The 103201-nt window shown below is 37.1% G+C and overlaps 1 protein-coding gene and 1 pseudogene across 1 annotated transcript; both read left to right on the top strand.

Annotated features, from left to right (window-relative positions):
• The first annotated feature begins 5945 nt into the window (after positions 1-5945).
• Positions 5946-17149, top strand: LOC139123428 (uncharacterized). Its single transcript, XM_070689565.1, has 10 exons — positions 5946-6318; positions 6687-6826; positions 8027-8101; positions 9658-9721; positions 10197-10288; positions 11370-11488; positions 11771-11863; positions 12792-12904; positions 13635-13712; positions 15048-17149. The coding sequence occupies exons 1-10, from the start codon at positions 6151-6153 to the stop codon at positions 15171-15173; spliced, it is 1068 nt and encodes a 355-aa protein (XP_070545666.1). The 5' UTR covers positions 5946-6150; the 3' UTR covers positions 15174-17149.
• Positions 17150-20235: 3086 nt separating this feature from the next.
• Positions 20236-94154, top strand: LOC139123777 (zinc finger protein GLI3-like; annotated as a pseudogene).
• Positions 94155-103201: the final 9047 nt, after the last annotated feature.

Genomic DNA, 103201 nt, shown 5'->3' with positions numbered 1-103201 from the left:
ATTTATTCGCTCAGTGTTCACGAAGCATTGTCCCGAAAGGCCGCGACCCCAAAATACGCATTGAATAAGCATAGCCGTTGAGCGGAGTTACTCATAGATTTGAGCGCGTTCTCTCCACTACACAGTTATCTTGAATGATCTGTCAAAATATTCCATGAATTTAATGACAAATTTTACTACAATCCAATCAAGTATCAGAAGCAGTTTAGTGCTGTCACATCACTTTCAATTGAACCAATCATAATCCCAGCATAAAATGTCATCAAAATATAGCTGACAAGGGAAAACAAGTCCATCAACCAGTAACTGCAACATGTTTCATGCGTTCACGTGCGTAATGAATATTCGCGTTAGTGACATGTGACCAGCTAGACCACTTCCGGAAAATCGTCCTTTGGAAAGCAGATCAAAGCAACCGTATCAAAGCATCGATTTCTTCAAGCTTGGACTAGATCAGCCTGTTTTCGTTTTCAGCTAGATCTAAATAGCAAGCAACTTTAATGAAATATCATGGCAAATCTGCCGGGTAGCGACTGCAATTGTGTGGAACAGACCATGGATGCAAAAAAAGAACAGACGTATCTTAGCGTTCGACCCCGGCGATCGACAAACACTGGGATTTACATGTAATGTGCATATACATTTGAGTTTAGTTTTTTTGCCTACAAAATATCTATCGAAAGTTGATAGTCTGCATTGCTATTCAGAGTTTTTGTTGAAAAAAGTAGCTCTCTACGGCTAGCGGCTTAATTGGTCCCCCAAAATAGCACTGCTGAAAGTTTTTGGAGTGACCTGCAGAACGCAGTTGTAGAGCGGGGCAAACTACGTAACACTAAAACTGGATCGATCGGAAACCGATCGAGCCAGTCGCGACAGCTACTAGACGAGCTGAAGTCTATATATCATAGAATACAGGTATTTCTCGATATTTCGCGATACAAATCAATTTCCATGCATTCTGATGTATCTTATCATAACGCAAGTTGATCAACATGTTCTTGCAATGACAGTTGACGCAAACGCAAGGAAAGAAAAAGAGATGGGCCGTACTCAAATAAAGACTCTGACAACATCTCACACATTAATTTAATCTTTATTAGGGAAACAAATGTACCGATCGGGACATAGGCCTATGATACCATTTTATTCATCTCGTTTTCTTTTATGACGCTTTCCCACATCATATGAGATGATATTTTCTTTGCGACAGCAGTCTAAATATAGCATGTCATATATGTAATTTTTAAGGTTTTCGTGACACTACAAAAGCCTCTAATATTTTCAAGGTCCAAGGTTTGCCCCTAAAATTTCGACTTAGGGGTATGCGATCAACTGAAAATGTTAACGTTGAGCCCTGCATTTTTACTGTCGTTATGACGATCACTTTCACAGAGATATCAGTTTAAAACAAGAAAATTACCTTTACAACTCGTCAAATTGGGAGTGTCAGCTAAATTTCCATTATCGATACTATAAATGATGTCAACAGAATGTTGAAGTTGGTTGTTGTGATAGAAGTTAATACGAAAACGAATACGAAAACGAATACGAAAATGATGTTTGTTTAAAAAATCTTTCCTCCAAAGACTACTACTGTCCCACAGGCGCTCCTTAGCTTTGTAGTCTGCTAAATAGATCGATTTTCGGCTCGATCTATCGATCCCGTGGTCGATATGCCCGCCACTGTAACCTAGTGAGTATTTAGGTTACAATGGCGGGCATATCGACTACGGGATCGATAGATCGAGCCGAAAATCGATCTATTTAGCAGACTACCCAGCTAAGGAGCGCCTGTGTACTGGCCGTTTGTTTTTAAAATCTCTCCTCTAATGATATCAACGATATCTTTCAGTCTAGGGCCTAAAAAGATTGGATCTTTTTCAACTTACATTCTCAAATATTGAAGTATTGATATATTGTCATAAAAACACTTAAAGTTCTGTAAAGACAGAACTTTTATATAAAACTTACGAAATTTGGACTAAAAATAAAAAAATTTTGTCAGTGACTCCAATACGAATACGAATACGAATACGAAAACGAATACGAAAACGAATACGAAAATAACTTCAGCATCGTGATGTCAGTACGATGCTGAAGTTATTTTCGTATTCGTTTTCGTATTCGTATTCGTATTCGTATTCGTATTGGAGTCACTGACAGAAATTGTTATTTTTAGTCCAGGTTTCAGGTATAAAACGTGCAATATACGATATTTACTGAGGTTTAAATATTGTGATAATTTGATTCGTAATTTCATCTGCCAAATTTGGTTAAATTTACATAAATTTGCATTTGTAGATTTTAAAGAATTTTGTTCACTTCATTTTATTTGAAAAAAAATACTTAAAATCGGTTGGGATCTGGTAAGGCAGCATCTTCGCTTGCCAATGTCTCTTGACCGGGCAGCTGGATGCACCCCGAAATCAGGTGGTCAGTGCCAAGTAATGGGACTCGTGAGAGCGGATGCAAAGGAGCTGCCCTGGACTGTACCATTGTTTTGCGGGGAGGGCAGATTTTTGTGAGGCGCTGCAAAACGGATGACTGTTGAAAGCTATGATGAACGGGGGACTTGTCTAGGACAACCATCTGAATAAAAAAATGTGAAAATTGTTATATCCGGTCATCCTTTTGGACTCACTTTAGAATGATCATATCCATTTACAATTTGTATTTCAAGTATTTTACTTGATTTTGATATGGCTCTACGTAGACCTGAAATAAATTATAATAACAATACAATACAATACTTTACGAAACTCAGGGAGTGCGGTAAGGCAAAAATTACAAAATTGCAAGTTACGACAAAGTTGTACGTGCTGCTACAGGGGAGAAAGTAACAGAAATCAATGACAATAGGTAGTTTATCTTTCAGAGTAAAGATGTGAGCAATATTATACATAAAACCGGACCGACCGATAATTCATGTATTACATTCAATCAGGGCTCAAAGTAGCGACCATTTTCAGTCGCATAGGCGAGCAAATTTTATGAGATTGCGACTGAATTTTTTTCAAGACATTTCTCCATACCGTATACGTGATCAAATACAACATATATTCGCTCAGTGTTCACGGAGCATTGTCCTGAAAGGCCACGACCCCAAAATACGCATTGAATAAGCATAGCCGTTGAGCGGAGTTACTCAAAGGTTTGAGCGCGTTCTCTCCTCTGCACAGCGCTGCCAATGTGTCTGCTGATGTTATCTTGAATGATCTGTCAAAATATATCCCATGAATTTAATGATAAATTTTACTACAATCCAATCAAGTATCAGAAGCAGTTTTAGTGCTGTCACATCATTTCAAATGAACCAATCATAATCCCAGCATAAAATGTCATCAAAATATAGCTGACAAGGGAAAACAAGCAACCAGTAACTGCAACATGTTTCATGCGTTCACGTGCGTAATGAATATTTGCGTTAGTGGCATGTGACCGGCTAGACCATTTCCGGAAATCGTCCTTGGAAAGCAGATCAAAGCATCGATTTCATCAAGCTTGGACTGGATTATCCTGTTCCATAAAGGTTTTGTTTTCAGCTAGATCTAAATAGCAAGCAACTTTGTTGAAATATCATGGCAAATCTGCCGGGTAGCGACTGCAATTATGTAGAACCATGGAGGTAGTAGAGAACAGACCATGGATGGGACTGTGGCGATGACCTCAATGACCCGAGCGAGTTCGATACACGCCACAAGTACCGCTGCGATATCACAGCTAGGATTAAATGCGCATAATACGTTTGAGTTTTGTTCTCTTGCCTTCAAAATATCTATCGAAAGTTGATAGTTGCTGCATTTCTATTCAGAGTTTTTGTTGAAAAAAGGAGCTATCTACGGCTAGCGGCTTAATTGGTCCCCCAAAATAGTACTGCTGAAAGTTTTCGGAGTGACCTGCAGAACGGAGTTGTAGAGCGGGGCAAACTGCGTAACACTAAAACTGGATCGCACAGTAACAAATGACGGAAACCGATCGAGCCAGTTGCGACAGCTACTAGACTAGCTGAAGTCTATTTATCATAGAATACAGGTATTTCTCGATATTTCGCGATACAAATTAATTTCCATGCATTCTGGTGTATCTTATCACAACGCAAGTTGATCAACATGTCAAAGAAGGGGCAGCAAAGATTGTACTTTTAAGGAAACTGCGTTCATTCATGGTGATAGACAAATTTTATCTCTTTTTATAAATCTTACATTGAAAGCGTTATCTCATTTTCATTCATTTGTTGGTATCAAAATCTGTCTGTTAAAAACAAAACTTCACTTGATAGAATTGTTTCACTTAGCTCAAAACTAATTGGTATACCCCAGAGAAGTCTTTCTACGTTTTATAATCAGCAAGTACTCAGGAAAGCCCGCTCAATTCTTTTGTCTAGTGATCATATTTTATCAGCAGAGTTCGACACACTTCCCTCTGGTCGGCGTTTTAGATACCCGGCTTGCAGGTCAAACCGGCGCAAGTTGTCATTCATTCCAACCGCTGTGCGGCTTTAAATGATTCCTAAACTGTTTTTTTGTATAGTCCTGCGTCTCCTCCATTTTGTAAATTTGTATTATATATTTTTGATGTTGTATTTGAGCCACGCTTTTTAATTGCCCGTGTTTGGGATAAATAAAGTTCTATTGAATTGAATTGAATTGAATGTTCTGCCAATGACAGTTGACGCAAACGCAACGAAAGAAAAAGAGATGGGCCGTACTGAAATAAAGACTCTGGCAACAGCTCACACATTAATTTAATCTTTATTAGGGAAACAAATGTACCGATCGGGACATAGGCCTATGATACCATTTTATTCATCTCGTTTTCTTTTATGACGCTTTTCCACATCATATGAGATGATATTTTCTTTGCGACAGCAGTCTAAATATAGCATGTCATCGACTTAGGGGCATGCGATAACGTTGAGCCCTGCATTCACTGTCGTTATGACGATCACTTTCTCAGAGATATCAGTTTAAAACAAGAAAATTACGTTTTAAGTTTACAATTCGTCAAATTGGGCGGGTCAGCTAAATTTCCATTATCGATACTAATGATGTCAACAGAATGTCGAAGTTGGTTGTTGTGATAAAGTTAATACGAAAACGAATACGAATACGAATACGAAAATGATGTTTGTTTAAAAAATCTTTCCTCCAAAGACTACTACTGGCCCACAGGCGCTAATAGCTTGGTAGTTTGCTAAATAGATCGATTTTCGGCTCGATCTATCGATCCCGTGGTCAGTATGCCCGCCACTGTAACCTAGTGAGTATTTTGGTTACAATGGCGCGCATATCGACTACGGGATCGATAGATCGAACCGAAAATCGATCTATTCAACAGACTACCCAGCTAAGGAGTGCCTGTGTACTGGCCGTTTGTTTTTAAAATCTCTCCTCTAATTATAGCAACGATATCTTTCAATCTAGGGCCTAAAAAGATTGGATCTTTTTCAACTTACATTCTAAAATATTGAAGTATTGATATATTGTCATATAAAAAGCACATTAAGTTCTGTAAAGACAGAACTTTTATATAATACGTACGAAATTTGGACTAAAAATAAAAAATTTTGTCAGTGACTCCAATACGAATACGAATACGAATACGAAAACGAATACGAAAACGAATACGAAAATAACTTCAGCATCGGTATGACAGATACCATTTTTGATGTGAGACCACCCAAGTTACTAATTGTAAACTCTAAGCAAAAGTCATTTAAGCAGGTAGAAAACTTCATCATATATAGACTAATATTCTTGTGATTGAGAAATTTCTAAAGAGTAATTGAAGGTAGGGATTCAACTACATAACAATTTCGATTCGTTGAACTTTTGAATTTTTGAAAGAATGGAAGAAAAATCCACTATAACAAAACTCCAAAAGGTTAGGGATTCATACATGGCAGCTTCGCAGGAGTACGCCTGCGCAATGCCCTTGACGTCATTGACGTCATTAGTCATTCATGATTGCAACATAACATGCAGGATTTACGTACCCGGTACACGGATTCCCTTTCATTTCGCAACGCTTTACTGCAGCGAGCAGGACGCAAGGAATCGTGTACGACTGCAAACGTGTGACATTTTAGAAGACGCAATCAAAGATATTTTACTCTAGGAGAGGAAGAAAATCTACCAAAGTGGTATAAACATGGCCGGCGTAGGCATTGCCTTGCGATCAACAAGCAGGGTCGCCAAAATATCAACTCTCAAGACGGTTTACCCTCACTACGTCGTCTGCAACGTCTCTCGTGCCAGTGCACCGAAAATGGGCCATTGGCACACTATCAAGGCACAGAGATATCTACCAAGTTTAACGGTAAGAGATCCAACAAAACAGTTATCGTCATCATAGCAATCAAAGAAACACTATTATATTCACCGATTATAAAACAGTTTTTCAGCTGTCCGCCGGCTAATTAGCCTTTGACTATGAGGTAACATCCGCAGTTCCCCGAAGTGTCTGTGATGCGGTATTATATTTCTGATTAAAGTGTTAGTTGCAGACAAGCTCTCAATTGACACGAGGACTATGGCAGAGCTAAGTTCGCATTACAAAATTACTGGCAAGAAAAAATCCTGATATCTTGTCAGCCTGTTTGCAGATAATCTCAATTTTTATATTGAACAACAAGTAATAATAAACTTCAGCGTCAATTGATCTTTGCTGCAACGATTTTTTTCTAGGTGTCGAGATGTATGTGTTCATCAACTACGATGGCAAAACCAAAAACTCAAACAGAACAGAATGGACAAAATGGTTTAACACAGGAGAGAAAGGATGAACTCAAGAAGAAATTTAGTGACACCGATTTTCAACACTTCAGGTAAATGAAAACACACTGTGACAGTTTTGCTGTACACAGTCAGCGTACAGTGACCTGTGTTATTTGTCAGTCCATTCTATTTGAACATGCTCAAAAGCAAGGAAGAGTAGAAAAATTTGCTTTTTCAAGAACAAGAATAATGACAAAATTTCAAATGTTATGGTTGTTGTTCCTTTACACCGTGAATTTAGACTCTGTGCATCTGTAATTAGAAGTCAGGTTTCTAAACTTCTGAGTTCTATCATGGCTATTGTGCTTGTATATGTAGTAAATTTGCCAGTTGGCAAGTCCAAGAGTGTCCAAGGAGAAGAGTTTGGCACTTTCAAGGCTTACATAGGATCCAACAAGTTGAATTCTGTTGGAAGTCTTGTTTGTGCCTATATGACAATCTCCAAATATATGAGAAATTCAAGTTCAATGAGCCCAAGGTATTCAAACTATTGCTTGTCATCTGACTAATCACATCAAATTGAATTCATTGGGGAGGGTTTTGTCTGCAAGCTTATCTCAAATTTAACTTGTCATCGATACCAAGACTGCTCTGCAAGACTCTCATCTGGCTGCCCCCCCCCCCTCCACACATACAGTCTAGGGAAATTGCATTCAAAAATCTCTGAGCAAGATGGCGTGATACAGACAGGCGTGATGCATCCTAGGACCAACTGATCTATGAATGATGTAATGATCATGTTTTTAGATTAAGTCATGGAAGAGGCTTTCGAAGTCTGTCCTTTATAGTAATGAGTGTGAGGAATGACTTTTATGTCCTTGATCAGTTTACGGACAAGTACAATGACTGGTTCTTGATATAAAAGTCATAGTTTACACTTATTACCAAGAGTGGACTCTGAAAGCCACTTCAACATAACCTTGAACTTATTGCAGCAATAATTTCAGTGACATTCAAAACATAATATATTACATCATAGATCACTTGCTACCAGGATGAATCGCTCTCGTCTGTGTCGCACCATCTTGCTCAGAGACTGTGTAGGCATGCCTGGATCAAAGCCCAGTGCAGTCGTGGTAACCAAGATGCAAATAGCATACATTTCAAATGAATGTATTGGTAATTGTTCACTCTAAAAGTCAGGGAGACGAGAGAACTCTGACCCAAAAATACATTTAGGCCACATATTATATGCTTTATAACAACTTTCTTACCATAGCTCATTTCTACTTTCACTTTTATCATTTCAGGGGAAGTCACAAGGAAACGAAAGCTGTGGAGAAAAAGATGGAAGAGGCGTCATATACATTACCTCATCCAATCTGGTGAGCAGAGATATCTCAGAAAAAAAATGATTAACTGTGTAAGGACAGCACCTCTGTCATTTTTCATGCATTTTCCACCACCTGATTGCATTAATATTCATGACAAAAATGTTAATTCCACTGTACTTGCACCCAATATATCATGGCATGGCACAAAACATATCACCTAGAGGGCCCTCTTTCCCTTTGAGCACCAAAGTCAATTTTTGTTGCCGTTATGAAATATATCCCAGTCAATTTTTTTCTGCTTATTTGCCAAAATTTCACTAAGATACTGTAGCCAATGAAATGTGATATCCATTTGGTCCAAAATTATCAAAAAACAGGGAAAAATTTATAAAAGATTGTAAAATGTTGCAGTAAAATGTTGGTGGGAAAAATTCCAGCACTCAGAGGGTTAATTCCTACCACATATTGACTCCCTAGCTTTCAATAATTGATACATTGCTAAAGAATTACCAGAAAGAATTACTCACTTATTTTCACTTTCAGTTCCTGTCTTGCATCACTCTTTTCCTTTTAATTTCCTGTCAGCTGAAATACCAAATCTGATTTTACCATCCGTGATCAAAAATATGCTTAACTATATTTTTTTGACACAAACTGAGACTTTCTTCCTTGACTCAAAAAAAAAAAATTGTACGTCATTGATTATACTCAGGCAACGTATGCAGGAGACTAAAGGTATACCAGTATATAATAGCCAATGTGAATTCTTGTTTTTGTATTGCCCTATGCATTTTATATTGCCTTGTTCATTCTACATTGCCAAATGTTCATTTTAGTTTTCAAATGAAGTTTGTTAAATCTACGAAGTTCACAAAACAGTTAATCATCATGTCAAATTCAACACAACCTGTATATCTTTTTCCAGCAAGAATATTTTTCTGCTTTCCTTCTAAATGTGCTTCAAGTCGTTTATATGAGTTTTTACTGCAATGTCTACTGTAATTTTCTCCAGGTTTCTCTGAGAAGGGGGAATGTCCACCCTGCTTGAAAATTTTTGGGGATTTAATTCTGATGAAGTACTATAATAGATTATGCAAATTTAGTTATGCAAATTAAGATTTATTATTTGCAAATTCAGGTGAGAGCATAGATCAAATATCAATAAAACTTTCCTTTTTATTTCTTTTTTCAATCTAGTGAATGTCGAATAAATTAGAAAACAATACAAATCATTCACACTTTATTCATTCAAGTTTAAATGCAGTTTTGAAACCTGGAGGCAAACTGTCGTTGATAGTCTTTCAGTATTTGTCACATTCTTCTGTAGATAGGAATCCCGTATAACTTTGCTGTGGCCACAGACACTTAAATCAACCATGCAAATCTATATCACAGTCTGTTGCCATGGTGTGGAATGCTGCTATCAGTATATTCTTGAGGAAAATTTGACATTAAGCAAGAGGAACCCAAATGCCGGGATGGGATGAATAATATGTTATCTTACTATGGTCTGTGAGGTATATACTCTTTAGAATGATGATCACAATTCAAATAGTGAATGTCTCGTAATAAACGATTATATTCTTAATGTTTCACCAATATATCAGGTCTGAAAAGGAACGGCATGACGTTAAGATCACACACAAAAAACCTGAAATCCTCCTTGATAAAGTAAGTCACCCCAGCACAGTTTATTTTTTATGAAGACTCCCTAGCCCGCTAAACATTTGTACATTTATATTCACTTTTCCTGCTTGGCAGATCACTTCAATAGTAAAGTGAAATGATAAGGAAACTGTACACAAGAAGATTGACTGTTTGAGAGTCTCTGAACAGAGGGGACGTAGAGGGCGCCCTCAAACTACAGATTTTATAGTCCAAGGAAATGATACAACTTTCAAATATTCTTTCTGCTGCTCTGAAACATGAATGAAATCTATTTTCAGTCCAAAAGTCATTGTATCATACTCAACATAGGAAAGGAAATTGAACTTTGTATAAGGATTTTGTATGAGAGATGATAAGAAACAATATTTACCCATGATTCTGTGGCAAAAATAACGAAAATATCGTCAAAAGTTACAGCTGCCAGCCTTTTAAATTGAAGACATATCAATAATTTTCTTTCTCGTTTTCTACATCACAGATGGCGTACTATTCTGTTCAGACATTGAGGTTTTTCTTTGATTTATTTTCCGGATACAAATTTGGCAAGCGAAATGAGAAAATGTGGCTAAGGTAATGTGACAGCATTTGTTTATACGTTTATAAAATTGTTATTGTTGACATGTGAATTCTTGTCTGGACTAGCATTCATATGGAAACAATAACAGAGAATTTTACGTGTATAGACGGTGTTGGCAAGCTAAATAGTTATTATTACAACATGCTTTGGGAGTAGAACAAGAACATGCAATTGACGAACAAAACAAAAAATGGGGGAAAAAATCATCAAAAGTTACAGATGCTGGCCCTTTAACCCTTTGAGTGCCAAGTTTATTTTTGTCCCCTTTATAAAATAAACTCAAGTCAATTTTTCTCAGATTTTTGGCAAAATTTTTAGAACAAACTGTATAGCCAATGAAATGTGATGTCCATTTGGTCCAAAATTATCAAAAAATTACAGAAAAATTCATGAAAATTGGTAAAATTTTGCACTGAAATTTTGGTTGGAGAAAATTAAAGCACTCAAAGGGTTAACATTAGACACTTACTGAATAATACTGGTACTGGAACTGTGTGTGTGGAGTGACACTTCTACAGTCTGAAGATGCTACTACCTCAAAAGCCCCATTTGTTTTAACTCTTTGAGAGCCAAAGTCAATATTTGTCGCGCTATATCAAAACATACACCAGTCAATTTTTGTCTAATTTTTGCCAAAATTTTGATAAAAATCTGAAGCCAATAAAATGTGATGTTCATTTGATCCAAAATTGTCAAAGAAATTACAGAAAAGTTCACAAAATTGGTAAAATGTTGCACACTATAATTTTGGTGGGAAAAATTGCAGTGCTCAAAGGGTCAAGGGGCAGTCCTCAATCATCATGGACTTTGAATTAACATGGTTGGTGTTTGACCTTTGTTCTTGTTTCCATTGAAATTTTTATCAACTTGGTCAATTTTGCTTTTTTTGGGAAAGCTGACAAACAGCCTGCCCTTTAAGCCATAGTTTCAGCTGGGAATTTCTTGTAAATCAGTGAGGAAAAATTTGGTATCAAAACTGATTCTGTGTTACCTCTGTGCTCGCAGATAAAATCATGACAAATTCTTTTCACTTATCTTACCGTACTAATTGGATTTCATATTTTCTGGATGTAGGAGAATTATTTTCCTTGAGACAGTAGCCGGGGTGCCAGGCATGGTGGCAGCCATGGTCAGACATCTCCACTCACTGAGAAGAATGAAGAGAGATTATGGATGGATACATACCTTACTGGGTAACCAGTCATATTTTGTGTAGTAGACTACATAGTGCATCAGAACCAATCAAAAAAGTTGTGACATACCCTGGTAACCAATCAGATTTTGTCTTGTTGTCTATATTATGAATCTGATCCAATCAAAATAAGTGTCACGTATGTTTGTTGTCTACATGCACCTATCAGTTGCAAATCCTTTGCACGCATTATTGCTGTAGATAAAACAGACAATGACAAACTGCCAGTGTTACAGATGATATTTCAGTAATATGTAAATCTGTGATTTGTGAATTTATGCAGAGGAGGCGGAAAATGAAAGAATGCACCTGATGACGGCTTTACAAATCAAACAGCCAGGCCGACTTTTCAGATGGGCTGTGATAGGTGCACAAGGTGAGTAATCAATTTCCTCAATGTCTAACTGGTAAATTTCATTCAAATACCCGACACAGCCTTTAAGAATGTGTCCCGGCGACAGACATGTGGACTCTCACTCTTTTACAAATATTTTCTGTTCTACCACTTGTTGGGGCTCTTTTTAAAGCTCTTGGTGTAAGAAAAATTGTCACTGATTTACTCCAAAATCGAAAATTTTATTTTTCTCACTAGAGTTAACACAGGTATGCAGGCCATCTGGAACTTCAAATATGGGTAGATCTTGTGTAAATTTGTTTCTGTAATACCAAAATTTGCATGGTGACCCTAAGTTTTATACTTCATTTTGAAAGAGAATGGTTGAAATATTCCATTAGGAAAGTTTGAGCAAAAGGTTTAAGTCTTTCATTTTTGAGGTGCATACTACCTTAATGACTAACCTTAAAGGTATACTGTCACTTGTTCCAATTTTGCCATAGTTACCATGGAAAGAGAAAATCTAACCAATCACAGATTTTAAGCGGGTGGCCGCTTTTTAAAAACAGCCCCCTCACATAGGCATTTTGAATACCAAGGAATGCCCCTTTGGCCATATATGGGCATATTAGGTTACAGATGACTGTATACCTTTATGGGACAACGGTGGCATAAAGGACTGTCAGCAATCCAATTGTTGCCAGTGAGATGATATTTCATGAAGTAACATAAAGGTTTTGGAGTCATATTAAAGTCCACTGCACGCAGAACACAATGAATACTTGGTGAATTTGGTGAAAAAATTTTTAAGGTATATAATGCACAAGCCAAACCACATAATTATTCATAGATAATTTATCTTCTGCAGATTTGCTTACATAATCAATATACTTTACACAAATTAGTTCTAAATTATTAAGCGTCCGGTATATATGATTCAGGATCTTTCTGATATCATTTCTTCTTTTAGGTGGGTTTGTTACTTTCTTTTCATTGGCATACCTGATAAGTCCAAGATTCTGCCATCGTTTCGTCGGATACCTTGAAGAAGAAGCAGTTATTACTTACACAAAGTGTTTACAGGTATGCATAACTCTACTTCTGCTCACCATCATGAATATTCATGTCATGGCCAGGGAATCTGTGTAAAATGTGCATGAAATATTCAGATTCAGGGAATTGGTTTATACAAGTGCATGCAGTTTGTAATATATTTGAGAGTGTGTTATTGAAATTGATTATTTGTAAGAGCCATATAATAGTTTCATCTAATTCATTTCAATTTTTTTGTTTCTTGTTCTAAATCAAGTTTGTAGATGTGTTGCATTTAGTCAACACAAACTTTTCAACCATGTCACTGAGTTGGTGTATCTCCATTGCTTTCAATAGATTCAGTGGGCCTATACATGGTAATAGCACTGTTTGCTATTGCAGGTTTCTTTACTAAATATACGGTAGCTGCATGAATGCGACATCTGACACTGCAGCTTGATATGCAGACAAATTTTGTAAATGTTGCTTATCCTGTTGTTGTAGTTGCAGCTTGTAGTCTGAGCCGTTAATATGTCCTACAGTGTTAATTGTAACATTGGCAGTCATTTTGAAGTTTTTGAATGCATAATTTCCAAAAAATGAAATCTAAATAGCAGACAAATATTTATTTTTGCATATTAATGAGAGACCACTGATGTTATTTGCAAACATCCCTATTGTAATGATTCACCGTTAACAGCATAAATAAACAAACAGATGACTATAAATATGTTAATATATTCATTTATTCAGGATAAATATTGTCTTTTCTGTATTTCAGGACTTTGACAGGGGTTATCTGAAAGTATGGCAGACTGCACAAGCTCCGGAGGTTGCCGTCAAATATTGGAAACTCCCTGTAAGTAAAAAAATGGCGTCAATCTCAATCAATGCAACTGACTTAAAGTAGAACGCACGTAGGGGACAGAAATTTAGGCCTTCAAATTTTGTCACTTTTCTTCTGACCTACCACTTTTGGGGGCTCATTTTGAAGCTGTTGGCGAAAGAAAAGTTTTCACCGTCTTAGTTTTTCGAAAATCGAAAATTTTATTTTTTCCCATAGAGTTAACACAGGGATGGCGGCCATTTTGAATTTCAAATATCGAGAAATCACAAGTTATTTGTCTCTCTAGTACCAAAGTTTGCACGGTGACCCCTGATTTTTATTCTTGCTTTGGTAAGAGAATGGTTGAAAGTTTCACTGAGGAAAGTTTGTGCAAAAGTTTAAGTCTTTCACTTTCGAGGTGCATATTACCTTAATTTGATAACTTTAGACATTAACTGTATTAGTTGCCATGTGAGTAAGTCCAGACCATTCAAACCTTGTAGGTTTATTATAAAGGTTACTGTGTTGCCTCAATAGTGCAAGACTTCACCTTTTTTCAAACTTTCATAATAAAAATCAAGAATAAAAAGACAAATTTCGTAGGATTTATTGATATTGAAAATTCAAAATGGCGGCCATCCCCGTGTTAACTGTATGGAGAAAAAAAATGGATTTTAGAAAAACAAAGAGTTCCAAGAGCTTTAAAATGAACCCCACAAGTGGTATATCAGAAAAGAATTATAAAAGTTTGAGAGTCCGAATATCTGTCTCAGAGTCACATTCTACCGTAAAGCTGCTCTAATTGTATAAAGCTTGATAAATTTTTCACACTGTATTTATTTGTTCACAAAGTACATTTCATTGTTCTTCCTGACCAAGTTTAAGTGCTTATTGTTTAACCAGTCAGCTCAACCTATGTGTGTGTGATGTCAAATCATATGTTGAACACTGAATTAAGTCGTAGCTAGAATTCATTTGTCAACGATAACACAATGTATTGAACACAAAGCACCGTGATGGCACGGCCAATACTCTGTATTTCAACATACTGGTGCATTTCAGAGAGGAGTGAGTTGAGGTATATTTGTTTTATTGGATGGAATACATGAAAATGTCTTCAAAGGTAACCGCTATTGTTGATTAATTAGGCTACTGTGTAGAGGGTTGACAGCAGTGCCTGTAAATCAGAGTGTAATCCATTTCATTGCTCTGATGCTGGTGGATTTTACAGAAGGAATTGAAATTACATCCAAATTTCTATTCTTGGAGAGTTTCAACGTATCTTTCAGAGAGCACATGAGCTTGGTAGATCTAAAGACAGGTCAAAGGGATGAAAAAATATTTTATTTGTTTTGTATTTGGTTCCAGCCTGATGCCACAATGCGTGATGTGATTGAGGTGATACGGGCTGATGAAGCCCACCACAGGTCTGTCAACCACACCTTGGGATCTTTGAAGAGTGATGATGCCAACCCATTTGAACCTGGAAAATGATCATTTGAACCTGTTTGAACCCACCAAGTGATGATATCAACCCATTTGAACCTGGAAAATGATCATTTGAACCCGTTTGAACCCACCAAGTGATGATACCACAACCCGTTTCAAGCCAAGTGATGATGCCAACCCATTTTAACCCAGAAAGTGTTGATGCCACCCATGTAAACCCAGCAAGTGATAATGCTGACACATTTGAACCCGGAAGGTGATGATGTCAACTTGTTTGAAGGGAAAGTGATGTGACAATGGCAGCCATAGACACAAAGCAACTTGACAAATCATTATTTGAATGTGCATTGTCATGTACTCTCCATTTTTGATAAAGAATATTTATTTTGGAAATCTGTAAAGTACTGGGAATTAGATCAGTCATAATTGCAGACATATATATATAAATTAAAACTATTCTATCTTTATTAACGTGGAGTATGGTTTGTGTTCAGTTTTAATATTTTTTAAAGCGATATACTGACTACAATAACTGTTTCTGTACCTGATTGAAAAAACTGTTTCAGATTTATTTACTCAACATGTCCATGACATGTGTCTTTAATGTTTTATGTCGGAATGTGTAGGGAAAACAATTTAGTAGTTCCAGAGCTTTTAGGAGATCATGCCAGATTTGACAAGATAGGATGAAATGACGAATGTTATTTTGCCCCTTTCACCGCTGTGGTATGGCCCAAACCCATTGTTTTAAATGGTGATTGTGGTCCACTTTAACAGAGAATAGGGGTGAAAAGGTTAATTAAAGACTTAATTAAAAAACTGTTATGTGAAAATGTGGCAACCAAGTAAAACTTTCAATAACTTTCATTTGTTTTCAACAGTGTGATTTATGCATCAAAATTGTTAAAATATTTGCTCTCAGAGTCAATACATTAAAGGCCATAGTTGACCCAAATAGACTCACAGGTTGACTCGGTCCCATGAGACAGAACTAAAAGCATTGTGTACTGTTATTTTAGAGTACTGAAATTTAGATAAATAAATTTATGTGTGACGGTAGATTGTAAAATTTAAATGTTACTGTGATTTTTACTAATCAGCTAAATGCTTTTCAAGAAAAACAGAAATTGCTTGTGAACAAGAATGTCATACAGGAACAAATTGAAATTACCATATATGTAACTGTGAAATTTTTTCTTCAGTTTACTCCATAATGGATGTTAAAATACCCAGTATTTGGCTTGGTAACAAGCCTCAGTATGATATGTGTTGTCATTGTTGACAAACTAATTTATGTCTGACAAATAAATTTGATAATCAACTTGCATAATGGTAGCATTTCATTACCTTTGACCCTTTGAACGCCAATGTCATTTTTGCTCCCCTTCACAAAATATCCTAGTCAGTTTTTCTCAGATTTTTGCCAAATTTTTGATAAAAAATTGGAGCTAATTAAGTATGATGTCAATTTGGTCCAAAATCATCAAAAAATTTCATGAAAATTCATAAAAATTGGCAAAATGTGGCAGAAAAATTTTGGTGGGAAAAATTATAGTACTCAAAGGGTTACTATTGTGTCTATAAGTAGGATACATGGTATTTCAATATACATTTCTGCAAACATCAGGAACCAGACAAAGAAACTCTGCTTTAATATAGGAAATAAATACTGTGTCTGTAAAAAGCTAACAGTTCCTTGGGCTTGAATATGCTGAACAGTAATTTATTATGTTTTCAGTTTAAAGGTTAGATTTTCTTTCTCCAAGGTAACTGTGGCAAAATTGGAACAGGTGATGACAGTATACTTATCACAGATTTTAAGCGGGTAGCTGCTTTTTAGAAACGGCGTCCCCACATGGGCATTTTGAATACCAAGGAGCGCCCCTTGGACCGTATTGGCATATTTAGATTACAGGTGATTGTATACCTTTAATCATCATTGTTCTGATTCTGAAACACAGAAACTGTAAAAAAATCATTTCACATGTAACCCCATTGGTCAATAATGATGATAGGAACAATTTTGAGTTTACGGAATGGATTTTATTTTTACTTAAAAAACTCAACTACCTCCAGCTTGATATTAAAAGTTGATGCCATGAATTGTAAGCAGTGACATCAACCATAGTGCCCAACCCCGGGTCTCACAACTGACAGCAAAATACAGCATTGTTGCTTGAGAATTATATTAGCCTTGTGAATCCGCTTACTAAGCAAGAGTGAAGGAAACAAGGAGAGAATGTAAGAAAAGTTATCCAGAATTCTTTCATTTGTTCACATATTTTATCTTGAATTTGTCATCTGTGTTTGTATTTTTCTAACATTGGAAAAGATAATTTGCATCTATATATATGTAGATAGATAGATAGATTTATAGATACATATGTAGATGGATAGATATAGAAATGTATTTATTTCAGTACAAATGGACCTTCACCAAAATGTACAATTACTTTTATATGTTATAAGGGTCAGCAGTATATTTTACAAGCATACCTGAAGGACACAGGCAAATCTTCCTTTTTGCATGAATCAATGCTTGTCTAAGGGTGCCTTTAATGAAAACAAACCCCTTTAGGGCAGTGTTAAATTGTACTGATGTTTAGCATGGGCCTGGGCATTCTTCAATCTTGGCCTTTTATGTTGTGCCTTAATTTTATTATAGGAATATATGTTTACACAGATTGAATGTTTCCTGATTTGTTGCAAAAAATCACAGCATTTTTACTTGCAGTCTTGAAAGTACATTCACTTTATAGCTTCATTAATTTTAATCATGTACAGAATATAGTTGCATTCTAAAGTCACAAATCAGAAGTTACAATTTGCATGCACTATTTATTGATCATTAGTGAATTAGTAAATGTACTAGGAATAAAAAGTTATCTATATAAATATCAAAGCACTTTTGATTCTACAGTGAGTATATATGTAAGTTAGTGTTTGACTGAAAGAGTCAGAAGTGTGAGGGCGCTGTGCGACCTCCAACTGCAGTGTAGGGTTGAGATCGCGGAGTGTCCTCACATGGCCGAATTGTTCAGTCTAGACTTGTGTGTGAAAAGGTGGTGTTGAAAAATACTCCAAACCTACATATTATGGCTCTTTTACTTTGATATATATTTTGGCACATTAGTACAAAGTTAAATCCATCGTCGGTAGACTTCATGTTGAATGAGTCAATGGCAATGTAGCTCATTAATTACGATATGGGGCATCCTTCTTCAAAGGAAACTGAAAACCAAATATGTTCACTATAATTTGATGGGGAGTCTCACAAATATTTTAGACAAAATCACAAAATTAAAAAATTGTCTGTCAAATAGAATATTGAATATCACTATAGGACTACTGTAAATATGTCTAAATGCCAGTAATACCAAAAGAGCGATGAAAATTCAGCATGTTTTTTGGCGTTTTGAATATTATTGGAATGACCTTCTATGTTTTGAATGAAGAAATGTGAGAATCATGCTAAAATGACTTTTTTCTTTTTTATTACCTGCCGAGCCTACAGATCTTAATCAAGCCAATAAAGTTAACTTTTGATTTACAACTCAATATGGCTGCTGCAAATACATGCTTGAGAGCCTGGATGTAATTGACCAAATCCATAACCAAGGATTGAAATAGTGACATTTTCAAAGACAGTATAGCTTAATAACAGGATTCCATTCTCCAATGATTGGATGGTATATTTTTGATGTTCAGGTAGAATGCGCCTCGGGGACAGATATTCAGACTCTTTAACTTTTACAACTCTTTTTTCCGATCTACCACTTGTTGAGGTTCATTGTAAAGTTCTCGATGTAAGAAAACTTTTCACAGTTTTAGTTTTTCAAAAATCATAAATTTTATCTTTTTCCTTACAGTTTACACAGGGATGGGCCATTTTGAATTTTAAATATCGGTAGATCTTCTCTAGTTTGTTTCTCTTGTACCAAACTTTGCATGGTGACTCCCCATTTTAATTCTTGCATTTAAAGAGAATGGTTGAAAAATTCCTTGAGGAAAGTTTAAGCAAATGTTTAAGTCTTTGATTTAAACTGCAAAAGCAATTGCAAGTGGGGCTGACTGTAGCATGTAACTTCAATGAAGTAAATTTGGTCAGGTTACGTTTAGTTTCCCCACATATAAAAAGTTCGCAATTTTGACCTTGTGAGTGATGTATTCCAGACTCCCAAACTCCAATACAAAAGTGTTTTATGGCACACACTGGCGAAAAAAAAGGACTGTGTGTGGTTATAGGGATAATTCAGTAGGTCATGAGAAGAAGAGATTGTCTAAAATTGGAGCTACAATTATAGTTTATTTTTCCCTTTGAAAAAACCAATGTCTTTCTTGAGTGTGTGAAATTCTGTGTTTCAAATTCTGTTTTTTCACATTTGTAGTTTTGTTAATTTTTCCCCTGCAAAATATCAGCAAGGTTGTAAAAATCAACAAAATTTCAGCCTTATGAATGACATATTTCTTTCTTAGAATTTTCTAGTGTTCAGTTGTGATTCGCCACAACTTTATGTCTCAGAAAGAATAGAAGATGCAATTTTTTCAGTGTCAGAAATAAATAAAGGCGCGATCATTTCCCTGTATTAAAACCGTGTGTTCGCCTGCCCTCGACATTGTTCGGGACTTGTGAAACACGCCCTCTATAATTCATCATCGGAGACCCAGACTGCACCGGCGCGCCTCGGGCTGCATTTTATCGTAGTGTCGAGCATCGGATTGGAACTTTTACTCTGCAATAAAAATGAAAAGAAAGTGACCCTGAAATTCTCATGCGGCTTTTATGTTTGTGAACGATACAGTGCCTCTCGCTTGCCGCAATTTCCTCAAGCTTTGAAGGGAGACAGCAATCTACAACCCTGGAAGTCGCGAAGTGTAGCGTTAAAAACACATGGAGTACTTTTCCTGTCTCGTTAAACGCCTAAAATATATAAAATTGCAACTATACATCCTCCAAATGCGATTGTAAGTGTTGGAATTGTTACGGGAAAAGGGCTTTCGAGGATAATCTTGTCTCATATTTCACGAGGGAAGTCGAGCGGTCAGTATGTAACCCCCTCTTTCAATAATGGTATGCGCCGCATATTTACACACACGCTGTGTAAATAACTTGGGGATGAGTTCCACGTTCACTTGAGTTTGAATAGTGTAAAGCCGTGCCGTCCGTGCAAACTTTGGGGAAGCAAGACTCTCCAGACATAGTTTGCGTCGACCCAGGATATTTTTGTGATGTTCACGGCAGGATTTTATCGTCCAGCCACGCAGAAATCGTGATTGTTCAGACGAAACCGCGGGAAAGTTGCGAGATTCCTCTTTGGGACGAAGACGAAGTTGAGTGCGGGACGTGACGACAAGCGGCCATCTTTTCGAGACATTCAATATTCTGCACTGCTTCTTATTGATGTGGGAAACTTTGTGCCATACCCTCGATGGTGACAGGGTGTCAGGACCTATTTTACTGTACCAGACAGATAGCAACGCGAGGATTTCGAAATACATTTTCTCTCTCCCACCAACTGTGAAAGAATCCCAGTGACGATGCAATGCCGTCAAGTTTGAAGGGAGTGTAAAAATGACAGCTCGGTTTTCTGCGAAGGATATATCATATTTTAAGTTGTCCCGTTTTTCCCATACGCATCCTCGACAGTCCAGCAAAAAAGACAAGTGAGGAGCCCCATTTATCGGTAAGTGTGCAACACATTATTTCGTGTTGTTTCCTTGTCAATTTTCGGTTTTATTTTTGCGCAGAAATTTTTGAGTCGCACGTTTGAGTACACCCTTCCCTGGCAGGGAATAGGCCACAGCGGACGGCCGAGAGAAGAAACCAATCGATAGCTTTGTCGGAAGTGTATCAAACTCATTTTAAACTTTAATGACAGGAAGTCTGACAAAGAACTTGGCATTCTGTGGCAGGTCTATCCCAAAGTGTGAATGGCTTCTCATAGTTTGTCAAAGTTCAGAGTCGGGGCGGACGTCATGCGAGACGAAGTAATTGCATTGTTTTTTCTCGTTTGGCGAGTATGGAAACACGGAATACATCCTCACAGCGTCGTTCGCAGCATGTGGACATCTTCCGCAAGAGAGCGAATTGTTTGCCAACATTTCTCACTTCAGGGGTGACTTGTTTGTTTTCTGGCTGGCTTTTATAGGCCATTGGACATGAAGTAGTTTATTTCCGAAACTTTGCGATGTGTGAGAATGTTTTCGTTTACCAAGTTACGTCCATCGTTGATGGACCGGTGGAAAAAAAAGTTGTCAAAAGCGGGCCGCCGCGCGACAGGCATATGGTCCGACAGTTTTCTCTGGGTCGTTTTTGACAGGCGTGTTTGGCGTAAAAATCATGAGCTCTGACCTCGTTACTTGGCTCCATATAATGCCCCCCTCTGAAGTGAAGCCGAGAGAATTACCAACGTATGTCAAAAGTGCGAGCTGTAACCCGGTCATTCGTGTCTCAATAAATGTTTTGATGCTGTAAAGTGAAATGGATAAACTCTATTTTCTCCCGTCTGTTGTGGCTCTCTCTCGCATGGCTGCGCCGTTTTAGTCGTGAGAAAAGTCGCCTTTGTGAGCCCTAACCCAAGAATCTAGTATTACAATGAAAACGTGTTCGTATTTTTTCAATCTCCCCTGGACGCAAGGCCGCGGCCTGTTGTTTTATGAAAATTTTTGACCGCTTTCGGAAGCGATGACAGGCCTCTGCTGCCGAGGAGTCCAGCTAAAATATCCTGACGACAGAACTCTGGAATGAAATGGAAGCTGGTGCCATGCAGTGTAGCGTCTGACTATGCAGCCTTGTCAAACCTTTTAACTCTGGTGACAGTAAAGACAGACCAGGATGAGCTGTCCGTGTACTTCTGTTCAACATCAAAGCCATTTACGGTGTTTAGATTGTTTCGTAATCAGAATTTTACATTGCCGCATTGCGGAGCACTTGAGAGTGGAATTGCGTGCACGAGCGCTCCGTCGCAAGCAGGGAGATACATCAACGTGTTTTGGCGAGCCGTCTTTCAGCGCTAACTAGGTGTGAAGACGGGCCTTTTCTTGGAGCAACCGTGCGCAGTTTCCCCTTTCACACCGGAGATGTCAGCGCTTGCCTGAAAAGTGTTGGCTTTCGCCGTCATTGTGTACAGTTATAGCTTTCACAAAGGGCGGCCTGGCGGAGCGATCATCGCTACTTACATATCCAATCGCGTTGCTTTGCTGGGATCGTTTTACAGCGAGCCGTGCTAATCTCGAACCCAATAGCCAACATATGCCAACACAAGCGCCTTATGAATTTCCCCCAGCTCATCAAAGTCCTCGCCAGCCCCACTTGCTGAAGTCGTAAACTGTCTTGTTGTCTATTGGCTCCCCTCTTACGCCGTGAATGAGGTGACTTAGTGGGAAACGTGATGAGTTTGCACATGCGAATCACTACTCATATGGGGTTGTTCAAACGCCAAAGTACAGTAGTGTTTGCTTTAACATGTTTGCCCAAGTTGTTAAAATGTGGAGGCATTAAATAAACATTGTACAGGGCTTCGCTAAATTTGCACAGTTTCTTTGGAGACTATCAAATTTGCTTTTGGTGTTTTTACAAGCCTGTCCCCAACACTCATTTGGGGAAGCGTGAACATTTACCGGGGGTATGGGGGCACCTCCTTCGGATCATCAATTGAAGAGCCCCCTGGCCTGTGCCAGATGTGCAGCCGTTTTCCATTGAGTTTTAGCCTGTTTTTAGCCATAATTTGTAGTCTGAAGTTTAGGCGGCAACATGCACAACCTCTTAATATCTTTGATGTGTACTTCTGAGTTTGTCGTCAACCACCGCAGCCAAAGGCAGCAGCAGGAGGGAAGGGGGAGGGGGGGGGTAATTAAAATTCAGTAGCTGACCTTACATAACAAACATCTTCCAGGAGGCTGCGTCCTGTCTACAGCAATCTATTGTGATCGTTCAAACAGAGATATCTCAAAACGGGGAAAAACACCGCTACAGACTCACTTGTGCAGTTTAAAAGACGTTTCTTGTTCTGTGTGAATCAACTACACATCAGATTTTGTCAGCACTTGGTGTTGTTTTGCGTTGCTTGATTATGTAACAGTCAAGTTGCATGCATCCTAAACACTGAAGGAGTTAGAAAATTTTTGTGTCATAAGAGGACAGTTGTGTATGGATCACATATCTGATGATAGCTAGCTTTATCTCTTCATGTTTGTAATCAGAGGTAATTGATGTTTAATTGGTGTCTTGGCAAACTAGTGTGTATACATATCATATGCAAATAGCCTTTTACAAGGCAAAGCAAATAGGGACAACTTCAAAGAGTTCATAAGCAGAAATCTACCTCAACTTTGCCTGCACACTGACTTTGTCTAACAGTGAAGGGTTTGTACTTGTCACTTTTGATGACTTCTGCACAATTTTTTTATGTATACTGTCATTATATCAATTTCAAGGTCTGGTTCTACTCCCTAAAACATGTTAAAACACAGCATATTGTAAACACAGCGTATGTATGCATGGCTCTGGTTTACATCTGAATTCTAGTCCAGAACACAATTCACTGTCAATGACGAAAATGTAGTCTATACATTTACAAGCTGAGTTGAATAGCATTATACTTTGTACATCAGCATACTATTGGGAGTTGAACAAGAAGCTTTATTTGACATTAAAAACGAAAATTGTAGAAAAAAGTCAAAAGTTACAGCTACTGTCTCTTTAACATAGTTTATTATAGATATTTAGTATTTGGATCACACTAATTTTTATATCATTCCTCCCCATCTCTCCAAAACATTTCAACACTCTCTTGTCATGCCACTGAATAATACACTGTCATACAGATTCAAATATGGATCAGGTAGCAAGACCATCTCAGAAAACTATATTGGTCCATCGTCCCCAGCCCCTAGAGGGACTGTGATTGGTCCTTACGTATTCCCATCAAAGACAACATAAGTGGAAAGCAACTTTGCATGTGTTTTAGTTCATTCGATCACATCTAATTATTAAAACTGAGTTTTGCTGAACAACATGTTGGTTTTGATATGTGGCGTTCTCACAGAAAATTGCTCTATCAGGTGTTCATGGTCTGTTCTCTCTGATGCTATACAGCTGCTGTTGTCAATCAAACTGTCCCTCTGTCATTAGCAGTAGGATGCGTATCAATCAAAAGTAATATTGTGGTTTGAGACAAAGAGCAATACTTGCTTTACAGCTTATGAAGCTGAAGGACGTGTTTCGAATCTTGTCTCACAACCAGAAAATTACTTTCAATTGATTGGCATCCATTTTGTATTATCCTACACTGGTCGGTCACATACACCACACAGCAAAGACTCAATTAGATAAAATACTCAGGAATTATGCAGCATAAATAAAAGTGGAAAATTTTGTTGGGTCATATACATGGTACCGTATGTTAATTTTTCACTTTCATTGGCTTGCCAGTGTTTTAATTGTTTTGATTTACATAAGGTGATTTGTTAACTGAATGTGTCATTTCACCTATGCTGTAATACACCTGTTGACTTGAGGCCATTTTGTTAAAAATTGTGAGCAAGCTAATTTACATGTCTCTTCATTTATCAAGAACAGTTTCAATTATTTTCTGGTTGCAAGGATCACTGACAATTGTTTCTTTGTTTAGCAACATCATTTCATTGTTTGACCAAGTTTTGTCGCACAGTGAGATAGCATTGTGTGCTTTGAAACAGTGTAGCAAATATTGAACAGGCCAGTGTCAGGGATAGACACTTTGTCTCAAACTTCTTGACACATTGTCTCACTGACAGACATATTGATTCTGCTATTGTATTGCAAAGCTCAGGTATTGGACAAGCAGGTGTAGCATTGGTCAAAGATACATCATTGTGCTGTAGGATAACCTGTTAGTTTGTCACAACTGGATATTTATCTGGTCATTGCAACAAATTTGACTGTCAAAAGTAGTAGTGTGAAGTGGAACATATGCCTTAAAGTATGTGATGTTGCACACAAAAGTGTATAGAAGTAACCAAAAATACGCCCCTGGGTTTTAGCACAAATGCATGCATGAGCTAATTGGCCATGATATTATGGACAGCCACCAGTGGGCTTTATTGATCTCTTATCTCTGAATGAGTCAGCAGACATCAAAGTATCATATTACTTGAACTTGATTGAGCAAGTGTTCAGTTATTGGATTCCTGATGGGTTTCAAATTACACCTAGTGCAGGATTTATCAAAAAAGGCCCCAACTCGGCACAAAAGGCAGGATATGGATGAAATGCTCAGGACTTCACAAGTAAAACACCTCAAAGCAAGATCCAGCTTGAGAATACAGGTAATCTATCATTAGCACAAACCATTCAAGTAAGGAAAACAAAAGAAATTTCTTTTATCTTAAGTTCTGTGTTATGGGCTGTGCTTTGTGTACTAACAGAATGGGCAGACAAAACTCTAATACCTTATTATTTTAACTGTGCCAAGCTACATGTAAAGTGGCCAACTGAAATATATATATTCCGAGATTTTCTTAAAGTCAGAAAATAACTGGCAAACTCTGCATGCTACCTTTGAACAGTTATTGATTGATAAATGGCAAAGGTGTGCAGCACCGGGAAGAAAATTCATGAATAGGAAAACTAGGAGGACTGGCATTTCATTAATAATTGTAAGGAAGAGTTCTATCCCAGTGGTCTGTTCTCACTCAGTGGGACCATGGATACTATGGGGAAAAGTCAGTGATGTAATAGTACTTTCAAAAATTTATAAAGATGTTCCTGTCTTATGAACCGTAGCTGTATTGCATCGCATCACCTCATGTCAAATTTTCAGGGCTTTTTGACAGTTACCTTCATGGTTTAATGGTATATTGCAAACATCAAACTTTGGTTTAACCTCAGTGTTGATTATGTTTCAGTTTGACCACCGTTGATTGAAATAGGGGTGTAAGCGTATAGTCCAGTAAAAGAACAACTCAAGTGAATCGCAGAGAGTGAAAACATCCTCAGTGGACCCTTTTACCGAATTGTGTGGTAATTCAAATATTTACAAGTCACTGAACAGGAAATAACTGTATCGAAAAGATTGAAATATTTTTTATTTGTGTGTTTAAGAAGTAACCTAACCAATTTGTGTGTTTTGGCATTCCCTCTCAGCTGATTATATGACACAACATTGCAGTCAGTGTTTTCAAGGGTCCCCTTCCTCTACCAGTGGAAACAGTAGAACCTTGTATGCAGAAAAGCTGTTTATGTGGAGTGGGATTTGTAAGACTAACCACCTTCAGATCCTCCTGGATTTAAATTTCTTGTGAAATTTGAGTCACGAGGTAAAAAAAAAACCCAGCTAGTATACAACAGTTGCGGTATTTGATCTCTTGCCATTCTGTTTGTTGTAGCGTGGTAACATTGGTTTCAAAAGGATTTTTCATGCATATGGGTTGCAGTATGTTGACAGAGGTTTTAGAGAAAAGGACCATGGGAAGACATTATTTTGACAACGTCATGTAAGATCATAGTACTGCACGTGTACGTACACCTGGCACAACTGATGAGGTTGCATTTTAGAAATGTCACCACTTGTATTTCAGTTGAATGCAGAATCTGAAAATTTTGTTGCACTCGTAGCAGGCTGTTGAAATCATGAAAAGTGGGAATCTTGAGGCACTTTATGACTGAATTATTTAAAGCTATTTTGTGAAATTCATGGCATGAAATTAATTCATTTAAAGTGCGCAGTATTATGTAAAATGTCCCTGTCTGTGTCTTCACAAAACTGGAATCATGTGCAAAGTAAACTGAAGATATTGGTTACCAATGTTTCACTTGTACTCTCACTTTGCCCTTTTCCCAATTTGTCCTATGTACTGGTCCATCAGCTCCATTGGTTAAAATTGGGATGTACCAATGTCAGGCAGTGGTGAAATGTTATTCCTTTGGTTTTGTACATGAAGCTATGGGCTATTCACATTCCTGAGGCTGTAAAGTTGAAAATCAGACAAAATCAGTCCTGCAATCAGAAAGGATGGCTAAAAAGAGTCAATTCTTAAAAATGGCAACAGATCTTTTGCCGTAAGTTCAAGCCATTACGCCTGTGATGAGCTTACATTTAAATTCAGGAAACATACTAAACCAATGATGAAAAAGTAGATAGGGTTTTCATTACACAACCCACCCCCCACCCTCCCCCTAACCCCCCCAAAAGAAAAAAAAATGTCTGGACATTTTTGCATTGGTGCATAGAGTGAATTCAATATTACAAGTGGATGATAATATTTTTACAGGCTAGTGGTTCCAAGTACAAAAAATATGGGACATTTTACAAAATGGTCAGTTTGCAAATTGTAGACAGCGAACTGAATCTCTGGGAGGAAAGTTAGAAAGTGTCTCATGGCGGCTATTGATTAACTCAGGTTCTTCCAAGTTGTAGTGATGTACTGCACTTGTAAAATTACACCAATTGGAAGGTGTGATGGAAAATGAAATAAGGAATTAACATAGATGAAGGGAAAGAGGAATGGTAAAAGAAAATGGCCAACAATGTGCATTTGACTGTTGCAAAGTTGTTGTTGTTGCAAAGTATCATCACATAAAGAGAAGCTGTTAGTGTAAGTTAGACTGTAACAATTGCATACATTGCTACAGTGTATGTTTGACTGTTACAATGTTGTACAGTATTGTACAAAAAGTAGCTAACATTGTGTTATACTGCTACAATGTTGCAATATATCACAGAAGGTGGGACTCAGAGGCTTGTGCTTTAACAGAATGACACCATATCTTTGTTCAACTGTATAGTTTTCTACAGCAAAGATGGACATCTACATTGGGAAATATGGTGAAACGATTACACTTTCTGCAGTTGAATAGCTAAAATCCTCGGCTATGGTACTGTTTGATCCATTTTCTAGATTTTTGCAGCATTCCATCTTGATGAGACAACACAGGAAAGAGGGATTACCAAAGCATGTTATAATTTGCATAACAAAGAAGGGCTAACAAAGGAGGGTATCCATCCCTGACCTCCTCCATTGTGTGTCTGTCTTGGTTGCCATTGTGTGACATTCAGCTGTCCAGTTATTGGAAGCCTGATTAGTTGTTGGGCAAAGAAACACTTGTTTGGGTGTGAAATCATTGTAAATTATTCATGGTTGTGTTACCCTCAGTGCTTTTGTTCAATGGTCTCTGACGTAAAAGTTGGAAATTTTGAGGGTGACTGCGACTTCTAATGACAAGGAGGAAAAATCCATACTTGTGAAAGCCAGTAACGGTAGATGAACTTGAATGGATTCCATCATCACAGATTTTAACATTGCTTCCCAAAATTTTCACCATCAAGGGTACGCAAGTTATGGTTTTAACTTCTGTGTCCTTTTGAATAACTGTTTTTTCATCATATGAATTTGTTTTTTAAAATTTTAAGTTTTGATTGAGTTAAGATATTAGAGTGAACAGTTATCGAGGCAGAAAGGGATTATCAAAAGATATGCTTCCCTGAATGCCATCGTTTGATTACAAGTATATTTGTAATCTGTTTATAATCAGCATCGTTGAATACCAAGATTTCCTCTCCATCAAACCCAATTTTAGAAATTCTATTAACCTTTTCATTCCTCCACTGTAAAGAGGTCAAAGTTCACCACTGAAAAACACGAGGGACGTAGCAAAATACGTTGGTTAATTTGCGGGTAAAACCGTAACTGTACACAAGTGTAACTGAAGTACTATGGCTTAGATCTGGTGTGTAAATCTAAACATCTGAGGGTTCAGCTGTTCCCCTAGGACTGTGAAAATTAATATGTGTGCTTGCAACAAACTTTACCTCTTACCACTATGGTCTGGCCCAAAGCTACATGTATTGTTATAAAAGGGCCGGCCGGTAAATGTAATCTTTGATTATTTTTTCACTGGTTTTGTTTTATTTGTCAAATGAATCTTCTTTTTCTGCTTCTCACAGTATGTCAAAATGCCAACCTTATATAGCTTGTCAACACAGTATGTTTATACTTATGAAAAGCATGTTTATCAGTTGCATTTGAATTCTAATCTGTATCAGAATTCACTTTTAAACAAAAACAATGCAGTCACCATAGTTACAAAGTGACTTAACAACTTGAATTTCTACATCCTTTAAGGAGTACAACGAGAAATTGTATTTGACATAACAAACAAAAATTGTGAAAAAAACACCAAAAGTTACAGATAATTTACCTGTTTACAGGGCACTCAGGGAATGGCCAGTTTAAATACCTTTTCTCCTCCTCTGTAATTGCATTAGCTTGAATAAAGCCAGGATTAAACAAACAGGGACTACTTTAAACAAATTGCGTTCTTCAGATTCCATATTATAAGAACAGGTGTTGGGTTTCTCTCAGAGACTATTTGAGAACAGTTGAGAACAATTTGTAATGGATACAATTTTGTTTAAAAGCAGTTTGGTCATGTCTGTCAATAATTCTTCCGGTTCATGTTTTGGCTTCCCCCCACTAACTTTGGGTGCTGATTTTATTCCAAAATCCATTATTTTGGAAGTTGATCTCTTTGCCAGGACCTATTTATCCATCATCTCCAGGTTATTTTCCATGCAATCCATGCTGACGATTACTTTTTCCTGATTACTTGTTGCCAGCTGTGTAGCTGTATAAGCAAACACAACACTGCAGGAAAAAAAAAATGAAAAATTCCAAAATGAACAAATCAAATTTTTTTTTTGAGTCTGCACAAACTATTTTATTTCTGACTTACGGCACATTTTGGTGTACACCAATGGCAGGCATTGGATATATGCAGTTTTCTCCAGGTTGTGTAGTTTGGCAAACCCCCCTTATCTTACCTAAATCCTCCTTAAAATAATCACAAAAGCACACAGTGTCCCCCACTACAAAGAGATCTTGTGATATTGATTGCATAAAGTATCATTGATACTGGCGTTGCACTTCACCACCAGAACTCTACTTATAAATAATGTCCTTGTAATCGTGTCATTGACCCACAATAAAGATAATGTCAGCCCAGGCCCCGTAAACAGTAGTACTGTAAAATGCAAAATGTCAAAATATGACCAACATGCCTCCTTGAAAATGTCAGTATATGGTGAACTCAAGTGAAATATCAAAGTACAGTGATAGTGTTAAAAGTTCCTTGAATGTCATAACTGATAAGAAGAGAGGTAATGTGTGACTTCAAAAAGGGAAAAAGTGACAGTGGGGACGATGTACACCAGAAAGGGGTGTATCGCCATCTGTCAGATAATTTAGAATTTCGAAGATTTATCGACTATGATGTTTTGAAACCTCCAAACTCTGACTTTGAAAGTGTGATTTGAGTCCATGCATAAAGCCATTTTGCTGTTATTAAGGTAGAATGCGCCTCAAAAGTAAAAGACTTACGGAAATTTTTTGCTCAAACTTTCCTGAACAACACTTTCAACCATTCTCTTACTAAATCAACAATAATTTTTTTTTTTTTTTTTTTGGGGGGGGGGGGGGGGGGTTCCACTGTGCAGAGTTTGGAACAAGTGAAACAATTTACCCAACATTTTGCGATATTTGAAATTCAAAGTGACCGGCATTCCTGTGTTAGCACTATGGGGAAAAAAATAAGCCGATGAAATTTTTTTTTTCCAAGACCTTTGAAATGAGCCCCCACAAGTGGTAGGATCAGAAAAGAGTTGTAGAAATTTGAGAGTCGGGAAATCTATCCCTGAGGTGCGTTCTACCTTAAAAGCAGCAGTCACCAAGTGAATAACAGTAACTTGTTAAAAATATGTCGTGTTGTGTGAACGGTGACAAAACTTACTTCAGTATGATAATCAATCTAGACAAAATTTACAGGAGTTGCTGCAATTATACACGACAGTCTCAGGGACCGTGTAATTGTACAGAGAAAAAGATGTAGATATTCCCCCCTTTTCGGAGGGAGGGGAGGGCGGTGGAGGAGAGTCTTTGCTTTGTGATCAGGAAGAGTAACAAAGTAGTAACACTATATGGGGAATGTTGATATACACTCTCAAAACTGACTCTTCTCTCTCATAGTGGGCAAAGGTCACGGGGTCAGACAGTCCCTGCCGGTGTGTACATACCATGAACTTCCACTGACCTATGGGGTCATAGCCATACATACCAAGAATGCAGTGGACACTTCTATTTAATTAAACAACCAGACAAAAATAAACTTTGTGTGGGCCTTTTCTAAAAAGGAGGGCACTGTTTAATACTGGAAATGTCTTTGACTTTTTTTGATGGACACATATCCTTTGAAATTTCAACAGTTGACTGTTTTAATGAGTACTTGTTCTTGTGACAAGAACATACCATTTCCTGTAAACTAACATGTGTTTGGTAATTTACTGTGATGTTGCCCCATTTGTGGATGTCATTTAGAAATACTTTGATACAATTTCAGATATTTGCTGAAATTGTCATTGAACTGTTACATTTATTCAGTATGAGGACATGTTTTAGTTCACATTCAACAAAAACAGTCAACTATATTCAAGTCAGACAGATATTGAGCAGCTTCAAATGTTGTGTTAAAATAAACCTAACAAACAAAATGAGAAAAGATGGTGATTTTATCATTTAAGAAAATCATTTTGATCAATAATTGGGAAAGACATCTTTTACATGCATCGCATAGCTACATGTATGTACCTTATAGTGGTTTCACTTCCTGATGTTTACCATGAGTGAAGCTTAATTTATTTTTCCAGTAGATTACCTGGCACATAGTTCGCATAATTACAGGGATTACCGTCTTTTAGGCCGTGTCTTTTTGTCTAGGAATCAGTGACATCAAGAATGACTACGCAGGTTTTTCAATCATCTGTCGTCTTGTATCTACTTTGCCACTTGCACTTGCAAGAACACTGTTTGCTCTGCAAACAGCGTTTTGTAATTTTAACCCCAAATTGTCTGTAAATTGAAGGAATTAATCATTCAGTGCCACTCACCGCCATTGTACGTCTTCCTACGCATTATACGCACATCTCTCAACCTCTTGAAATTACAAAAGGTGTTCAATTAACATAACCATACATTATTTGCATATCTACCACTCTTTGTTTGCCCAGTGAAGTCACCTCACTGGCTTCATGCTACCCGCAAGGAATGAACCACAGGATTCTGGGAAGGTGTGGTCAAAAAGGAAAATATATGTACACTGAAAAAAATGTTTCTGCAGACAAGAACTAACATGAGTGGAAACAAATATTGAAATAACAAAACACACTGGCATTTCAACAAAAAATCATTGATTCACGCAATAAAATAATTTTTAAAGGCTGACAAAATTTGCAGATCTCCATTTAAACCATACCATTTCCAAAAGCCATTATATGCCCCTCTTTATTTAGACACAAATTTAAAACACATTTTCATGATGAAATGTCATGTACAACAGTGTTTCCAAAATTTGTAATTTAGTGATAACCCCTCAACCTGAAAAAATAGAGAAAAATGAAAAGAAATACTGTTTCACAAATTCATAAAAATATACTTATTACATGAAATGTGTTGGTATCTAAGACGATTGTTGTATGTACTTTATATATCCAAAGTCAAGCTGTAACTAGCCAATGTCTGCGTACATTTTTTTCTTAATAATAGTATTGGGGAACCATCAACACTATTTCAATATTTGCTGATGATATTTAGTCTTTTTTTTTAAATGTGACCTATTTGTCTTATTTTTAAGTTATTTTATAATTTTATATTTGCAGGGTTCAGGAAAACCCGAGTCGTGTGAAATCCATGTTGTCATCAACCAACAGCAGCTGAAACCATGTCAAACAATCCTAAACCAGCAAAGACCGCTACTGCCAGCTCAGCCAAAGTCCCTGGTGATTCCCATCATGCATCTGGGTCTACTTCCAGAGGTAGGTGATAAGGTCAAAGGTCAATTAAATCCCTTATCTATTCATCAGTTTTCAGCTCTTTAATATGTTATACTTTTTATTTCAGTCCAGTACCTGTAATGTTTATTTAGGAATCTCCAGGTTTGAGTTCAAAACGGAGACATGTACAGATTTACACTAGACTTACTGTCTCTGGGTTGTTAGAAAATTATATATATAATAAAATCCAAAGTTATGGACATCTTGATCTTGAACTTTTATTGAAGTTTGTTGTTTTTGAATCAGGGCTGACTCCGGAAAATTTGAATATTCCTCAATCGACTGTAAGAATTCAGTAATCTTCAAATCTGGAGTGCATACTACAACTTTGCAGCGGACTACCATGTTCCTTCCATTGATGTCTGTGCTTATGATATAGTAAATGCTCTTGTCCTCCCAAAATGCACTGCTTTACCTTGATACCATTGTAAATAATCAACTCCCATGATGCCCTTAGAGCTGAGTGGCATGATTCTTGAGAAGCCAATAAATATATCCTAGTAAACCTAGCTGATATATTATCAGAAGTTTCAGACTTTCACCTCCCTCATCTCGTGTTTTTGTTGTCCGTTCAACCTCAGAACTTTCTAGCAATCAAGGATGTAAATAATCGGCTGTTATCTTATCACACTTTGTGAATTGGAAACTTGTGGCTCTCTACATATTTCTCGTGACTGTCTGAATATTTTTTGTATCAATGGACCCAGCCCACTGTACTATCAAATTATCCGCACTTCACCTGGGAATGAATATATTCTGCTGGGTTCTCCACAAGTATACGATGTTTCAATTGGGTTTAGACCCACAACATTGGTACGGCAGCCAGTCATCTACCTGAGAAGCAACAGACAGAGCCACTCGGCCAAATCCCCACTGTCAAAAAGAGTGGTTCAATAACCAATCTAAGTTGTTAGAGAGGTTGGCCACTCTCTCTTTTTCAAGCAAAATATTCATATGTATATGACCATACAAAAGAATACATATTCCACAACAAATGATTGTGCAAATTTTGTATTGTTATGTAAATTGGCCACTTATGTAATTAGTTTCTCAATGTGTCTTTACCTCACTTGAGACAATATATCATGTTCTCTAAATACAGTTTGTCCAATGTTGTTACATCCAACATAATTATCTAACAACATTTCATAATGTTGCAGTTTGTATGTAATCTTCATCAACTGTTACCTTTTTACATATTTTCAGGCCTTCATCTTCTGTCTACAGTGTTCAGTATGTTTCTTGTTTTATTCCAAAATCTTGTTTAAACACTAACACTTGGGGGCTAATTTTGAAGCTCTTGGTGTAAGGAAAATTTTCACTGTCTTAGTTTTCGAAAATCAAAAATTTCGTTTTTAGCTCCCATAGCCATATGTATATATGGCAATGGAAGCTATTCTTATAGGCTAGGGAAATGTCTGTATGTATGTATGTCTGTATGTCTGTATGTCTGTATGTCTGTATGTCTGTATGTCTGTATGTCTGTCCTTCAACATCAAAAACTCCAAAACCGCTGTACATTTCATCTTGATATTTGGTGTGTACATGGATGATGGGCTGTAGATGAGATTTTGTTCAAATGAAGTTGTCATTGCCAAAAATATGCAAATTAAGTGAAAAAATGTAAAAACAGTCAAAATTGAAAAAACTCAATAACCACTGAGCAGATTACATGAAAAATTAGCATGTAAGTACTTTGGGCTGACATGAAATGATTGTGCACATCTTGGGTCAGTATCTTGGACTTGCTATTTTTCATGAATTTTTTTGTAATTTTCTCCCATTTTTGGTCAAAAAATCTCCTGCTCTGAAACCACAAGTCCGATTGATTTGAAACTTGGTATGGAAGTGCATAGGAGTGACCTTTCCCAAATTTGGGCAAATCGTGGTGAAATTTGCATATTTTTAGTTTACACGTCCATAGACTCCCATGTATAAGGCAGATCTCCATGACTCCCATGTATTAGGCCACGAAAAATAAAAATTTAGTTTCTCACGTATTCATATTGCAAAAAGGATGCAGTGACACAATTTTTAGTCCCCACGGATGAAGTCCAGTGAGCTTATAGATTGGGTCATGTCCGTCTGTTCGTCCATCCGTGAGTCCATCCGTTCACGCAGATATCTTGGATATTTTGACAAAATGTCATGTGACCTTGATGACCTTTGATCTCAAATATACATATTTGTCCATAACTCAGTAACCACAAGTGCTACCACCCTTCATATATGGTATGATGGGACAGCTTGTGACGCCACATATTGTACCTCATTAATTATGCACATATCTAATTTTGAGCGATCCAATAGAGCTAGAGGTCTGATTTTTGGTATATAGGGATAACTTAGCAAAACAATTTTTTTGACAAAACGTCACGTGACCTTGGTGACCTTTGACCTCAAATATACATATTTGTCCATAAATCAGTAACCACAAGTGCTACAGCCTTATGTATGGTATGATGGGACACCTTATGACGCCACATATTGTACCTCATTAATTATGTGCATATCTAATTTTGAGCGAGCCAATAGAGCTAGAGGTCTGATTTTTGGTATATAGGGATAACTTAGCAATACAATTTTTTTGACAAAATGTCACGTGACCTCGGTGACCTTTGACCTCAAATATACATATTTGTCCATAACTCAGTAACAACAAGTGCTACACCTTCATGTATGGTATGATGGGACACCTTATGATGCCACATATTGTACTTCATTAATTATGTGCATATCTAATTTTGAGCGATCCAATAGAGCTAGAGGTCTGACTTTTGGTATATAGGGATAACTTAGCAATACAATTTTTTTGACAAAATGTCACGTGACCTCGGTGACCTTTGACCTCAAATATACATATTTTTCCATAACTCGGTAACCACAAGTGCTACACCCTTCATGTTTGGTATGATTGGACACCTTATGACGCCACATACTGTACCTCAATAATTATGCGCATATCTTATTCTGAGCGAGCCAATAGAGCTGGATGTCTGATTTTTGGTATATAGGGATAACTATAGGAGAGAAATTTTTTGACCAAATGTCATGTGACCTCGATGACCTTTTCCCTAAAATATATGTTTATGTCAATAAATAAGTAACCACAAGTGCTATGTCCTTTGTATTTAGTAGGATGGGAGACCTTATGACAACACACGCTTTACCTCATTAATTATGTACACATCTAATTCTGGGCAAGCGATAGAGCTAGAGATCTGATTTTTGGCATATAAGGATTAATTAGCAATATAATTTTTTTTTTCAAAATGTCATGTGACCTCCATGACCTTTGACTTTGATTATACATATATATGCATATTTCAGTAACCACAAGTTCTATACCCTCCAATTTTGATAGGATATTAGACCTTAAGATGTCACATCTTGTACCTCATTTATAATGCGCATATGTATTTCTTGGCTGGCCAATACTGCTAGAGGTCTGATCTTTTTTCCCGATTTAGAACCATAACTTAGACATGCCTCATGTGTTTCAAATTGGGAACAACGACATAGACCTATGTGCCCATAGATCTCAACATATACACCCCAGTGATACTTCTTAATGACCACATTTTCCTGCCCCATCAAGACTAATACTCCTATTACAAGTGGGGACTATCTCATTGTAAATGACTTGTTGAGTTAATGGTTGTATCACAGTATTCGATATATCTAATTCTGTATTTTTTCCATTTTATATTCTGAATAATTACATTAAACATATTTCACTGTCTCCAGTACATTTCATTTAAGTATTTTCACTTCATGCACTTTATCCCTTTCACACATGTTCAAATATCTGACCAGAGAACAAACACTAAATAGTCCAGGATGGGAGCTACAGTGTCATTGACGCTATTTTTCTCCATAGAGTTAGTACAGGGAATCTTGCGGCCATTTTAAATTTCAAATATCAGTAAATCTTGAGTAATTTGTTTCTCCAGCGGGGATTCCTTGATTTTTATCCTTGATTTTGAAAAAGAAAGTGTTGAAAGATTCCTTGAGAAATTTAAAGTTTAAGCAAAAGTTTAAGTCTTTCTCTTTTAAGGCACATACTGTCTTAATTCATTTGTCAACAAAAACAAATTGCTAATATACAATTCAGTGCATGGTCGGCCAATACTTTGTATTCAATATAGGAGAAGAATGCAAAACTTGTTTTATGGGACATAACAGTGAAAATAATTTACGTAAGTTTTCTCTTGAAAAATGTGATGTAGACATTGGATTTTCTGTCACATGAAATTTCCAATTTCTGGTAACTGTGAGTTCCATGGTCACCACTGGTATCCTGAAAGGCTTTAACACTTTGAGTGCTGTAATTTTTCCCACCAAAATGTTTTGCAACATTTTACAAATTTTCATGAAATTTTCTGTAATTTTTTTATAATTTTGAGCAAATGGACATCGCGTTTTTGGCTACATTTTTTATCAAAATTTAGGGAAAAATCTTAAAAATACTGACCAGGATATATTTTATAAAAGCTACAAAAGATGACTTGGGCGCTCAAACTCAAAGGGTTACTCTAGTAGCGGATGACCTTCATCATTCCAATAGCTGTATCACTCCCTTTCCTGAATATCCATGGCAGCCGGTAGCAATTATTGTCCAGTATCCGGTGGGATTACTTGCATGCGTGGTCACTGTAAATTTGTTGATCACCCAAAATGACACCATAAATCTAGTCACCAAATATGACTCTTACAAAACAACCCACGAAAACTCGGGAAGTTTTACATTCCACAAGTAATCTTCAATTTTGAACTAACAGGACAATTTGACCAATAACCTTTAATCAGCCGAGGGATGCTTAGATTCAACTAATGTACTTAGTAGAATCACATTCTTATAAAAATGCAAACTGTATCCCATTAAAATGATAAAGTAGCCTTTATCCAGAAAAGAAGGTATCAACATTAAATGAGAACATCAATGTTACTAATAATTTTCAGCGGAAGGTGACTGTTTTACCGAATGGAGCCACCTACAGATTAGCCCTGGTGAAACTGTCTAAAATGACATTATTGAAAGAGCTGTTGTGAGCACCATTTTGTCATCATTGCCAGCAACAACTGGGTTGGCATGACATACAGACCACATTCTGTCTGTAAGACACTACACCCCCTGACAGAAACCCCCGTTTAAAGTTCAGCATTCCTGTGGTTCTCCATAGAGAACAGCTGAAGTACTCCCCTGAACAATCGGGAGCCAGTCCAGCCTAAGCTAGGGTCCACCCCCAGGCTAAAAAGGAGCAAATAGAATGGTAAAGCAATTGTATCAAATGGACGTACTTCCTCTGGGGCGATTGCTATCGCAAGGAGACAGGAAGTTGTATTCATACAGCTTTGGTTATTTGGTCTTTTCATCCCTTACAATTATTTTGAAGTCTGCTGAACTCAATGGAGGGACTGTTCCACCAACCAAGGTTGTAGGTAGAGTTGCATTCCTTCAGTGGTCCACCAATTTGGTTTTTATCACAATGAGATTATAATATAAATCTTTATTATGGTAACAGACTTTCACTCTTTCAAAAACTATGGAGAGAAAAGTGATGTAATTTATAGGTAACTGAAAAAAAAGTTAGGTAAATGAAAAAAGTAAAATATATATAAAATGCTAAATTATAAGGAGGAACCGCATTGCTTCAATATGTATCATATTGCTACAGTTCAAATAGGCCCAATGGCCATGAGATTTTGAAGTTCAATGACGCAGGCAGGGTACAAGACAGGTTTTGTTGTTGTCAACAGGTCAGACCTCAGTAAAAGTTATTGGTACACATAGGAAGACAGAGAGAGAGAGAGAGATGACAAAGAGATGAATTACTATGTGCAATTACATGGGGGGGGGGAGACTAATACACAAGACAGGCAGACAAAGAGAAATGCAAAATAACAGGGAACAAGGGCCCAGGAGAGAGAGAGAGAGAGAGAGAGAGAGAGAGAGAGAGAGAGAGAGAGAGAGAGAGAGAGAGAGAGAGAGAGAGAGAGTCCTACCGTATAGCCAAGTGCATAGAAAGTAATTGACAACTTTGGGGAGTGGGAGAGAGAAAGAGACTCACAGTATATTGATCAGAAAACCTGGACGACGTTGAACAAAGAAGTAATGGAGATCATATTCTATAGCAGAATGGTGTCCGGCTGATCCTGACAAGACTGAGATCAAGTTATAGAGACAGCGATTAGATTTTAAAATAAACAGAACATCCTATATGGTTCAAGTAAAAGACTTTTCAAAGACCTCACCGTGGCAGGTATCAACACCCCTCAATCAGAGCCGAATGATCAATGGCTGTAGTGTCTGGCCGTACTGTGACAGCCTTTATTGGCAGGTTCAGTGACCAGGTGCCCTGGGTGGGAAGTACCACCTGACCCAGCGCACTGCCCCATAGTCAGCCCATATAAATTGATACTTGAAATGCGCAGGGGCACAATAGGAAAGCGACACTGTTTGGGTCCTTGCTCCGTTGCTTGGCTATAACTGCTGTAGGGATATGATACGCTTTCTTGATATCACTGATATCTGAACTTCGCCCTGCCAACTCACTGGCTGCTTTCACTGGTTGTCCATCCTCTGGTACTGTAGTGGACAGACCCTATGAAGAAGGCAACAATGGGCTTGTTCCAATACTGCTGCAGGGATGGGGGGTAGCACGGAGTGAACACATTGGTAACCCCATACATTATCTATTCATCGGGCTAGAGTACTGAAATTCTTTGTTGTGCGTCTCCAACCATGTAATTTTTGGAGGTTTTTGTAAACAAATTTTCTTTGAATATGACTCTACGTCATAGCTTTTCTGACTACAAATCTTTGTTTACAAGTCCTATAAAATGTGCATAAAATGCCTTAATGCTTGCAATATGTCACACTGAAGAGTAAATTATAGAAGTGAAAAAGAACTTTCTATATTTATATAAATTAATTGTTACTCAGATTGCATGTTACCAATCTTGTAAATACAAAAACTGCATGTGTAAAATTTCATGTGAAATATTCTGTATTTGGTTATGGAACTTACCCATCTACCTTCAAAATTTTCAGTGGACGCATAAAAGAATTGAGATACTCTGGCTTCCAGAGTTCTACTATACACAGTTTATTGTAGTATATACACTAGTATGCAAAAATGTCATATTCTTAGTAAAGATTTAAGTGCAATTGTCTGTGGAAAATTCAAAATGACAACCTTCTCAGACCTTTCCTTTTATTTAGGATTGATTACATTGGAAAGGAGAATGTATTATAGGAGAGTTTGAATCAAGTTCTGACGTTAATGGTCATGTAGTGAAAGAAACAAAAGCACAGAATTGGCATTAAGCGGTAATACATCATTGGTAGGATTGTCCATTATTTATTCAAACTAAAGTCGTTTTCTCATGGGCATTTATCAGATCTCTGAATACATTCTACTAGGTGTAGATTTGAATTGGTAACTTAGATAAAAAATGAAAGGAAAATTATTTCTGACAAGATGTGATCTTCATCAGTAGATTTACAGATTTTTAACTTAAAAAGTATGTTTTGGGTAGATTTATGGAGTATTAAAATGAAAATCTTTGATAGTCTTTACAGCTGTATTGTTTCTGTATTATAAAGCGCCTATAGGGCTTAAGCTGAAATGATAGAGGGACACCTGCCATATTATTCAAAAAGCATTGTCTACAGGGTCTTTTGTTGATTTAGCGTGAAAAAAATCAAAATCGTGGATTAGGCTTTTCTGTTGTCTTGTCACTCAGTTGCCTGCCCTGATCAAAAAGGAAGGCAGATGGAATGGGTTTAGCCTCAGAGTGTAGTCTACTGAACATAAACAGTGTTAATAATATACATAACTGTGTTAGATTTAATTTGTAAATTGCAGTTTTATGCTGTATACACCTGTTGTCAGGTGAACTGAAGGAATGTGGGTTCCCTAGCTACTAATTTGAATTTCCAATGTACAGAAGAAACTCTCAGGAGCAGGTTTATACTTTGGTTTAGAAAGGAATACAGATGGAATTTTTAGCGTGAGGCTTAGAAAAATCAAGGACAGTCTCATTTTGGTCAGCAACAATGACAGTTTTTCCGAACTTATTTTGTAAAGGTAACTTTCCCATGGCCCGGGCCCAAGTAGGCATCGGACAAAACCCCCTCTTTAACAGACAGGCCAATGTGGACTGAATCCGGCAGTTACATAACTACCTCAACAGGCCCAGCGTTCAGATTGAACAATTTCATTCAGCGAATTCCAAAAAGCGATCCCTCTGTGTCCAGGGTGCTTAGAGAACATCCACTCATCCAGAAAATCCTACCTTTTCCACTTGTCAGAAGTTACATAACAGAGCAAAGTGATAAACAGCACTTCTGATGTCATGAGATACCATAATAGCAGACAGGGCCGGCTTATAGGCTTAGCGATAGCCTTGCTCCCCTATACAGCTACATTCAGTGTGGTTGTCATTGGCAACAGTTGCCCATGACAACCAAAGATTGCATATAACTGAAAATACCGTCTAATCCCCCTTCTAGACTTATGTATAGTGAGCAAACATGATGTCTTTATGATCATTTATATCAGATTGGACGATTTTATGCCACTGTCACCAATCATCTGTTGTCGAAAAAACATTCAGCGGGAGGAGATTGATCTGACTTTAAGCCAATTGAGTGCTGTAATTTTCCACACCAAAATTTTGCTGCCACATTTTGCCAATTTTTCTGAATTTTTCTGAATTTTTTTGATAATTTTGGACCAAATGGACATCACATTTCATAGGCTACAGTTTGTTATCAAAATTTTGACAAAAATCTGAAAAAAATTGACTGTGGTGACAAAAATTGACTTTGGCGCTCAAAGGGTTAAAGAAATTGCAGTGTAATGTCATAATTGCAATGGCACAGAGAATTACAAGGCCCCTCCCCCAGAAAATGATAATCAAATCTGATGTTTGTATGGACCTGAAAAAATTGAGCAATATAGTTTAAAACCAAAGATTACTATTCAAGGAAAAGGCCAAAGGGGAGTCGAGTCAGAGCACAAAAATCAGCTGGTGCAGGGGGCTCTACAGTGAAAAGTTCTATTCTTAAAGGGACTTTATGAAACGCCTGAATACAGCTTCATTTAGTGTCTGTCTTTTTGTGTTTATTTTGTATTGTGTGTCTGCGTGTAGAAAAAAAAGTAGACTCCGTGGTATGATGAGTTCATTCTTCAGTGATTTGATAAGTTTATTCATTCGTGATCTATGTGACAGACCCAGAATGTGATTTTCTACAAATTGAATGACACTACCATTTCATCCATACAAGGCAATTTAAATAAAATTATTTGTTTGCCATCCGTGTGCTGGTAGGTTTTCAGAGAAAATTAAGAAAACAATGTTAACACTATTACAAATAAAAATTTTATTTTACCAAAAGAAACCAAAAATAAAGAGTGAGTTTATTTTAATACACTTGTGTTTTTTATCTGTGTTTTTTTTCCCCTGGTTGGCTGGTAGGTTTTTCAAAAATGTAAGGATGGCAAACAAATAATTTTTTTCCAAATGGCCCAAGCAGTAAAACGCAGAAGCAGAAGTCAAAGCTTTTCTCACCATGTGTTCAGATACATTTGGGTGAAAAAGACTGCTAAATCAAGCCTGATACCATTTGAGTGGAGATTCCCTCTTTAATTTCTTTGCAGTTTTAGTTGGTCAAATGTTTAATTTTAACATGAAAAATTTGAGCTGAGGTGTGAACTGTGGTCAGTGCACACAAGTTCAAAGAGGGAGATCTAGAAAAGTTCTGAAAAGAAATTACGGTAGATCAGCAAATGTGCAGTGTAATGAAAGTAGGAAAATGACACAACTGAAGATTTTGCAAGTAGTTATTAGAATATCCAAGTACGGGAGTTGTAGAGCAAGACATCCATGTACGTTTGAGTCACCAGCTGATGTCAAGCACAGTAGACAACTTCTGTTTTCTCAATAGCATCATTTAAATGTAGTGTTTAAAGTATTATCAACATCAGTAAAGGGATGCAGTTTGTCAAATAAGCTGAAAACTGAAGTGTTTCAACAAGACTGCAGGCAGGGTGAGCTTTGATTACCAAAAGGGTCAACAGGGTTTGATGTGGAGTTAGCTAAGGTCACTGAGCCGAAAATTAACATATGAAAAGATCGGTGTACTTCGCGCCAGTCTGCAAATGATACTTCTTGGGCAATCTGTGTGTGCCGACCATGTTGACAGAGCTGTTGTTGTGAAGTGGGCTCTTTGCTCAAACAGTAAAGTTTACTGTTCAAGAGACCCTCGGTGGAAAATCTGTTGTCAGAACGTGGTGTCCTCTGGTTTGTACTGTCAGCAGTACGTGCTTAGAGTACCCTCTGAAGACCCTTTCAGTTCGGTAGAAGGGCCATGAATAGACTCATAATTATAAGCATGATGTTTATACTGTGAAGGCATTGACGTCAAAAGATCACTTACTCTAAAGGGACGACAATTATTTTTCAGGGGATGTGACTTGTAATAAAGGGACATGCTATTTTCTGGTCCATCAGGCCAGGTAGCAGAATCTTTCACCAAAGAATTAATTTGTCAAGAAAATCTGAGAAAGAAATAGCGCAAAATGAAATATCGGTGATACAATTTTCATAAAGTTGCGGCAAGTCTATAGCATTTATTGTACATGTATCAAAGAATGCAGTGAGTTTGCCAGTACACCATTGCACCTCAGAAGGTGTAGATTGCTTCAGAAAATGTTACAGTTGCTCACTTTGACAGCATTTCTGAAAGAAAATTTTAATAATCACAAACACGTCTTCACTTTCATAACGTAATTCTCGATTATAATATTTCACTCTTGTATGTTTGGAGGTTTGAATTCTCTTATTTTTCTGTGGTATGCTAACAAATGCAGATGAATATCAAGAAGGGAATGTCAAGAACTGGCAGAGGTTTCTCCAAAGATGGAAAGCTAATAGCTCCTCAAAGTCAAGCCTCCCCTGTTTTTCAAATGGTTTAGTCCACAGCCCTCGGGCAAGACATTATTCAGAAGATCAAGCCTCCGAAACACTTTTTCCTTTCAGTTCAGTTCCTCCGCACAATAACCCATTCAAGCGAAAATCGGGATAAAATGGACAATTTATGTTGCCTTCTACACGGCCACACACCGAAAACTTTCTCACGCTTGTCGGTAGAAGAGAATAAAAATCGTACCATAGTTGACTTGGTGTCACTGGGCATGTGATAAGGCAGCAGGCAGGGCTTTCTTTTCTGGGCGGAGTGGGAAGACCTGGCGGTGTCTCACCGCCTTTGTAACTGTGAACGCCAGCATTATGTTACAGCCTGCATAGGGGATTAGGCTAATAACAGGGGTGAAATGACCTGTCTTTCCACATATATAAATCAAACTCCGAGGCGGCTTTTCAGAAACTGACAGTTTTCTTCCCCCTCAGCGTAAAGGTGGTCACGTCACCTTTACCGATATAAGTATCTTTTCTTCACTTCAGTGATCTGTACTGAGTTTTTCAGAATCATGCAGCCATACTCCCTCTATTGACAGCTGCTCTGTGCACTCTCTCCACGAGGTAGAAAGTGGAATATCCCAAGATGGCAGAAGTAGATTAAAATGTTATGTCACAAAACAGCAAAGTTCTAACTTCAGATTTCGTGAAGAGGTGAAAAGAACTTGGTATGACGTCAGCTTTCTTCAAGTTTGTCAGTATAAAACACAAAACTTTCCATTAGTTTTTCAATGATGCATATATTTTTCCTTTTAACCCTTTTAGAACCGTAATTTTTCCCACCAAAATTTTAATGCAACATTTTACCATTTGTTATGAATTTTCCTGTAATTTTTTTGATAATTACGAACAAAATGGAACACCACATTTCATTGGCTACAGTTTTTTATCAAAATCTTGGCAAAAATCTGAGAAAAATTGAATAGGATGTATTTTGTAACGGCGGCATAAATTGACTGTGGCGCTCAAAGGGTGAAAGCTCTATCGGCAGAATATTTTTGTGTATTTATTGGCACTGGTATTGTTGTTCTGTTTGTGTCACTTTCTCTACTCCTGAAGTTATGTCAAAATGCTAGTGTTCATCTTGCAAGTTTACCAACTTTGTGTATTTGTATGTCCGATGTCATTGTTTACAGATGAAATAAAAGTCCGGACCAGAAATCATTCATCAGCCAATGACACTGCATATTGTGTACAGTGAGCAATGTTAACAAGACTCATACTACGTATCTGAACATACTTCAGAAAGGAGAATAAGAAAACTTACTTGTTTTGAGAGCAAAATAATTGAAGCATTATCATGGAGTATGCTCTGGTCCTTCTTCCATACAATGGAGTAATACATATACATATTAGTAATGTACAGTGCGCTAAACTCTTACTTATATTAAGTTTAGTTGTCCTAGACCTCGTATCCCTATTGAATGGGACAAAATTGATCCAATGCTGGGCCAATGCCGAGAGTTAAGATAGCTTTTATAACACCGGCGTGAAAGTTATGTTGTTAGTGCAGTAGGGTTGTAACATTTCTGAACAGGGAAATTGTTGGCCAATATATCCAACATCCTGATTGTAACTTTGTATTACATCTCAAAATATGCATCTGGCAATATTGTAACAGCAAAATTGTTGCAATTTTCAACAGGCAGTGACTGAGTGAGTGAATTGCAACACTGTTACAACTCTGTATCCTGTCTGTGAAATTTGTTGCAACATTTTTAACCTATCACTAATCACTGAATGGAGTATAATAGTCAAATCATTAACTGTGTTACAAAACCAAAGCAGCTGTTGACGGTTTTACCCTCAAACTCGAAATTATTTCAGAAGCAGGCAATACGTACTGCCATGCAGCTGACCAGAAAATTGATTTTAATCCAATTTTGACGCGGTTATTGTGCAAATTTCGTGAACAGATATTTATTCTTGAGATAAAATTGTAAAGCTCGTGTAGGGGGAATAATATGAGCTAGCCACTCACCATTCTTTATGGTGACTAGCGTACAACTGCTGTACAGCAGTTCAACTAATCATTCCTTTAAACTGTGGACATCACAGTCATTTAAAACGTCATCTATACGCCCCATCAAGCAACTTTGATCCCCAACAATTTCCTGAATGGAAATAAATTTTGTCATCAGGGGCTGAAGTTTGACACTCCATCAAATGAAGAATCACCCGTCAGTGCTTATACATTACAGTTTATTTCAGGCTCGCCTCTCATTTCTCGGTAACAGGAACGCTTGTAAACTGTCAAACAAAATAGTCAAGTGAAATGTATCTCTAACCTCGTGATTCTTTAGTCTGGTCCTCTAGTCTGGACTATCCTCATTGTATAAAAAATACTCAAATTAAAATGTTGAGATTCTTATGTGCAGCTTTGACAAAAGTAGACCAATAAATTTGCATTTATGTTAGAATGTGACCAATATAGAGATATTTTGACTCTCCAGATTTTACAAGACACTGCTTAAAGTGGTTTTATGGACACATTTCGAAGCATGTGGAGTAAAATGAAGTTTGCAGTTTTTCTGTGAAATCGAAAAGATGATTATTCTCCATGGAGTTACTGTAATACCAGTTAGAGTGGCCGTACTTATAAATATTTGTAGTATTTTTCGAATACTGAATTTTGCATTTTGCGTGATCCAGGTTTTTATTCATAATTGTAAAAAGAAAGTTTGAGGAGAATTTAAAACTTTTAGGTGTAAACTACTAAAGATAAAAGTGTCAACACTTTGAACACCATGAAAATGATTTAACTAGTGTGTCTGATTTCTTTACAATTTTGCAAAAATCATGGTCTGTAGTTAAATTTGCCAGAAGCCAACAGAAATCTTAACCCTTTAACCCCACCGTACCTTGCCATACACAACTTTGGTGATGAAATCATTTATCGAGGCAAGATGATGGTGCTAACCCATAAAAGCAAAAAGCTGTCCATACTTTACCCTCCTATATTCCATCAGTTGCGTACAAATATTCCAGCTGCATTTCGCTGTAAATTATGGAGTTCACCAAAGCCCTGGAGGAACGTTTGGTCCCCTTTCTTATGCAAATGAGTTTATTGTCATGCAGATTGGGTGGGTGGAAGGGTCAGTTAACTGATTAGCCCTAATCAGAACAACAAGGTGGGGTTTGGTACACACTTGACAAATTAGCCATCCCCTAAGTACAGAGGTTTCCTATCCCTGCCATTGACATGTGGTCACGCTTCCGTGACGTCCGTACGTAAATCACCGTGGTAACAGGCAGATAAAAGTTTTATCTCCGCTTTCTGGCATACTTTCTGTGTGTATCACTGTCTTTGGTCTTTCCTGTCACTTGTGAAGGACAGTGTCTTCAAGATAAATACAATGTGTTGAAATTCAGCGCCAGTGAATGGCATGTCATAGGTATTAAATGTAACACTGAAAGTCAAGGTCATGAACGAGCAGAAGGATATTACAGCTATGAATTTGTTGTACAGTGTTACTCTTAAAGATTGTGAGTACACAAGTCTTTTTTCTTCATTAGTCAAATGCATCTATTGTTTTCCAAATTGAAACAACTCAAGCTGAAAGAACAATGAGAAGCAGATTGTCTAATTAACCAACTAATCTTGGTCTTAAACTAGCTGGAAAATATCCCAAAGTGAAGTGCTTTATAAGGATAAGTGTAAGACGGCCAACTCAGTAAATAAATAAATATATATATATATATATATATATATATATATATATATATATATATATATATATATATATATATATATATATATATATATATATATATATATATATATATATTTATATATTTATATAACATATTACTTAAACTTCAAGCTTATATATATATATATCTGATATATATATATATATCTGATATATATAAATATATATATATATATATATATATATATATATATATATATATATATATATATATATATATATATATATATATATATATTACTTTACTTCAAGCTTGTTAGTGTGATACTTTACAGCAAAGGTCCCTCAACCTTTGTCAAACAAAATGATGATTTGATTAAAGTATCAATACCTTTGACAATTAGCTTTAGAGAACAGGTATTCGTACTTTTCTTCATCTCCTTCTTTCTAAGAGTAAGCTGAATTACAAAATGTTAGCTTTTCAAATTTTATTTGCAATGTGTATAAAAGGCAGTGATATTGCCGATTTTTTAATTTTAATCCAGACGAAAATCACTTTCAGCAATAGCACTGCAGTGGACATTTCAACATTACTTGGAAAGAGAGCAAGAACCTCAAGAAGCTATTTTCCAAACAACCAAATTTGTGGAAAATACTTCAACAGTTATAGGTAATAAAGCTTTGAGACAACTAAACTGTAGCATAGCTTTACAATTTATAAGGTTTAATTTTACCACCAGAAGCAGCGGGAGACATTTGACGAAATTAAAAAAGTCACTGGGACCATTTTGTTCATGGATCTTTACACAACCTGGATACATTAATGCTTTGAGCAATGCAAAAGTTGCTGTCATTATAGCTATTCTATTAACAGAAAAGTGATCCAAATTATTCAAATGAAGAGAGTAATTAAAAGTCTATGATAAAAAATAGGTTACAGCAAAATAGTCAAAAACAGCAAGGATAGCTAATCTCAGAATTGTCAATCACAAAATTTCAGGACTGGAGAGTGCAGTCGAGTTCTCACTGTACACTCTGGGATGTCAGATCACAGAATTTCAAGACAAAAGATGTACAGAATTCTCACCTCTTCAGAGTGTTTTTGTCCAACAGAGAGGACTGTTTTGCATACAACTGCTGACAAACTTTTAAGTCAGTGTACACCAATCAATACCAGTGAAAATATTTCACAATGGCAGTATAAACAGATTGTTTTAAGATAACATGTATTAATGGACCACTTGATGACATCATAGAGAAATAGAGCCAATCAAAGAAAAGATAAGAATAGGGTGTCATCCAGTTTTGCAACAATGGCCATTCATTAAGCAGTGTTGCCAATTCAAGTGGAGAAAGAACAAAAGCATTTACCCTTGCATTGGGTATTGACAGGTCTTGATAAATCACAAAGCATTAGCTAACTGAGACACTCCCAGCAGTGCTATGTAAATCCACAGTCCTGAATCCATGGTTTTCCTATCAGCTCAGGCTTGTTGACATTTACATAGTGTTACCCACACTGTTTGTCTTTGGTTTGCTATGAGAGTTTTATCAAGCTAATCATGCAGTTTGTTTTGTGATACAGCTGATCCTAGGCTCCTATCTAAGATACATGCAGCTCATCAGCGTATACTTCTGCACCTGTTTGACAAAGTCACAACTTGGTAAACACAGAAGTAGGGACAAAGACATTCAATGGCTATGACTTTGTCACTTTGCTTACAGGTTGGAACCTAGATGATCCCATGTACTGGTGTGCCAACACACTTGTAAACAAAATACAGTATGTAGCTTGACCATAGAATGCTCACTCCAGTCCTGATAGTAATCAATTAATTTCTTATAGAACATGTTACATCAAAGTGACCCTATCAACAGATATTCAGACTCTTCAAGTTTATTTTTAAAATATTATTTTGGCCTACGTAAGGTATAGGGGCTCATTTTGAAGCTTATGGAGTGAAAACAGTTTTTACCAACTTGGTTCGTGAAATGAAAATTGGGAATTGTATTTTCCCCTGGAGATAAACACAGGAATGCCTGGTATTTTGAATTTCAAATGCCGGTAAATATGGGGTAATTTGTTTCTCAAGCACCAAAATGGGCATGGTGACCCCATATTTTTATTTTTAGTTTCGACATAGAATCGTCGAAAGTTTACTTGCGGAAAATGTGAGCAAAAGTCTTAATTTGAGGCGCATACAACCTTAATAGGATGTTGAAATCTGAGAGACGAATTGTTTCTGTAATTATATTTGACACCTTTTGCCACTATTAGGCAGTGAATAATTAAAACAAGAATGCAAAATGAAAGTCCCTGCTTATCATTGGGGTGCTGTTCAGCTCAAGTTTTTACGGCGTGCAAATTCATGCTAAAATGGAAACATGTAGTGTATAATGTTTCTCAATATCCACCTTCACCAATATGTCAGAGCGTTTCACCCTACATGCCTTTTTTTAAAAGTTTAACTTTTTCACAGAAAGCAATAGGATTGAACCAAACAATTGTAGTGAACAGATCACATTAGGAGTCTGCTCAAAACATACAAATAAGATACCCTGTGGGAAAGACACACACACACACACACACACACACACACAATTTTACAGGCAGAGTTTGGAATGTGATAATCTTCCCCCCAAGAAAATTTCTTGCAGCTATCGAAGAGAATAGTTGAAACAGTTTCAGATGTGACTAGACAAAAATTTCTCTGTATTCACAGAATAATTCAAGGGTAAAACACATAACAGACACAATCATTTGTCTCCCAGTTGAGAGGAATTTCATGACACTTGCACTTATCTGCAGGCATGTCATTTTGGCTTTCATTTCTCTAATCCAATTCCATCAAAAAGGTTGGACTGTTTACCAGGTCTCAGTATTTGAAATTTCCGTTTTATACAGCACTTGTATGTACAGCACCAGCCAATGGTTTGCAGGTTAGACAGAAAAAAGTCATTGTTCACTGTTCAGACTGTCAAACTCTCACATGGAAAACAAGGTGACATATATTATGGAATGTCAGGCATACGTATATGCACAGTTGCTTGTGGCTAGATGTGTGGCAAATGCACCACTGACGTAGAAAACGTGAAAGTTACGAAACAGACTTAATTGCTACTTCACATAGTAACTGCTGTACACTAGACTACTTCACATAGTAACTGCTGTACACTAGACTACTTCACATAGTAACTGCTGTTCACTAGACTACTTCACATAGTAACTGCTGTACACTAGACTACTTCACATAGGAACTGCTGTACACTAGACTACTTCACATAGTGACTGCTGTACACGACTACTTCACATAGTAACTGCTGTACACTAGACTACTTCACATAGTAACTGCTGTACACTAGGCTACTTCATATAGTAACTGCTGTACACTAGACTACTTCACATAGTAACTGCAGTACACTAGACTACTTCACATAGTAACTGATGTACACTAGAAAGTAGTGATGCTGTTATAGCTAGGCTATCTACTGGTAGTCACTATTAGTGTGATCAGTTGAAACATTTAGTGTAATGCGCGGTGTGTGTGCCAGCCTATGATGTCATTGTGACTTCTTTACGTTGAGAACGGAGAACTCAGAACGGCCCAAAAAATGCATTAGAAGATAAATTTTGATCAAACAAGGATAGCAGGTATGAATTTACAAACAGTGGAAATAGCAACTGATGCTGGTTCGTTGAATAAATTTTGTCTTTTTGTGAGGAAACAGTCAAAACTAGGTGATAGTGTACTACAGCGATTCCAATATATTTTCATAACTTCCATTTTGTCTATGTCAGAAGGGTGTTCGCTGTGTACCTTATATGGTAACCACATTAGCAACTGTGCATATACGGGTCCAGTATCACTCAGTAGGCCACTGATAGAAAGTGTATTCTTATCCATTTTTGCTACCACTTTAGTATAACCCAAATATTTATGTATATTTATTGTTTGACCACTCTACAGGAAAGTCGGGATATAAGTGATTGTAACATCTAATTAGTCAATACTAAAAAGAGGTATTGAAGCGTGGTTAATTTAAGTCGCTCTCTCATATCCACATACCAAGTAGGATAGTAGATCTATGTCATTGCAGTGAGTGACATCTAACAGCTTAAAATGGTAGAATTAAACATCTCAGATGCTTGATTTACGTCAGAATAGAATGTCTGAAAATCCCCGTCTAGCCCAAATAAAATTTACGCATGAACAGTAAGCATTGTGACCAATGCAAATTTGTCTCATGGCTCTACGTATTATTGTTATCACTATAAAAGTGAGAGTTCTTTCAAGAGAGCTTTTTTGAGGGAATTATACAGCCAATTACTAAAGATCAAGGTTTTGTTGGAATAACACATACATGATATGAAAATTTTCACTCTTTAAAACTTGAGCTTAACCAATATAAAACTATCAATACATTAAAGCAGGTGTAAGTTTTCCTCTCTAAGTCGATTTATGCCGTCATTGAAAAAAAAAGTTACGATTAAAGACAAGAAAGTGCAAAATTGGTACAGATACTTTTGCTTTGTGTTTAGTAACAATGTTATCAGTCAAGGGAAAACTCCATTTCTGACAGTAGATCAGGCTAATCCTTCTCAGATCAAACTTTGAAAGCATACTATTATTTTGTCAAAACCTTTTGTTTTCAGCTCCTATACCTCTTATGTAAATTCTGATGCAACTTTTTCAAATCATGGAAGGGATTACACTGTATTGCTGGAGTGATTATACAGCTGTATTAATTTTTTGGGTCAAAGTACACATTTTCTGTTACCTTTCAGTTACATTTTAACTCATGCTTACCTCATTTTTGTTACATTTTAACCCAGGTTTGCCTCATTTTTATTTTTTGTTACATTTTAACTCATGTTTACCTCATTTTTGTTACGTTTAACATCATGTTTACCTCATTTAACTCGGTTTACCTCATTTCTGTTACATTTTAACTCATGTTTACCTCATTTTTGTTACATTTTAATTCATGTTTACCTCATTTTTGTTACATTTTAACTCATGTTTACCTCATTTTTGTTACATTTTAACTCAAGTGCTACCTCTTCCTGTTATCAAAGACCATCTTTCCCAATAAAACAAAATGTATACGCAGCGCAAATTCTTTTAAAGCCTGTGAGATTGTAGAAGTCCTACCCATGCCAGCACAAGAAACAATCTACTCATTTGGAAAAATGATTGGAAAATATTGAAATTTGTTTGGAAGATAGAACTATTCTTCAAAATTTCAACTGTTTATACCATCCCTTATACCAGATTCATCAAAGTTAAATAAAAATCGTTTTCTTTAAGCACATTTTGTTGAGTTAAGGGGTCTCAACGACACCAAAGTAGATACTCATTGATGCCTGCACTGAATGTTGGAATTCATGAGAAAATAAGCTGATATGCGACAGGTGTGCGAAGTGATGAATGAAGCGACAGAACTACCATTCAGTGGATTAAAGATTCTCCGTTTAATGGGTTGACTATCAAAGAATTTTATGTGGTTGTGTAGTTTTGAACCTACGCCCCACATCCGCTGTCACTGTCTTTCTACGAACATGATCCTAAAGATTCTATAGGGAGTCATAGAAAGTGCAGTCAGCCGGTTTGAAAGAGCAGTTGTCATTGGTTGTGTAACTTTGAGACCTTTGAAAGTGAGGATACCATTGGTTGTGTAATCTGGACACAATCAACTGCTAGACTCCTTTGTATTGAGATATTCCCCTCGAAGGTTATAATTGGCAACAAGGGACATGGTAAATAGGGAGAACAAACCTCTGTGGAAACATATCCACTCAGGCAGGAATAAACCCATTCACCCCTGTGTTTCAGTGAATGGAATAACCCACGCATGCAAAAGAGTGGGATTACCTCATTAATTGTGAATCTCAGCAATAGCTGTTTCCACTTCACTGAATGCTCAGTTTGGCGAGAAAAAAATCTTTTTCTCTACATACTGTCGCATTCCTGTTCCTTATTTTGTAGTTTGTTCCGCGTTGAGGTCTATGCTGTCTGAAGAAAGCTAAATTAGACTTTGAAGAGTTTTGTGAACACAAGAAATCTCTCCTGGCAGTTTACCATCTTTTTATTTTGTCAAGTTTCCTTAATCTACCATTAATCATGGTGAGTTCACCATGAATAACACATCACAAGTACAGAACTGCTGTAATCTGCCAGCGCAGGAATTGGCAGACATACAACCTGTTAAATTGCTAGGTCCAACTCTAACCCATTATGCCACTGTCGATCAACCTACTTTATTCAGTTGGATGATTGCTTTAACATTTAACATCATTTGAAAAAAAGACCAACTCTCTCTCTCTCTCTCTCTCTCTCTCTCTCTCTCTCTCTCTCTCTCTCTCTCTCTCTCTCTCTTCTCTCTCTCTCTCTCTCTCTCTCTCTCTTCTCTCTCTCTCTCTCTCTCTCTCTCTCACACACACACACACACACACACACACACACACACCGGTGTAGAAATCAAAAGTATTGCTTTGCAAACCGAAAGCAGTGTGGGCAATGCTAACATTTTACAAAATGATTTACACTTCCATGTGATTTTGTAAACCAGAATGTGTGAAATTCTGGAAGATGTTTGATAACATGTACACAGAAGCAGATGTTATAATGTCCTGCAGCTTCACACACTGAAATTTCTTGAACTTCAGGATTTCTCATTGTTAGCTGCTTTTTTCTCCTAACAGTTTGTGGTTGAAAGTTCATATCCATGCTTGACAGAACTTCATTTTCCTCAAAAAATTACAAAGCACGATTGTAGATGTGTTAAAAGCAAGTAAATAATCTTATCAAACAAAAGAAAGTATTCTGAAGTTTATCAAATGTTTGAGTGCTGTTGTAGCTGGAGTGTAAACCACTGCAAAGCTATAATTACTTTCAGTCAAGCTATGTATAGAATTTTCAACCTTACAACAATAATCATGTTTGCTCACCTTAAAAAATGTATACAAGGTATGTTATTGATTTATAACAAACCAAGACCACAGTAACCGAAAATCAGAAAATTATCTTTTTTTTTTCAACAAAAAGTGCATGCTTTTGTGTCACTTAATGTCCAATTACGTGTGCCATTACAGAAGCTGATATCCTCTTACTCTGAGATTTTTTGTGAATTTTTTAACACTGAAGGTGAACATTTGGCAGTTTCGGTGTTGAAGAGTTTCTATTGTCAGCCTGTCAACAGTTTGTAAAATTTCTGCTTGTACATTTTGTATATATTTATAGATTTTTGTATGTTATATATTCAATAAGTATGAATAAATAATGTCAAACAATGAAATATTAACCCTTTGAGCACTGTAATTTTTCCCACTAAAATATGAGGGCAAGATTTTACCAATTTTTGAGAATTTTTCTGTTACTTTTTATAGTTTTGCACCAATGGACATTTCATTGGTTTCAGTTTTGGACCAAAACTTTGGGAAAAATCTGAAAAAAAATTGTGTAGATCTGAAAAAAATTTTGGTGTTCTATTTTATTAAGGTGACAAAATCGACTTTGGCACTCAAAGGGTTATGAAAGTGAACCCCTTTCACGTCATTAGTTTGGCCCAGTTCCTCTGTTTTCTATGACAAAGTTAGACCTTTGTACAGGAAATAGTGGATGAGGGACAGAACCTGACAAAATTATTGTTTTTGCCCTGGCAGGAGAGAAATCAAGCTCAAGAAGCAAGGTAGAATCAGCAGCTGCATCGTCTACCGATGAGATTCGACACAGGCGAGGGCTTTACCCCGTTTCCATGTATGCTGCAGCTCATTCCCATCATGCAATGGCTGCCTCTCCTTTTGTTATGGACCCCAGAAGTCCACAGTATGATGGTCCCTTTGGTAAGTAGTAACCTCCAGTTCAGGTGTTTTTGTTGTTACAAGAAATCCAGCAAAAATTGAAATGTAAATTCTCTTCTGAAATATTCCATTCATGATTGCAATTCTATTGGACTACTAAAATTGTCCCATATAATGACATGCACCTTATACAAACTCCAAGGTTGCACATAGGACAGTGTTCAAAATTGTTACTGTCAATGAGAAGTGCAATTTAATTTCCGTAGAATAGTAATTAAGGTGAGTTTTTCCTTCAGGAAATATTTGCAAGTGTTGAAAGAAATAAAAACATCTGTGAAATGAAAGAAACTTGATGAAATGAGTTCAGAATGATGGATTTTGACTTTGTCTTGTAGAAACAGTTTGCGTATACACATCACCTGCTTGTGTCAAGTTAACCTCTTCCCACAACTTAATCCTGTTTAGTACTGGACAAGGGTCAAGTTTCCCTTTTGTATATCTGTTCATGTTTTGGCTTTCTATTGCACAGTTCATCCAAGCATTGCAACCTTTGAAGGAAGATACACCTTTCATCACCCGATCCCTGTGGATTCACGGACACACGAGGGCCGATACTACTTTGAATCCAACATGCATCATCCCCTTCATGGGTAAGAGCAAATTATTTTCCATTTTAATGCCTGATTTTCATTTGTCTTTCCATATTGTTTATGATGGGTCAGATAACTTAATTGATAAGGTTAACACTAAGGGAACCATGAATATTTGAAAAATTATGATAAAGAAGAGATTTTATGATCAGAAGGACACTATAATTGCCAAAGCAGTTTGACAACATAAAGGTGTTTTTCCCAACCTTTGCTAACTCACAAGAAAATAATTATAAACTGGTGCAATTCCTGCTGCCCAGATGCTATGTTAACTGCATCATTACAATACCCACAATATTTCCAATGGATGGGCGAAAAATATGTTCTTGGATTCATATAATATAGTATTCCTAAATGTTTTATATTGATAATTTAATAATATTGTAGCTGCATAGGTGAGCTTATATATCCAAAAACTCAGCAATTCTCTCCTTCAGTATAAAAGTAGGCTAAGTGCTTCTGCCATCTGCCATCCAGTATGGTGGTTTGTTTTGTTTACATGCATTGCCATAAGTACTGATTGGTCTCATCTAAAAAAGCCTTGAACTTAAAGTCACAGAATTTGCTCATTTTCATCATGTTGCCTGTAATACAACAGATCTCACTAACATTTTAGCTCTTTCTGCTTTTCTCTGTTGATGCTGCCCATGTTAACAAAGCACTGGACTGACTAACCTTTCTAGCTACTACTAACGATAAGTCTCCCTCTGTGCCTATACTTTTGGTAAGTCAGTGTAGTTATTACTCTCATGAATATGTCACATAATTGTGAATTAATTATCAATTATTATATATTAATTAAGCATCTACCATCATGAACAACAGATTTCTGTGTGTGCCAAAAAAGCTGTACGGAACATACGTGCGCTCTGTAACATTGACTGTTTCCTGGCACCCCATGTGCAGTGCATTCTGCAGGGCCGCTGGGTGTTCACCCGGGGCCTGTTTCAAGGAACCCATTGGACGGGTCATTAGAATTTGTCTGGCTTAATTCCTCTACTTGTAGTTGCACAGACCATCTGAAATGCATCCGGGACAGCGCATGCTGTACTCACTATGAATCGAAAAGAAAACTACATTTCTCAAAAATAGATATGACTTGGCCCAATTTTAATCCCATGTCATGAGTGTGAGATCATTATTTAATTACCATAAAGGATGCACTTGGACATTGGCATCGCACATCACCAGCTGCTTCATTTCGGGTAATATACAGCACTCATGTCTTAGCGCAGCGCTAGCTTTTGTGAGTATTTTTCGTAATAGCCTCATAGTTTTAACCCAGATCTTAAAACCCCACCAGGATTTCACTCAATTATCTTCGTCCTTTCTTTCATTAAATTATGCGGTAAATTTTGACACACTCAGTGTGATATTTTTAGAAATATATCAGGCACAATTAAACAAATGTTGATTTATGAATTTCTGACCACTTAAATAGCAATTTTTCTATCAAAATAATGTAATATATCATATTTGGCAGTACTGTCAGTAAAATGGGGCAAACTCAACTATTTTGTAACAAATTCCAGATATAATTGATTTCTGCAAATTATTACAAAGTTACAATTTTTTTACTTGCAGATAAATACATTTATTAGCCTATTAAAATAAAAAAGGACCATTCCTTGTTTTTGGTAAACAACATTGTCTTTCAGGAAAAATTAAACAAAACAAAAGAAGAAATTATTGTTTGCCGCAGTCTGAGAATCCACATCAGTGCAGCAAAGGATATGCTAAAAATATTCTTCAATTTTATGCTTCCTTCATTAGTGTGGTAACATGTTTTTTATTGAAAATGTCAAAAATATATTCATCCCCGTCGCTGTGCTTCTAAAAGGTTTCAGTTGTTTTGTGCAGTTCTTTGTGAAATAGGAAAGTCTTTGCGTCCTCACAAACTTAACAATTCCACGGTGGATAGTTGATTGTACGGGATACTGTGGTCTTTGGAAATTGGAAGTGGCGATATGATCACTGTTAATGTTATGTAAGTTTGATTTTTTGTATCAGAGCTAGTAGACAGACTTTGATATGTATCTGTTCTGTGTTTGTATAGCCAAAATGTGATTTTATTTTTCTGCAGTTGTATGGTATATATATGTATTGTTCTATAGTGGCAGTTTCGTTTTCCCCCTTTGCAAAGTATCCTGTTCTACCCATCTTGTCCAGTTATGGTATATTTTGTGGTATCGATGATGTGAGTTCCCTGGAGAGGCATTTCATTTCATGTTGACAGCAAATTGCTCAGCTCACCTTGCTGTGGAATCTTATTAACCTGTACCCCCCTAATTTTGTGTAAAGTGATCCATGTTCACCATTGATAACGGTGGGTTTTGGCCAAACCATTGTGGTGAAAGGGTTATAATTGTCTGCCAATTGAGAATAGGGTGAGAAAATTTTTACTGAAAATAGTGAAATGTTCAGATATGAGAGTGTTTCCTGAACCTGAATGGGAACCTTAATGCAGGTCACTTTTTTGTATGACAAATACGTACAATCCAGGCTCCATTAGGTATTCTTTAAATGAATTTTGACTTATTTGCTCAAATCTCACATGTTAATCACGTGTTATGTTCTATAACGATAGGTAAAACTGAAAAATATGTCTATAATTCCCTGGACCCAGCAAATAATGGCTTGTGTATTGCTGTTAAATTAAATGTTTAAAGGAACAAAGCAGCTACCTTTTCATATTACATCACTCAATTTTGTGAGAAATTATTCATAGGTTGTTCTGCTCACAGAAGCATGTTGAATTATCAATCACCAGAGCTGTACTCACATCCTGTGTATACGTATAAAATGTAAATATGCTGATGGCATTTCTGTGGTGTATGCAATCACAGAGTGTCAGCAAAGCATTTATTGTTCCATCTGCAAGCAGAGATGGAGCAGAGATTTGAAGACTGACGATTTAGAATGTTTCAGTGAGCAGAACATCGGAAATAGTTGCTCATATGAAATTACCACTTTAAAATACAATATAATGTCAGAAGATAGTAACTTTTCCCATCAAAGGAATGTAAAATATCAAGTTTTTAAGGCCAGTGGATCTTTCTGTTGATGATATTTTTACTGGTTTCGATTTAATGTAAACTGCAGTTTCTTGTTCTACTTTCCAAAGCATCAGATACACAGTGTTGAGCTTGTCAACTCAATCTGTAAAAGTGTAGACTGTTGTTGACAAGTGAATCTGATCTGTACTGGAATTCAAATATAAATTATAACAGTGCATTTTCAATGTATATACGCCGTGTTTGCAAGGTAAATAGTAGGTATTTCAACATTCTTTGGGGAGTAGAACAAGAACTTGCACATGACATACAGAATAAAAAATAGTGAAAAAAATCATCAAAATTTAAAGCTGCTTGCCTTTTAAAGTATGGTTAGAAAAAAACATCATCTCGCACTGTAGACACTTGTCAATCAATAGTACATGGTAGGTATCTACAAGCCACTACCCTATCATAATCACTGTTAAACAAATTTATTGAGGTCCAGACCTTTTGATGTTCAGTATCATCTTAACTGATATGGCCATTGTTGGCACAATCGGCCATTAAACAGGACATGCATGCCTGAAATATCAAAATATTTAGTCACTGCGATAGCCGTGGTCTAGGGACAGGATACTGTCTTGATTTATTTACACATTTATAAGAGTAAGTGCTTACTTTTTGAATTCTGTCTGGATGTTCTTTCCATTGACGATAGTTAGATTTATTACAGTGCGTGCGTGGATTCCATTTTCCCATCACTTACGACAGCAGCAATCAAAAGTGGCTGCAAAGTTATAATGGTATCAGCTAGCTAGCTGAGCTGACGCTTGATCTAATACGTGGGAATCATTTTCAGTAACTTGGTGGTGCTTTGCTTTTAAATATGTAGTTCAGTAAATTGACATTACATAAAATCTGTTTATCCAAACAATTTACATTTTAGCAATTTTTACCTCCTCACACAAATAACAACCTATTACACCATTCTTATTTCTAGTTTGGTAGTTCTTGGTATATGCTAATTCTGTTATAACTTTGATTTTTTCACTCCTATTATATTTTTTTCTTTAATTTTCATCAGCATCTTTTATTACCTTTTCACTGATGGATATTGGCACAATACAATCAAATAAATCTGATATTATTGTCATGATTTTGTTTAGTTGTTTGTTTATTTATTTTTTAATGTCTATACCGTATATTTATGTGTTGTTTATTGTATCCGTTTTTCTTGAAGACCAAGCAGCAGTCCAGTGCTGTCGGATGTCTCCCTGGTCCGGATGACGCCGCATCATCATTCAGGAAGCCAGGCGGAGTCTCCGGTCATTCCGTACCCTCCGAATCTGTTTGCGGCAAGTCCGGCAATGTCTGCATTGTCCCAGGCCAGAGGATTGAGTCCCCATGCACCAGGTACATGTCAGGCAATTATGTCACTTTTCTGTAAAATGCAACGCTTACTTTCAAGCCACATAAGCTGTGCAGAGTTTCATGTAGAGAGGGAGGTGGAGAATTCCCCCTCTGTTGACATGTTGGCACCCACTAGTAATTTGCCAAGGGGGACTAGCACACACACCCCCCCCCCCCCTCCCCCAAATGACACAGTGCCAGTCACACCTTACAGGTAACAAGTACGACACATGAACTGGTGAAATCCCCCCTAAAGTTTGCGGATGAAGGGGGAAAGCCCCCTGTTGATATCATCCTGGGTGATATGTTTTTCCATTTTGCTTACCGGTACCAAACACATACTGTCCAGTACTTAGAGAGATGTTTTTGATTCCCATTAGTGTGCCATATTGTCTTTCCAAAATGTCTCTATTTCAATCCATACGGATGGATTAGGTCAATTGTTCACAATGCAATGAGATTATCATCGTGGCATCAAGTGAAGGATTTGTAAAATTACAATATAAGATGTTTTTTTTGTAAAAATGATGTCTAGGATATGGTATTTTGAACCACAAAAAGTCCTTGTAAATTGGTGAAAAAATTCTTGAAAGGCTTTGGATGTGTCAGTTGCCGTTGAGTGTATGGACTCTGCACTCATTAATGGCCACTCTCGATTGCAATAATCGTATTTCCATCTTTATTATGAGAACATTTCATATTAAAAATCACAATACATTCATTGAATTTCCGAGACAGATGCGATGTAGTGAGTTGCTGTGCTACATGTAAGTCATAATCTGACAAAGTTTTTGTTTGGGTGTGACAGTGAGTGTTAGTCACACAGTTCCTATATCTGGAATGTACCCTGCTCTACTTTATACAGATGAGAAACACATTTCCAACTCGTCCAATGTAATGATTAATTTTGGATCGTTCGTCATCACCACAAGTGTGTAGGCATCACTGGTATCATATTTTGGTGTCATTTCTGTCAGTTGGGTTTGTCATTTCTTGAAGAGGTGGTACATTTTACACCACTCTAGGTGATTGGTGCAGAGTTTATGTTATGCAAATGAGTTTATGAGATTAGCATATGTATACATCAGGAAGTTGCCCGGCAGTGTCAATTAGAAAATGTGACGACGACAACTTTTGACTGCAACTATTGAATATGTAATAAAACTTCATTACTTTTTGAAGTTCCTGAACATTTGTCTGATTCTTTACAAAACTGTCAGTCCATGTTATTGTATTGACCAAGGTAATAGATCTATTGAAGCTATAAAATATTTTTCATTAGAGTATTTCAAACTAGTGTTTGACCCAACTGTGAGTTATAACCATTATCCGACCACAGTTGCCTCTGATTTCAGAACTTTGTGAGTCAGCCCAGATATTTTTTTTGAGTTCAGTTGTTTGAGACATCTTGATGTTAATCCGATATCTGAGACTATGCTACCGTTATGGAAATATATGGCAAAATGGTATTTTGGTCGAACCTCAAAAAGTCATTGGAAGTTGCTGAAAAATCCTTGAAAGTCCCTGAATTTTAAGTTTCTTTGAGTGTATATTGACCTTGAACTTAATGGCATGTGAAATTTGCACATATAAAACCCTCTTATTACCCCTTCTGTCCACCCCTCATAATTGGGCTTGTCATTCCATCAACGTCTTCCCTCATTCCAGGGTCCATGCCGCCACCGTTGCCACCGGATTACATACAGCAGCACGCTATGATGTCCCACCGTGGTGTCTACTCGGATGTGGCCAGTGGTCCACCAAGCACAGCCGGGAGTATTGAACATTCTGCTCTGGACTTGGCTCAGTTGATGGTAAGAACGCTATTTAACCTTTATAGTGTGAAAATCAATTTTGTCGCTTTCATAAGGCCAAAAAATTGTGCTGTTCCGATAACCCATCCTACCCTATTTTTACCTGCTGACCTTAGACTTTTAGAGCTGTGAAAAAAAGAAAAAAAAACAAGTAAAATCACGCATTCATTACTTGACATTTGATTTTTGCTTGAAAGAGGATGTCTTTTATGTTTTTATTCCTTTTATATGTATGATACGTTTTGCTGAAAATGTTGTGGCCAGTGTTTGAACCCCTGAAAAATATTTTGGAAAAAAAAATTCCTGCCTATCTACTTTTTACCCTATTTTTGAAAACCGTGTTATCTGAATGGCACAATTTATCTTTTTTGTCTAAGATACAATCTATCAATTCTTTTCCAATTTTTGGTAAGCTTTTGAATAAAATGTGCAACCAATGAATGATGACCATTTAGTCAAAAAGTATAAAAATGTAATGAAAAAATTTAATTTTTTTTCAGGTTCAAGATTTTCAAGTCCAAGGCCTTCCGCGAGATTGAGTCGTAAAAGAGCGCTTTCTATATCACCCGCTTTCGAATGAATCATAGACATTAATGCAATGATTCGTACATCACCGAATTCGTTAGTCGCTTACATAAATAGTAGTTCTCGTAGCTCGTCGGCAAGTGGCTCGTATGGTCACCTGTCGGCTGGAACAATCAGCCCGCTAGGGTTCGCGCAACCACCGATGTCACCCGTCATTTACATCTCCAGCAGCAATATTTCATGCGACAGAAAAGTCTAGTCGGAACGCAGTTCTTCCCACCGCAGCCGTATCACTCTTCGCCGATTCCCCAGCATCCGTCGATGATGGCGTTGTTGTCGCAAGCCCAGACGCCAGGGACACCAAAGATACCTGAGGAAGGTCACAGTCATAAAAAGAGTACAGAAAATGAAGCACAGGTAATTACCAACCCTTTTACCACAATAGTTTGGCCCAAACCCATTGTTATCAGTGGTGATTGTGGACCAGCTCACAGGGAGTCGGGGTTTCCCGCTTAAACAGAGGAAGGAGAAGTTTGAGTTAGTGCTTGAAGAGATTAGTGAACAGTTTTATTGATTGAAGGTTTATCAGACAAAATTTATGAACAAATTTTCAGCAATTTTACTATCTTGTAACTTCCTACTAGATATATGATATGGCAAAATATGTTTAGACTATTTTTAATCAAATTGATTGTTTAATTGTAAACTTTGTGAAGGATGTAGTTTCTAATTTACCGATTTGAAATATTTCATGAAAATTGAATTGAAAATTCTCTCTTGTGTAATTGCCCATGAGTTGTTAACACACAATCTTTATGCTAATTTGTATTGTTCGCCCAAATCCAATTAAATTGCTGTATTTTGAATTAGCATGCAAAATGTTGAAGCCAAAGGTTTCGAGTGGCTGTTGCCATGTGTGCAGATCGGCATCCAATTAACAGAGTGTATGATCAGTAATGATCATTTTATACAGGGATGGTATAATGCTAATGCTTGTGAATTTAATGGAGAAATTTCAAAATGGTCAAGCGATCACGAAAGGTTTTTTGCGTTCTTGTTTTAAAGCCTGCTTCGAACGCATCCAATGAGGCTTCCAGTACAGTCAGCAGCACCGAAGAGCAGTCGTCAAAACGATCCAAGATCAAAGAGGAGGCCGCCAAGTCCCCACCCGCGACCGTTTCGTCGTCGACGAACACCGACTCCAAGAATCAAAATGTACCCACCCCCGGTGAAATCAAAGAGGAGGAGGAGGTCCAGGTTGTTACCGACTGTGAATGGGGGGAGTGCAGACGGCATTTTGAAACTCTTGAAGAACTTGTACAGGTAAGATAGCTTCCAGCCAATCACCCCTCCCCCCCTGGTCACTCACTCCTTCCCCACCTGTCAGTCCTACCACCCTCACAACGAATTTAACCCTTTGAGTGGTGTTATTTTTCCCACCAAATTTTAGTGCAACATTTTACCAATTTTTATGAATTTTCCTGTAAATTTTTTTGTCAATTTTTTTCAGATTTTTGACAAAATTTTGATAAAAATCTGTAGCCAATGAAATATGATATCCATTTGGTCAAAAATTACAAAATGACTTGGGTATCGTCTATAAAGGTGACTAAAATTGACTTTGGCGCTCAAAGGGTTAAAATAAAATGATTTCACCAGACTTCTCTTTGTTATACTTCCTTCAACTCATACCAGTTTCAATATTTTTTCTGAGGTGTCTTTTCTTTTCCATAAAGTGTGTTGAAACACACAGCCTTGCAAACATGATATCTTATGTACGATATGCAATCTTTTTGTATTTTGAATGTTTTATCAGTAACAGTAAAGGGATGTCACAATACTTGTCAGAAAAGTGTAACATTACAGTTCTCAATTGTCATTTATTGATTTTTAATCCATTTATAACAATATTCAGTTCTGTAACTCGTCTTTTTTCCAGAGCAATTTCATACTCTCAGCTGTAGTTGTGTTTAACCTGTAGCAAATAAAGAGCAAATGATGGTTTCCTATTATTCACTTTCATTGCATAAATAAATCATTTTCCTGCAAGTATGAGATGATTATGAACAACTGGAGCAAATATCATCGACAAGTGAATTCCTGAAGTGACTTAAATTCAGTTATCAACAATAACATCTGACAGTACACACATTTCCAATTTGTTGATAGGTTGAATACCCGGTATTTTCACATGAAATGGGTACTATAGGAGAAAATAGTGTATATTACAAAACAATATTGGAAAGTACATCAAAAGTTATACCTAATGGAGTTTTAATTACACACAATAATATATATAGCATGTATAGCCACAGAAACAAAGAAGTAATATTTTCTCTGCTGTTTTGAAATCTGTCACAGCATATCAACAATGACCACATCCATGCCGAGAGGAAAGACTTTGTCTGCCGATGGAAGGATTGCATCCGTGAGCAAAAGCCTTTCAAGGCGCAGTACATGCTGGTGGTACATATGAGGAGACACACTGGTGAAAAACCACACAAATGCACGGTAAGTGAATTATCATTGCATCAAAATCCCCCCCATTTTCCAATGGAAAGGTCCACTCTCACCATTAAAAGCAATGGGGTTGGGAGGAACCATGGTGATGAAAGGGTAGAATACCTAATTGGGGCAGTTGGAGTTTCACTTTTGCATAGAAAATTTGTGGTTTATATACTAAAATTTACTTTCGTACCCCAGCATAGAAAGTCAGTAGCTCACTATAGACTAGATGGGGTACAGAGAAAAAAATTGGATTGCCTGGATCATATCACCGTAGTTTCCATCGTCCAGTCCGCATGGATTAGCTAGATCAGGGTAGCACAGTCTTCCTGTTTCCGGAGGGGCATCCCTGCCGGAGTGAACATCTCCCTTGCCAAGTTTCATGCATACAACGGTACTACTTTGTCAAAGAAAGCTGTTGAGTTATATTGAAAAATTCAAAAATCATGAAATAGGTATGCCCTGGCTGTTGTGTCGCCGGTAGTAAAACTCTTTCCTGTGAACTTGACCATTGAAGAAATGGGGGCGACAGGGCTTGATTCGTAATCTGGATGACCTATTAGCGGGAAGAGTCCTACAGAGTTACAGAACTTCAGAAAGTTGAAGGAGAAACATAAGCCATCCTCCACAACAAATATAATGGACAAATTTCCAAGGAATTGTGCCACGGACTGTCTCACTAATGATGCAGAGTTTGATTTTAGTCACTCATGTATGGCTTTTAGGAATGAAGAAAGTCGTTTGATAAGATGGACAAAAGTTCCCTCTGTTAATTAATGACTTGTTGTCGTGGTTACTAGCGATTCTTTTGAGCGAAGCCCTCTGCCCAGTAGTCCAGTTGCCTGTGTGAATACATCCAGTGGGGTTTCAGATATCAACCCTCAGAATAATGAGCAAGCTAGGGGTGCCAATTAATTCACCCAAGTTAGAAAAGTCTAAAACCTTGGAACTTGTATGATTGAGTTGAAGTGATAGGGGGTTTTAGCGGTGAGTTTCTGTGTTTTCAGCCTGGAGGAGAATAACTATGCTGCTGTTTTCTCTCAAACTTTTAATGAGAACGGTTGAATGCTTGGGTGTCGATGTCAGCATTGCGCAGGAAGCTCACTATGCCTAGTTAACATTTTCTGTTTATTCTGAAATTGATCGCACCCCGATTCAATTACTGATGAGTTGGTTTTCCGCTTGTTTGGAGGGAGGGAGGGAGGGAGGGAGAGAGAGAGAGAGAGAGAGACAAATAAAAGGTGGTTTGCAGGATATTTTTTGAAATTTTCATCGTGTTGTTGTTCAGAGCACTATACGTCGTTTGTGTATGGCTGCATGGTTTAGAGAGAGAGATGAAAAATATTGATGACACAATGATTTTTGAAAATATTTCTAATCGTGGATTCAGTGGTTTGCTCTAACTGAGTAACTCAGCTTGACTGAACTTCAGTTTTGAAGTTGGGACAGGTTTGATGTGTAGCTGTCTATAAATTTGAAAGCAGAAAGTTTTATGTCAAAGTATTTTTCAGAAGAAAAACTACCAAACTGCCCCTCTGTTTTGGAACAATTTGTTCATATATAAATACCCGGCACAAAAGAATACATTTCAAAAACAAAATAGTATATGCAGATGATGTATTCTTATGTAAATTGTCAGCCCTCAGTGTTTCAAAGCTATGGAGAAATTCTAAGATTTACAGGATATTACACTGTGATATTGTGTAAAGCTAGTGTTCATCCCAGCTGGAATATATATGCTGGATGTGTGTGCACTGCTCATTCAAAGCAACGCTGACACCCCTGCCATAAAAGTGCATAGTTCTAGCATTAACTCATCAATCAGGTACTCTGACCAAAATACACTAGGCCTGATCCTGAAGTTTGGATTTGAAAGGATAAGTTGAGAATTGAAATACTTCGACGGTGACATAAAGTTGCTACTGTCGGAACACAGATTCATTTGTAAACAGCATTTCATTCACATTGAATTCAGGATACTGCCCCCAAGGCACCATGGGACATAATGATAGCTCTGCCAATCACCAGTCCATTCACCTCCAGGTCAGAGTTCAAAAGGGTCACAGCGATAAACTGTTTAGAGTTTAATGACAGCGCCCACAGAACTGATTGTGCCCGGGAGCATCAGTCTGAAGTAAACCATATTGTGGCGACACTGAGCTGTTCCATCATCAGTCTGCCCTCTGAGCTGATGTGATGACCTCTGACCTCATGATGGTTTCCCTTATTGTCGAAAATGTAACAAATTGCTGTAACTTGTGCCTCAAAATTAAAAGACGTAAATGTTTGCTTAAACTTACCATGGAAAACTTTAATTCATTCACTGTAGCTCAAAATCAAGAATAAAAATCAGGGGTCACAGTGCAAATTTTGATACTACAGAAACAAATTATCCAATATTTACTGATGCCTGAAATTCAAAATGGCTGCCATTCCTGTGTTAACCAAAATAAAATTATCAATTTTATCGATAATTTTATTGATATTGTGTAATGGTGTAAATTATCAACTTCAAAATTAGCCCCCACCATGCAAATGTTCGACCAAAAAATTATTGTCAAAGTTTGAGAGCCTGAATATCTGTTCCTGAGGCATATTCTATCCTATGTATGATTTGATCGATCCACAGAAATGTCAAGATATTCCTAAATTGATTCAAAGAGTTGTAAACTTTCTAACATACAAGTAGAGTCTTTTTAGTACGTCAGTGGGAACTCAATGGAAAGAAAGGAGACTGTGTGAATCCAAGACGTAGAGATTATACCTATATTACTTTCCAGTGTTCTTGCTCAGGTTTGGTTTGATAGGTGAACAATGTGGGAAACCCAGTACTGTTTATGTTGTCGTCTGATATAATTATATTAACCCTTTGAGTACCAAAGTCAATTTTTGTCGCCTTTATAAACTATACTCAAGACTTTTTTTTCAGATTATTTCCAAAATTTTGATAAAAATGTGTAGCCAATGAAATGTGATGTCTGTTTGATTCAAACTTATGTAAAACATTACAGAAAAATTCATTGAAATTGGTAAAATGTTACATTAAAATTTGGTGGGAAGCACTACAGCACTCAAAGGTTAATATCATGAGCAGAACACCAGTATTGTGACTTGGGAACACTGGTAAAATTTCTCATGGTGCCAGCCTTGACCAAAAACAGTGAATTTTTCCAGTGTGATGGTCTGTAGAAACTTTAAGAGGATAATCAGCTAGAGAAAGATATAACTTTAACATTGAGAATTTCTACTCTCTATTTTTTATCATTTGTATGGTTGATGTGGCGAATGTTTATTCCATACATCAAGACAAAAGTTACAAAATGGAATCCTAGTTCTTATGTACGTGCTATCTTCTTCACAATACTTTCAAAGACCTTTAAATGTTTACAGGAGAATTCTAATAGTAGTAAACATACCACCTACGCACAAATTCCTGGTCTTTGCTTCTGTGAAGATATCACAAAGGTCATAAATTCATATTACAAAGGACTTCAGGTCAGCTTTTCCGCTTTTACAAATCAGCTGCCCCTCCATACTGTCCAGAGTCTATAAAATGGTATGGTCCCAGGTAGAAAGAAGTCAGTATCTCTCTTCATCAGCAAATTTAAGAAGCTGTAACTTTTGATGATTTTTTTCTACTTTTTTGTTTTGAATGTCAACTCCAGTTTCTTGTTCTTCTCCCCAAAGCAAGTTAAAATATTCACCATTTAGCTTTGCAACAATGGGGTCTGTATTCGTAAAATGCATTATAAATTACTATAACATCTTATAAATTATGATTTTGGTTTGCCTAAGGTAGAAAGTGCCTTGAGAACAGATATTCAGACTTTCAAACTTTTTGCATTATATTTTTGATCTATCACTTGTGGGGACTCATTTTGAAGCTAATGGAGTAAATGAAATTTTCATCTTCTAGTTTTTAGGAAATTGAAAATTGTATTTGTTTTGAAAGTAAACACAAAGATGGCAGCCATTTTGAATTTCAGGTGTGCAAAATTTCGAGCAGTTGGGTGCCAAATATTGTACGGTGACAACCCTATTTTAGTCTTGATTTCAAAAGGGATTTCCAAATGGATTAATATTTCTTGGTGGAAAATTTGAGCGAAAAGTTAAGTCTTTCAATTTTGAGCCGTGAACCAACTTAAATAATGTACATGGGTGATTCTCAGCAAATCAAATCTAAAAGCTAGTACTTTTGTTAAAACTCACCAAGCAATCCCATAGAGAATGTTGTGTCCAGTTACCAAGGGACGATCACAACCTGCACAAATGACAGAATTTTTTATTCTAATCTTCAATAGTTCTTAACTGCTAATCTGGATTATGTAATGTGGCAGATTGCGAAGTAAATTGGCTAAAGGTGATCTTGTGTTGCAGTTGAAAGCATTGTCTGAGAAAGCTTTGTTGGGTCGTACAATAGGTTTGTTTCAGGCATCCCAGCCTTTACCCTTCAGTTTAACCCTTTAGTTTTGCTGTAATTTTTCCCACCAAAATTTCAGTGTAACTTTTTACCAATTTTTATGAATTTTTCTGTCATTTTTTTTTATAATTGCTGACCAAATGACCACAACTTTTTATTGGCTACAATTTTTGACCAAAATTTTTGGAAAAATCTGAAAAAAATTGTCTAGATCTAAAAAAAGGTTGCTGGCTATTTTGTATTCTATAAAGGCAACAAAAGTTGACTTTCACACTAAAAGGGTTAAATTTTATTCGTTCAGTAATACCATAGCGTATTGTTGTAATATACCTGTACTCTGCACATAGGGCCAACCTCTCCATTGAAAAGTATGATGTTCAACCACAGCACAGTGGAAAATACTATTTCCCTGTAAATTATATCAAAATTGTTATTGAAAACACTGGGTTTAGACCACAGCACAGTGGTGCACGGACACCTTCATTTCCCTGTACATAGGTCCAACCTCACTATCGAAAACAAAGGGGTTAAACCACAGCACAGTGGTGAACACCATTTCCCTGCACATAGGGCCAACCTCTCCATTGAAAAGTATGATGTTCAACCACAGCACAGTTGTGAACACCACTATTTTTCCTGTACATTATGTCCAACCTCACCATTGAAAACAATGGGGTTAATAAACCACAGCACAGTGGTGAACTATGCATAGCCCTACCACATCAGAGAGTGATGTGATATTGTTCAACTATTCTACCCATTGCAATTTTGTCTGGTTAATTTCATCAGTAGATTACACTCAATCTCACAGTTTATTGACAGATCCCTCTACAGCACTCATTTAACTGTCAGCCTTCCAATAAAAGAAATGGGAGGGATGTTTGCTTCAGGGGGAGGCATGAAGTTTTCAGGACCCTCATTTCAAAGTAATTGATCCTTCTTAATCTTTGAAACAATAAGATTTAACTAATACTTTCAGTGTTAATACGTTAATCGCCACAACATCTCTTCTCCTAATTAGTTTAATTAGAGAGTCTAATTAACAAATGGATAAGTCCTTGTACTCTTGTACAGTTATTCTCCCCATCATCAATTAACATAATTATGGTGATCAACATTGTTACATTTGAGACAGGGCGTCTCTATAATGTCACTTGGTCATAATACTTAACTTACATTTAGAGTCTTTGCTTCAGCAATACGAGTATTGATACGTATGTTAGTCATTTATGAATAGGGCGAAAAGTACACAGAAATGTTGGAAAATTATATGAATTTGGATGTTTTTGCAAATTTACAGAGTTTGGTTAGGTCAAAGTGATTCATGTTTGAAATTGAAACTGGCTTGTTTGTGTTTGAGTGATAAGTACCTCTGTACCTGTAACTTTTGATAATGTTTTCAGGGCTGTCAATGCAACACACTGTGTACAATATTCAGGTGTTGTTGCCTACAAATGAATTCTGTATCCTCCTTTTGCGGGTGGTTTTACCGTCAGGAAGGATTAACCCTTTGAGAGTCAAAGTCAACTTTCCTTATCTCTCTAGATTATACGTACAGACAATTTTTTTCAGATCAAAATATTTTTTTTCAGATTTTTTCCAAAATTATGATCCAAAACTATACCAATGAAAGTTATGTCCATTTGGTCCAAAATTATCAAAAAATAACAGAAAAATTCTTAAAAATTGGTAAATTGTTGCACTCAAATTTTGGTGAGAAAAATTAAAGCACTCAAAGGGTTAATAAATGTTGTGCTCAAGTTCCTATGCTGTGGAGTAATACCGGTGCATTGTGGGTAATTATTCATAGACTGGTTGGGGTGTGGGATGTGATTTCAAAAAAGATCTTGTCTGCAGTTAGAGAACAGTTATAGAAAGCGCCTCATAAGTACAAACAGGTTGGTAATTGTATGACAGAAATTACTTAAAACATCAATTCTAGTGAAAGAGTTGAAATAAACAGAGTATCCCATCATTCTTGTATATACTGGTAGAGACACAATAGGAGGGAAATAACATATTGAGCGTCCAGATGAGTGCTATTTGTGCAAGCTCCCATCCTAAAAATATTTGAACAGTTAATATACACTTTAAATTGTAGTTTACTGTGCTCATCGTCATCAATCATATCAGAGATAACATACTGATTACCAAAAAAAAGTGTTTCTGAAGAGAAAAATATTTAGGTTTGTTTTTGTCAGTTTAAGTACTCTTGCATCATTTGAAATGAGATAGATCAGATACCGCCAAAATATGGCAAAAACAAATCCTGTTTTGAACCTAAATATAACTACTGGCTAACTTATCATTATGTTTTTTGGTAATCCTGAGACAAATTCAGCCCAAATGAGTTTCACCCCCTTACCACCATGGTTTGTCCCAAAGACAAGGCTGTCAATGGTGAGTGTGGATCTGCTTACAGGGAAATTAGGGTTGGACAGGTTAGATTTATGTCAAAAGGTTTGAGTATAAGTTTTGACATTGTAATAGGCGGTTCTTGACTGCAAAATAGACTGTAGACAGAGCTTATCATGTTCTTTGTTATGCGACATTGTCAATTTTTGTCACATTTATAAAATATATCTAGTCAATTTTTTTCAGATATTTGCCAAAATTTTGATATGACACTAGCCAATGAAATGTGATGTCCAATTAGTCTAAAATTATCCAAAAAATTCAGAAAAATTAATAAAATAGGTAAAATGTCGCAATAAAATTACATAACTCAAAGGGTTAACCCTGCTTGAAATTCCCTCAATTGACATACTGGTGGAATTTTTGATATTTTTATAGTTCGGTAATTAGCATACAACAGTCAACCATTTTGTAAAATCAAACAGGAAAAATAAATCCTTTTGTATAACAGAACGCTTAACAATTTAATGTCTGACTTTGTCAAATCAATCCAGGCTTAAAAGAAAATTAAAGAATTGCTGTCTCCGTCAATTTCTCTCTGGTGATATACAGATAGAATTGTGATATTTTTTATTGTTTGGTACTTAGCATCTAACAATTAGCATTCTGATTAATCAGACATCTAAATTGGATCCTTTTGTATGAGATTTTAAACAACTCAGCTTGTCTAATCAAAATGCTAAACAATTTAGTGTCTGACTCCCTCAAATCAATCCAGGCATAGAAAAAATAAAGAATTGTAGTTTCCCGTTTGGCATGAAGAACCCCACCATGCACGGCAATGGATTCAGCTGCATTTTTAGTACGGAAGCAAGCTGCCACTCCAAAATTAGCAAAAAAACTTTTATTCTGTTTAAAGTTGGCCCAGTAATATTAAGTGAATTGGTGAGTTAACATCCCTGATCTGACAAGCAAAGTATTGAAAATTGCTCCTGTATGTCATATGAGAGAGAAAGTGGGGGGGGGGGGGATTTGCACTAAGGTAATATATACATGGAGGCATGTTGATTTTTGTTGTTTTATTTATTTCTTTACATACATTTATTCATTAAAAAGTAGGGATACAACACGATGTCATTCAAAAGTGCTCTGTATATTCCACCCATGTTTAATAGCATTGGACCAAAGAATGGTGATAAATGGTGGTTAATGGATAGAATGAATTGATTAATTGGCCTTGTGTGGCTGTTGTATTACAATTACCAGCTACAACAGATATGCCCCTTGTTTTACTGGGGAAAAATGTGAGATTGTGTGTGGCATTGCAGATTTAGTGAATTCAACACATGCATGCTGTTAGTGTGCGTGTGTATGTGTTGGTGTACGTTCTTGGCATAGTATGCGATCAGTGGGGCTTTACTATAGGCTGTTGTTGTTGACTGGTGATGAATTATTATTGCCTCATTTCCTGTCTTGTTCATCTTGGGTGGTCCGCTTCTCAATGTGGTGTCAGTTTCTTAAAATTCGCACAGGTCGTCCTCAGTCCTGTGTTTCCGTCAATCGAACTGCCAAGCCCAGAGACCGCCACACTGACAGCTGTTCGCTTCTTGACACGTTTCTGATGTTGATCCCGTCAAAGACCTGGACTGTGTCTCCTCTCCAGTGACAGGACTTGTCCTCCATGCCAGGCAGTGGTCATTTCAGAGCCTGGTCTGGCTTCAACATGACCACAGATTGATCTGGCCATAAACTGACCAATGCATTCCTGACTCTATTACCCTAAACATCTGATGACCAGCCCTGTTAAAAACCGTCACCCGCTTGGACCCCAAGACCAATCTCTGTCTTTTATCTGACCTGTCCTCTCAAACACATGGCTTAGTGATCATAGGTTTGTTTTTTCCACTGATACTGCTCTGTAACTGGTCCAGAGACCATAACATTCAATTGAATATGCTATAAATTGACAAATAATCTCTCTTGCATGATAGCAGTCCAAAGAAACTCATCTGTGCTCGTTTTCACACATCAACCAACACAGGTTGTAACGTACTGTATGTATTTTCACAGCTCAAGCAGACATAGTTTTTTACGCCATATTAATGAACCCTTTGAGCACCTAAGTCAGTGTTTTTCCCTTTATACATTTAAAATATAAACCAAGTAATTTTTTTCAGATTTTTCCGAAATTTTGATAAAATCTCTAGCCGTCGAAAAGTGTTGTCCATTCGGTCCAGAATTACTGAAAAACTTGCAGAAAAACTCATAAAAATTGGTAAAATGTTGCATTAAAATTTTGGTGGGAAAAATTACAGCACTCAAAGGGTTAAAGGTATTGTTTTACGAAATGACAGGTCGTTTTCTCTTAAAATTAGTACTGGCTGCCTCAAGGCCAAGGTCAAGTTGTGTACTTTCATACATATGAAAAGTATAATTCATGTGCATGAAAGCACAAATTTCAGTGCCTGCAAGTAGATGACAAAAAGTATTGAAATTTTCATCATGCAGGGAGAAAATCATTCTTTGATATAAATTTGAAGCATGCAAATGCCAATACTACTTTCTTTCTTTTTTCCATCCTTTGCCTTCCCATCATGCCCCTGTCCTGAAGGTTTCTTACATCCAATAAAGCTTTCTTCATCACAAATGAACTTTCCTGGAGAACAGGATCTCCAAACTCATCTGTTCGGCACCAACGTTTGGTACGACCCTGTTGTTTTCTGTGGCAGAGTTGGACCTGTATATTCAGAAGTAGGGGTGAAAGGCTTTAGAAGCAAGGTGTGCAAAGATTTTATTTCTTTGGCTCCTTGTTGTGGCACCAAGTTTTGCGCTCCTTTTGTTTTGTGGTTATACAAATCAACAATGTTGTAAAATGCAAACAGTGCATTGGTAGTGGTCAGTGTCATTCACATATGTTAGTCAATTGTACCAAATGGGCTAATTAGCAGATCACTGAAAACCATTCTCATTTTTCAGGCTGCTCTTGCTTGTAACCGTAGCAACCACTGTACAGTCCTCTCCCCAAGTTGTGGCGGGTAGGGCTTTAAATCCATGCGAGAGAAGTTTTAAAATCTGTTGTTCTGGCTTTCAGTATTTTGACAAATAAAACAAAGAAAAATTACTGAAGATCTCAAACATTATATATCAAGTTTAGACACACCAGAGTCACTATGATATCACTGTTGGGTTGGTCCAATGTAAGTACAACGTAAGTGAAAAGTTAGCAAATGTCTGTTCTATATTATAAAACACTTTGAAAATAGCTGCATTCTTTTTTTTTAGCAAAATAGGAAACTGAATTGAATCAGAGGCACTTGATTTTGCAGATGTGCTGCAGCTCAGAAGCTTATATCTGATTGGCTTGATTGTCACTATTTACAGCAACTTGAGGAGTCTGAATTTAGGTTATTGTGTAGCTGATTGGATGTTTAGAAAAGCTTCCAAGACACTGTGCATAGACCCTCATAGTTTAACTAACAAGACACTTTGGCCATAGTTCAGTGATGTATGGAAATGAGTGAATTTGCTGCATCTTAACCCTAAATTCACCACCATGGTTTCGATCCAATTTCATTGTTTTCTGTGGTAAAGTTTGACATATATACAGGGAAATTGGAGAAAAATCCTTTATGCTGGATAAATCAGCTAAAACAACAGGCAAACAAAAAAGCCATGTTTTACAGTATTTCATGTCTTCAAGATGAGTATTATATGGCATTGAATGCAATTCTACTGCAACCAGGACATGTATAATGCATTTTCCATTTGCCGTTCACATGTCTTCTGGATTCATTAACTAGCAAATTGGGCGTGAACCAATCTTGGTCTGAGACCTCAGACCACTGCAGAGATTTTGTCTCTCCTCTATACTTTTTCGCCATTGTGGCCAGTTTTTATCAGAGCAGTAGGGCTTGCTTGTCACATGGGTAAATTTGTAATCCACTCATGGCTGTTTATTTAACAGTCAGTGAAGCACTTTTGTACAAACACTTGACAGACTAAATCAACAACCGCTTTATGTACACAACACTTCACTGTGGCTACCCAGCCCTGTTTTCTACAAACAGGCATATATTCCCATATATTAACTTTGATGTTTGCTGTGAATTTATGCTTCTTTTAACCCTTTGAGAGCTGAAATTTTTCACACCAGAATTTTGTTGCAACATCTTGCCAATTTTTATAAAATTTTCTGTGATTTTTTTTTAATCTTTGGACCGAATGGACATCAAAATTTCATCAACTACACTTTTTTATCGAAAATTTTGGCAAAAATCTGAAAAAAATTGACTTGGATAGATTTTGTAAAGGCACAAAAACTGACTTTGGTACTGAAAGGGTTAAGCTCTTTCAACCCCAGTTTACATGTATACAGGTCCAACTTTACCATAGAAAACAATGGATTTGGGACAAACCATGGTACTGAAAGGGTTAAGCTCTTTATTGGATTTTTACACCCTCACATAATTTATCATTTTTGAGCAAAAAAGTTAAAACTGATATTTTTGGTGAAATCACACTTTCGATAATTTCCAAGATAACTTGCTTGAGTAAAATTGAAATAAAATTTTTGTGTAAGACCTTTATTGAATACTTATCAATACTAAGTTCTTATTTAAAACTACTATTATTACAAAATATTTATTTGGCACATGTACCATATGTAGAAAGGTGCTAATGTGACCTCATTGCATTTCTTCAACAAATAATATTTAGTAATATTCTTTATATTTATGTGCAATGAGTTCCTCTCTAAACTCGTAAGTTGTCTGTGAAAGCCCAACATTCTGGTTCTCAACACATGGTGTACTATGTCTAAAGCTATCATAATTAAAGTGGACTATAATTTTCTATGGAGGCATAAATTTATCATCGACAGGACCAAAGATAAGTAGGCTATGATGACATGTCAAGTACTGTACAGACCATACTGAGAAACTGCGGTCAATACTTAGAAGAAAACACTTAAAACTTATTTAAATATTACAGTTATTGTTTATTCAACTGAAGAACAGAAATGTACAAAATAAGTTTTATGGTGTAACAATATTAATATGTTCTTTGTGTTAGTACAATGATTGCAGAAAGTAAATGATTACAGAAGGACTCCTCCCATAAGGCTCACCCCTTTCACCACAATGGTTTGGCCCAATCCCATTGTATTCTGTGGCCAAGTTGACCTCTTGTAGTTGCTTTAAAATCTCAACACTAGAGAGAAAGTTTCTCAGAAATCTTGGATTGTGGAAGCAAAATATCTTTTCACTGTAAAAATAACTTGTTTATTTTCAGCTTTTGTTTTTTGAGAGCTCCAGAGTATCCCACATATGTGTAGATAGATCTACGGTTGCCAAAGAATACTGAAAAAAAATGGAAATATTTCTCTGTAAATTTTGGAGGAAACAGGTCTGAACTGTCTGATTTTGAGATAGCTTTTCAAAAGAACTGCAACCGAGAGGGCAAATTTTTTTTTGTTTTAGAGTACGGCTTTAATTTAATCACCAGTGTCCCATGATACTTATAAGCTTTGGTGTAGAAATAGTTTGAAATATAAACTTATTAAAATAAAATCAAAAATAGGTAAAATGGCCAGAATTTTTTTTTTCTGTGGGGAGAGCGAGTTCACACGCATGTTACTTGATAGCCAATTTGAGGTCTTTAGTTTTTCATGCGATGGTTTTCGATTCCTGTTCTTGTATGTCAGACTCTTTTCATACGATTAATCCCAAAATAAATCCTTGAATGCAACCAGATGTCGTTGCGGCAGGAATGGTTGCGGGGCATAACATGACACCTGATACAGCTGTTAGCTAGGATCTGTCATTCAAGCCCATGATGATTTCAGACTAGCAGCTCAACCATCTTGTAAAAAAGAAAAATCACTTGACTGCTGTTCAACTGTGTTCGAATGTTGTGAACAGAGACTCTAGCTTCTTTGAAAAGTTGCAAAACAAAATTCTATATTCTATATTCTATATTCTCAATGCCAATAAATTTTGTGACGTAATCCCCAACATATTATTACTGATAATGTATCTGATTAACCAGCATTGTGACCCTAGATGTTTTATACATGTACAAATTCACTTGCATTGCCAAAACTATAAAATAATAGCAATAATGTACCTTCTCCCGGCCATAACAGGCTCAAGCGAACTTTGCACCCCTTATTGTACTAAGCTTTGCCCTGTATTATGTTGTGCTAAGTTTCCTTTTGATGATTATTGGCGGGGAATCTGAATACTATTGCCTAAATATTGTGTGATACATTTCATGTGGCCTTGCTATTAGTAAGATGATTCTATGTAAATCAATCAGGTTACAATAATTCAGGGAGTGGAATACTGACTGCCCTACATTCTTGAAAAATATTGTTTTCTGATTCAACAAAATGTTTTGTCATCCACTTGTTGAATAAAAATTAATGTCTAGATATGTATTCAGTAGCTGCACTTTTTTGTTGATGTTGAAAAAAGTGAAGCAGGTTTATGCAGTCTATGAAATTTAAACAAAAGCAAAGCTGAATTTTATCCTCCATGAGACAAAGGAGTGCCAAGAATTTGCACTCTGACCTTGCTACCATGGCAACAGGTTGTAATAGTTCCATGAACTACTCTGAACTCTACCAATCAATATTTTTTATCTGAAATTTTTCGTAAATCAGAAATGAAGTTGACTTTTCTCTCTCAAACAACAATATTGTGAGGTGATGTCCGCACAGGGCAATCGGTCAGCGATGTTTAGCGGTGACATATAACATCAGTCAGCATCTTAGAGTAATCACTCTCCATGGATATCATGGCTGGTTAACCACAAACCTCAAATCTATAAACCAAATATTGAATACCGACATGCCAAATCCCTGCAAGACTCTACTCAGTAAAAATAAGGGTTAGCATTAGCCCCTTGACTGCCAAAGAGATTTAAACACAGAAAGAAAAAGCTCACTAGAATTTTGCGGTATTCAAGATATATAGAAATTCATTCAGACACCGGAAATTTCCAACATACATAGTGTCAGGTGGTTAATCCTCTGAGCCCAAAGTCAATTTTGTTGCATTCATAAAATACACCCAAGTCAAACTGTTTTCAGATTTTTTGCCAAAATCTTGATAAAAAACTGTAGCCAATGAAATGTGATATCCATTGGGTCCAAAATTATCAAAGAAATTGCCGGAAAATTCATAAAAACTGTTAAAATGTCGCAGTAAAATTTTGGTGGGAAAAATTGCAGCATTCAAGACTTAAAGGTATACAGTCACCTGTAATCTAAATATGCCCATATATGGTCAAAGGGGCGTTCCTTGTTATTCAAAATGCCCATATGAGGGCGCTGTTTTTAAAAGGCGGCCACCCGCTTAAAATATGTGATTGGTTAGATTTTCTCTTTCCATGGTAACTGTGGCAAAATTGGAACAGGTGACAGTATACCTTTAAGAAGCCCCCATTTTCAAAATATCACTGTACAGAATTGAAATATGATCCTTTGATGACAAAGGAAATTTCTGAGAACTCATAGTTGCTTGCATCACATCTGTATATAGATAGGGAGGCCCACATACATTTGCACGTGTTTCTTTGAAAAAATACACATAAAGGAATTGAAAAAAATTAAAACAAATTGCATTTTTGAAATCTGCAGAAAAAATGATTTTATTTCATATTTTCTTTTATTTTTATTTTGCTTTGTAAGCCAAAAAATCGGATGTTTAATTTCCAATAAGCTCACTCTGCGTGTACTCGTTCACAGTGTGTTGAACGCGTCCCGTTGTATCCATGATAGATATCAGGGATATCAGTGAGTTATTTGACAAACTATGGTGAAAATTGAACTAAGAATTCTTTTATTCCAGAAAAATATTGACTCAAAGTCACATTTCAATTAACCCTGAGAAATCAATTAAATGTCAGTTCACTCCTAATTTATTTATGCCGTATTCAAATCAAATTTTCCAAATTTAGCCTTCCGGGATGGAACAAACCTGAATCCAACACCACCAATCCGGGATTCTGTTACGGATCACACTGGAACGGGACATGATTTTCCTCTATTAAGATTCTAAAAATATGTCTACACAAGCTCGTCACTGATGAAAATATTCTTGACATGGAAGCATTTTGACATTTGTCACATGTTTGATGGGGATGCATGCTGAACTTTGACCCCTACCGTTGTGTTTCAATGAAAATTAGATAATGTTTAATGCAATATGACGTTTATAGATTGATGGGTGATAATATTACAATGAGCTTGAGGATACTTGGATTCAATTTAACCAACCAAAATAGGATAGATATTTTAAACACTTTACCCGGGTCATGTCATGAGAATTCACATCTATTCAAACTTCAAAATCAACACAAATGTGAAAGTAGTAATGATAGCAAGCTGTTATCCTGTTTATGATTTGTATGAAGTTCACACACAGGCAGACTAAAAGGCCAATAATACCAAGTTTTGCTGAGTTTTTCACTATTTTTGCAATCCACGGTTTCTCACTCTACTCCCAATTTTGAGATACACAGTATTCAGCTTGTCCACTCAGCCTGTACAGGTGTCTACTGTGTTGTTATTGTTGACAAGTGAATTCTGGTCCGGACTAGAATTCAAATGTAAACAATAACACTGCATTTTACACATATAGACGCTTTGTTGACAAGCTAAATAGTCCGTATTTCAACATTATTTTGGGAGTAGAATTAAGGACTTGCAATCAGCATACAACATAAACATAATGGAAAAAAATCACCAAAAGTTAACATTACTGGGGCCTTCAAGCATTTTACTAATATTACCTGAATCATAATGATTGTTAGGGCATAGATGATTAATTAATACACATGTCAAACAAAAGTCGTCGCACTCAGATCGCAAATTTGCTTTTTTAAACTACATTCCATAGTTAAGCCTCAAGAGGGGAAAAGTCTGTTTGTGCGAATCAATTACTGTTGAGATTTTGTTTTTGGAATTTTTTTAAGAATTTATCAACAGTTTAACCCTCTTCAATACTGTGGTTTGGCCCAACCCATTGTGTCTTCAGTGGTGATTGTGGATCTGTTCACTGGGACATGGGGGTGAACAGATCAAACCCATCACAACGGAATGTAGCAATTTATTCAGGAAAGTTCACATCATAATTTCCTTGTTGGATTGCTGCACTTCCAAATTTTGATTACAAAGCAGGAGGGAGGCGGAGATAAGATGGGGAGGATTTGAGGTCAAATGCGATGAGTCCCATCTCCGGTGCATGTTTTTTTAAATTTTCCACGATCCCTTAGCCTTTTGAAGTGTCATCCGGCCAAGAGTTCCTGGTTGTGTACTTCCCATGCATACTTTGCTGTCATGATGTCTCTTAAAACTTTGGGACACAGGCATAAACTTATCTTTATAGCACTCATTAGTTTATGTTTGCATGACATATTGTGTAAGTTTCATTCAATTTATTGCTCACACATTGAAAGGTAATGAGGTATAGATCGTTTATCAAACATTGTCAATAAAACAAGTCACACTAGATTTGAATTATCAGTTGTCATTGACACTAAAGATAATTTTGTTATAAATGAAGGCAAGTGGCACAATATGTGAAGCAAGTATTCAATTTTATTGATTTTTGAATTTAAATAGCATGTTGTGATCAGATCAGGTCAATTCATGTGTAAATCATGTTTGACATTTTGATTCAGAAATGCACATTGTGATTGGATCAGAACAGTTCAGATGACGACATTTAACATTATGAGTTGCGTGCATCGAATTAAGTCGGAACTACAAAGCATACAAGCCATAAATTGCGAATATGTTTGTACATACTCACTAAAATAGGCCGAAAAAAACAAGTTTTGTATCTCATCCTCACACACACACATGGATCTAGACTAGCTGTTCCAGGTTACATATGTGCACAGAATGGAGAAGGGTTGCCATCTTGAAGCAAGTTTTTCATGTGTCTTGTTGTTCTAATATCATGGCTTCTAACTGATTTAGGCGATATATGATTGTACTTGTAAATATCGTTAAATAGCCAGGGCAATCAACACATGACAGATATGAGACCATGATAATGAATTCAAAGAGACCATATGGAAAAGACCATCTTTGTAGTCTGTCCTGTATTACAGTTTAGGGTACCTGTAACAAGGATTCCAGATGAATGTCCATTCCAAACATGATATCACACCAAGTCTAAATCTCTCTTTCCTGTATGTTGTTAGAAGACATTACCACTCTCAATAGAAACAGACTGTTCTCGGGATCAAAGAATCTCAGTTATTTCAACAAAAAAAGATACCACACAGCAATCACAAGGATGTCAAAGTTGATGAGATTTGATCAATTCTAACAGGGAAAACCATTTGTCTTTTCTTGAATGAATAATAATTTTTTTTTTTCCAATAAATCTGGCTTACCATTTTTACGTTCTCTATCTTCCCACCCCCCACTGCCATTTCTTTATGTATCCCCCCCCCCCGCCCCAATATGTGTATGTATAAGTCCAACTTGAACACAGCAAACCAGAGATTTGTACCAAAATTTAGAATGACAGGGGTGTAATCACTCTCATGGTCTGTATCACTTCATTCTACTGGGCTCAAAATTCCTTGAATGGCTGGTGCAAAGGGAAGTGGGCTTTGCTTGGCCTGGTTTCCGGCGGCAACCCAATTAATCTCCCATTGGGTACTATCATATGTCAGATTAAGGTAGTAACAAACAGTGTAGCTACTGATTAACCTTGGTTGTCGTGGTAATCTACAACAAAGAGCCCCCCAAGTTGGCAGATTTGTGTTCCATGGGGCTTCAACTCTTGCAAACATATATATTAGTGTCAGTATTATCTTACCTAAGTAGGCTGTCTTCTAGAGTTTTGTTACTTTGGCAGTTTGTGTGTTTTATAGGAAGCACATTGTTAGCAGGGTGAAGCAATGTAATCCTTGGTACCCACTGTTTCAACTGTATCTCCACACACAGTGTAAAAAATGATGAGGATGTACTTAAGTCTCTTTGTGTCAGGGGTTAACCCTTTCACCACCATGGTTCGGCCAAACCCCATTGTTATCAATGGTGATTGTGGACCTGTTTACTGAGAATTGGGGGTGAACAGGTTGAAATATTACCACATGTGAGAAAGTTTGACTTTTACTTCTTGAGTGTTGTTGTCGAGGTTCAAGTTGAAGACTTTGCTACACATTTCCATGAACACCGTTTCCACCAACTCAAGTGCAACCCTTGTTCACCAAGAACTCCTTCCACGGGCAAAAGTTGAATATTATAGAAGGAGGAAGGGATGAAAGGGCCATTGTGAAACTCAACTCTGCATCTTTTGAATTTCACAGTATTAAGCTCTGCAATGAAAGGACACGGTTGGCAAAAAGCACATGTAGATGTGTTTCAACTTCAAGCCAGCTTTTGTTGCGCTCATGATATTTTTTACCTTGTAAATTTAAATAAATATAAATGATACCCAATATCATGCAAACTTTCTTCATGAACTAACTTTTGTACATGAGGGCGCTATACACTCTGATACCAGCATCAGAGTAGACTGAGACTTTGCCAGGTACAAGAAATGTCCTGCTTTTGCCACTTGAGGGCGCTGTAATACTAGCACTGTCAGCTTGAATATTCACATTAGAAGAAGAGTTGTTGATTTGACACTAAATTATCAAACCTGGTTAGACTTGATGTTACAGGGTGTGCCTTGAACAGATAACAAAATTACGTTATTTTTCACTTTCTTTTAACTGCCAGATTTTAGTGAGATCACTTTTTCACTTTATTGCATAACAACACACTTCGGAAAGTGCAGTATAGCAAGAACAAGATTGTTCCTCTATACATGTTGTATTTGCTTTATGCAAACCATAGATGTCATGTTTATGCTAGGCATATCTGTTATCAATGCTTTCTTTCATTAATTTTTTTTTATCAATTTTCCGTAAAAAGTACACATTTCTCACTTTATCCTACATTTGTCTTCCCAGTTTGAAGGCTGCGCCAAGGCCTATTCAAGATTGGAGAATTTGAAGACTCACTTGCGATCTCACACTGGGGAACGGCCGTATGTCTGCGAGCACGAGGGATGCCACAAAGCCTTTTCCAATGCATCAGACAGGGCCAAACATCAAAACAGAACACACTCCAATGCGGTAAGCCTGCATCTTCCTCTATTTTGAGATATGAACAACAGGGCTCGAAATAATACCTGTCTGCCTGTCCCGGACAAGTGAAATTTGGCCTGGGACAAGTAGTTTTGAAAAGTACTTGTCCAAGTGGACAGGTAGGTTTTTTCAGCCTGCAACCAGTATTTCAACCTATTGACTACAGCAAATATTCATAAGTTTAAATTTATATAACAGCGTTTCCGTTACAATTTCAAAACTTGCGTACGATTTTACGCAACTTGGTTTTTATTTGCGTAAAATGTATCAACAATGCGTACGGTGTCGGTGGGAATCGGTATCTGAAGTGAGTTGGGCAGTCTTTTCTGTCGAACTTGGGGTTCCTTTAATGCGCATGCTCTACTATCAAAAAACAATAACCTGGGGGCTTCAAGGTATAGTAGCTGAACGCTTGCAATGCCGTGACATGATGCATGTCTCGTATATGATCGTTGAGCAGCCTAATGAATTCATGTTCAAAAAAAATACTTTCTAACTACGAAATTAGTGTTTTCAAGGGCCAACAAAAAGCAGATATGGTCAAAGTCCAGCGGGACCTCTCAAAAATGCAACCCGCAGAGTGTAAATCGTCACCCGTTCCAAATAACATGCGACGTAATGACCATTAACTGTATTGTGTCAACAATAACGTAGAATCGATGGATTCTCGAATTTTTAGTATCTGTATTGTCATTGTCTGTACAGGACTGATTGACATGCTTTGTGATGATGAAATTTAATTTTGCATAAAGAGTTGCGGTCCGCTAAAAGTCTAAAAGGTTGCAATATCATGATAAATGTCACTTGCAAGCAGGTGCATATGTTCTATTTTTGTCCTGCATTGAATCACGTTGAAGCAATGTAGTGCGAGCCAAGTACGTCCGTGTCATGGGGCGGCATTTCTCAATGCGTATTAGTTTAAGCAGTCATGATTTTTTTTGCGTATTTCAGACTATTTTGCGTAAAATACGCAGGATTTTGCGTTAACAGAAACGCTGTTACAGTATATACCTTTTACAATTTTGAAAATCATTATTTGGATATTTACCTGTCAGAAAAAAGTAAAAGAAAATTCGATAATATCTAATCACTGTTTACAGGAGGCAGCCATATTGATTTATCTAAGGTCACGTCTCAAATCTCTTACACTTAGATTGGGAGATTCTCAGAGCTATCTCGACACCGCTGTTACGCCAGTTTGCATATGATACAGGCATGAGTTTGTTGAATTGAATTGAAACTAGTATAGTTTTTAGAATAAATTATGCCATTTTGGACAGGTACTTTTCTCACTGGACAGGTACTTTTTATTTTTGACTTGTCCAGTGGACAGGTGGTTGAAAAAAGTATTTCGAGCCCTGTGCAATTAAATCTTAAGAATTTAAATTATTCTGGAATCTGCTTACCCTAAGGAAACTGGTCTGACAAAGTTCTTGAGGTTTGTAAAGTCATACTCTCCAATGTTTTAGTGATACATGCCATAGAATTGGAAGTGTTTAATTATTTGTTCTGTACTCAAGGAGATTCTTAAGAAGCCTTGCGGACAAATATTCAGACTTTCAAAATTTTAGGATACTTTTCTGATCACCTGCTTGTTGCGACTCATCGTGAAACTTCTTGAAAATGAAGTTTCACCATATTTGTGTAAAATTAGCAAATTTAATATTTCTAATAGTGTTTACACAGAGATATGAGACCATTTTGAATTTCAAATATTGACATTAAAAAAGTAGTGAAAATATCTTTGAAAGTTACAGCTACAGCTCCTTAATATGTTTCTTTTTGCATTCAACTTGCCAAGTTTTGTGTTTCAGTTTTGGATTAAGATTGCATAGCTATACTCATCATGGAAATCTGTTTTTATCTTATCAGAAACCCTACGTATGTAAGGTTCCCGGCTGCACCAAGAGATACACTGATCCCAGCTCACTGCGGAAACATGTAAAAACAGTGCATGGGCCAGAAGCCCATGTGACAAAGAGGCACAAAGGTGACCGAAAGCCAGATGCAGGGAGTGGGTCACAGGGTCAAGGTCATCACCATGGCAACAAGGGTGAGAAATCAGAGCACAAGGTTGATGTGGCAAAAGTCGACGAGTGTCTCAGTGTCAAACCGATCAAAGTGAAACCAGGAGACAAAAAGTCGGTAAGTGGTGGTATTGAAAAACCCACTCAGGTTACCCTTTCACCATCATGGATTGGCCCAAACCCATTGTTATTAATGGTGAAAGTGGACTCTTTACAGGGAATTGGGGAACAACAGGTTAAATAAAGGAATACCCACACCAGCAGCCAAATCATGTTGACTAAAGATAGCATGGTTGACTTTTATAAAAGAACCTTTACTACTTCATTTCATGAACTTGTCCTAGTGGAATTTACATGTGTTTGTCCGCAGAGCAGGTAAAAAATAAATGGTGAATGCTTATAGCATAGATGATACTTAGCTCAAGGTATTCAGTGTTTTCCCCATCATCTTCTTGTAGAGTGGTGGCTAATTTGCATAACAATACATATAATTGTTATGGTAGTGAGTTTCTATTGTTTACTAAAAATTAAAGAGTGGCAGCCACCAGTCTATAATTGCTGTGGGGAGAACACTGGTATTGTTATGGAAAGAATCAATTTTTGGCGCATTCACATTCCTGATTCTGTCTTCAGTCTCCGCAGCCAGTGTGCAGCTCCTCGCCCCATGATGACAGCGGCGTCGAAATGAACATGCACAGCGACAGTCTCGGCGACCTCACCACAATAGAAGACAGTAAAATCAGAGACCACCGAGTTTCAAGTAGCAGTCGTCACGACATCGAAGTGGCAGGCGACGGATGTGTTGTCACGACAACGCAGACCCACAATTCACACGTGGCAATCAAGAAGACAATCGCAGGCAAAAAAGTTAGGGCGCCCTCTATGGTTGGAAGATTGTCGCAAAAAGTTACCAATTCCATTCCGTCTGTACCAAACTTACCAGCAATTGTCTCTAGCAGTAAGTACTTTACCTTAACTTGGTCAGAGAGTCAGAAAATATTATCTCTTAGTCTTTCATTTTAAGCTAGAATGCACCTTGGGGACAAATATTTGGCTTAAACTTTAACAATATGTTTGTGGTCTACCTCTTGTAGGGGTTCACTTTGACCCTTTCATCCCCGGTTCCCTGTGTACAGGTCCAACTTTACCATAGAAAACAATGGATTTGGGACAAACCATGGTGGTGAAAGGGTTAAAGCTCCAAAGTAAATATAATCTTCACAGGCTTATTTTGTGAAAATCAAAACTGTAATTTTTCCCATGTAGAGTTAAGACAGGGATGATGGCCATTTTGAATTTCAGGTGTGGGTAATATTGGTTGATTTGTTTCTCTAGTACCAAATTTTGCACAACAATTCCTGATTTTTATGCTCAATTCTGAAAGTATCATTGAAAGTTCCCCTACTGAAAGCTTAAATCTTTCAATTTCCCTGCACAGCGTACTACCTGAAGGTAACAACTAGCAATTAAAAGTTGAAGAAATCTGTTATGAACCAGTAAACAATTTGAGTAATTTTAGGCTATTGAATTCCTAGTCAATACAAGTTTGTATCACTTGATAAAAAAGCTGAGCAAAGATTCTTCCTGCAAAGTGTATCCACTCAAATAGTGAGATCAGGATTATTGATATGCAATAAGAAAACTTGCAATATCAAATTTAGAGCAAATTTTTTGGAACAAACATTCAATTTGTCTTCTTATAAAATCTTTTAAGTGGCAAAAATATAAAAACTTTTGCAATTAGCTGATTTTGACCTCAGTCACATAGTTTTCTTGTTTTCAGATCACTTTGATAACGTTAAATTATATTTAAATCAATTAAACTGTTTGAAAATAAAAAATGGCATCTCATTTTATGTTAACTCTGATAACAGTTCATGTTGACATTTTGTCCCAATATTATTACTTTCAAACAAACTCGTCTTGACGTCAGTTCAGCTCATAACAATAACATTGAACATGAAACATTTACAAGCAAATTAAACTCCTCACCATTTCAACGTGACAAGGACTACAACTGCAAAAAAGGAACAGCCAACCGAAATAATACATTTTTTTTACCATTAATGGAGCCTTCACCACTCACCATGTTATAGATGTTCATGCAAGAATGAAGACTGCAAGATTTAGAATTGTACAAATGTTTATTCTCTTTTGGCAAAGAGTCATCCAATTTACATATATTTGCATATTAATTTGCATAAATGAGTATCATTATGATACACTTCAAGCATTACATGTTCAAGTGCATCCTCATTTTCATTTTTTTTCTGGCCTTGCTTCGAAACACTATATATAGTTTTCCAGAAATCCTTCAAACTTTTGTCCCATGGTTTGTTTTCCAGAAATCCTTCAAACTTTTGTCCCATGGTTTGATCTCCCAGAGGGGTTTCACACAAAGGTGACTGCACCATCAGCAGGCTTCAGACAAAGTCCAAAATAGCTTTTGAAATTAATGATGTAGTAGCTGATACAAATCACGGTGAGAAGGTACAGTGTAAAATGAACTGACTGATGTAAATGTTCTGCTTTTCACTCCGGTTTGACAACTACTGGATAGTACTCTGAGGTTGGTTTGGTGGATTTGTGATTTGCAAATTCTGCATTTCAGCAACACTAAAATTTTTGACATTGGCAACCAGTTATATAGTTCCAGTAGTGTTTTTTTTTACGAAATAGGCAGGGCTCGACAAGAAACATGGTAATTGTGATGATAGCAATGCCGTCATGACATGTGATGCCTTTTCAGTTGTGACGTATGTTTATGTTTTTAATTTCAACACTAATTGCTGTTTCACCCACTTTCTTGAAAACACTAGAAAAGTACAAAGCATGGTGGTCATGAATGGATCACTGTTATTGGTCAACTCTGTTGCCTTTAAGTCTTTATAGCTCAAAACTCAAAACTGACTGAGGCAACAAACAACGAATTGCATTCATTTTTACAGATCCAACAAGTATTCCTTTTTTATTCAGCTTCCATATGTACTCATTTGTTAGTCCCCACGGACATCGTCCGAGGGGACTTATAGGTTTGGTCATGTCCGTGCGTGAGCAGTCTGAATGCTGGGGGTGTAATTTGAACAGCGCCCTCAGAAAAATAGCCTCGTTTTCATTTCAAAACAAAGGTCGCAGTAGTACGCAGGGATCACACAAGCATGGGTCGCCTAAACATGCCTAAATTCACGCTATACCGCGGACCTGAGTGAATGTTATAGGTAATATGTGTTTTTTAGGAATTTGTTTCTGATATAAACAGTTTGTCATGTAAAAATAAACCTACCTTCAAAAGATTGTCGATGTGTATACTGAGTAGTTTCTGTTGCATAACACGATTTGGGTCTGTCTATGAAGGAGAAACGGGGCTAGTAAATGGTCTTTCGGGTCTTGAACACCGATCAAATTTCAGCAGTATCTTTTTCAGTAACAATTGATTGTGTATACCAATTTTTAACTTCACAGAGCTATTTTACTGGAAATGGTACACTTTTCAATAGACCCTTGGCGAAACTTCGTCTAAAAATTTCACCTATGAATGCGTTTTCTAGTACTTGTTACAGTGGGCATTATACATTCACCACAGATTAGATGGCCTCTACAAACGAGAATAATTTTATGTTAACTACAACTACAGTTCTTTAGTATATTTTTTTTCTCAGAATTTTAGAATTTATAAATTGTTTTATGTATCTTGAAGTCTGTTTCTATATATATAGGAAAATGAGAGCAACTTTACACATCGTTTTCTACCTTTGATAGTGATGCGGTATATTGATTCGATCAATGTGGTTTAATGATATGGAGAAACATGGCGAGACACCGGTGAATCGATAGTGCTTTGACCCTGGTCATGTGATCTGGGTCCCCGGGAAAGAACCGGTTATGTGTTGGAGTTATTTATCCCACATGTTAATTTGATAGTAGCGATTGTTCATCAAATAGAGATGCTAGTATGGTTATGTTGTGGTCTGAACTTTGAGTGGTTTGTTGGTCGGACCATTCGTGTTCATTTTTATCCTCGTGCTTGATTTGTGCCTGAACGAGGATGTCTCTTAAGTTTTTATTCCTTTTGTATGCTATGATAGGTTTTTCTGGAAAAACTTTGACCAGTGTTTGATCGGCTTCTATTATTTTCCAATTTTTTGTTAGACATTGTTTGATTTGCCTGGTTTTGATGAATGGACTGAAGGTCGTTGTGTAAACCAGTTTTGTTCTTATGTCATATTCCTCTTATCTTTATCGGTGAGGTATCGTCGATGGTTGGTGAGATTAACATCTTTCTTTATACGAGATATATCTTTTTTTTCTATAATCTTGTTGTTGAAGTTTGCGTGTGAGAAGTTGACCTTTTCAATGAAGTCCATGTCGTTGTTGCATGTGCAAGCATATCGGAGAAGTTCACCTTTAATGAAGCCTTTGAAAGTGCCGCTCGGGTGACACGAATTTCTCAATAAATATTGGAACGTGTCGGTTGGTTTTGTGTTGGTTAAATTAAAAAGAAAATTAATAAGTTCTGAATTCAATATACTGCAAAGACAACAGCTTTATTCTAAATAAACCTGAAGTTTGATCAATACTTAAGCCTCAGAGACTTGACTGCAACAAACTGAGACAAATCAGACACGGAAATTACGTCAAAAACTTAAAAGTGAACAACCATGAGGTCACATGCACAAGTTTTTCTATGGGAAGCCCCGGCTGGAAGCTTCGAAGCCATCCTCGGACTGTGATGACCCTGAAAAAAAAGAGGAAAATAATTAAAAACAACTGTGACACGAATTTTACGTATTACAACCTAAAAGTGTCACTTGATGATAGTTTCCCCCAAAAAAGTAACATTTGACCTAAAAATACGCACATTTGGGGATTTATTTCACTATTAGCGTATGCGAGTACACAGTGTACGTGTAAACGTACAGTACACTAATGTTGATTTGGCGCCATATTGGATTTTAGCGGCAAAACACAGCGGCGAACTTTGCCGCCCAACATCAAATTCCTGGCATGAACAGACAAAATTCTGTGGTAAAAAGCTAATTTATAGTATAATTCCACGAACTATGCTTGATTTTGGGCCTTAATTTCATGCTACCGTAGTTGGTACAGCAACACAATTCCGCGCTCGACATATAACATCATACTATGAAAAATCGCAAATTCATTTTAATTTTTCAAACAGAGCCCCGAAAAGTCACTTACCTTCTCAGAAATCCAATTGAAGAGATGAAGTTGGTCTCCAATGATAATTATCGGCGAAAAAATGAGGATTTGGGAGCGACTGAAAAACTGTGTTAGCCAGCCAACGGTCACAGTGTAGACTGAGTTGCTGAGTGCCGTTCGAAAGGAAATGGCATTTGCATATGCAAATTGCACCCCTAGCGTTCAGACTGTGCGTCCGTCCGTCCGTGCGTCCGTCCGTTCACGCAGATATCTCAGAGACGCCTGCAGCGATTTCATTCAAACTTGGTACAAGGATTACATCATATGTCATACAGATGCACGTCGATTTGTTTCCTGATACGATCCAATATGGCTGCCAGGCGGCCATTTTATTACGATTTTTTCATGTACAGAGCAATAACTCAGGCATGTTTCAACCGATTTTATTCAAAGTTGATACAAGGACATTGACCAATGTCATAGATATGCACTTAATTTGTTTTGTGATACAATTCAATATGGCTGCTGTGCGGCCATTTTGTTATGATTTTTTCATGTACAAAGCCATAACTCAGGCATATCTCAACCGATTTTAATCAAAGTTGGTACAAGGACATTGACCTAAGTCATACATATGCACATTGATTTGTTTTGTGATACGATCCAATATGGCCACCATGTGGCCATTTTATTACCATTTTTTCATGTCCTGAACTACAACTCAGACATGTATCAAGCGAATTTATTCAAAAGTATTTTTATCACAGACCTAATGAAGAGGACTCTATCCTCTCTGAGGGCCTGTAATCAAAGTACCTATTAACAAGTGGGGACTGTGTCATCAACGATGACTTGTTGATTTTTTTCTTTGTTTATTTATTTATTTATTTATTTCTTTTCATTTTCAACAGCTGCCCCTGTAAGTGATAGGAGCCCATCTCAAAGGACAGGACTCATAAAACATACCCCGGATTCTGCGCGTTGTGGCAGTGGATTTCGTACGACAGCCTCGGTCGTAGACAGACAGCAATACAAGTACAATCAGTTCGTATTACAGTAGTCGTCGGTCGTCTGAAGCTTCACCATTCCCATTCAGTCATTTTCGAGTCGACGATCTAGCGAGGCCAGCTCTTATCCAGGGCGTCGTGGTTCTGAAGCGTCACAGGCTTCCAATAGGTTGAGCGTGTTGGGGTCACCGTACGATCCTATTTCGCCGGGGTCATCTCGTAGATCAAGCGGTGCAAGCGGACTAAACGCACCAACTGGACTGCCAGGGCTTACAGTGGCACAACAACGCCGACTGCAAGCCAAGTTTTACCAAGCGACACATCAGGGACCAATGGGTGACGAGTCATGTGCTCCATCGCCAGTTCCTCCGGGTTGGGGGACGCGACGTGACAGTGAGGGCGGTGTTAGTCTCCCGCCGCGCACGCCACTGCCACATGAAGTACCAAGGACTGGTTTTAGGAGATCTAGTGATCCTGTGCGGGCCATCCACACACCTGTGAAAGTTAATCTGCCTCGCTACAGCAGCATGAATAACGTTCACACAAGCTTGCAGGCCCAAGCTATGAAAAATAGCAGTCGCAATCTCTACTCGCCGCAAATGAATCCATACAAAACGTTGCCAGATATCGGCTACAATCGCTACTCGTCACCCAGACCTCCGAGCATCGCAGAAAATGTTCCCATGGAGAGCATGGAAACTGCAGAAGGCCTGGCAGACTCGCATGAGGGCGGGCTTGGTGAGCGTTACGCGGAAACGACATGGTCCTACCGGATGAGGCGGCCAAGTTCATTTCAATGCAGGAGGAGAGTCAGCGGCAGCGGCGCCAGGAGCGCATACGACAGCAGATGGAGATGCAGAAACAGCAATACAGACAGATGCAACTGCAGCAGAATGCGCAGCAACAGCAGCAACAACCTCCGCCGCAGCAAAACTTCGGAAATTTCCCGAACAGTTCTGCTCAGCCTGCAACATCTCAGATGCCGTCTCCGCAGTCGAGTGCGGTCCAGGACAATCAACAGCAGCCGTACAATCAGGTGATCATGACGCAGCAACAGAGCTGTATGCAGTTCCAGCAGGAGCAGGCGCGGATGTACAATGCCTCCGAGCAGTACGTCAACGAGGTCAACATGCAACAGTTCTCAGAGCAGCAGCCGCCATTGCCCACACAACCCATCGCCATGGAAACATCTCCCGACAATGATCAAGTGTCCAGCACCGTCGACACCTGTCAGTTGCTGAGCCCGTCTAGCGACGTCATCAACTACGAGGACCTAATGGTTGAAGGTATGGGGGCGCTCTCAACCGAGAACTTCGGTCAGATGCAGAATTTTTCCCAACCTGGGAACATGGACCCAAACCTTATGAATATGCAAATGATGCACGACCAGATACCCAATCAGTACAACATGCCACCTGGGATGACAGGAGCTCCTGCCCAATCACCGATGGTGCCAGGGAACAGCGCCACCTCTAACATGGTAATCAATGATATGAATTCTACGCTTTCTTCGCTGGCAGAAGAAAACAAGTATCTAAATTTGATGTCGTAGCCGAATCAAGGGACGGCCTGGTGAAAAAATAATATCAATTGGTATCATTATTCTTAACAAAAAGAGCTCGATTAGATTTTTGAGAGGAAAGTGAGGAAAAAGTGTACAAACCTTTGGAAAGGAATATTCCTGCACTGAGCAATCTTGAAGTGTGATTTGTTTTTGTTATTACATCAAAGTGACATTCAGTATGGACACATTGCTTTATGAGAAAGACGACTGCTTTTTCAGCTTTTCAAACTCTTCATCTTCTGTATCAAATCAAAACTAATCAAAAAAAGTTTTTTTGGAGCATTTTTATCAAAACTGAGCACTAAACTGCAATGAAAGGGGTTACAAACCGGAGTATCAGGTTCCAAAGCAACTTCACTGCCTTATCTTCTGTGAACTTTGACATTTGACTGCAACTTTGACCTTTTAGGGTCACCATTCTGTGTGCTCCGTTTAAGTGATACAGGGTCAGAAATGAGTATTGCCATGACAACCATAACTTTCTATTGTAATTCAGGTCAGACTTTCTTGTAGACATAAAGTATGTATTCAAAATATCTTCTAAAAAATTCGTATTTTCCGTTTTGTTACAAAATATGGAAAATGTTGCAAACAGACTGCTAAAATTTTCACAGAAATTGAGTGAGTATTAAGGAGAGAATTGAATTCAAAATTCTACAGATTTATCGGTTTAGGACTGCGATGACCTTCAACCCTTACATTCTCATCCAATAGCATTTCAAGGATTCACGGACATGCTTTGCACATGTACCGTGACCTTCAACCCTTACCTTCTCATCCAATAGCATTTCAAGGATTCACAGACATGCTTTGCATATTTACAGGCATTTTTTTACAGCGATAACAATCATATCAGACACAAATCTTCCAAAATCTTGAGATTTTGCTGTTTGTAGCAGTTTGCCATGTAGTTTCTTATTAAATGAAAAGAATGTTGGCGGGAAATTAACCCTTTGAGCGCCAAAGTCGATTTTTGTTGCCTTAAAAAAAATATCAATTTTTTCAGATTTTTGCCAAAATTTTGAAAAAATACTGTAGCCGATGAAATGTGATGTCCATTTTGTTCAATATGATCAACAAAATTTCAGAAAAATTCATGGGAATTGGTGAAATGTTACGCTAAAATTTTGGTGGGAAAAATTACAGCACTCAGAGGGTTCAAGAAATCCTACATTCAGGAAAAACCATAAGAGAGTTTAGTGCACATTATCAAAGGTGAAGTGTACATATCAAGGTCATTGTCAAAGAAATTTGACAAAAAATTTTGAATACCAGAAATAATTCTGTGCATAAAAACAGCAATCAAAAATAAACGACAGAACACTTTTTCAAGTTCCAGTTTCAGTTCACAGTATTTGGTTGGTCTTTATCTGATCACCCCATTTCCTGTAAACAGGTCCACAATCACCATTGAAAACAACGGGTTTGGGCCAAACCATGTTGGTGGAAGGGTTAAACTAATGTAGACCTCAGGCTCAAAATGATAATCGACATGGCATAAAATTGGGTATTTGTTACAAGAAAATGTACATTCAAGTAGGATACAGTTTTTACACCGTTCTCATCATTTTAGGTGAACATTGTTAACATAGTCTGTCAAAGGACTTTGTCTTTACTCTCACACTGTGTCAAACTTTGATTTCCTGATCACCCCCAAATTTCCTGTAAACTGGTCCACAATCACCATTGATAACAATGGCTTTGGATCACACCATTGTGGTGAAAGGGTTAATTTTTCTTGACTGTGACATTACAGATATGTTATTCAATGACTAAGAGCTTGTTAACTTTATTCCATAGTTAATTTATTTAGCTGCAGCGTGGCACATGAACATAAACATTTTTAAATGCAGTGCTTGGTTTTTATGACGGTACACACGGTACTTGTGTACTTACGTGCAACGTATCTTGGAATTAGAAACCTTGTTCATACAGTCAATCAGGAACTGTTTATTCTGCATGTGTAAACATTTATGTGCGCCGATTATCACAGAAAAAGATGAAATTTGCTCAACAAGTCAAATTCCGGTCTGTACCTTTAGAGATGTGACTCCAATTTTGAAAATATGAAGACGAAAGTCCGCTGCCTGTTTTGACGTTTATGAATCATTCTTTTCTTCTTATATTACACCTTGCGAAAAAAAGAAAGGAACATTGAATTTTTGTGAAAGGGAATGTGTCAACTCTACTTGCCAAGCAAGTGACCTGTAGACATAGGTTAAAGGTTAGAGGTCACATACCATATACGGATCATGGAAAAAATATCTTGACATCATCGTTGCCAATGGAAAATGCGCTGAATAAAGTTTTAGTGAGAAACTTTGGATTCAATGAAATAAGATGTTTTCTCAGGAAAATATTGAATTTGATTTTTGGAAAAAAATTTTGATTTGGAGGGTTTTTGTTTAAAGTTGGATTTTTATGCTTCTACCTTCTACCAGAGTAGAATTTGCAGAAAGATGGAATTTAATGGTGTTTGCCAAAATTGATTTTAATTGATAATGCAATAATGACTAACTGAATTTGACAAAAAATAGCTTTTTTACAAAGGTAGAATGACATGATTTTGTTTTTTTGAGAGATATTGTTAGTTTTTACAAGTGAAAATACCAAATTACGTTGATTTTAAAATCAGTGTAGGTTAAGTAGTAATTTTAAATTAATTGTATTCAGTTTTTTTTTTTCAATATCTATCCCTCCAGTGTTTTATCTACCCTTTAGCAAAGTAGTCCTGTCTATAGACTTGGTTTATTTTTTATCGTATGTAGGACTGAACCATTGTAATCATGGGGGTGAAAGCTTTACAAGTGATGACAAGTCAGACTACTATTGTCTTGCCTTAGACGTGCAAAGAAATTTGTTTCATGTATAAAGATTTTCTTGTATTTTACTATATTAGAACTTTATGGTATTTTTTTTATTTTACGCTAATTCTCAATGTACTTCCTCAATTTGCAGTGACACAGCTGTTACCAGTATAGGTCAAAGGTCACTTCTGGTGGTCAAAGGTTATGTATGGAAATGAGGCTGTTTAATTTTCCTTTGATTGTAGATCATGTTGGAATTTCATTCCATGAATTTGTGAAGAAATTTTGCAATATGGAGAAAAAGTCCCCAGGAACTGAAATACCTTCCTGCTACTACAAATGGATTGCCACAAAAATCTGGGACTCACCATTGTTTTAAGCATGTCCATTGCCGCAAAATTTGTGTGACCAAATTCTTGTATATAGCTGTAAACCTTCCTCATACCTTCCGACACTTCAGAGACCTGATATGAATTGTAAGTCTGGTCAATTCTGTATTGAAGCGCCCTCAGGCGATACCAGCTCAGTTTCTTTCCTTTTACTTTCCAAATGTTGTGAGGTCATGAATATTCATATCACTGGGACTGAAGAAATGTATAAGCACTCTGTGACAAGTAATGAATATCCCTTTGTATTCATGACAGCTATAGGTAGTTAGACCTATAATTGAGTGGAACAGTTTCACAGAGTGATTTCGAGTTGAACCATTTAATGGCAACTACCTGTAGTCATTTTCTTTATCTTAAATTAAATGTTTTTTCTTCACAAGTGAATTAAGTTTAGATTTCAGCCTTTTTTATGTATTTATTTCTTTTTCATGTAACATTGATGTCAATTCTCTGCACGATGTCACCAAGCAGTTTTTTGCAACCTTGGTAAATTTAACCCTTTGAACCCGGCTTGGGGAAAAAAATGTGCGTATGATGTCATAGGTCACCAGGAGGTCAGGGTGCAAAGGGTCATAGATGTTGCATGAAGTATTGTGCTCAGTATTATGTAACTGTCTGCCATTTTGTTGTCCATTTAAAAAGATAATCATGAAACGCTTCAGACTTGTAGTTTTATCCATTGTGCATTGTCATCCCTTTGGAAAAGTGGAATATTCCAAATTGAATTTGTGAGAAAGGTGCCACATTGTATGCTTGTCTGTTTGTTGGTTATTTCTCTTCACTAAGTGCCTTCTCTTTGTACTGTCAGTTTGTATTTCATGACAATGCGAATTGTCTATTTTATTAAAAATTCTATTTATGCATACATACAAGTTCATTGTGCAATATTTAAACTGTGTGTGTGTGTCTGTGTCTGTGTGTGTGTGTGTCTGTGTGTGTGTCTGTGTGTGTTGGAGTGTAGAAAATTTCACTTGGAATTTCTGTAATGTTTGTTAAAATATTCAGGACACACAAGCATTATTGTTTGGCATTAATCTTGCAAGACTGAAGAAAACAGTCCACACGGTCACAGGAAAATTTTACAAATTACATGTGCCTAGGTGGTCTGGTTGTTGGAGGCTCTTTAAGAAACCCCTTATTGTGTTTATGTGAAGATTTTGTCCAGTGGGCTTCAGATGAGCAGTAGATCCTCACATATTATCAAATTTGACCCATAATCAACAATTTTACAAATTAAATATGCCTGGGGGGAGGGGGGTCTTGGTGTTGCTTTACGCCCCCTAAGTCAACCACATGTTTTTCATATGAAGATTTTGCCTTGTGTACTGTGAGAGCACCATTGATCATTCCGAATTATTAGATTTTGTCATTTGAGCATAATGGAGTTCAGATTTCGAGTGAAAATTAATTGATGAGTCTTCCAGAAAAGTATGGGATTCTGGGGCAATGTTGGAAAAAGAAGCAAACCTTGGAACATGAAAAATAAACATTCCTTTTCGTTCAGACCATTATTAACCTTTGAGTCCTGTAAATTTTACCAATTTTTTTAATTTTTTGTAATTTTATTTGACGATTTGGACCAAGTGGATGCCACTTTTCATCAGCTACAGTTTTGTTTTTTTTTTTTGATCAAAATTTTGGAAATTGTGGCAGAAATTTGACTTTGGCACTCAAAGGGTTAATTACTGAATGTCCCATCCTTCCACACTGCATGCTCCATGGTTTTTGTATTTTTGGGGTTTTTTTGTTTCTTTTGTGTTTTTTTTTATATGTAGCAGAGCGTCTTATGCACAGTAAAGGAAACATCAGGCCAAGACTTCAACGAACATCCCGAATAAATTGATAATTATAGGTACATGAATGCGGAATGGTAACGCCCTTCGGGCTCTCATTTCGTAATGATTGTTGCCCTCGTTTTCTCAATGACACAATCAAAGATGTGCAAAACCTTGGGGCCATGGAACCAGATATATTGCCAGTAGAAAGATGACACACGTTTATATCATCAGCAATGCATTACTGTGATCACATTAAGGAACATACACATGAACATTTTAGCAGGCAGTCCGCGAAAACCAGTGTTTGTTAGACTTTAAAAAATCTTATAAAATGCAATAAATGTAAATTTCATCATATTGTCAGCATTTTCAAATATGGTTACATCAGAAACGATGCAATACGCAGACTATTATTCAGCCATATCATGTGCCACGGCCGGCGCTCAGCTACAGCTTGATCCAGTGTCCAAGTGGAGCGCCCTCACACAGCCGAGTCTTTCAGTCTGAGCAAGATGCGAAAGCTTTGGAATCTTTTGATCTCGCAGACGGTGGAGCAAAATGGCCTCAGCCTTGACAACCAGTTCTGGCATTCATGTATAGGCTGCGTAGTTATATTCTGTGTATTTTTGTAGTGTATCAACAAGTCCAAAATTGAATTTTCAACTTACATAATACGTCATGAATATTTCCTTGATATCTTAATTTGAAAGAAGCCTCCGAATAGGGGATTTATTAAAACATGCATATGAACTTCTAGTCAATGAATACACGTGTCAAAATAAAATGATCACTTAATTTTGACAAGGTTCTGACAAAATATTGGAACATTTTAGATAGACAGTTTGAAACTTTTCGACAAAAATTGACAATACTAAAACATCGTAACTCAAAAAATCCCAAATTGCAAACTTAATCGTTAATTATACGTACATGAGAACGTACCGGTAGACCTACAAACGAAGTAAACTAAACTGGTCAGTTGTAAACGTATTTATTTGTTTTAGAGATTTTACAAAGATTAAAATCAGCCTAAAATATCAAAAACTTATCCCCAACAGAATCGGAAGGTGTGTGAATAAAATAGCCCCGTAACTTAGGAAGCCGCAAACGCGAAGAATATTTAGCTTCAACTTGATGGTTATGATGTTGATGACGTCGTCGATGGATGGACGATATCTGATGGATATCTACATGATACGTTAGGTCAAATTGGAGCAAATACATTCCCCTGTCCCCAGATAGTGGACAACACAAAATTGCTCTCTTCAAATCTAGCCTTGACATCAAACATTCCCCCCTCCCAAATAAAGTTTGACCAAACGTCGTATATCCTTTTGCCATCGCCATATCCTGGTTATGGAAACTTCATTTTTTATGAGGGTGGAAATGGGGGAGGGGCTACAAAACGGTTATGGAGGAGGGGTTCTATTTTTTAAATAGACAGCTTAAGGGGGATTAAATTTCACTAAAGATATGTATGGAAATTTGCCATTACTGTAAGTAGTACCGTAAAGTCAAAAGCGCTTGAACCAAGCAAATGCTGGGAATAATACGGGGACTGTGACAGGTTTAACTGAGATGTGCTCTTTAGGTGGTATGTTCCTCGAAATTGAAAGACTTAAACTTTTGCTCGTTTCCTCAAAAAAATATTTCAACCATTCCTTTAAAAATCAAGAACAAAAACCGGGAGGGGGGGTCACGGTGCAAATTTTGATACTAGAGAAACACATTACCCAAGATTTACCGAGTGATATTCAACATGGCCGCCAACCCTGTGTTAACTCTACGGACAAAAATAAAATTTTCAATTTTTGAAAAACTAAGACGGTGAAAATTTTTCTTAACACCAAGAGCTGTAAAATGAACTCACGCAAGTGATAGATCAGGAAAGAAATGTAAAGTTTGAGAGTCCGAATATCTGTCCCCGAGCTATGCGCATTCAAATGCCCCAAGAAAGTTAAAGGTTTGTGACCTTAACAAGTATTTACTGAAATAAAAGTTGACCAATGAGACAACGATGCTGACAAAAGGCAAAATCAAAGTAGTTGAAGCGCACATTGGCTAGAAACTGTGTTTGACAACACTGAATCAATTTGGAGGGAGAACCGCAGCGGGGATGAAGATGTTGAAGGTGAGGATGAAGAGGAGGGGGAGGGGGGAGATGAGGAGGTACATCATCACCATGATGAGGAGGAGGATAATGACAGTGACACAGAAGATACAGTGATAGTAGTTGGTGAAAGTGAGGAACGTTCTCCAGAAAGTGATGACATTGACATTGAACAAGAATTATTTCAAGTGACGAGATCTGGTCGACAATGCACATTGAAATTACGCTGCTATAAAGACTTTAGCCCGAACGACAGACACCATTATGCTGTAAGACAAACCCAGTTTGACAGGTGACAAGCAGATTACACAGTTTAACACTCATTTATCTGTAACCTATAGCTAGCTTGTTAGTATATTTTTGTGTTCTACGTATCAGCTTCAGTTTATTGTTCAACTCCCAACAGCAGGATGAAATGTCAAGTGTTTATCTTCTCAACAAAAGAAATAAATGTGCAAGTAGCATCGTTATTGGCCAAATTATATTCAAGTCCGGACTTGAATTAATTCGTCAACAATAACAAATGTCGTGCCAAATATGAAGACTATGTTTACAAGCAACACGCTAAATATTTTGGATTCTGTGGGGAGGAGAACAAAAATCTGGAGTTGACTACACAGCTCTGGGCCAAAGAATTTTGGAAAATAGCCAAAAGTCACAGATAGTGTCCATTGTGCAATGTTATATTGTTATGCTTTTAACCCTTTGAGCGCCAAATTCAATTTTGTCGCCCTTATAAAATATTGCTCGGCCAATTTTTATCAGATTTTTGCCAAAATTTTGATAAAAAACTGTAGCTGATGAAATATTGTGTACATTTGGTCCAAAATTATCAGAAAAGTTACATGAAAGTGGTAAAATGTTGCACTAAAATTTTCTGGGGAAAAATACAGCACTCATGGGTTTAAATTCCGGCGGCACATCGATCTTGATGGCACATCATGGTATGGCTGCAATATAATTTTTTTAATTTGCAATTTATAACGGACCTGCCTGGACAAATGCATTCCGATATTACTTCCTAAAGGGATGCAAATTGGTCTATCTTCTAGGTCACGCACACAAATTTCGGCTCAGGAAACAACGCCCTCGAGAAAATTATACTTGAATGTATGTGAGCAGAGTGATAGTTTGCGCAGCGTGTGCGTGCTGTTTCTGCTTTCATATTACAATTTGTGTTTATTTATAGCTATGTTTCAAACTAACATACATCGTCATATTTCGTAAACAAACAAATAAACAAACAAACCAACAACGAGAAACATCGGAGACTGAGCCACCGATGTTTGAACACCAATGCATCGGTACGAGCATTGATCCGGAGTATGTACATAGCCTCAGATTTTACACCCCCTCCCCCCTCATCCCGCCCCATCAATCATAGGTCCCCAACTTGTTGCAATTTGCGGGTGAGGAAGGGCTTTCTAGATGAAACACTGCACCAGCTTCTCCAAAATGTGCGTCAAAAAGAAGAAACGCTCTACAATTGACGTCGATGCAGCCATAGAACAGCTGTTAATTATGCTATTTCTGATTTCCACTTTGGCGATCATTGATGGTGATGTCAACATTGAACTTATTTAAGGTTCCAAGACAAGAAATGTGACCTTTTTAATCCAACAATTCTCTAACGGTTAATAAACTCAGAACCCCTGTAAAGTATACATTTTCTGAAAGCCTACATATATGGGAACATTTTGGTAACCACAGTGTCACCGTTGTTTACATAACTATCACGTGACAAGATAATTTGCATAACCTTTCAAAAGTCGGTTTTCCCTATGTTTTGTCTCAATACTTCAAAATATCTGACTCAAACTTGCTGGAATGCAAGCTGTCACAATGCTCTTTCAAAGTGTGTCTCAGATTTTTTATATCTTGCTCAGTTTTTTTGGAGCACAATTTTAAAGAAATCAACTATGGTAAAATTCACTGCTCTGGAAGTTTTTCTGGCATAAAAACTGTTTAAGAAGGTTTAAAAAAATTCTGAGACACACTTTTGAAGACCTGTAGGATAGCTTGCACTCACATGAATTTCAGCCACATATCTCAAAGCATTGAAACAAACATAGGGAAACCGATTTTTGAAAGGTTATGCA

The sequence above is a fragment of the Ptychodera flava genome (genome assembly GCF_041260155.1).
Source record: "Ptychodera flava strain L36383 chromosome 23 unlocalized genomic scaffold, AS_Pfla_20210202 Scaffold_23__1_contigs__length_28996876_pilon, whole genome shotgun sequence".
Classification (NCBI taxonomy): Eukaryota; Metazoa; Hemichordata; class Enteropneusta; family Ptychoderidae; genus Ptychodera; species Ptychodera flava.
The sequence above is the reverse complement of the archived record's forward strand: the minus strand, read 5'-3'. Positions and strand labels throughout refer to the sequence as shown.

Excerpts from the sequence above, each read along its gene's own strand:
- LOC139123428 (XM_070689565.1), top strand. The coding sequence starts at position 6,151 with ATGGCCGGCGTAGGCATTGCCTTGCGATCAACAAGCAGGGTCGCCAAA. Across the intron at positions 9,722-10,196 it reads CTGAAATCCTCCTTGATAAA|ATGGCGTACTATTCTGTTCA; the intron begins GTAAGTCACCCC and ends TCTACATCACAG. Across the intron at positions 12,905-13,634 it reads CTTACACAAAGTGTTTACAG|GACTTTGACAGGGGTTATCT; the intron begins GTATGCATAACT and ends TCTGTATTTCAG.